This window comes from Pinus tabuliformis, chromosome Q (genome assembly GCF_031772625.1).
Source record: "Pinus tabuliformis cultivar Carrire ecotype Pingquan chromosome Q, CPIR1, whole genome shotgun sequence".
NCBI classification, from domain to species: domain Eukaryota; kingdom Viridiplantae; phylum Streptophyta; class Pinopsida; order Pinales; family Pinaceae; genus Pinus; species Pinus tabuliformis.
Genome location: NC_142296.1, coordinates 966287586 through 966431764, shown reverse-complemented (window position 1 = coordinate 966431764; position 144179 = coordinate 966287586).

Below are 144179 nucleotides of genomic sequence, written 5' to 3'. Positions count from 1 at the left end.
TGTTGGGAATCCACCTCCATGGAATATGTGTCTATCCTTCCTTGTACTAAGCATGGTAATGGTTGTGTATTTTTGGCCATCGATAGATTTTCTACGATGGCTATATTGGTTTCCTGCAAGAAGAGTATCACAATAGAAGACACTGCCAAACACTTCTTTGAATGAGTGTGGGTACATTTTGGGATCCCACAGACCATTATATTAGATTGGGATAGGAAGTTCCTAAGCACATTCTGGTTGAGCCTCTGGTCATTGTTGGAAACCAATCTCACCAAGTTGACCGCATTCCATCCCTAGACTGATATCCAGATAAGGGTCATTAACAATATGATAGTGCACATACTACGCATGTACAACTCGAAGAATCCATGAACATGGGATGAGGGTCTTCCCTATGCACAACAAAAATATAATAGAGCTCTTCATAGCTCAATGGGCCACAACCTCTTTCAATTGGGTCTGGGATTTCAACCATTGTACCCCAATCATGTTGCAATGCCTTTTGCAACTACACATACAAAATCTGCACATGTTCAGTCGGAAGCTAATAAAGCCACCAGGTTTATTAAAGACATTCAACACATCCAGTAGTAGGTTCATGATATCTTGGATAAATCCAATTCCAAGTACAAACAACATCATGATCATCATCAATTTCCACATAAGTTCAAAGTGGGTGATAAGGTTTGGTTGAATTAACAGAAGGAACACCTTTATAGAGGCCATCTAAAGCTCCAACTACTCTGATACGAGACTTACACCATCATCAAGGTTGTGGGTGGCAATGATTTCAAGATAAGTATTCCCCCATTCCTTGGTCTGCACCTAGTATTCAATGTGGACCACCTTTAGCCATACTTTCCACCAATGTTGGACACATAAGACATTGTTGAGCAATTGAGACCAACAAAGCTCAACCTAGATTACATTGAAAAAACCACAACTAATCGAATAATGGACACACACATTGAGAAAATTTTCTAATAGATGATTCAACTGTATCTGGTTTTCAAATCCGACCAACTCCTGCGCCAAGGCAAGTGGCTAACCAAGGACCAAGTTCAATAGAAGTTTCCTCACCTCATGGAGGCACTCAATGCAATGGGGACCATTACTTCTTAAGGGGGGAGGAATGATCCAGGTGGATATTGGTGGCCACCTGTCTATTCCACTTGGACCCCCAAAAATATTTTCTATTGGTTTCCTATTTTTCAGCAAAGTTTCTTATTTTGATAATTTTCTAGTTTTTGGCAGTTTTCAGATCCTAAACTTCCGGAGCCATTTTGAGACCCTAAATGATGATTTTTAGGGAAACTATCAAACATGAGTCATTAAATCACAATTGTAGTAATTTTTTTTTTTCCTTGGATAAACCTTTCTAACAGGCTACCGTGTGTGCCAAACGAAGACAATATGCCAAAGTAACGACCCAAGGAAGTTGGCATTCCAACTAAACCCCTCGGGGCCCATACCTTTTAGCACTTCATCTCCTAGGGTTAGATTTTCTTCTTGATCAAAGCCCTCCCAGCCTCATTGTAACACATTTAAGAAGGCATGTATCTGTCACATCTCTTCTCAGAGTTAAGATACCATCACCTGAGCTAGTTTGTTTCGGGGCCGATAATTTGGTTTAGGCAGTTACAAGTAGCTTCCATTAGAAATTGGGAAGTGCTTACTACCATATTCAAAAATCAGTGGGGTGTCAAAAAGGATCCTCTTTATTTCCTCACAGAATTTGAAGAGCTTAAAAGGAACTTCGGTGAACTAGTTGCAGATTTTATCAAAAGATTTAACAAACTCTATCACAAAATGCCTACTGATTATAAGCTTCCTGTAGCAGCAACTAAGTCTAGGTTTTCTAAAGCTTTTGATGATGACTTTACTATTATGTTACGTGAGAGAACTTCAAGAACTCTTGAAGACATGCAAACAAACGCCATAGAAGTAGAAGCAAATAGGGCAGCCTCAACATCTTTAAAACTTAAGGAAGAAAAGGCCCAAAGAAAACTTAAATCTGCTCAAGAAGCCTCTAGTTCCTCAAAGACTAAGTCAAAAGACTCAAAAATAGATGAAATAACATCTCTTCTTAGAAACCTATCAAATAGGATTTCAAAGATTGAGACCCAACCTAGAACAATACAACAAATAGTTACTAGACCTCAAAACCAAAACCAAGGTTAGTATAAAAGAAACCAACCACTACAAATTCTTCAGAGACCAACCAATGATCAACATGTTCCTACTCCTCTATTGATAGATGACCAACAACCTGATGACAATACTATGACAATTACTAAAGATATTAATAGTATGGATTCTTCTTCCAATCAAACAACCATCATTCCTCTCTCACAACAGAATCAGGCTCAAGAAGATCAGGAAGCTTCACAGGTATCTAAATATCATGCTTTTTCAGAATTTTTAATTGCAGAATTAAAGAAAAGGTATGATCTTAGACCTAGACCTGGTCTTGGGAGACCTCCAAAGGAAAATTCGGTGATTGAACCACGTACCAAAACTGTTGAAGCTTAAACAACTCTTATTCAGCCATTAGATCAATCAAATGATACTAACCAAACCAGTAAAAACATTTTGACTGCGTTTAATGTTGAAAAAGAATTAGAGAGGGTTAAGATCCCAATTCCATTGTCAGAACTTTCAAAAAACCCTAGTTACAAAAGAGAAGTTACAAAATGGATTCAAAATACTTCAGTTGATGTTGAAGGTGATGTAATAAATCTGAAATATGAAAAACCAACAATAGTTTTTGGACCTAGTTCAGATATGATAGATGAGATAGTGCCTCCTTTCTATGTAACTCTTAAAACAAATGACTCCATGTTATACAATTGTATGCTTGATTCAGGAGCATCACACAACCTTATGCCGAAATCTATCATGGACCTTTTGAAATTAGATATCACTAAATCCTACCAAGACCTGTACACCTTTCATTAAAAAGGGGTGCCTTATTTGGGATTGATTAAGGATCTAGTGGTTACCCTAGCCCAAATTCCAATGAAAAGCATAGTTCTTGATATTGTTGTCACAGATATCCCTCCCAAGTTTGGAATGCTCCTTTCTATGTCTTGATGTGCCAAACTAGGAGGAACTCTACAGATGGACATGTCATATGCTACTATTCCTGTTTATGGAGGAGAGCAGTTAAGATTATATAGAGAGGTAAGATTTGCACATACTATTTGTAAAACTGACCAGCCAAGGAACCATCCAATTTATGCAATAGATCAAGACTTTGGTTGTTTTCATCTCACTTCAAACCAACATAAAACTCAAGTCAAAATTGAAGAGGTGGTTGAAAGTTTTGAACCAAACCAAACGGATATTTGGAAGTTGTTCTTTGATGGCTCATGCACGAAAGATGGGGCAGGAGCTGGTGTAGTTTTAATTTCCCCTAAAAAGGAAAATATAACACAATAATGTAAATTAGTCTTCGAAGTCACTAATAATGTAGCTAAATACGAAGCTTTTCTTTTAGGATTGAATTTAGCCAAAATCTTAAAAGTTGAGAACTTGAATGTTTTTATTGATTTTGAGCTTATTGTTAAGCAAGTAAAGAATGTTTGCCAGGCCAAGCACCCTAGACTTAGGTCCTATCATAATGAGGTATGGGATACAGTTTAAAATCTGTTCGATGCTTTTAATTTGACTCATATTCCTAGAGATTAGAACATTCACGCTAATGCCTTAGCTGTCTCTGCCGGCACTTTTAAAATTCCTGATCATACTGATGTACTCTATCAAATTCAAGTCAAATATAGGCCCTCTATCCCTGATAACCTCAAACATTGGCAAATATTTGAAGATGATGAACAATTGAAAATGTTTCTCCAGGTAATAGATGATTTTTTGTTTCTGCAAATTGATGATGACAGAATTGAAAATGCAGAAAGAACTCAAAACGCAGAAGGGAATGAAACTTCAGATTTTAAAGCCCAGATTGCCAATCACGTGATTATCCAACTATCTAATAATTTTATTCCAAAGGGACTCATTCCTTTAGAAAAATTATTTGATCAAAACGATGTTTTCCAAAACCCACAGTCCATTTCTTCAGAAGATGATGTGGAAGAGATTAATGCTGGAACTATTGAAGATGTCAAAAACATTAAATTATGCGCATCTTTAAACCCAAAAATCAAAACGCAGTATTTTTAGTTGCTGCAAAAGCATAAAGACATGTTTTCCTGGACTTACGTTGATTCAAAGACATATGACACATCGTTAATACAACACAAAATTCCTTTGAAGCTAGAAGCAAAACCGTATCAGCATAAGCTTAGAAGGAGAAATCCATCCCTTTTACCAACTATAGAAAGGGAGATTAAGAAAATGTTAGATGCGCAGATCATCCTCCCTATTAGATATTCTAATTAGGTTGCAAATCTAGTTCCTGTTAGAAAGAAAAATGGAGAAATAAGACTCTGCGTGGATTTTAGAAATCTGAATAAGGCATCATTAAAAGACAATTATCCTTTGCCCAAAATGGACCATTTACTGCAAATGGTTTCAGGTGCACAAAGAATGTCAATGCTTGATGGTTTTTCAGGTTATAACCAGGTGAATGTTGATACAATAGACAGAGAGAAAACAACTTTTACTACACCTTGGGGTACATTCATGTACGCTAGGATGCCATTTGGCTTGACCAATGCTGGAGCAACATTTCAGAGAGCTATGGACATCGCTTTCATGGGACGGGTAAACAAATTTGTAGTTATTTATCTTGATGACATAACTGCTTTTCTAAATCTGATCAGAAACATTTAAAGCACTTGATGAAGGTTTTTGAAAAGTGTAGAAAATTTGGAATATCACTGAACCCAAAGAAGTCCTTGTTTGCTGTTAAAGAAGGAAAATTGTTGGGCCATATTATTTCAAAGGAGGGCATAGTAATTGATCCCAAACGAGTATCTGCCATAGAATCATTGACCTTACCTAGAAATAGAAAGGAGATTCAAGCTTTTCTGGGCAAGATTAATTTTCTAAGGCGATTCATTCCCAATTATGCAAAGATAGTGAAAGATATAACGGACATGCTCCGAAAGGACCATGAAGTCAAATGGACTCCTTCTTCTAGGCATGCATTTGAACAACTAAAAAGGGCAATATCTGAAGCTCCCACCTTAGCCAACCCCAATTATACCAGGCCATTTAGTATTTTCCATTTTACCTCTGAAACAACCCTTGTTGTTGTTTTATTATGGAAAAATGAAGATTCCCATGACCAATCCATAGCCTTTTTCAACAAGGTTATGAGAGATGCTGAGCTGAAGTATGACATCATTGAGAAGTAAGCCTATGCCCTTATTCAAGCCCTGAAATCATTAAGGATGTATGTCTTACACTCACCTATTAATGATTATGTCCCAAATATGCTGTAAAAATTGCCTTAACCCAACCAGACACTGATGGGAAAAGAGGTAGATGGATCACTCAAATTCTGGAATTTGATCTAACTATAAAGACCACCAAGCTAGTAAAAGGTCAAGGATTAGCTAAGCTTCTAGCTGAATCCAACTGCAAAGTACTTGGAATCAATTCTGTTCTAGAAATACAAGGGAAGTATACACAAGAACCTTCTGTCCTTGTAGAAGGGGAGAATCCACAAGAACCTTCTCTTCATCCTATAGGGGAGAATCCACAAGAACCTCCACCTTTAGAGTAGATCAGTCCTATACACATTGATGAAAAATATTTGTTGTCAAACTGGTATCAAGATATTGTAAATTTCTTGATCCATTTTGGGTGTCCAACATCATTCTCCAAAACCCAGTGTAAAACTCTCAAGTTAAAATTAGTCAGGTACTGCATTATTAATTCAGATTTATACTGGAAAGATCCACTTAACATTTTGTTATTATGTTTAACAGAATCAGAAACTGAAGGCGTCATTGATTAATTTCATACAGGATTTTGTGGAGGACACTATGCTGGGAGATCTACAGCACACAAGATTATGAGGGGAGGATTTTATTGGCCCACATTGTTTTTACAAGTAGGGGCAAAGGTGAGAGGTTGTGTTCCTTGCCAAATGTTTGCTGGAAAACAGAAATTAGCTGCTCTTCCACTTGTTCCATCCATAGTTTCAACACCTTTTTCTCAATGGGGATTCTATTTTATTGGAGAAATTCATCCCACTTCAAGTAAGCAGCATAGATGGATCCTCACTGCAATGGATTACTTTACTAAATGGGTGGAAGCAATTCCAGTTAGAAATGCTATTGATGCAGTGGTAATGAAGTTTATTGAGGAGAATATCTTAGCTACATTTGGTTGCCCAACTCAAATTGTCACTAATAATGCAACGTCTTTTTCTAGTGTTAAAATGATTGACTTTTTCCAGAAATATCAGATTTTTTTACATCATTCAACTCCATATTACCCTTAGGGTAATGGCCTTGTAGAATCATCCAACAAGAGCTTGGTAAGACACTAGATGATCATAAGAAGAGCTGGGATTCACATTTGATTTATGCAGTATGGGCAAACAAAATTACTCCAAAGAGGTCAACTGGCAAATCTCCATTTCAGCTAGTCTATGGGAAAGATGCAATTTTCCCTACCAATTTGGCTTTCCCAGTTTTTTTTTTTTTTCAAGATGCAACAGATGAACCTGATGATTTTTCTAGAAGAATAAATCAGATTACTGAGCTTAATGAAAACAAAGATGAAGTTCAATACAAATTGCAGAAATATCAGAATAAGATGAAGGCCTTGTTTGATAGAAGAGCCAGGGAAAGGGACTTTAAGGAAGGTGATCTAGTTCTAAGATGGGATGCCAGGAGAGAAGAGAAAGGAAAGAATGGAAAATTGGACAATCTATGGTTTGGACGTTTAGCAAATGCTGAAGTGAAGGGTAACAAAACTTTTGTGCTGCAGAACCTTGAGGGGCAATATTCCACGTATCCTGTAAATGAAAGGTTTCTCAAACATTATATTCAGTACTAAGAAGGTGAAATAGTTTTCATTGTATATACTATGTCTTTCTTTCCCTTTCCAAGATGTCAATGTGATTTTCTTATAGCAAGGAATCCATAGCTCAAGGAGAAGGCACATGGATCTGTAGGTTCTCTGCATTCTATAGGAGAAAGTAGTCCCCAGATGGAGCCAATGTTGTAGCATTTTTTGGTTTTGGTTAGATAGAATATTTCAAAAAATGTTAAGTTAGGATATGGACATAAATAGTGAATAAAATGTTAGTTTAAAAAACATTTTGATGATGATGTCCATATCAAAGAAAATGTTAGGTTAGATGCTCTAAAAAATCAAGGCAAAAAGAAAATGTTAGGTAGAAAGAAAACAAATAAACTCTGAAGGTGAGCAAGTCAAAATGCCACTACTCTGTTCCTGAAAAATAATGGTTGTGTGCAGCTTGGCTAAATGCCACAACCCATGACAGTCAAACTGTTTAATCTTGACTGTTTCATGCTTTAAATTTGATGTTATATTTAGAGAATAAATATCTGTCCAAACTGTTTAATCTTGGCAGATCAGTAGAGAATAATAAGGTGCTCATCAGTTTAATCCGAGCCCTTGGAAGTTATAAGGGATATCTAGATAGTTTGTTTTTGTTAAATAAGAAGAAAGGATAAGGGTTTGCTAGCTTAAGTGCACCCGTTAAGTGAAGAAAAAATGATAGGATAAGCAAAGGGTAAGTAGAGAAAGGTTGCAGAAGTTTGATTATTCATTGTACAAAATGTACAATTATCATGTTTCTATGCTCATGATGCAATTACACAAGGCAAATGAAGGTCTACAAGATCGATTAATTAACTTCCCATTCATCTCCATTCATCCCTATATTCACTAATTTCCCCTTCCTACCTTCATACATTCATATTCATTCATTTTCCCCTAAGAACCCCTTTTCCTATGGAAAAAACCCTTTTTACCTAGGAAAAGTAAAAACACCATGAAAAATCCCTTTTTACCATATAAATTCCCTTTTACCATATAAAATCCCTTTTTACATGAAAAACCCACAAAAGATATTTTACCTTTAGTATTATGCATATATGAAAGCAAAAATCCATAAAAAACATAATACTTAGTGTTATTCCTCTTTTCCGCTATATTCCATATTAACACTAACATAATGTATTAAACCCTTAGAATTCCCCTTTCCTGTATAATATAGCTCCTTTATTATATATCCCAAAAACCCTTAGTTTTGTTTAAAAACTATGTATTTCATTATAATATCGCATCGCAATATCGGCAGGACCGCAAGCCTTTAAACATGCATATACAATAGTTTTATTAATAAAACTATGTATTGAAACAAAATATCGCATCACAATATTGTCTTATCGTAATCCTATCATATGCATGCTCTTTTACCTGATTGCAATATGCGATCAACATCCCCCATATTGCATCCCCCTCATTACAAGTCCCATCCGATGCATACATTCTTTGCCTTTGCGATATCCGATCTCTGATCGCGATGAGAGCCCGGACCCGACCATACATATATTCCAATTAACCGCCATGTCGTGTCTGCCCATTGTTATATGTCTTTGCGATAGGCCTACCCCCGCCTAAATCTGAAAGCAATATGCGATATTAGCCGGACCCGATATCATTATCTGCCAGATTTTATATATTTTCAAGTCCACCATACGTGATTTGTAAAGGTTTTCTGTGTTAAATCGATTTTCAATTTAAACATGGAAACCACCCAAAGCCTTTATTTAAGCTGCTAATCACGTTTTAACCAAGATTTAAGCTATTCCTGCCATTTTTATCATCTGTACTCCTTCTTCAATTCACCACTGTCCGATCTAAGGCCTTCAGATCCAACGGCCCTCAGCTATTTCGGGTACGCTCCCTGTACGGGCATTTCCCACCTGAAAATTTTGCCCGATAATGCAAAAGAAGATTGTTTTTCCTTTTAACGCATAAAAAGGCATTTTTACTCTGTCTTGCCTGTTTTACACAACGCAACCCCAACAATGCCTCTGCGGCCATTAAATCATGTTTTCACCTTCCAATACCTCCCAGACACCTTTCGATAGCCTTTGAAAGCTCAAAAAATCCATCACAACCTCCTCTGTCGCCATATTTTTCTTAATGAGTTCTGTGTTTTGCAGGGAAGACCGCTGTTTCAGGTTTATAAACAACAAACTTGCATAACTATTTGAAGACGCAATATGAATATTCACTGTAAAAAACATAGTAAAACCTAAAAGGAGTGCAGTAAATTTACTCAGCAGGATCAAAAAGAGAGTTACAGAGTTTAAAGCAATATCAGTAAAAGGATTTAACTGAAGGAATTGACCAGCATAGAGGATACAAACAACAAATCAGGTAAAGGGGAAAAATATTAGACAAATAAAGCCATCATAGCTTGAATAAAGGGATAGCAAGAAGCAGTTCAATAGATGCCCCTATCTTCTTGCATGAAGATCTTTTCTTTTCCTAGAATAAATCTTAAACAGTTTTAGGATATTTCTTAGTTTTATTATTGTATAAATAACTCTTTTCTAGAGTTGTAAATGGTTCGGAGTTCAAGATTCATAGCTCACTGCTTGTAAAAGTCTTTGACTGTTTATACTACTTTGAACCTGGAAGCCACCTTTGAAGGAAGATTTTACGGACACTTGATGTAATCGATCTTTCTGGAACCTTAATACAAAGCAGAGGATTTTGAATCTGGTTTTACATAGTTTTGTGTTATCCTATAAGTTTTTCCAGTTTTCAATCATTATGTGCTTTCTTCATATGCTTATGACTTACAGATAAAACACATACCAATCTTCTCAAGTATCCTAAAAGGTCCATACCTGATAGGCTTTAGCTTTTTACCTTCACCTTGCATCCTGTCCTTGCTGATATACAACCAGAGCTGGTCTCCAACTTGAAAACTATGCTCCATCCGATGCTTGTCATGCCTAGCCTTGTATTTGGCTTGGCTTCTTTCCAGTTGTTCCTGTACTGCTTGGTGGATCTCCTAGATCTGTTCATTGAACCTAGTTGCCTTGTCCACATCACTGTGTCCATCAACCATGGTATCTTTACCAAAGACAAAATCCAAAGGAGACCTTGGTATGAAACCAAAACAGGTCTCAAAAGGAGATCCCTATGTAGAAGAGTGTTTGGCTCTGTTGTAAGCATGTTGCACATAACACAAATGTTCATCCCAAAGCTTAGGATGTTTGCTGCAATATCCCCTGAGTAACTGGATCACTGTCCTGTTAACTAGTTTTGTCTGGCCATCAGTTTGTGGATGAAAAGCTGTTCTTTTCTTCAATTGGGTGTCCATCAATTCCCACAGACTTGACCAAAACTTTCCCACAAATCGGGTGTCTTGATCAGATACAATAGAAGTGGGTAATCCAAAATGAACCCATACATGTTCAAAGAATAATTTTGCAGTTTGTTCAGTTGTAATCTGTTTATTACAAGGTATCAAAATACACATTTTGTTGAACCTATCCACAACCACATATAGATAATCATGACGTTTCCTAGATTTAGGCAGTCCTCCAACAAAATCCATGGAAACACTTTCCCAAGGGTGAGAAGGAACCGGTAAAGGAGTGTACAAGCCTAGTTTTCTATTGTTGGGCTTGCTTTTAGCACACATTGTACACCCTCTTACATATCTAGAAACTGTCTCATTCATTTTCAGCCAATAACAAAATCTTTGCAGCTGTGCAACTATTTTACTTACCCCAAAGTGACCTGATATCAGAGAAGTGTGTGCCTCTCTAATTATCTTTACTCTCTTAGTTTGTAGAATGCAGAGTTTCCCACAATGATATAAGAGTCAGTCCTTCACATGATTGTCCAATTCTTCTACCTTTTTGCCTTGACTCAAAGTTGCATATGAATCTTTAAAGTCCATATCCTGAGCATATTGTTCTATGTAGCTTTCATGTAGCACAAAATTATGCTTAAGTATAGTAGATGCATTTATAATGGGTCTAGATAACATGTCTGCAACTTTGTTGTGTATGCCCTTTTTATATCTGATGACTAGATGAAACTGTTGTAGAAAACCCATCCATCTGTAATGCCTTGATTGCTGCAACTTAGTTTGGGAGTGTAGATATTGAAGTGGTTGATGATTAGTATGTATTACTGTCTCTTTGCCCATTAAGTAATGTTTCCACTTTTTCACACTCTGAACTAATGCATACAATTCTTTATCATATGTAGGATAGTTAACTACTGCAAGATTAAAAGTCTCAGAATGATAACATATGGGTTTACCGTGCTGTGTCAACACTGCTCCCATGGCATAGTCACTGGCATCTGTTTGGATTTCAAACAGTCTTTGTAGATCAGGCAGTGCTAGTACAGGTGCTGTACTAATCTTTTCTTTCAAGGTGTCGAAGGCTTTCTGATGTTTGCCTCCCCACTGAAACACCTTGTTCAATCCTGTCAAAGCATGTAAGGGAGCTGCAATTGAGGAAAAATTAGAAATGAACTTCCTCCAATATTGTACCACTCCTAGGAAGCTTCTCACTTCTGTAGCAAACTTGGGCTTAGGCCAGTTTATAATGACTGCCACTTTAGAGGGATCTATTTTCAATTCACCACCCCCTACTATGTGACCCAAATAATTTAGAGATGTTTTTCCAAATTCACATTTTGAGAGTTTAACATAAAGTTTTTCTCTTTTCAAAACATCTAATGTCTACTTAACATGCTTTAAGTGTTCTTCCCACGTTTTACTAAAAACCAGAATGTCATCCAGATACACAATAACAAAATCATCAAGAAAAGGCCTGAGTACATCATTCATTAATCTCATGAAAGTAGCAGGAGCATTGGTCAAGCCAAAAGGCATAACCAGCCACTCATACAATCCCTTCTTTGTTTTGAAAGCAGTCTTCCATGCATCTTGCTCTGCAACTCTGACCTGATGGTATCCACTATGAAAATCCATCGTGGTGAAATAAACAGGTTCCTTCAATTTATCTAAAAGATCATCTATGCGAGGAAGGGGATAACGATTTTTGATTGTTATCTTATTCAGTGCTCGGTAGTCAATGCACGTTCTCCACGATCCATCTTTATTTCTCACCAAAATGATTGGTGACCCACATGGTGATGTGCTAGGCCTGATGAACCCTTTCTTGAGCAACTCCTGCACGTGCTTCTTGATTTCAGCATTCTCTAAAGCAGACAACTTGTACATCCCAATGTTAGGCAATGGAACATCTTGCTGCAAAATAATATCATGTATTATTTCCTTTTTGGGTGGCAGACCTTTAGGTTCCTGAAACAAGAAATCATACTCTGAAACAATGTTTTCTATATCAGCTTGCTGTTGAGCATTACAACCCTCAAATACATTGGTTTTATCAAGTTTCTTTTCCTTTACAACCATTAGTAAGAATTGTTTGCATGAATTTATCATTCTTTTCATCTGCCCAAAATTTATGAGAGTATAATTATTCTTGAGCTTGTGAGCTCTTACAAAGTATTCGATTCCATCTTTAACAAGTAGATACTTGTTCTCAGCTCTATAGAAAATAGCCTTTCTATCATACAAGTAAGGACTTCCTAAAACAATTCCATATATTTCCAAAGGAATTATATCTAACTCAACCTCATCTACAAATGCTGACCCAAAAGAAAACTTGAGTTTGCACTGTCTAGTCACTTGTAGTTGTGCTTTATCATTCAACCATCCTAATGGGTATGGTTTCTTGTGAGGTGTAGTTGCTAATCCAAATTTCTTTACAATTGCTTCAAAAATAAAATTTACTTGTGAGCCACTATCAAAAAAAGTATCAATCTTTTGATGTTTGGAAATAACTCGAATATGAAAAAGCTCATGTCTTTTTCTCTCATGTTCTTCATCAATAATAGTTTGAGTAGAATTACTAGTAGATGCTTTAGAATTCTTACCTTTTATACGTATGGCTGCAATGATTGTTTCATCTCCCGAGTCTGACCCCAAATCTTTCTGAATAGCTGCAACAACCTTCTTCTTCTTGCCCTTGGACTTCTTAGGTCTCAGCTCTGGATGCAGAATCCAACAGTGCTCATCATCATGCCCCTACTTTTTACAGTGAGTGCATGAAGCTTTGCTTTTCTGTGCAATATTAGCCTTCCTTGCTTTCCACTTCTGCTTTCTTTTCTCCTTTCTCTTGCTTACAGTGGGTTGGGATGGTCCCCCAACTTCTGGATTTCCATTCTTTCCTCTAGCTTCTAGATGAGTAGCTTGGACAGATACCTCATCTATACTAGTGGGATTAAACATGAGGATAGTATGCCTCATGTAGATGTGTAGACCACCAATATACTTCAAAAGAGTCTCTGGTGAGTCTAATGAGATACCCAACATCAATGCTCTCTTTCTGAATTCTTGAGTATACCCTTGCACACTTTTCCTTTTCAACTGCTGAAGAGTTTGCCAACTCATCATGGCTTGTTGCATGTAGGCCAATGGATAGATCTGATTTTTGATTGTAGCAACAAATTCACTCTAGATAGAGATGGTCTTGCCATGTTTCTTCATATCAGCTTGGGCTCTGCCTTCCCACCAAACCAAGGCAGTGCCTCCTAGGCGTAGGCTTGCCAGCTGAATTTTGCTCTTGTCTGAGTTGATGTTCTACACTCTACAATACACATCAATTTGTCTAATCCAATTGTCCAACTTTTCAGCATGTAGCTCTCCATCATATATAGGAAAATCAAATTTAACATCTAGCTTAGTCAAATATGCTTTCTTATTATGCATAGGGCTATTAGGAGGTGTGAGAAAGCTTTCCTCTTTCCATTTTCCTTTTGAGTGGTCATGGGAATGAGACTCATCTTCTTCTTTATCTTGTTTAGAACTTGATGAATCTTCATCCTTATGCTTTCTAAAGTCCCTATACATTTCTTTTACCATAGATTTTATAGCTAGGAAACTCTCTATGAATTGAGGGTTCGGCCCCATAGAACCTTCCTCTGACATTGTCTTCTGAGGATAGACTCTCCCAATTTCAGGATTAGCTTCAACCAACTCTCCTTCTCCTAATTTGAGCTTTGATCTAGTGAGCATTCAACAGCTAAACCAACACAAGCTTGTCTAACCTTACAACCTAAATCATTGATATCACTTGATCTGATATTCACTCTATGAGTGACATCAGTTGAAGATTTATTAAACAAAGGTATTACAGACTCATGTGTTGGTGTGTGTTCTGTGTTATTTCAGCAACGGATCAATCAGATTGCCAATACACAGACAATTGAATGGAAAGACAACAAAGAAATACAGTAAGCAAAAGACACAAGAATTTTAATAAGGAGTTCACCCTATGCTCCAGGGCTACATCTCTGGTCCAGCTTTCAATGGTGGCCTTGTTTTATTGTGTCTTTAAGCAAAGAATTACAATGCAGGGACTCAATGTGAGTTCTCCTGAAGCAGGTTTTGCTTGGCAGGGTGGTTCTTGGATTCCCCAAGCCATTGGAGTACACAAACTCTTCTTCTTCCTACCAGCTCTGTGACCTTCTGGTCTACAATGGAAAGAGCCAAATGTGGTGCTCAGTCCGGACAGATTCCTCTATGGGATGGCTTGGATCTCTCAAGCCTCCGGTGCGCGACGCTGCCTCTGGTCAGCTCGGCCCTCTGTCCTTTTTCTGCTTTTGCTTCACTGTCTTCCTTCTCTGTGTATTCCGTCCTCCTCTCGGGATTCTGGTCTCTCTGTCTTCTTTTCTTCGTCTCTCCGACTTCACCGTGTATTCTGTATCTGTTCATGGCTTTTTAGCCATTCGTTCTCATTCCTGTTCGGTTCCTCTTCTGCCTTTGTCGATTCACCTTCTGTAGTTGCGCTTGGAGTTCCCTGTTTGGCGTCATCATGGACGCTCAAGGAGTGGCCACATGTCCTCCTCTAAATGGCGCCAACCTGCTTCGTCGGTTCGTTTCTTCAGTTACGTCGTGGATGAAGTCTTTCCTCCACCGTGGCGGTCAAACGGATTCCAAATCTTTACAAATCGTGGCGTATTCCTTCGTCGATTTCGCTTCTTCCATCGGGCATGATCTCAACCGTCCGATCTGGGTCCCCCAGATCCAACGTCATACGCACGTCCCGCGCGGTTGACTTGCTCGACTGATAATGCGCGATCAACGACGGTTTTCTCTCACCTTCGCTTGCCAAGTGTCGATCATTGAGTGGGATCGCTTCATTTTCTCCAAAACCTCTTACCATTTATGGGCACCCCGATCAATACTGCCGGTTTTCCAGACTGCGGGTCCTGCCTTTATACGTTAGCGCTTTTCACTCTTTCCGCCCGCGGTTCTTCGGCTCTCGACGTGATCGAGTGCTTAAGCCTCCTCCATTTTGGCCCTGTTTGCCCAGCGATGCGCGATCATCAAAATCCACCTCCTTTTCCCGATCCGGGGCTCCCAGGGGCTACTTTGACCTCCTACGTAGTCTCCATGGGCCTCGGTCAACGCTCTTTTACCGAGGTCTTCGTCGTTCCACGTTGGCTGCCATTTCCACTGGTTCAGGGTGTTTTTGATCGCTGTTTTGGAATTTTTAAAGATTTGTCCTGACTTGATATAGTCATGGTTCTTTGACAGTCTTTTGTGGATCCAATTCGGATCAGTCAACAAGAGGCATTTATCCGTCGTAACAATTGTTATGGATTATGGTTAACGTTTTTCAGGTGGTCTCTACGAAGGCCCGATGACTAAAGCTGGGGTCACTAAGCATCTACTGCAGGTTTTGGGTCAAAGCGCTAACCTTATAGGGGGTCTCTGGAGGAATTTTTTGTCATGTGGGGAAGCTCTGTGTTGATTTGTAGAGTGTTGGTTGCTTGAGTGAGGTCAAGAATTGTGCGTACAAGCAGAGATGAGCGGGGGAGTTGGAGCAGAACATTGCGGGCTCTGGGTTAAGTGTCAGAAACATTCTAGAGTTGGGGGTATGTGGCATATTGGAGAAGATCATGAGTGTGCACAACAATTCTATAGAGGAAAGCTCTCTGTCCGGTTCCTGGGGCCACTGTAGGCCTAAAACAGGGGGGTTGAGGGAGGGAAAAGCTCAGGAAGGTGGAAACAATAGGAATGCTTGTAAGGATTGTGTGCAAGAACATTTGGAAATTCAGAAAGGTCTGACTATTTTTCAGCGATGTATCCATCGACAACAAAAGGAGGCTCTGGCCATGTAGGAGTTGCAGCTCAAAAAGAAGGAGCTCATCAGGAAACTGGAGGACGAGGTGGATGCCTTGCATCAGAGAATTGAGCGTCTGAAGCTTAATATGGAGGAGAACAACTAGAGGAATGAAGAAGAATTCACTGGACTGGATCTTAACATTCCAGCGCTGATGGAGGAGTAAATTGTTCTCTCACTCAGTTTTTGATTTTTTTTTTTTGTATGGCAAACTATAAATGTATATAGTTACTATTTCAGTTCTGTCGTCGAATGTATAGCCATATGCTACTAGAAATGATAAATTTTTGTATGAAGCATGGGGAAAACTGTCAAGCAAGGGGTGGGGAAAAATTGAAGTCTCAAATGCCCTTATCAATGTCGAAAATATGATGTAAAATCCTGATTTTGCATGCGACTGGGCGCGATTTATATATATAAAACCCTACTCATTCTGGTTAAAACAAAATGTGAAAAATGGATAAACATAGTTAACTCTTATTACATGTGAAATGTTGCTTGAAATTGGAATACTTACAAATTAAAATGTTGTCTACAAAATTTACATAAATTGGCATCGTAGTTAAAATGTAAAAAATAATTAGTATTTCAAATATATAAATTAGGTAAATTGACATGTTAGTTAGAAATTTTTTTGTGGTAGTTAAGTTTTCTTAAAGTAAAAAGCGGTAAGTATTTCTGAAATATAAATCACATAAATTGATATGATAGTTAAAATGCTTTTGTGTGAGGGAAAATTTATCCAAGTAAAAATAATAAGTATCTCAGATATAAAAATGATGTAAATTGATATTATAGTCAAAATGTTTTTGTGTGAGGTCAATTTTTTCAAGTGACAATTAATAAGTATTTGGGATATATAAATTATGTAAATTGATATCATAGTTAAAATGTTTGTGTCAAGTAAATTTTATCCAAATAACAATTTTTTTTTGATATATAAATACATAAGTTAATATTATAGTTGAAGTGTTTGTGTGAGGCAAAATTTATAAGTAAAATTTAATAATTATTTCAAATATAGCATCCTATATCCATCTTAACTCCGGATATACCATGCACCCAGAAGGATCAAATTTCTTTTCAATCTAAACAAGGTTTTCACCTCAAGAGGTTTGATCCCTCTCGGTGCTTGCTAGATCAAGAAAGATGGATCTAGGCTAGTGTTATAAAAATAGTAACAACACCATTATAATAGTTTAAGTCTCATGACATGGTGATCCTTCATTTCCAACTATTGGTTCTTATATAGTATCAACAAAAATTCCGATTACTAGTTCTTGTGTAGAAACGATAGGGATTTTTTATTGTCATTATTGCTATTAGAATTCCTTGGTATTGTTTACACTCTAAAAAAACTGATAATTGTTGCTGTACATTCCAAAAATTGAGCCAAGTTATATTGCAACACATTTTTATGTAGGAATGACTTCTATAATGGCTTATTCTACTATAGGTTCTTGTGGAGAAACATATTCCTCTCTAAGTGACAATTTTACTTCTCCCCCAAACTGAAAAAATTCTATCAATAGGAAGGATAAGAAAACAATGTTGTGTTAAGTGTGGAACTGATCTAGGTGAATATTGGTGGCCACCCGCCTATTACACTTGGACCCCCACCATTTTTTCTTTCAGTTTCCTTAATTGTAGCATAATTTACTATTTTTGACAGTTTTTCGGATCCTGAATTTCTAGAGTCGTTTTGAGGCCCTAAAGGACATTTTTTTTGGAAAATGGGAAAACACAATTTTTAATTGACATTTTCAATCAAAAGTTGTAGTCCTCAGATAGATATTTCTAATGAGGTATCATACGCATAAAACAAATATCGTATGCCAAAGTTACGACCCCAAGAAGTTGATGTACCAATTTACTCGAAAGGGGCCCACAAACTTTTGGTGCTTGATCTCCTAGGGATAGAGTTTTGAATGTTTATGGTTTTCCATTGTTTCTTAATAATAAATAGGCCTTTGAGCCTCATTTTAAATCAGTTCATAAGGCATGTAGCCACCACATCTCTTCTTAGAGATAAGATACCATCGCCTGAGCTAGTTTATTTCCATTATGCATGTAAATAGTTTTCAGTACTTTGATATTAATGAATTGAAGTTTTGTTTTCACTATATCTGTGTGTTTCTATTCATATCTGTATTTCATTTCATTTCTTCATAAATATGGATCTCTTGTTGAAGATGAGGATGTCATCCATATAAACAACCACGAACGAGTTGGTGAAGGGCTGCAAGATGTCATCCATCAACCTCATAAAAGTAGCAGGGGCGTTTGTGAACCCGAAGGGCATGACCAACAATTTAGAAAGACCTTCCTTGGATTTGAAGGTGGTATTCCATACATCTGTGGGCTCTATTGGAACTTGATGATAGCTATATTTTATATTGATCTTGTTGAAATACTTGCCCCCCTTGAGCTAGTCCAGAAAGTCATAAATTAGTGGGATTGGATACATGTTCTTGATAGTGATTTTGTTTAGTGCTCGATAATCAATGTAGAGCCTCCAGGTCCCATCCTTCTTATATACAAGTATAACTGGGCTCCCATAGGGTGAGGAACTTGGTCGGATGTGTCCTTTTTGCAGTAAATCCTAGATCTATTGCTTGATCTCTTTATTTTCCAGAATGGAGTGGCGGTATATTGTCCCATTGGGTAGGGGTGCTCCAGGAGTCATATTGATTGAATGCTTGACCTGATAGTGAAAGGCTACCATCGTGGGTGAGGAGAAGATGTCCCTGTATTCTTCCACGACCTTATTCACCTACTTTTGCTACGTGGAGGAACCATTCCCAGGGCTATGGATGTGGTCACAATATTCCCCTTTGAGATTGAATTTGAAAGAAAACAAATTTCCCAGTTTGGGAAATGATCTTATTGCATTTCTTAGCATATATCAAAGAGATGGCAGTAGGTGGAGCTACCTATGGTATCATGTACAACTGATTGCCCAAAGTAATAATAACAGTGCGAGGCCTAGACTCATACATAGCATGGCGCATCCTTAAGTATGGTTGACCTATTAGTACATCACAAACTTCAAGACGAGCAAAATCACATAATACCTCATCCGTGAAGAGATTGATGATGTAGGGAAGGTGAAATTGTTGGATGATGCAGAGATCTTGTCCTTTGTGAAGCCACCCAATGGTGTACGACTACGAGTGTGGTGTGGTCGGTAGGCCTAGCCACTTCAAGACCTTTGGTTGAATGAGGTTCTTTTGGCTCTCGATGTCGACAATGAACTAAAATGGAGAAACCTTCACCCACATCTGCGAGTGGAAGAGGCACTCCCCCTACTCTAGATCTTCATCCTTTCTCCCCCTAGCCACAAAAATTACATGTGTGTATCCCTCTGTGAAAGGATGATATTAAAAATATGTGCCTTGAAAGAAAGCCTGCAAAGGGGGTGTGATCTGCTAGAAGATATGTTACTCAAAACTAGTTTTGATGCGATGTGTATTTTGGTTTAGTTATGTGAACCTAAAAATGCTCATGGATCAAGAAAGGGATATATTGCATTAGTAAATGTTTGTTGTCCCCTTCAACTACTATTTTTCTGTTGTTGGTTCTTGTAGAGAAATAAAATATTCTTCTTCCTTAGCTATTGGTTCTTGTGTGGCATCAAAGTCTAATTTTTCTATTCTTACTCTTGGTTCTTGAGTGACAATAGAAAAGTTATATATTTTTCTTACTGCTTAGTTCTCGCATATTAGTGGTACTTGTGTGACAACAACAAGGTTTTATATTTTTCTTATTGTTGGTTCTTCCATGACAACAACGAGGCTTTATAGGGTAGCTTGTAATTCTTCTCATGCATTTATATTGGAGAGGATTTGAACAAGAGTGGTGAGGGAATGTTATGGGAGATAATGAAAGTGACATTGTCCACTCTTGAAAAAGGAAAAGGATGAGGAAGCGAGACAAAGGTCTAAGTGATTTTCCAAATACAAATCCATAATATCTATTGAATTTATATTAAATAAAAGAAAAGAAGCATACATGCACCTACCTAAGAGGCGTTGCAACAATTGATTGGTAGATGTTGCAACAACTAACTGGTAGATGTTGTAGCAATTGATTGATTAGGGTTGCATCAAGTAACTAGTAAGTGTTGTAGCAACTATAACAACACCTATGAAAATACCTGTAGTAGTACCACCAACTCTTGTAGTAGCCTATCTGGAACAATGTCTCACGAGCTTTGCAACATGTGTATGATAGCCTGTGATGATACACAATGATGAGAAATTCCGCGAGAAAGAACAATGTGAAGCTTGGATTCTTGGATCACCATGTGAGTTGTAGATTGAGATATGGAGTAACATTTTGTGTGAAATTCATGAATCCTTATTCAAAGAGAAGTTGAAACTTGAAGATGAAATTTCACTTTTATTTACAACATCTTATCTAACAAATTTATTAACTTAACAAGAATTGTAATAAGTTCTCATTTTTTTATAGGTTGCAAAAATTCATAATTTTCATGTCGATTTTGATAAATGTTGATGCAACATCAACCTTTATTTTTTTGGAGCATATTTCTGACACTTTAAATTTTCTTATGTATTAAGTGGGGACATTTTTTTTTTAAATGTTAGTGATTTTCATGGTGATTTCAAAAAATTATTGATGCAATATCAACCTCTATTTATTTTATTTTTTTTTGGGGGGGGGGGGGGGATTATTTTTTACACTTAAATTTTCTAATGTGTTAAGTACAAATAGTTTTTTTAAAATATTGGTGATTTTCATGATGATTTTGAAAAGCGTTGTTGCAACATCAATCTTTTTTTGGGGGAGGGGGTAGGAGGAAAGGCGGGAAGGGGTGCATATTTTTGACACTTTAAATTTTCTTACATTTTAAGTATGCACATTTTTTTTTTAAATATTGGTTATATAACCGCTTTTCAAGTTGTCTTCTTCTTCTTCTTCTTCCTCTTGAGATGTTTGTTATTTAAGAGTTTTTCAAGTTTATGTTTTTTTTTCTTTGCAATATTTTTTTTGTAATGAAATTATCATTTTTTTGCAAATTAAAAAAAAATAAAAAATAAAAATAACAGTTTCAAGTTAGGATTTTTTGTATATTTTTGTATCATTAATTAATACTTCAATACAGAGAATAGTTGTCATGAAAAAATAATAATTTTAAACACTTGAAAAAAAATCCATATTTTGCATATAATATAATTAAAAAATACACATTTCCAGACCTTTTCACTAAAAGAAACTTATCAAACAAAATATTTTCATTGAGAAAATTAAACATAACAAGTTGAAAAAATAACAAATTTTATGTCCAAAGATTATATATATATATATATATATATATATATTTAAATGATAGTTCACACAACAACAACAACAAAAAATTCAAGTAAAAATAACACGATAAAAATAAAAATAAAAGTAACTTTCAGTATAATGAAAAAAAAAACATACCAAAAAATATTTAAAACAAAAAATTAATAAAAAAACAAAAAGAAATTAAAAAAAAAAACATTTAAGATCAAAATTTGTTTTAAAAACAAAATATACACATATATATATAAAACTAACCATTAAAAAACACAAATGTTTAAAAATATATATATATATATATATATATATATATATAAAAGAATTAAAACATTATAATATATTTTTTTATTTTTTTTTAAAAATAAGCAACATACTAATGACATGAAAAAATATAAGTAAAAAAAATTAAAATACAAAAACATAATTGGAAAAAAATATTGTACAATTAATTTAAAAAAAATTAAAAAAATACTAAAATATAAATTTAAGGAAAATAATAATGAAAAAATATTTTAAATTAATTTAAAAAAAATTAAAATACAAAAACATAATTGGAAAAAAATATTGTACAATTAATTTAAAAAAAATTAAAAAAATACTAAAATATAAATTTAAGGAAAATAATAATGAAAAAATATTTTAAATTAATTTAAAAAAAATTAAACATTAAAAAAATATTTAAAAAAATAGTTTTTTTGGATCCATATATATGTGTTTTTAATTTTTTTAATCCTTAATGGGTTTTAATAATTTTTTACATATTATTTGTTATTTTTATTATTTTCAATTTTTGTTTGTTATGAGGTTTTTTATTTTTATTTATTTATTTTTTAATAAGTTTGTTTACTATTTTTTATTTTATTTTATTTTTATTTTTATTATTAAATTTTTTTAATGTTTATTTATTTATGTTATTGTTATATTTTGTAGTTCTTATAATTTGTTTATAATTTTTTTTAATTTATTTTTAATAATTTTGTACATATTATTAATATTTTTTTTTTATTAGTTATATATTTTTTAATGTTTGATTTTCTTTAAACATATATTTTTGTTTTCCTTTTTTTCTTTAATTTTAATTTTTTTTAAGTTTGCTTCTTCTTTTCTTTTTCGTTTTTTTAATGTATTAATCTTTTTTGTTATTTCTTTGAATTTATTATTATTGTATTTTGTTTTTTTAATGTAATTTTTTTTTTATTACAGAGGAATTGGCAACTGGAGTAGCCTCGCAACTCGCGTTACATGAGGTCGATTCTGACCACTACCACTATAACCCCTGGGAACTGCGCCCACCCCTCTCCACAGCTCAGGGCTAGTCCGGGGGATTCGCCCCTCTCCACAGCTCTGGGCTAGTCCGGGGGATTCGCCCCTCTCCACAGCTCTGGGCTAGTCCAAGGGATTTGAACTCGTTTTTTTTAATGTTATTATTATTATTTTGTCTATTTTAAATTATTTTAACTTTTTTTTTCTTTTTAATTTTCTTTTGTTTTTGTTTTTGTTTTATTTTTTAAATTTTTATTTCGTTTTGGTTTTTATTTTTAGTTTATTTTTCATGTTTTTACCTTTTTTTGTGTTATAGGGTTGTGTTGATCTCAATTGGAAAATCGACCACACTACGTGCCAATATGTTAGTTGATTTTTAAGTTTTCGTTACAATGGAACAAGTCCATCCCCATTGTGGGTTAATTTCATGGTTGATTTTTAAGTTTTCATTGCAATGGGTCAAGTCCGTCCCCACTACTTGTCAGTTTGATGATTGACTTTTTAATTTTGCTTGCAATGGGTCACATTGTTTTAGGTTAAGATTTTTAAAGAGCTATATTTTTAGAATTTAAAATAGAATTACTCTTGGTATAATGACTCATTTTTTAGGATTTTTTTACTCATGATATTTGACTTCAATTCAAATTTATTTATTTATTTATTTTATTTTTTATTATATATATATATATATATATATTTATTTCGGAGTCTTAATATTTTACCTTTAACACTATGGTCGAAAAATGTCAAAATTTTAAAGTTTTCCAAAGTCATAACATTTATCTTCAACATTATGGTTGAAAATCATTGAAATTTTTAAATTTTTGAAGAGTCATGATATTTTTATCTTTAATGCTATGGTCGAAAACTATTGGAATTTAAGGTTTTTCAAAGTCATGGTATTTTATTTTTAATGTTATTGCTAAAAAAAGTTGGAATTAAAAAAAAAGTTGATGCAACATCAATACTTTTTGATATTGCGGTGTTTTTCATGTTTATTTCATGCAAATTTTAATTTTTAATGCCATTGTTAATTTTTTTTTTGGAATTTTGACCTAGAAAAAAAATGTTTATGTAGCATCAATGCTTTTCATTTTTGGGGTGTTCTCCCATTCTTATTGCACAATTTTTTTTGGTTTTTAACGTTGTTGCTAATTTTTTTTTGAATTTTATCCTGAAAAGTGTTGATGTAGAATCAACACTTTTCGTTTTTGAGGTTATTTTTCATGTTTTTTGTGCAAAAATAGGTTTTTTTTTGGGCTAGAGTTCTTGTTTTGAGGTTATAGTTCTCTTTAAGTTGGTAACTTTGTTATTTGATAAGAATATAGTTTTCAAATAAGATATCTCTAACTGTGCATTGAGGGTTTCGAAAGTTAGAAATTTTATTTGTTTATTTATATTTCAAGGAATTGCCACCAACAAGTTAGTTTTCAAACATTCCAAGATTTGATGTGCATGAGATAGGTTTTCACCATCAAGTTTATTGAGGAAAGAGATAGGAAAACGAGGTCACCATTGTAAGTGAGTCACTTTATTACATGGGTTATGGATAGTCCAAGCAGGAAGTGGGAAATGATAAGGTTGAAGTTGTGGTTTAGTGGTGGTGAAAATATTAAGCTTCAAGGGCAGCCACACAAACATAAAAACTTCATAAGCTTCAACATGCAATTATTTTGAACTAGGTAGAAGGAAAGACATGGGCATACCATGGTTTTGATGAATGAGCAGGATGACTAGTAAGTTTCATTAAAAGGCTTCCATTAAAGTAAGGTAATTGGAAATGTAGTGATGGAACTTGATTTCTAGAACACTAGTCCTTACTTTCATCTTTACATCAATTATTCATTTCAGCCTTAATCTATTTTTCAATTTTTATGAAAAAGTTTTCTTGTCTTTGTTTTCATCTGAGATACTAGTAGGTGAAGCATCTAGGATTTTGAGCTTTCAATTATGGTTACTGCATGGAATCAAAATAATCATATTGAATCTATACAGAGTATGTCATTTTCTGTGAAATCTTGTCTTCAAGAATCGCTTATGCATAGATTAACCTTCTTGTTCTTCTCAAGAACTGCAAAAACTGGCATCTATCTATGGTAAAATATGGGACTTTGAGAAGAAAGGTGATCAATATTTCTTCACCCAAAACATTTGAAAAAAATCACAAATGGAACTAATAAAATAGATCCAAAAACATAAAGGCAAACTCTAGAGCTATTGTAGAAACATGGAGGTGTTGCAACAACTAACGTTGGATATGTTGCAACAAGATTAAGGTGTTGCAAAAGTTTCAGTCATTGCTGCTGCCAAAGGTAACTATACAAGTTGGTATGGCACACTTCTCATTTTTTCACTTTAGTTAGCATACAAAATTTTAGATGAAGAAATTCAAAGATATTTTGCCTACTTAATAGTGTTGGCTAGCTAAACTACCCAACAATATTTTGTTGATAACTTCTTCATATAATGTTTGATCAATTCCAAAGCCAAAATAAAGTGGATTCATAGGTATACCTCCAATAGAAATAATTTATAAAAATTCCATGAAATGGTATGTCAAACAAGTTGTGGAACAATCAATGTGACACTACAAGAAAAAAGGTCATTGGTGAGGGTCATGCCTGTGACGGACCTTTAAGGTCCATCACCAATGTGGCATATGGTGAGAATCTTTAAAAAAGCGTTGTTGTAAGTGTATATAGTGATGGTCCTTTAAGGTTTGTCACCAAAGGCATTTTCAATGACACTTTTGGTGAGGGTCATTAAAGTCCCGTCACTAATTCTTTCTTTGGTGACACTTTTGGTGAGGGTCATTAAAGGCCCATCACTAATTCTCTCTTTGGTGACACTTCTAGTGACTATCTTTTATTGACCGTCACCAATGATATTTTTGGTTACTTTTGGTGACGATCATAAATGTTCGTCATCATTGATCATTCCAATGAGTTTTTGATGACGCTTCATGCCTATGATGGACCTTTAAGGTTCATCACCAATGTCACATATGGTGACGGTCTTTAAAAAATCATTATTGTAAGTGTATCTAGTGATGGCCTTTTAAGGTTTGTCACCAAATCCATTTTCAATGACACTTTTGGTGAGGGTCGTTAATGGCCAATCATTGATTCTCTCTTTGGTGATACTTTTGGTGAAGATCGTTAAAGGCCCATCACTAATTCTCTCTTTGGTGACAATTTTGGTGAAGATCGTTAAAGGCCCATCACTAATTCTCTCTTTGGTGACACTTCTAGTGACGATCGTTTATTGACCCTCACCAAATCTATTTTTGGTTACTTTTGGTGACGGTCAAAAAAATTTCGTCATCATTGATCATTCCAATGAGCTTTTGATGATGCTATGTACTTGTTACTATATTTTTTGTCAAAATATAACGATTTAAGACCATTGTTGTGGAGTATTTTTAATTATGTGTCCAAGGTCATAGTGGTTATAATAGTCAGTAAATTTGTTAAGAAGTAATTAGTGTGTATCATTTCCCTCAATTCATAAGAATATAGTCTTCCTATGAGTCAACACATGATTCATCTCTATTAGGTTTATTATCTAGCAAATTTCCTTTAAATAAAGTTCCACTAGTGTCTGTAGGAACTATATTATTTAATACATAATCAAACTTTGTCAATTCTGTTAATGAGAGAGACCTAACACTCCTCAACACTCATAGAACACATTAACATGCTTTGGAACAATACACTAACATTCCTTGGCACCTCGCATGTCTTGGAACACCTTTGTACCTAGAACATCTTGCAAGAGTAAGACGCCCAAGCACATGTTGGCATGCCATAAGATAACAGAGAACTCCCCTACCATGCGTTGGCATTCCTTGTAGTCCCTAGCATGCCCTAGAACTCCTTGGCATACTATTGCATTGACAAACATTAGCACTTGACACACATTGGCACTTGGCATGTATTGAAACATATTACTAGTGTGCCTAGCTTGCCCCTTTTGAAAAAGATAAAGTACCGACTTATTAACACTATTATGTGGTCATTTCATTTCATTTTAGCTTGGCTATTCCTTTTGTTGCCTTGAAACTCCTTGATGCATATTGGCATACTCTGGCACCCTGCACATCCTAGCATTTCTTAGCACCTGGCATGCTTTGGCACTATTTGGCACATGTTAGCACACCCCGGAACTACCTAGCACACTCTATCACTTCTTGACATTCCCTGATATTCCCTAGCATGCCTTACCCATGCTTAGCATACCTTGTCACTCCCTCCTTGGCATGACAACCAACACTGATTGACACTCCCCAACACACCCTCATATTCATTCACTTCCATGCATTTTGACCTAGTGCTCCCTTGTGTTGTCCTAGTACTCCATAACACTCCTCAGCATGCATTGGCACACTTTAGCACACCTTATCAATATAAGTGAAGAATGAAACTTGTAACCAATGTTACTAGAATCGGAAGAGACAATAAATCAGTGAGGCAAAAGATTTAAAAGTTTTAATCGGATTGGGGAAAAATCGGCAAAAAATCGGTGAATTCAATAAATAAAAATATACACATATATTGAATTAATTTTTTTTTTTTTTTTTCATTGATATTCAGTAAAGCCATGCCCAAACAATTCATAATATCAATAGATGTCCAAAATATCATGAATGAATAAGCATCTCATATATGCTATGAGTCCAAACATGATCTAAAGTACCGAGTCATGACTCCTAACTTGTGACTACATAGAACTAGAAGCAAATGCTTCTATAAGTTTACAAACAACTGCATACTAATTAGAAAAAAAATCAGTAACTAAGAGTCTAAGACTCTTAAGAGTGAGAACTAGAAGTGATTCCTCCCACTCCTTCGCTTGCTTGATTCTCAAAGTTCTTCAAGTCATGTAGGCTTAAAAGAGGAGCCTCCTCTAATTGGACCCAATCTGCTGCATTTGTAGTTTGAAAATCTATCTCTTCAAGGTATATTGGTGAATGATCCAAATCTATCATTATCATGAGACATTTAAATGTGAATTTAATTTTGACTTTGAACTTTAAAGTTTAAAGTTTAAAGTTTAAACTGCAAATCAGATTATGAAACCTTCAAATTTAAGCTCTCACCTAGTATTTTCTTGTTGCAAAGTCGTAAATTGTAATGGAAGAATACAAGGTCATTTAAGTGCTTTTATGTCAATCGGTTGCGCTTCTTAGAATGTATTTTCTCAAACATTCTCTAGTTGCACTCACAACCTGAAGCACTGCATGCTTGGTTTAAGATTTGAATGGCGAATCTCTTCAAATCTAGTGTATCACTACAAAAGTTTTTCCAAAAAAGACCTAGAAAGTGGCAAGGGTTTGTGAGTAGACGTACTAAATACTAAATAGTAAAAACTTAAAAAGACAACAAAATTTAATAAAACATTTAACATACAAAATAAAATTTAAACAAATTTAATGAATTGATGAAGCCTTCAAGCCTCAAAGGGTACCTGGAAACATCTTAGACCTTTCTCATATAACACTGGTATAGGAAAATAATTTAGTTGGTGCTCTATAATCCTATAGTTGGGAAAAGACACGACTTTGAAATTTTGGATCAGGGAAGCACCTTTCCATGCATGTCATAAGTCCTTTGCGAACCTCCCCATCCTCATTAAATTTGCTCTTATCATAAAAATACTGTGGGTTTAAGAAGTACCTAGCAACATGTAAGGGGGAATGCAATTTCCTATCCCAACATGCATCAATAATGTCCCAAAGAGGCATATACTTTGCCTCCTCATCCCCATATCTTCTTTTGATGGCCTCCTTTGCGAGATCCATCGCCTCATAAATGTAACCCATAGCGGGTTTGTCACCATCAACCATCCTGAAAGTTCAAGCTTTCAAATTTAAATACATATGAAACAATGAAAATAAAAAGAAGCTTGAAATGAAATTTAAAACATGAAAAAGTTAAAACACTTGAAGTACTAAGAACTCTAACAAGGGACTCCATCACAACAATAATCTCTTCGGCATCCTTCCAGAAACCACCATTAAACACAAGTGCAACAACTTCAATGCATTCAAGGGTATTGGAATGTTTAGATGCCATCCACTCAGGTCCCAAGAACATCCTCTTCAAATTTATCTTTTGCTCAACCACAAATTGCAAAGATATGAAATTTGTTACAAATCTAGTCACTGCAGGTCGAACAATTTCTTTACCTTTGGTGTATTTTCTCATGGTGTTTAGGAAAATAGTGTGGTTTTATAGGTATTTGGTTATGGATTTTTCCTTCTCCACAACCTCATGTATCCAATGAAGCTTACCAATGTCCTCAAGCATTAAATCTATGCAATGGGAAACACAATAGGTCCAAAAAACAGTGGGGTACCTAATCTCAAAAAGTCTAGCAGCAACCATATAATTCACTGCATTGTCAGTGATAATTTGTACAACATGTTCTTCTCCCACTTCTTGAACAACTTCCTCCATCATTTCACAAATAAGTTGTGCAATCTTAACCTTGTCTGAGGCATCCACTGATTTGAGAAACATTGTACCTACTAGACAAGATACAAGGAGATTTATTAAAGTTCTATTCCTCTGATCTGTCCATCCATCACTCATGATGTTGCACCCTGTTTCTACCCATGATGAACGAAACTCGAATAGCACAAGCATGACATATTCAACACTTCCTAATAGAAAATTTGTCCTAATGCTCTCCGATGAAGGGGTTTTGAACCCTGGACCTGCAACAACAACTACATCAATCACAACTTGCCAATCAGGACTTATGGCACAGTGGAAATGTATGTCAGAATAGTACCAAAACTTAGAAATGGCCTTCCTTTCCTGACTATGGATATTTTTTTTCCAACTAGTGGTATCCAAGGTAGGTTGGGAACCGGGTTTTGTGTGGGGAGAAAAAAAGGTGTTTATGTTTCCACCTCCAATGTTAAATGCAAGAGTATTCATTTGGCTTGAGTTTGACTTGGACTTGGAGACATGTGTGGGAAACTTGGGAATTGCATTGAGGATTCAACAGAGGGAGATGACAATGGGGTAGTGGAAGAAAAATTGTCAACTCTAGGAGTTCCTATTTCTTTTTCTTTTTTCTCTTATTCCTTTTCATTATGCTGACTCAACATATCAATAGCCAAGGTTGCTTGGTGTTTGACATTTTCGTCAACGTTTTTTCAGAGACCTATATCATGGTCAATTATTTTTGCAAGGTGGTACTTGAATCTATAAATGCCTCCACTACATTCTGATTTGCAAAATTTACAAAGGAGCTTGGGGCCTCCAAGAATCTTGTCACAATAAGCCCAAGCAAAGTCCTTCTCCCTCGACATTGTTGTTGTTTTGGACTTGTGTTTAAATTGCGGCTTCTGTTTAGAATTGGAGTTGTGCCTTATATTTAATTTGGCTCCTTTAAAAGACAATAAAAAATTAAAATTAAAAATTCCATATATAACTACGCAAAAAAGAGGGTTGGTTTTAAAGGATATGAGGTTTTGTTAAGGATCAAAGAGGAGTCTGTCTAGAAATAAAAGCACATTCGACCTAATATATCATTATGACCTTGAAACACAATTAGGTATATATGAGGAAATGCTACCTAAAGGAAATATTATCAACATATATTGCATTGTAATCTTGAATTTGCAAGTTCATTTAGCATAAGACAACTGAACCAATACATCAATAACAGATTCTGGAAGAAAAAAAATACACAAAGTTGTGAATGCAAGGTTAAAGCCTTTGGAGTCGGCAAGACATCAAGCAAGGAAGAAATGCTTGATGACTTCGCCAGTGTTTGGTATGAAACCATTTCTTAGTGCATTTTTAAAATCTATTTAAGCCCCATTTATAGGGTTGAAAAGTCATAACCAAAGTAATAAGTTGAACATTCAATTACTGAATAGTGAAACTTGAAACTTGTCATTGAAAACAACATTGAAACTTCAATATAGTAATATACCTATTATTTAGGCCAAGTGCCAACATACCTCTATTGTTGAATAGTGAAGCGGCTAATCCTGAAGGTAACACATTCTGAAGGTGACGCGCGACTACCCTAGGGTCGATATGGAGTATGGATAGAGCACACACTGTTGACTGCCAGATATGGAGTCTGGACTTAGGCTCATGGTAGTGGTTCCTCGATATGGAGTATAGATAGAGCACACGCTAGCGACTACCTGATATGGAGTCTAGACTTAGGCTCATGCTGGCAGTTTCCCGTTATGAAGTCTGGGCTGTGTAATAGTGAGTAATGATTGATTACTAAAGGTCTCGACGTATGAGTTGTGGGCCTGAGAAATGAGAAATAAATTTTGGAACGATCGACGTTTAGTTTTTAGCAATGCAGCATATAACCTAAAGTTGAAAAACTCGTGCTCATCGAGTCAAGGCCGAAAATCGAGTAAATTAGAATCAATCACAAGAATCTACTTTAATCGGCAAGTTGTAAGTCAAACTTGTGTTGAACACGAGTTAAACTTGGTCAATGTGAGTTTGACTCACAAAGAGTTGTATCAGACCGTTTGGAGAACGAGCAGATTCCGACTTGTGATTGATCGCGATTGATCGACGAGTCCTGTTTCACTGCTTGTAACTGAAATCTGAACTGAAAATAGGAGATCTTACAATTGAAACTAATTGTGAATTTTATAAACTGAAATTGGCCCATTGACATAATTTCTAGTTGTGCCTCGGCGCGCCAACATAAGAGATTCATTTTAAATCAGGTTCATGGAGAAAATATTTTATGGAAGATGTTTGTTTTATGTCGAGGAAGACATAGTAATATTTTTTATTAAATTTGAATAACAATAGTATCTACTATGTATCTCCCGTATCTCATTATTTTTATCTCTTGTAACTCATACAGAAAGTGAGGTAATAGTGGACATGTAGCATCAAGCTCCACTCCTTTTAATCCAAAGTTCTGCATGCAAACCTTTGTGTCACTTGCGCTGCAAAGCCTTCGCTGTAGAGTGTGGAGTTAACACCTACCTCTGCATGACAAAAGCTACACATACCTTTTGACTTGGTTTTTTCACCTTTTGTCCATTCTTTGTGTGGAGTCTGGGACAACAAGCTCCACATACTTTTTTTCCATTCCTATATGTGAGTGGAAATTTTCACATTTTCTTTTCTTCAACCAATATCAAAAGCATTTGTGAACTTCTTTCAAGGCATGAATACATGCTTCAATCATGGAAATTAGCAAAGTTTCTAAAGAAAAAAGTAACCATGGAGTTAACATTTGCCATTTCAAATATGTTAGGATTCTATGTAGAGTTTTTTATAGATAACTATTAACTGGCCCTCTACTTTTCCCTTTTTCTTAATATAAAATGCATCTCTTATTACATTTCTAATCAAGAGATTTACATCAAATACTGGATAAAAGGGCCAAGGACTTTTCATAAATACTTCCTTGTCCAGTAGAAGAATAAATGGTCAACATGTTAGCTTGGCTCCAATTTCTTTGGAATTAATAATTGTTTTGAAAAACGACTACTCTTGTTTGAATATAGAATTATGTTTAAGGTTTGAAAATGGATTTTCCTCCAAATTGATCTTGGAAAGGTCCTTATTAAAGGCTTCTCTATATCTCCTCCACTAGAATGAATGGTTTGTATGTTGAAAAGTATAGCAGAGCTCCCTTTTGAAAAGCCTAATCATCCCATTGTCACCAAGAGCTCCTCCTTTTCCCCAAATTGGACCTAAAACAACATTGAGTACTTAATTATGATCCAACCTGAGAATTTTTGATTGACACTACAACTCAAGAGCTATTCAATTTAAAGTGCACTAATAGGATTCATCATTCTTTCATTGAATATGTATATTGTTTTTGAATTTGTCATTTGTGCTTGTAGTATGTGGTACTGACCTTGTTTCATGTGAAAGGGTTTTTATTCTTGGACTATGACAATGCTAGTAAGATTTAGGCCTTTTGTAGTATTTGTACCCCATGATCATTTTTGCAAGATGTATGTCCTTTGTGGAAAGAAATAAACATTTAGTTATTACCTCCTAAACTAAAACATTGTTCCTTTTATTAGGTGCCTGTAACATCCTATACAAATTGAGGACAAATGGGACATAATATCCTATCCATCCCCATAGGCTATAGTCCTCCATAAATGGGAAAAAAACCCCAAAATACCCATTGTTGGGAAATCTTTGGGGAAACTGGGCTTAAAAAACCCAAATTTTGGGTTTGGAGTAAGGTTTACTCAATCACTTAAAAATATGAAACCCCTCTGGAAAATTTATAAATAAAGAAGGACTGAGTTCATTTTGGATCACTAAGTGTGGATTAATTCATTTTTTCTTGAGAATTAGGTCTGGTAGTTTTTTACCCCTCCTATCTCTTGTCAATTTCGGTGGTGAAAGATTCCACCCTAGTTGACATTCCCTTATTATCCCTCTATTTGGGCACAAGGGTCTTTGGCTGGTCAGTGAATTCTGTTGGATCTTTGTCTCTTGTCTTTTTCTGGGCACAAGATTTCTGTTAAAGGGGAATGAATTTGGAGGATAGTGCAATATAGCTTAGTTCTATTTGGCATACACCTCCCTTGAAGGAAGCAACAAATTTTCTGAGTCCTTAATATCTGGTTCTGGGTAAAGCACTTACCTTAGGCAGTGGATTTGTTTCTGAGTAGTGAAACTCTTTTCTTTATTTAGTTTTTGCATGAAAAGTTAAAAGGAGCACTTCCCTAGTTATTAATTCTCAGCCTTAGCTAAGGAAGCATGTTTTCATATCTCATATCATATTCAGTAGAGGGAGAGTTTAATTGTCTTCTTTATCGATGCAAGGAAGGTGCATTAGGATTAGGAGTTAAGAAAGTTGAGACATTGTTGTACATGTTTCCATATTCATTGTACCTTCTAGACTAAAGGAAAAGTGAATAGTAGTGTTTGAAATTTTTAGTTATTTCCTGTTTCAAAGAGTAATAAATAGTGATGTGATTTGAGTTTTAAATCTGTGTACTTGCTATTAATTTCTTTAATGGCATGTGCTTCCCAGTTCAGAACAAGTGGTTTTTCTGCAGTATCTAGCCTCCAAAGCTTCTTCAATGCAAACTAAATATCAAATCATGCCCTCGTACACCAGTGCATCTAAGGCATCACCCTAGAGAAGCTCCAAAGTAGACCAATGAGCTTTGACAGGCCAACTCCAACCCCATGTCACCATACAAGTGTTGACATCACTGCTACAAAAATTATTCTAAAGTGTTGCATCCTACACCAATTCCTAAGATGGATGCCCAAAGGGGTTCCAGAACGATGCTCAACCTTCATTGCCACATTTAAGACTTTTCAAAGGGATTGGTCCCTTTAAACCATACCAATTTTTATACTTTCACAATTTGGCCCTGTTCCTATCAATTTATATTTTTTATTGAAAAGTCAGTCCTATTTTACCTGTTTATTAACTTTAGGAACAATTATAGGTCAGCTCCAGCAAAATGTCAACAAATTTGTGGGTTAGGTTGGCATTTCTCCAAATACTATCACACATGTATATATAATCACACATTTTCCTTTTTAGATCTTGATTGGTTGAACAAAAAGGTTCATTGCCTGTGTAATTTTGTCTCATACCTCAATATCAACACTCATAGATAGCAATCTTCTTAATTCTTCATTTGTGTGCACAATAAGGTCCCTTTTGGTTGCTATTTTTGATGGAGCAACCTCTGACAGTACACCTTTTACCACAAAGATGTTGTTGTTGGATAGAAATCTCCAGAGGAGTCTTACACCAGACATATAAATGGCTATTGTATATCACAATAATAAGAATTAACATATGAAGATGTGGTAGACCTTAAACTCTGTGCATTCAATCAATTACTTTTTGTTTCATGGCATATTTCATTCTACATAGTAGATTTGTTGTGACACTTGAGTGTGTTTGCATAAAAAATTCTAAGGCCAAACCCAGATTCTCATGTGTCATGGAAATTCAACATATGCCTTGTTCACCTAAGAACTACTTGTAACTCATATTAGGGTACTCATGTACAGTCTCAACTCATCCCACTTAATAAGTTACCAAGACAAGGCTCATCACATCCAACCTTGGTCTAAAACAATTAAGCAACACAATTTACATCTTGACATGCCATAGCACCTGACATGTCTTAGAATGCCTTGGCACTCTGTGGCATGCGTTAAAATCCCCTACATTTCTTGGCATGCTTTGACACTCCCTAGCACACCGTGGCACTTCCTTACGTGCCTTGGTAGTTTAGCATACCTTGGCATTACCTAGCATATAACCTTGTCACTCCCTCCTTAACACACCTAGAACTCATTGAAACTCCCTCTCTGATCCGGATTTAAACAGGAGCACAAAAAATTATAGAGATAACCATAAATACAGAGATGCAGTAGAAATAATACTTCATTTCATTAATGTAAAATACTGAAATATGCTTACAAAGAGAAATGGAAATAAACTAGCTTGGGCGATGGTAGCTTATCTCTGAGGAGAGATGTGGCGGATACATGCCTTTGAACTATCTTACAATGAGGCTTGAAAGCCTATTTATCATTGAGAAACAATGGAAAACCCTAAACATCCAAAACCCCAACCCTAGGAGATGAAGCGCCAAACTATGGCCCTGTTTTGGGTAAATTGGTACATCAACTTCCCGGGGTCATAAATTTGGCATACAATCTTTGTTTGACGCGGAGAATACCTTGTTAGAAAGATCTATCCGAGGAATACAACTTTGGGACGAGCAACATGGGTGCATGGACCCATGTTTCTCCCAGGTTTTACCAAAAAACGTCGTTTAGGGCCTCAAAATGGCTCTGGAAATTCAAGACCCAAAAAACTGCTAAAAACAGTAAATTGTGCTACAATTAAGGAAACTAAAAAACTGAAAGGGTCAGTTGTGGGGGTCCAAGTGGGATAGGTGGGTGGCCACCAACATCCACTTGTATCACCCTCACACACTCTTATTCGTTAATTTCCATGCATTTTGACCTAGTGCTTCCTTATGTTTCCCTGACACCCCCTAACACTCCCTAGCTCACGCTAGTGCCTGACACATCTTGGCCTACTGCCTTAACACTCTAACATTCCTTGGCAGTACATAGTATACCTTGTCACTCTCTCCTTAGCACACCTAGAGATCGCTAACACTCTTGGTCACAAACTCTTTTCATTCATTTCCATGCATTTTTACCTAGTTCTCCCTTGTGTTTCCCAAGCACTCCTTATCACTCCTTGACACGTTTTGTTACACCCTAGCACCTATGACATCTTGGCATGTCGCCCTAACCTCTAGCATGCCTTAACATTGCCTAGCATACCTTGTCAGTTTGTCCTTAGCACACCTGGAACTCATTGGAACTTCTAATCACAAACTCTTATTTGTTCATTTCCATTCATTTTGACATATTTCTCCCTTGTGTTTCCTTGGCACTCCCAGCTAACACTTCCTTGCACGCGTTGGCACATCTTGGCTTCATGTCGACCTAGAATTCTAGCATTCCTTAGCATTGCTAAGCATGCCTTGTAACTTCTCCTTAACACACTTGGAACTCACTGACACTCCATGGCACACACTCTTATTCCTTCATTTTCATGCATTATAACCTAGTGCTCCCTTGTGTTTCCCTTGCACTCCGTAACACTGTTGAAAATGGAAACAAGAAATGCCAAAAATAGAAGTGCTAAAATAGCAGTTTGGGTACCAGTGCTGGATTGGGCAAAAGGGAATGAAAAATGGAAGTGCTAAAAATTGAATTGCTATTTTTAGCAGTTCAGTGTGGATTCCTATTTTAGTCAGTCATTGGACTAGAAATAGGAAGTAAAATTCGAATTTGATATTAACAGCAGTTTGTAAATTGATTAATTAATTTATCTTGAGTTAATTAGTTAAGAAAAACAAACATGGAGTCTATGTGAGGACATGCAATAGTTTATCTATTAATTGAGGAATTTATCCACCAGTTAAAGAGATAAGGATGAGTTGTAATATTGAGTTGTAATTAGTTGGCTCAATTAACTGAGTCAAGTCTAGTTAGATTAATTTAACAGTTTGTTAAATTAATGAGAGTTCAGTTAGTTAATTCTTGCATGCATGTAACTACTGTATTTCAGATAACTAAGTATTCACTCATGGATAACTCATGCATGTCAGTTCAGATAGATCCCCGTTGAGGTTAAAGAAGGGACAATGTACTATCAGTTGGATGAATACTTTTCCTATAAAGGAAGCTCATCCATGATGAGGATTTATCTCCTTCAGGACTGCGTAGTTGGATCAGAGGTTAGTGAGTGTGTGAAGAGGCCAATTCACACAAGTGGCTGCACTGGACCCCAAACAAAATTGCGCAAAGAAATAGGAGGCTTGGAGGGCAGGCCAGAGGTTAGATATAGGCCTTTGACTGTCTATGAGTACTAGAGGTATTGCAAAGAGAGTAGGATAGATTTTGAGCTGATTCTTTTTGTAATACTGACTATATTTCCACTTGTATGATAATACAAAGATGGCGTTTTAGGCTTGTGCTTTCCCCAGTGTTATGTCTTTTGTGTTATGGTTGAATACTTCTCATTTTCAGTTATATCTGTTCATGCTTGATGATGCTCATATCTGTTTAAGCTTCCACTAATTTTATAGTAGAAGTAGATCTGGTATTATGCTATAGGGCATTGCATATATCAGGTGATCTACAACGAAATTTCTACATGGTATCAGAGAGAGGTTTTTTAGAAAAAGTTCTACATGGTATCAGAGCACAGGTGATCAAGGAAGAACAGTATACAAGAAGGGAGAAGTTGAAGTTTATGATTCCTAAATATAGAAATCGAGTTCTTATCACATCTCTATTTCACCTATGGCATTCAATGGTTTGAGACTCGAATATGCCCTTGATGGGAGTTCAAATTATATAGCCTAGAAGGATCACATGGAAGCAGTACTAGAGGATAACGGTCTAAAGGACTTCATTGATCAAGAAGTCCCCAAGCCGATTGGTGCTACTGAGCTGGCTAAATGGAAGAAATGTGTGGGTAGAGGAAGGAGAATACTTCTGGAGGGAGTTTGAGATCACATAGTCTCGAGTCTCCATGGGAAGGAGACACCGTTTTCAATGTGGAAAACATTGAAAGATCTATATCAGAATAGCAGTGATTAGAGGAAGCTGGCATGTTGAGTTCCAAAACTGCCTCTTTCTTAAGCAATTTCTTCATCCTTCTTCCTTTGTTTTCCCATGCCAATGCATCCTAGACCATCAAAATCCATTGAATGTTGCCTTCAGGAGTGCATTTCAGTGATTTTCAAATTATATTATTATGTGTGTTATTTGGATATGGTTTTGTTCTTCAGCTACGGAATGTAGCCACATTCCACAGCTAACTGGCCATTTCGCAGCCATCTTCATACTTTTGCAGGTTATAGGTGTCGAGAAGAGAAACGAGCCACATGGGTAGATGGGAAAATTTCAGTACATGGTTGGTGTCCTATCTATTTGATCAAATTCGAGGAGAAAGACCCCGGTAGCCTTACTTCTTACATTCATAAAAAAAAATAAAAAATAAAAAATGACATGCATAGAGAAAGAGATTCTAGGGGTAGATTTATAGCTAGGGGCGGAAGTTTGATTTTCACAACTCTAACTACTCCATCAAAGATTAGAAAGGACACATCTCCATCCCAGACTCATACTCCCAGCCTTAGGATTCTTGGAATTCAAGGGGCAGCAACTCAATTAGGAGATTCTACCACTTCATCTACTAAACCAAATTTAGGAGAGGAACCCTTTTTCACCTCTATAGGGGAGCCTATTGTAGTTGAAGAAGTAGGAATACGTAGAGAAGAAGAAGAAGTAGAAACTCTCTATCATCAACCATTAATAGAAAAACCAGAAGATTCTAAGGAAATTATCATGGCAGAAGAAGAGCAAGATGGAGAATTTTCACTATTTGGAGGAGGTGGTAGAGGTAGAGGTAGAGGAAGCAATGGAGGAGGTAGAGGTAACAATGGAGGAGGTAGAGGAAATAGGGAAGGAGATAACTCATTTGGATTCCGTATAGTAGATGAGGAAACACATACAACAATGAAAAAAATTTCACCATCTGTCCTCCCAAACTTTTATGGGTTGAGAAGTGAGGATCCTGAAACATTTTTGTTTGAGTTTGAAGTCTTATGCCGAACTTATGACTATCTAGAAGACTCTCAAAAACTCAAATTGTTCCCTTCAACACTAAAAGGGGCTACCTTGAAATGGTTTATGGGATTAGTCACTAAATCCATTAGTACTTGGAATGATATGAGGCAGGCATTCTTGGATAGATACTTGGATTACTGTATGCCTACCAATCATAAGGATGAGGTATTCAAAATGATGCAAAAGGAAGATGAAAACTTGGAGGATTTTCTTGAGAGGTTTAACTACAATTTGAAAGGAGAAAAAATGAACAATTTAGATGAAGAGACCTTGAAAGCTCTTTTGTTGAAGGCCATTAGAGATGAATGGATAGATATCCTAAACATGATGGGGAAGGGAGACATCTCTTAACTTCCATTGAATGATATAGCAGAAATATGTGTCCATCCCTCAAGAGGGAAATCTAAAATTAGGAAAGGACCAAGAGATCCTTCTCTTATTAGAGCAAACAAATATGCAACAGGATTTGTAAGTAGGGCAGAAATTGGAAATATGCTTGATGAGTTCAAAATTGATATTTTAGGGAGCCTTAGTGAGCAGCTAGACACCCTCAAAATCCAAAACAAGCAGAAAATAGAAGCTGATACTTTAGCCATCTCTTTCCAAAAATACAGAAAGAAACATGCTCTAAGTGAATGTCCTTTAGATGCAAAAATTGTAGAAACTTGTATGATTTGTTCAGAAAGTCATGAGACCAAGGGTTGTCCTTCAATCCTAGGTTTTAAGGCTGTCTTTCAATAGGAAGTAGTCCCAAATTCTATAGAACCTCTTTGTTTTGTTGCAAGAAGACCTTGGCAAGGACCACAAAATCAAGGATTTAACAATCCAATGAATTTTCAGCCCCCACCAAATTGGAATTCTTGGCAACAACCTTGGCCTCAACCTCAAAATCAGTATCAATCTCAATCATGGGCACAAGGGGTACAAAATCCTTATAGGATATTTTCTCAATATTATCAATATCCTCCATCTTATCAGAGCTATCCTCCCCCACAAAATCAGCAGCAAAACCAACTTTCAAATCAAAGCCCTTACCTTTCATTTCCATTTCCACAACAACCTCCACAACAAAGTCAAAATCCTAAACTCTTACTTCCATTTCAACAAAATCCAAATCAACTACCAGCCCAACCATTGCCAAACCCCAATAATAAAAGCCCTCAGAATGCTTACATGGTAGAAGGACAACAATTTCCTACTTACATGATTGTTCTTCTAGATCTTAATAATGTTCAACTTAGATCTGCTAGGATTTTAGAAAAGGAAAAACCTTCTATAGATATTCAAGAGCAAGATGCTTCTGAGGAGGAATCTCTGAAAGTCAATAATAGTTTTGAGGGAACATCCCTTCAAAACCAAAACATTTAAAAAGAAAAACAAAAAGAGTCAATAAACACAACCCCTATAATTGAGCAACTTGCATCTACTTCTACACCTCCCTTTCCTGAGAGATAACAAATTGATAAAGGAGTGGAAAAACAAATCTTGTTGCCCAATTATGATTTCCTAGATGAATTAAAGAATGTCTGTATCAAGATTACATTGTTACAAGCCATTAAAGAAATTCCTATTCTAGCAAAAACAATAAAGGAGTTGAGTATCAAAAGACCAGGAAGAAAATCAAGAGACATAAAAAGAATTCACTTGGTAGGAAAAATAGCAAATATCATGATGGGAAAGATTTCCATGTAGAAATATGTGGATCCAGGAAGTTCAATTGTCAAGACACACATAAATGGGATTGAAATTCCAAACACATTGGTTGACTTAGGGGAGCTATAAACAGACTATGGAACAACTTAAACTTCCTAATCTTCTTTACACCCCTACCTTACTGCAACTTGCAGATAGATTAGTAATCAAACCAGATGGTGTGTTAGACGACATTTCAGTCTCCTTATATTCTTGGGAATATCCTATTGATTTTATGATTTTAACTCCCAAGAATAACCTAGGAGGACACCTACTTATCTTAGGAAGACCTTGGCTGACCACATGTGATGCTTTTATTAGTTGTAGATCTGGTGACATGTACATTTCTGGTGGTAGTTCAACAAAGAAATTCACTTTGTATCCTCTAGCAAAAGCAATCACATAAATAGATGATAAGGAATGGATCGATGATGAAGATTTATACAACCTATCTTTACTATATCAGAAATTAGTGAGGATAGTCAAATTTTGAACACATTAGAAAATTTTGAAACATCTTCAGAACATGATCATGCACAATTTCAAGTGAAATCTAATGTAGAATACTTGTCATCTAGGCAGATTTCTCTGTATTCTATGGAAGAGTTTGGTAGCTCTACAATTGAAATTTTTCCAGGTAGAAGATTGAACATAAACAAAAACTTGGAGAAATCACAACAAGAGGAGCTAACCAAAATCTTACAAAACATTCTGTTGCATTTTCATGGGAGTATACTGATATGAAAGGTATTGACCCTAAGACTTGTATCCATCATATCTATATTGAGGAAAAAAGTAGGCCAATCAGACAACCTCAGAGAAGGATGAATCCAAATCTTAGGGATATTATAAAAGAAGAGCTCCAAAAACTACTCAATGTAAACTTCATTTACCCACTCTCAGATAGAAAATGGGTTTCTCCTTTGGTAATTGTGCCTAAAAAGAATGGTAAATGGAGGGCTTACATTGATTACAGAGAATTGAATAAAGAAACCTTGAAGGATCACTTTCCTTTTCCCTTTATAGATAAGGTATTAGATACATTAGCAGGTAAAATGTACTTTTCATTTTTCGATGGTTTCAGTGGTTATAATCAAATTCAGGTAGCACTTGAAGATCAGGATAATACCACATTTACTTGTCCATGGGGAACTTTTGCCTACCAAGTTCTTCCTTTTGGATTATGTAATGCACCTGCAACATTCCAAAGAGCAGTACTAGGAATTTTTTCTGATCTAATACATGATTGTGTAGAGGTATATATGGATGATTTTACAGTCTATGGTAACACATTTGAAGAAGCCTTGGAAAATTTGGAAAAAGTCCTTAAAAGATGTAAAGAAACAAACCTTTCACTAAGCCATGAAAAATGATTTATGATGTTTATGGAAGGTATTGTTCTAGGACATCACATTTCAGGAGATGGGATTAAAGTAGACAAATCTAAAGTGGAAGTCATCTCTAAGTTACCAATTCCAAATTGCCAAAAAGATGTTAGGAGTTTTCTAGGATTTACAGGATATTACAGAAGGTTCATAGAAAACTTTACTAAAGTAGCATCTCCACTCTTCAAATTTCTTACAAAAGATTGTGAATTCGAATGGAATCCTGATTGCCAACTAGCATTTGAAGCCTTGAAAGCAAAAATATATGAAGCACCTATCTTAAGAGGACCAAATTGGAAACTTCCTTTCCATATTTCTACAGATGCTTCAGATACAGCTCTAGGAGCTGTACTGGGACAAAAAGATTTGATTCCTTATGCCATTTACTATACAAGTAAGAATTTGACTCCCACTGAGTTGAATTATATTGTGACTGAAAAAGAGTTCTTAGTTGTTGTTCATGCAATTAACAAGTTTAGACATTATATAACAGGCTATGAAACTTTTGTTCATACAGATCACTCTGCAATTAGATATTTGATGAATAAACCTATTACTAATGGCAGAGTTACAAGATGGCTTTTACTTTTGCAAGAATTCAATATTACTGTGCTAGATAGACCTAGAAAACAAAACACAATTGATGATTTATTGTCCAGAATTCAGAATATCAAAGAGGACTCTCCGGTTGAGGATAAGTTCCCTGATGAATATTTATTTGCAGTAACTACTCAGACTCCTTGGTTTGCAGATGTTGCTAACTATTTGGTTACAGGGAAGTTATCTTCACATTTATTTCCTAGAGAGAAAAGAAAGATTATTCAAAATAGTTCAAGATATTCATGGATCTCTAAAGAATTGTATAAAACAGAGCCAGATCTTATGATTAGAAGATGTGTCAGGGAAGATGAAATGCTTGATATTATCAAAGCATGTCATGATGAGCCATGCGGTCGACACTTTGCTGACAAGAGGACAACCTATAAAATCCTTTCTTTAGGATATTATTGGCCATCCATATTTAGAGATGCAAAAGAATATGTCAGAAGGTGCGATAGCTACCAAAGGGTAGGGAAGCCTGCTCCCTCAAATGAGATGCCATTACAACCTTAGGTACCTATTGAACCCTTTGAAAAATGGGCATTAGACTTTATTGGACCTATTAATCCTCCATCCAAGCAGAAAAAGTATATATTGGTATGTACTAATTATGTCACCAAATGGGTAGAAGTTAGAGCATTACTTTTTGCTAATGAAAAGACAATAGTTAGTTTTCTTTTCGAGGATATTTTTACTCACTTTTGGTGTTCCAAGAGAAATTGTGACAGATCAGGGATCTCAATTCACATCCAAAATGATGGAGAGGATTATGGAAGAGTACATGATCAAGCATAGGAAATCCACTCTCTATCATCCACAAGCAAATGGTCAAGTGGAGTCTACAAATAAAGTAATTGAGGGAATCCTCACCAAGACTGTGCATCTACATAGAAGAGATTGGGTAGAAAGGCTTCCTGAAGCCTTGTGGGCCTATAGAATTACATGGAGGAACACAACAAGAGATACACCTTATGAACTTGTTTATGGCAAGCAAGTCCTGTTCCCCATTGAGTTCCAAGACAAAACTTTCAAGATGGCAGTTAAGTTGGGGATGGATCTATCAGAAGCTCAAAATCATAGACTGGAGTAGTTGAATGAACTTGATGAAATTAGACAAGAAGCAGTTCAAAGGACTGGTCTAGTTCAACAACAGAGAGCTAAGTGGCATGACAAGTACATCAAGGACAAAAGGTTTCAAGAATGAGATTGGGCATTGCTATTTGATTCAAAGTCAATAAGAATCAGAACCATAGATAAGCATCAACTCCTCTCCTTGTGAATGGTCATAGGTTGAAGATTTATCAAAAGCCAATCTCAAAGGAGGAGTTTATCAAGATATTTCAAAATAATTCTGAAATGAAGTTGGTGAAGAAGAATCATTCTTCTCCACCAACTTAGTCTTTGTTCTTTTCATCAATTTAAAAATAAATAAATAAATAAATAAATGTATAAGGTTGAAAACCAATCACTGATTGTCATCCTTATACAGAAAATATAGGGTGAAAATCAGAAGACTCTGACACCCTATATTTTCCCAAAAAAAAAGAGTCCTTCATTATATTCATGGTTTATTTCATTCCATTCCATTTTATTTCTGCAAATTTCACTCCATTTCACCACCACATTCCATCAATAAACTTTTCTTCAGTATTTCTTCATATCCACTTTTCATTTCCATTCTTCCATATTTCATCCACACAGTCATTTTCTATTTTCATTCATTCATCAAGTCATATTTTGTTCACTGTGTTACATTCCGCAGCTATTCTCCAATTCCGCAACTGTTCTCTAATTCCGCAGCTATTGTAGTTCCGCAGCTAAACCTGTTCTGCAGCCAATCTGACTCTGCAGTAACAGTTTGATCATTAGCCAAAAAATAAAAATAAAAAGCCAGATGCAGGTATTGAAGGAGGAATCAACTTTTGAAGACACACTAGCACCTAAGCACCTACCAAAGAAAAAAATCAAAGGTTAGCAAATGGAGAGGTATGGTTCTAAAGGTGAGAATAAAAACCCATTTTAAATAGCATTATAAAAGCATAAGTTGTATAATTTGAATAATCACTACTCCTTGTCATTATGTGATTTGATTGTTGTCATAACTCCACCATGCCTCCCGATTTAATGCTTAACGGTCTCATGATTTACTCTCCGATTTCAACTCGTACTTCACTATACTTCTCTACTCCACCTGTTTAAACGACTAATTATGTGAACGTAACCCAGTTCGATACGGCTCTTTTACACACCGAGTTTTTCGTTTTTCCTTACTCCCGCAGCCTTTTCATAAATGCAAAGCACTCAGACTATTCATTCAGTTTTCGGTTCTGTGTATGAGCAATACTCTGCCTCCACGTAGTCTACGTGTGCACCAGTCCTTATAGCCTCCACATTGTTCCCGTGCATACAGTCTTCCTGCTTCGTATACCCTCCATAATTCATTTTCATATCCATCGATTTTCTCTATAGTTCTCTGGTATTCCATTTCCGTCCCTATAACTGCTCTGTTCCCACATAACCACTGTTTACAGAGTTTCTACACAGTGAAGAAAAGCATAATGGGTCTCATTGTAAGAACAGATCCCATAGGAGTCAAGTTTATGGAGGGATACCCTCAGCTGAAGGGGACATTGAAGAAGGATGGCTGGCTGAAGTTTATCAAGAAATTCAATGGCCATCACAAAGAAGTCACAAAAACATTTGCAAGATATTTTGATGGAGTAGAAGTGGAGATTGGTGATATAAAGTTCTCAGTGACTGAGTCTTCCATTGCAGCTGCAACCGAACTTCCAAAAGATGGAGAGAGGTGGTTTAAAAATAAGGAATTCAATGATGAGGCTTGGAAAGTTATTCTTCGAAACCCAGGTATGGATATCTCAATTTTCAAAAGAGGAATCCCCATCTCTGCATTAAAGGATAAATGGAGTAGTTTGCTCTTGATTATTCAGAAATTTATCACATGTGAGGGTAGATATGGTTCAATGTACATGTATCACATAAGGTTGTTGATGAAATTTTTGGAAAACGGAACCATCAATCTACCTTACTTTCTGTTGAATAGCTTAAGGAAGATGTCCACCACTATTCAAAAGAAAATAAAAGATATAGAACCTCACCTTTATCACCATGGTCTCATAAAAATTCTAGTTGAGAATTACTTGAAGGACATAGGAGACACATGGGAAAACTTCCTGATCAGGAACTTTTTCCAAGATCCACCTGAGTTACTTGAAGGAAGTTCAGTTAAAAAGAGTAGGAGGAGGAGAACAACTCTAGCAATTCAGAACACTTCTACAAGTTCAACAAAAGAAAACAATGAGGAAGAACCTCTCTTTGAAACTCTAACCAAGATCATGAAGCAAACAAAACAAAGAGGAAAAATAAAAAGAAAAGTTGAGGAAATCTATCAAACTCCTAAGCCTTCATCAGAAGAGGAACAATTACTCTCTGAGAAATTAGTCCACATTAAGGAACAATCCAAGAAAGAGAAAGAAAAAGGGAAAAGAAGACAGGTCATAGAAGAAGAAAACATAGGCTCACAAAGTCTAAGGAGAAGCTCTAGGCTTAAAGGAAAAATGAAGAAAACAAAGACAAAAGAAGCCCAATTCATAGATTTGGGAGAAGAGACTCCAACTCAATCCCAAGACAACATCTCATTTGAGAAGAGTCCACAAAATTCTCCTCAACTAGACTTTGAAAGTAGTCCAAGAGGAGCATCTCCAGGGATTGACCGAGTTTAGTAGCAGATCTATGATTATATTGAATCATTGGAGCAAAAGAATACAACAGTAGATCAGGGAACTTCATCCAACCCTGAACAGTCAGCTACATCACAAGAAACTCTGATTCACTCACTTAAGCAATAAATCTATGAGTTAGAGGTCTTAAATAGGCATATTCAGAAGGAAAATGAAGCTTTGAAGGAACAAAATAGGCTGGACAAAATCATTCATGATAATACCATGCTTCATTTGGGTCTGTGGCATAAGAAAAACATAAAATTGAAGAGGAAAAATAGGAAGCTAAGTAGGGCCCTCATCAACCTTAAATTTAGATTCCTCATGAGAAAGCCTAGAATGGCAGTGGCAAAAAAGAGAAACAAGAAAAGGTTGGATGTTCTAGCTGAGGTTTCAGAGCAGATGCAGTAGAAGAAGGATTGTTACAATTTTGGTTGCATGAGGACATGCAACAACTTCACAGTGGGGGTATGTTGAGTTCCAAAACTGCCTCTTTCTTAAGCAATTTCTTCATCCTTCTTCCTTTGTTTTCCCATGCCAATGCATCCTAAACCATCAAAAGCCATTGAATGTTGCCTTCAGGAGTGCATTTCAGTGATTTTCAAATTATATTATTATGTGTGTTATTTGGATAGGGTTTGTTCTTCAACTATGGAATGTAGCCACATTCCGCAGCTAATTGGCCATTCTGCAGCCATGTTCATACTTTTGCAGGTTACAGGTGTCGAGAAGAGAAACGAGCCACATGGGTAGATGGGAAAATGTCAGTACATGGTTGGTGTTCTATCCATTTGATCAAATTCAAGGAGAAAGACCCTGGTCAAAGGGGAGTCAACGGAGAAGTCCTACAGCAACTAGAACTCTGTTTTTGCACGTAAATGAATCCAAGGCATGTTCCTGAAGCTGAGGATGTCGTTTTCCACCTGCATAACCAATATCCAACAACCACTATTAAGATATTTACTATTTATGCCAATCGAAGACTAAATTCACGGATGCACTACCTATTCACGTGTCTGTTATAGAAGACTTTTCTCTTGAAACAGTTAAGAATTTTTCCTATAAATTTCAGCATTTGGAACGCAGAACTAGTTAATGTTTTTTATGATGAGCAAGTAGTGCAATTTCCATTTGTAGCACGATACATTCAGTACTCCGTTTTAATATACAAAAACTCTGTTTTTTTTATGGCTACTTGAGCATGTGAAGTAATACTGCGTCGCTAGTCCTAGGCCGTGTAGAGGGCCCCTACGTGGTCGAGGTTCATTTTCATTCTTGTACATTTCCACTTGTTGTCTTCTTTTGTTCAGCTGTACATTTGTTGTGTTTTTATTTATGTCCATAATCGTTCTAACATTGTGTTCATTGCAGCTTTTGTCACTTGTTTCTATTAACTCTGATAGGTGCATTCCAGTGTAGAAGTAGTTCTTTAGTTTCCTTTATGCTTTAGCTTCTTAACTGTAGTTTTTAAATTGTGTCAAGTAGCATCATTAGACATAATTCTTCTACTGTTCTTTAGTTTTTAATTTTCAAATTTAAGTTGTTTCATGCCCTTGCTTATTAGGATAATCACTCATTACATAAATGTATGTTTCCACAACGTTTCATTGATGGTTTATCCTAAAACTAAATGGTTAAATATGGAATTTATGAATGAGATTTATTGATGTTCAATACCTTTTCCTTATTAGAGTAGTCACTCATGATATAAGCAAATATTTCCAGAGCCTTTCGTTGATGACTGATCTTCAAACTATATGGCGAAGTGTTGTGTTTATAAATGAGATTACTGTTGTTCATTAGTTTAGATTTAGATAGCTTGATGCCATTTTCTTGTCAATTTGCAACTCATGATTTAAAGAGATATTTCCAAAAGCCCTTCATTGATGGTTGAACCTAATACTAAGTGGTGAAATGCCTTACTAATGAATGAGTTTTTTTCCTTGTACTTTTAATGTTTACTTCTTTTAGAATGGTGAAGAGTGGAATCTCTCAAATGTTGCTATCATAAGGAGTTAATTCTCCCTAAATTATATGGCAGTGTGATAATAGTGATTCATTTAGTTTTTCTTTCACAAATAGAATAATTGCAGTTTTAATTTTTTTTCTTTCCTTTAGTGTAATTGCGGTAGCTCATTAAGACCTTAATTTTGCAAGTAGACTAGACAACAGAAGTAGTTTTTTTTGTTTTGTGTTTTTTTGTTTTGTTTTGTTTTTTGTTTTTTGTTTTTTGTTTTTTGTTTTTTTTTGTTTTTTTTTTGTTTTTTTTTTTAGTTTTGTTTTGTTTTGTTTTTTGTTTTGTTTTTGTTTTTTGTTTTGTTTTTGTTTTGTTTTTTGTTTTGTTTTGTTTTTTTTTGTTTTTTTTTTTAGTTTTGTTTAGTTTTGTTTTTTTTTCTCACTTAAGTTTTGATTTTGTAATTAAGTAGACAACAATTTTAAGACTCTTTTCAAGCTTATATTTTGGAAATCATTACAACAACAAGAAGATAAGCTTTGTTCTTCACTCTCTTGTTTTGAAAACCTCACTTCCAAACTTGGCCTAAAAATCACTTTTGGACTCTCACTTCATTTTTTCTAGGTTCTTATCAGTAGTAGGAATTTAGAAAACAAAAGAACAAAACCCCAAAATAGACATAAACTTGAAAATAGTGAGGCAAGAAAGGGTTATTTAGCACATATAGTGCACTACACTTCATTAGTTTACAACACCCGGATTGATAATTTATGTAGCAATTTAGGACACTAAATTGACTAAACATGGCACTGAAGGAAAAAATTCGAAAGATCAAGTGTGAAAAGGGCGACACGATATCTATGTATCTGAACAAGCTCACCACATGCAGGGATGAGCTTGGAAGTGTAGGGATCCTGACAGCTAATGATGACATGGTGAGTCTTGCACTCCTTGGTCTTCCTAAGAGCTGGCATAGCTACCAGGACTCGGTTAATGGAAGAGGGAAACTTCTAGATTGGGAATGACTTTGGTCGGATTTGATGTAGGAGGAGATAAGAAGAAGCACTAGAGATGGTTCTTCATCCATGGAGGATGAAGAAAACTGTGCCTTAGCGAGTAAGGTGAAGAAGGGGAAGGAGAAGGTTTCTCTTTCCGAATCCAGTTCTTCTCATGGTGGGAAGAAGTTTGACAAATCGAAAGTGTGATGCATTCATTGTCATGAGGTGGGCCATTTTGCTACAAAGTGTCCACAGAGGAAATCCAAGAAGGGATCTGGGGAAGGATCTGAAGGTGAGGCACTTGCTTCACAATTCGAATTGGATTTCACACTCTTTGCATGCATGGTTTCATCCATGGTGGGAAGTGGTTGGTTTCTTGAAAGTGGAGCTTCTTTCGACATGACCGATGACAAGAGTTTGTTCAGTACTTTTGAGGAGAAAGATCTCCAAATACTCATAGCGATGGGTAATGATGAAAAGTATAGTGTCTCAGGTGTAGGCACAGTTATTTTTTAGAGGGAGCATGGAGCTCATCTTACCTTGACCGATGTCAAGTATGTACCAGGACTGAAGAGAAACTTGGTGTCGATCGCGATGTTGGACGACAGAGGCTATGATGTAGTCTTTAGTAAGGGAAAGGTTTTCCTTAGACACATCATCACTAGATAGGTGAAGCAGATCGGTTCACGGGTCAAGAACCTGTATGCTCTTGAGGTTCAAGGTGCATGCAAAGCCTTGAGCAACAAGGCAACTGATGGAGACTTGGTGGTTGAGAGGGAGAGTATATTACCTCTCAACATGCAGTGCCAGAATAAGTCTTAGACGATTGTGGAGGAGCCACGATTGGTGTAGCAGCTTCAAGAGGTTGTGGAGCAGCCACAACAGGGGAAGCTGAGTGGAGATCGAGTAGAGACATCTACTCATGAAGAGACCTCCAGTAGGGGGAAAATTCGAGCCAGGTGGGCAGAGGGATCACATGCAGCGATACCTCCAGGTAGGGGGTGGGGCGATGTGGAGTGATCGTCCCAAGGAGGGGCAGGATCCTTGAGGTACCCAACCTATTTAATTTGACTTTGCTACAGCAGCCCCAATGAAGAGTACCAGGACTGACTGATTAGGTAGAGACAGATGCAGATGGAGTGGTAGGCAGAGCTATAGTGCAGGAATCCCAAGACAGTGCAGAGCTAGCAGGCTGCAGCAATATGAGAGGCACAAGTGTGTTGCACTAGTGTAGGATGGCATAGAGAGGTGTGCAAGGGTGCGAGATGCATGGAGATGTTGCAGTAGTGCAGAGGTCAGAGAGGGAGCACTTGTCAATAGTAGGTAGAGCTTTAGCATCAGAGTATGTTTCTAGCCCAAAAGAGAGGTCAGTTGGGAGTTTTTTTTTTGTTCCGAGAGTTGCTGGAGCAACCACACTTGGTAGAAGTGTTGCATGCAGAACATTCCGAAGGTATAGGATCGGGTTCGAGAGGAAGCCTTTCTTGTTGAGAGGGAGTGTTGAAAATGGCAACAAGAAATGCTAAAAATAGAAGTGCTAAAAATAGCAGTTTGGGTACCAGTGCTGGATTGGGCAACAGGGAATGAAAAATGGAAGTGCTAAAAATAGAATTGCTATTTTTAGCAGTTAAGTGTGGATTCCTATTTTAGTCAGTCTCTGGACTAGAAATAGGAAGTAAAATTCGATTTTGATATTAACAACAGTGTGTAAATTGATTAATTAATTCATCTTGAGCTATTAGTTAAGAAAAAAACAAACTTGAAGTTTATGTGAGGACATGCAACCGTTTATCTATTAATTGAGGAATTTATCCATCAGTTAAAAAGATAAGGATGATTTATAATATTGAGTTGTAATTAGTTGGCTCAGTTAACTGAGTCAAGCCCAATTAGATTAATTTAACAATTTGTTAAATTAATGAGAGTTCAGTTAGTTAATGCTTGCATGCATGTAACTATTGTATTTCAGATAACTGAGTATTCACTCATGTTTAACTCATGCATGTCAGTTCAGACAGAGACCCAATTGAGATCAAAGAAGGGATAGTGTACTATCAGTTGGATGAATATTTTTCCTATAAAGGAATCTCATCCCTGATGAGGATTTATCTCCTTCAGGACTGCGTAGTTGGATCAGAGGTTAGTGAGTGTGTGAAGAGGCCAATTCACACAAGTGGCTGCACTAGACCCCAATCAAAATTGTGAAAAGAAATAGGAGGCTTGGAGGGTAGAACAGAGGTTAGCTAGAGGCCTTTGAATGTCTATGAGCAGTAGAGGTATTGTAGAGAGGGCAGGATAGCTTTTGAGCTGATTCTTTTTGTAATACTGGCTATATTTCCACTTGTATGATAATACAGAGATGGGGTTTTAGGCTGGTGCTTTCCCCAGTGTTATATCTTCTGTGTTATGGTTGAATACTTCTCATTCTCAGTTATATTTGTTCATGCTTGATGATGCTCATATCTATTTAAGCTTCTGCTAAGTTTATAGTAGAAGTATATCTAGTATTATGCTTTAGGACATTGCATATATCAGGTGATATACAACGAAATTTCTACAAATAGTCCTTGGCACACATTGGCACACCATGGTACTTGTCACATCTTAGTAGGCTTTCCTAGCACTCTATCATCTATTAGCACTTCTTATCATACGTTGTCACTCCCTCCTTAGCACACCTATAACTTTTTAACACTCCCTATCACACACACACATTCATTCATTTACATGTAATTAAAACAAGTCCTCCCTTGTGTTTCCTTGGTAATCCCTAGCATGTGTTGGTGCCACATCCTAGAACCTAGCACACATTGGCATGCCTTAGCACTTGGCATGTCATGACATGCCTAACATTCCTTGTAGCTTTCTAACATGTGCTAGCACTTCCTGAAATTCCCTGCACACCTTGGCACTCCCTAGTTTTCATGCCCTCATAGATAAACTTACTTTTTTTGTCACTTGGGAACCTAACCAAGTCATTGAAAAAATAGTGTTGTGCCTAGACCAAAGTCTCCCTTTGTCTCAAACTTATTTTTCCATTCTCTTATCACAATCGTAGGCTTTCCACCTATAATTCCTAATATGAAATTCTCCTAACACACTTCGTCCATGGGACACCTAGAATTCACTGAAACTCCCTGGAATAATCTCTTATTCATTCATTTCCATGCACTTTGACCTAGTTCTCCCTTGTGATTCCCTGACACTCCCAAACACTCCTTGAAATGCATTAACACTATCTAGAATATGTCAGCATGCCTTTTCATTCCTTGGCACACCATGGAATTCCTTAATTATCATGCCCTCATAACTACCCTTATTTTCTTTTAGACTGAGGAACCCAACCAAGTCCTGCCTTGACTACAACAAATTTACCAAGTTACATTTACTACAACTAGACTATGCCTTGTGCGCCTAATGGACTATAAATAATCTTAGGCTTCTCATGTCCAATCTTAATTGATCCCACTTAACAAGTTACCAATTCAAGGCTCACATCCAACTGTGCCCATAAAACAACTAATAAACATAGTTTACATCTTCACATGCCATAACATCTGGCATGTATAACAATCCACTGGCACTACATGGCACACATTATCATCCCCTGCATTCCTTAGCATGATTTTCCACTCCCTAACATACCCTACCACTCCCTAACATACCTTGACACTCTAACATTCCTTGGCACTGCCTAGCATATACCCTTGTCACTCCCTCCTTAACACAATTGTAACTTGCTGACACTCCATATCACACATTCTTATCCATTCATTTCCATGCAATTTGAACTAGTTCTCCCTTGTGTTCTCGTGGCACTCCCTGACACACATTGGCACACCCTAGGACTTGGCACATCTTGGCATGTCGCCTTGGCACTCTAGCATTCCTTGGAACTACCTAGCATACCTTGTCACTCCCTCCTTAGCACACCTAGAATTCACTGACAATCCCTATCACGCACTCTTATTCATTCATTTCCATGCATTTGAAACTAGTGCTCCCTTGTTTTTCCCTGACACTCCATAACTCTCCCTGGCATGCATTGGCACACCTTAGCACCTAGCACATCTTGTCATGTTTCCCTGGCCTCTAAAATGCCTTTGCATTGCGTAGCATACCTTGTCACTCCCTCCTTAGGATACCCTGAAATCACTGACACTTCCTATCACAAACTCTTAATCCTTCGTTTTCATGCATTATTTTCACCTAGTCCTCCCTTGTGCTTCCCTAACACTCCCTAACACTTCCTAGAACTATTTGGCACACCTTGGCACCTAACACATATTGGTTGCATGTCGCTCTGGCATGCTAGAATGACTTAGTGTTGCTTAGCATACCATGTCATTCCCCTCTTACCACACCTAAAACTCATTGACACTCCCTGTCGCACACTTATTCATTCATTTGCATGCATTTTGACCTAGTGCTCCCTTGTGTTTCCCTAGAACTCGCTAACACTCAGCACACATTGGCACACCTAACTGCAATGAGTTTCACTAACAGTCAATCCAAAAACTCTTCCAGAGTCTAGCTAGTTACTTGTTCTTCACTAAGATATTAGGGTTAATTTTATTTCATAGTGTTCAGTGTGAAAATATTACTAGGTGTTTTTACGCATTACTTGGAAGGTAGCTAAGCCACAAGCATGACGGTAAGGTTCTTGAATTTTGGATTGTAAAACTAACCAACAAATATATGACTATAAGATCTTTGGGAAATTTTAGTTCTCTAAAGAGATTCATGGTAGTGATTTTCCCATTTTTCTAGACCCGAGAACTCGATTGTTAATTAGATGCAGAGAAGTGGCATTTTGATGTCGTAAATGTCAAAAGTATAGTTCAACAACATGATGGAGGCTTACCTCTGACATCAGAATTCATTTTGTTATCTTTGTGGTGCAAACCCCACGATGTCCAAGTGTGACACCCTCCTTGCAACAACACCCTTCGAGTAGTTACCTAGTGACTTCCTTGCCTTTGATTGCCCTCTCCTCATCTTGTTCACTCTCAGTTCCTTCTCCCTTACTCTCCTCTCACTGTGCTCTTTTTCTTCCTATTCTCCTTATCCAAATTTCTCTTCTCTTTCTACTTCTCACTCCATCCTTCTAGTTAGTTAGGGCTTGGCTAACTGGATTTTCCCTTTCCTACCATTTGGCCTCCCATTTTCTCCCCATCTGTCATTTTCCCTCTTCCTAGGTCTGTTCTAGAATTGACAAGGTGTGAGGGAGGAGAAAAATCCATTCATGTGTGCTAATAGGTTGCAAAATATCTCCCCACCCTCATTGACTACATCAAGGCCTGTAAATATTATGTTTGTGAGTGTCTGTGAGTCTCTTCTTAGGTCTTGGGTCAAATTATTTTTTCTCTTTCAACTATATGAGTCGAGCTATATGCTCTTTAAACCCCCCATTAATAGAGTTCCTTATACTTGTATCATGCCCCTGGTATAAATACATATGTATAGGTTATTATGGTATATGTTGAACTTTGGTTATTACCCTCACCTTGAAGTCATTGAGGTTCCATCTAACTCCCCCTAGTTAATACAAGGTTCATTGAGTTAGAAAAATGTGTCATCATTAATTATAAGTGGTTACCTTAAGGAAGGACCATTGGTTAAAGCCTCATCATTGGAGATTGGGTCAATGGTTAGGGTTTTGATTCAATTAGACACTATTCACTATTATATTTGTGGGCATAGAGTAATTATGATCTTCCCCATGTACACAAGGATAACTGAGAAGTGTTTCCCATAATCATGCAAGTGGAACTTCAACATGTACATCAGGGTAACCACAAAATATTTATCATATTTATACAATGCAAGGTGATAGGAAAATATTTACATTATATACATGAATGTACTAAGATCGGGACCATTAGCATCATATCTACATATTTACCACAAGATGAGGGTCATTACAACCCCTTAAAAATAGCCATAAGGCCTTCCTCTTTTGCAGCTCCTTGACCACAAGGGTTTAATTGAAAAACACATAGTTCCTTTAAATATTTGTAGGTTGAGGCAGCCACTTCAAGCCCTTTAACTTAAAGATAATCAAATATTTGCAATTTGTTACAATAATAAGTCCATTATGCACACTCCTCATCTTAGAGTTGGGTAGAGAGGGAGAATACTTGATTGATGCCAACCTTGTAAATGAAAAACTTTGCCTACTCATTGGTTGGACTCTCCGCCACTAGTTGACATCACTAACACACACCAAAATCCAAGATACCCATAATATGTGCCCTACACCCAAGGGCTTAGACTACACCTCCATAAAATGTACCTTCAACTTTAGATGTCCCAAAACAATAATATCCTAACCCTAGCCTATTTGTTAGATTTTTGTAACTTTCTCCTTAAATAACATTTGTTTTTAACTATTTAATCCACTTACCATATACTCTCTCTTGTTTTCACCCACCTAGTATACAAGAACACTTATGTTTTTAATACAACCAAGTTAAGAGGGCATGTTTCTTTCTTACACTTAAATGTTTTCAATACAACCAAGTTAAGAGCACGTGTTTCCTTTTCAAATTCCAAAAGTATAACATGTCTATCTCTATAAACTAATAACAAAATCATTGCATAAAAAAGGTAAGCTTAAAATTAAATTAAAATTAGATTATTATTATTATGATAAATACACCAAATATCGAAAAAATGTTTTCAAACACAACCATAAAAAAAATGTTAGTTTATCAAATACAACTACAAACTTATTAAGCCATCTTAGATCCATCTTAACCCAGATCTATCAAGCGCCGAGAGGGATCCAATCTCTCGATGTGCAAACCTATTTTTTGGCGCTTGATAGATCCAGGTTAAGATGGATTTAGGCTGGTTATATAAAACTATATAATATCTATATTTGTATCTATGTGTCTCTTTCTTATTCCCTCTCTCTATCTCACTCCCAAAACACACACACACTCTCTCTCCATATCTATCTCTCTCTCCCTCCCTCTTTCTCTCTACCTCTCTCTCTTCTCTCTATCTCTCCTCTCTCCATCGCTCCCTTGTCACTCCCTCTATCTCTCTACCTTTCTCCCTCTATGCCTTTCTTCTTCCTTCCCTCTCTCTCCCCCTCCAACTTCATCTCTCTCTCCTCTCTCTTAGTCCTCTCTCTCCCTTTCTCTCTCACCTCCCTCTGTCCCCCCCCATCACTCTCTCTCTCTCCCCCCTCCATCTCTGTGCCTCCCTCTCTGTCTCTTTCCCTTCTCTCCCTAACTTTATCCCCACCTATTCTCTCTCTTTCCTCCTCTCTTCTCGTCCTCTCTATCTATCCATCTATCCCTTGTCACTCCCTCTCTCTCTCCACCTCTATCTCCCTATGCCTTAGTTCTTTCCTCCCTCTTTATCCCCCCCCTTCTTCTCTCTCTCCCCCTCCAACTCCATATCTCTCTCTCCCCTCTCTTCTTCTCTCTCTCTCCCCTCTCTCTCTTTCTGCCTCCTCCTCTCCGTCTCCCCCCATCACTCTCTCTCTCTCTCTCTCTCTCTCTCTCCATCTTTGTAACTATCTCCCTCCCCCTCTCTTCCCTTCACTTTGCTTGCTATCATCACTTGGATACTTAGTTAAGATAGATCTATGTTGGTTCTTAATAATATTTGTATTATATAAATTTCACATCTTTAAATACAAAATTGTTCTCATTTTTAATTTTATTAAAACCTTAATTTAATTTATATGGGAATAATTTTAGTAGTCGTGAGGATAGAGGGTTTATATATATCTCAAAACTAATTACAACCCTTTTCCTATTAGCTTCAAATAAAAAATGTTATAAAATTAAATTAAATTAAACTATTTTTATTGTGAAATAAGTTATGGTTTTTGGGCATGTGGTATTGATAAGCCATGGTATTGTAACAAAGCCTATTTAAAAGTTAATAATATCCATGGTAAAGTGGGGGTGAATATCAATGGTTAAGAATCTTGTCATATTGTTATAAAATATTTATATTGTGAAATAAGATATGATTTTTTTGCATGTGGTATTGATAAGCCATGGTATTAGCCCATGCTATTGTAACAAAGCCTATTCACAAGTTCATAATATCAATGACAAAACGGGGGTGAATATCCATGATTAAGAATCTTGTCATATTCTTATAAAATATTTTGATTTTGAAATAAGTTATGTTTTTGGGCATGTGATATTGATAAGCCATGGTATTGGCCCATGGTATTGTAAAAAAGTCTATTTCCTGTTAAAGTGAGAATGAATATCCATGGTTAAGAATATTTTCATATTGTTATAAAATATTTTGATTGTGAAATAAGTTATGTTTTTAGAGCATGTGGTATTGATAAGCCATAGTATTGGCCCATGGTATTATAACAAAACCAATTTTTTACAAGTTAATAATATCCACTGTAAAGTGGGGGTGAATATCCATGGTTAAGAATCTTGTCATATTGTTATAAAATATTTTGGTTGTGAAATAAGTTATGGTTTTTGGGCTTGAGGTATTGATAAGCCATGATATTGGCTCATGGTATTGTAACAAAACCTATTCACAAGTTAATAACAAAATCAAAATATAACAAATTGAATTTTATTATTTTTATTATTAATTGAGCCAACATTTAGATTTTTGCACTCATCCCCATACTTTTGACTTTTATTATTATTATTACTATTATTATTTAACTAAGCCCATATTTAGAATTGTTTACATTATTATTATTTAACTAAGCCCATATTTAGAATTGTTTACATACTTACATTACACCTACACATCTACTCTATACTCTATAAATATTGTATTTATGGTTTTTTAGGGAGGGAAATTTTAACATTTTGAAAAAATTCAGCCTTAATTTTGATGTAACAAAGCCCTCCCAATTCCAATCTTCATTTACGTTCTAAAACAATTAGTATATTTTCACTTTTCATAGGGCAGAGGGAAATCGAGTAGATATTTTCACTTTTCACAATGCGGGAGGGAAAATGAGATTGAAAAGTGTTGTGAATTAAATTTTCACTTTTCATAAGGCGGAGGGAAAACAAGTAGTATATTTTCACTTTTCACAGGGTAGGAGGGAAAACGAGATTGAAGAGAGTTGTAAATTAAGGTTTTACGAGTAGCAAACTGATATCGAACCCCACCATTGGATCTTCAATCCATTAATGGGATATCGAACCCCACCATTAGATCTTCAATCCATTAATGGCGCCCAGGTATGTTTCATATCTAACCTCGCTGCATTTCCGCCCTACTTTCAGTCTTCTTCCACATAGGGAGGAGAACACACCTCAGATCTCTGGTTCAAAATTCACTATTTTTTTCATCCTTGCTTTTAAGTTTACGAGTAGCATATTTTCACTTTTCATAGGGCAGGAGGGAAAACGAGATTGAAGAGAGTTGTGAAATAAGGTTTTACCAGTAGCAGATTGATATCAAACCCCACCATTGGATCTTCAATCCATTAATGACACCCATGTATGTTTCATTTCTAACCTCTCTGCATTTCCACCCCACTTTTATACGTATTCCACACAAGGAGGAGTACACACACCTCAGATCTCTGGTTCAAAATTCACTATTTTTTTCATCCTCCATTTTAAGTTTATGCTTTAATCTCTGTGCCACACTTTGTTACTGTTTGTAGAGGCAGCATTGGCATTTGATGACTTTGGGAAGCCATTTATTATAATAAAGAAGTAGGGGTAGAAGACCCAAATGAGAGGCTTAGATGTTCAAAATTTCTCAGATTGTGGTCACCAGGGTTGTTATGAGAATATTGTGCACCTCACTGGACTCCAATGGAATAAAAATGATGCTCTAAAACCCCTGCGGTGATGTCATCATCAGTAAGCTCCTATTCTTTTTATTCATTCTCTATTTCTGGATCAGTGAAATCGCCCTTAAATTATGAAAATTAATAGAATTTATTTTAAAACTTGTATGATTCATAACTAAGAATTACTTAAATTTCTGTAAAGACTGAAATAAACCATTAAATTATGAAAATTAGTAGAATTTACTTTAAAACTTATATGATTCATAACTAAAAATTACTTAAATTTTTTGTAAAGACTGAAATAAGCCATTACTCTGCGATCTACTCACTCTTTCTCACAAACTCCACCAAGCTAGATGCTCTACATATGTCGATGCCTTCTGGTGGCCTGGGTGCAAGAGTAATGGATAATCGTTCAAATCCAGATACGATTGCTTCCAGTTCAGGTGGGAGTTCCTCCTCAATTTCTTTCAATTGTCATGGAATCAAAAGGAACTTAAACTTTGGGTTTATTTCCTATTGTGTCTGCCTTTTCTATAAACATTAATGGGTTAACTCTCTGCCATTGATCTTACCTTTCAATCCGACGGTTGTTGATTCTCTCGATCAACAAAACTAATTGGCGATCCTCCACCATTGACCAATGCGCCATTTGATCCGACTGTTAATAACGATATCGGGTGGACCACTTACATGACGGTTACCCGACCGATAAAGTGGTTTTCTCACTCCACCTGAGTGCTATGTGTCGAGCGTTAAGGGTAATCACTCAGAATCAGGATATTATCACTTACCACCTTTTACTCACACGATAAATAGCTACTCCCTCGAGAAAACACCTTCTCGGTGATTGACTTACGTGCTTATCCACCATGTAATGACCATTAGAACGATCAGTCTGTCGATCAGACGACTCTCACTCTTCTTCAACTTTTGGTTCGATTTTGTCAGACTTCCCTCAGCTCTGCTACGATTTTGGCACTTCTGCCAGATTTAGTTCTACTCTATGTAATTCAAAGCTTCGATAATTAAATCTTTGTGATTCGAGACACATTTGATTTAGCTTCATACACAGCAAAAGAGAAATTTAAACACGATCACACCAAATCATACAAAATTCAAATTTACAGACCTATTGTGCTATACAACAACCCCCCCATTTCATAAAATTTTTATTTTCAAAACCATAATATGAAATGGGTCCCTTTTAGATTAAATTGGTATCAACTTATCATTCCTCAAAAGGTCTGAAAAGAAATAAAATATTATAAACCTTTTTGATAAAGCACATAATCAGTCTTATAATAAAAAAATGAATAATCCTTTATTATTGCGATAAAGCGATCACAAGATCGCATATCGCAATAACAAAGGATGCATGACAAAAGACCCATTGGTTTTCCCCGATGCGACAATGCACAAATGACTATCAGATATCGGGAAGGCAAGCGATCATAACAAAAGACCCCTCTCTTTGCTTCGATGCGATATCGCTATCGGTGATCGGGGAATGTAGCATGCATGCATCTAAAAGCCCTCGTTTAAAAACTCCCGATGCGAATTGGCGATATCGCTATCGGTGATCGGGGATTCTGAAAGGACACCAATATAACAACTTAAGCATTCCCCCGATTGCCGACTGCGATAAAGCTAGGCGCAGATTTCAAAAAGGATTGATAAGGTCGGGATATATTATGGTTAATTAGTATTAAAGGCCTTTCTCTTCCCGATAGTGATTCACTTACGCTCAACCGCCAAAACATCAAAGGCACACTTAAATGAATTATTCGGCCAATAAACGACATGATGAGCATTTAAGGGATTGACAGGTTTAAATGGCCATTTAATGGAGCAGTAAGGCCAAAATATCTTCAGAGATTGTATCCGTGGCCACCTTAAGTTAATCCTCCATTCATTGGTTAATATACCTCATTCATATTTGGTTTGCGCCACCTATTCTCCGCATTACGTTCATTTTATCTCCTGTGCAGAGCTCCTCCGAAGTAGCAAATTCAGGCCAAATGGGGAAGAAGTCTAAGAAATCTGGAATAGCTTCAGCTTCCGCAGTAACAGGACAACACATTGCCGATCTGGGACCAAGCAAAAAGGGATTAATCTCGGACACCACATGTCTAGGTCTCGGTAAAACTACTTGGCTGAGCATCTATAATCTGATTGAGGCCGAAGAGCCTCAGGTAACAACAGTGCAAGCCACAGCAGACCCGACCCGGAAGTCTGATGCAACTCTAAAGGATTTGGCCGACTCTTACCTGCATCGGATAGCAGCCCGAGAGAAAATTCTTCCATATACAGATGTGGTAAGATGGGAAATTGAGGAAATCCCAATTACAAACAGAACATTTTGCACCATCGACGGGAGAGTGTTCGGCTCATTTCAACCCGATGATTTGAGGCAAATGTACCATTTGCCCGCACCAGAGAAGAAGTACAACAAAGCATTTCTGGAGAAGTTCAGAAATGAAAATGACATTGAATCAGAACCTATACGGGATTGGAGACAAAACCCAGCAAAACACAAGCATGAGTCTTCGGGTAAGTACTCTGTCGATTCCTTGTGTTCTCCTTATTGTTATGCCAGAGTAATGATGTGTAGGATTTGGGGGTTGCATGATTCCTCAAACTTCACTATAGAGATGGTACCTTTAATGGAAGCAACATGCAATAGCGAAATAATGGATTGGGGGAATATACTGTCTGATAAGTTAGCAACAACTGTTCTTGAATTCAGAAACAAATCCCGCGTTACTGAAAGGTTCATTCCTCCATTTTACTATAGTGCCTACATCTTGGATACTCTCTGTTTTAATTCCAAATTTCCTGTGTTAGGGTGGAGATGGACTCCACAAGACCCCATGCCCATTCATATATACCACCAGAAGTTGTGGAAAGCCCACTATAAACACCACCTATATCAAGTTTGCAATGGGTTTATGTTACCCATTCACTATGCCATTTTTGACAAACCTGCTCCTAAGATTTCCTCACAAGCAGAGATTGACTTGACAACCATAGGAAGATGGTTCAGAGAAGAAAAATTCACATATGTAAGAGTTTTCGGTAGTCATGCCAGGTCTCATGTCCTCCCCTTATATACACCCGACAAGCTGTTGGCCCGAGAGATAGCATATCAGCTTACATCCGATGGAGTTACACAAACTCTAAGGAATAAAAAGAAGCAGGTTTGGCCTCCTTTTCCTCTAAGGCGTGGCATTTACACTCTGCAAGACTACAAACATGCAGAGAAAGAAGCAGAAAAGATTAATACACTGAATCTCGCCACTCTTCCTAACAGGCGATTTGATCCAAACAAAGTCGCTTATAATGCACTTGAATAGGAAAAACTCACTAAATTTGAACATAAAGATGATGAGTTTGATGACTTGTTCTCCTCGACCGAGTCATCATTTGAGGTTCAAACGCTAGCCAGAATGAGATATCACGACGACGGGTTAGTCGAATTTAACAGACTTAGAGAGCAGAGGTTGCAAACTCAGCCTCTAGAGCTATTAGCAACGGCCCCGATGACACAGTCAAGTGAGCCTAGACAACGACTTACCAAAGAACCTCCTGCTACATCAGAAATTGCTGGAGAATTCCAAACAAGAGAGCAGGAGGAACTCCAGAGGAAAGAACAGGAAGAAGTGCAGAGGAAAGAGTAGGAAGAAGCGAAGAGGAAAGAGCAGGAGTAGAGCAGCACGGACGTGAATGTAGATGCCCAGATTGACCCAAAGTTGCTCCAGGAATGGCAACAATTCGATTCAATCATAAGCAATCTAGAAAGCTCAAAGGAAGCTGATACATCCAAAGCGGCTAATACACATGATAAAACATCAAAAGAGGTTCCAAGTGGAACCAACGGCCTACCCCCTACTACAGACATAGAAATAATTCCTAAAGATCCTTCGGATCAGATCATTTTGCAAGTGGAGGATATACCTCCATTGGATGTCTTTTACATCCCAAAGCACAGGGATGTAGTAAAGCGACAGCAGAAAAGGAGAAGGATTGATCAACCTTCCCTATTCCCTGAACAAACAGTGACAACCAACGTGGTTTGGAAAGAGGAGTTTGATCCTTCTGATGACCTAACAAAATTGTCCCAACAGAAAGCAGAACAACTCGAACAACAATTGTCCACGCAGCAACAAATAAATAATCAATTGAATAAGCAGTTGCAGGAAGAGAAACAAAGGATTGATTCAAGTGCAATTCAAAAGCAGAAAGAGCTGTCAGAAGCATTGGCAAAATTGAAAGCAGTGAATGAACAGATGGTGAAGACGAAAGATGAGCAAATTGCTCAATTATCAGGTCAAATAGAGAAGTCCAAGAATCTTCCGCAGCCTGTCGAGTTCAGAGCAGAAGCACTACAGATTAACAAGGCATTGGTAACACAAATAAGACTATTATGTCAGAAAATTGCTCAAGCAGAACCCCTATGTGACATAACAGCGTCAATAATCGATAAATCAGTCGATGCTAGAACAGACTTGGAGCAGGCCGATGAGACCTTGACAAATTTTCTTGATTGGCAGGACACTGATGAGGGACAGGCAACTAATTTTCCAAAAATCTTAGAATCCCATAAAGAAATCCTATTTATGGAATGGCAGTCCCAGTTAATGAAGGAAGAGAGAGCAGTTTCTAGATGAAAATTAACCACAAGTAATTTGGTTGAATTAATTAATGATACTCTCTATTTATCTAATATGATCTCTCAATGTACGCCAGGTAAATTACTATCGGCTAAAACATTGGAGCAGTCATGTTATCAAGAGCTGGAAAAAAATGGGAGATTGATCGTAGGTATTAACAGCTTAACTTGGGACACCTATTGGTTGTTCCTAGTAAAACCATACAGCCAGAGAGCCGCCCTCAAGTGCCTAACAGATGAAATCGGGTGTATCATTACTGATATACAAGATGCCACCTATGCTGCTCAACTCAATTCTCGTCTCAACCGCCCTCAATAAGTGGAACCAATGCTAGCAATATGCCAACTCAGGTCGAAAGGAAAACAGATAGAGTGATGAATCATGCTGCCGACTGCCAGATTTCTATGAGGAAGATACTCCAGATCAAGTTGTACCAATTAAGTAGCATTTTAATTTTATAGTTAGTTAGTTTTAATCAAGTATTTATAGACCATTTCAATGCATTGGAAAGGGTCGTAAGTTTTTGTATATGACTTAAACCTGAAGTTGCACTACTGTACTTCAGGTATATTTTTTATAAAGACTGGGCAAGTTATTCCAATTTTGATAACGAAGCTTTTATGTGGATGTGCACTACTGCCTTTATTTAAAAGTATTTCTGAGTCGGAAGAAGGAATTCAAATAACGATTGATGTTGGGAATGATTTGCAGCTCATATGGTACTACTATCTATGTCTGAGTTCATTCTTTTTATGTGAATTTTTGTTTGATCACTCTTGCTATTATCGGATATATGCATGTGTTTTTAACATCATTCTTTATACTTTCCACTACTGGATGTTTACAGCATGCTTTTCTTTTAATCATACATGTATCGGTAATATAAAAGGATAAGTGTAACAATGTTTTATTAATTACTTTGTTCAACTATTTGAACAAAGCAATCATTAAGTGAATGAATGTCTATGTTTATTGAGTAGAGTCATCTATATGCCTATCGATGAACAGAGATCATCAAGCATTGCACTTGAAAGAATAGAAGCTTCCCGGGATAGAATAGTCATTTGTATTTTCGCTTTTAGATTAAGTCATCCATTCATTATCATTTATTAGAAAACCAATCACTCATCCATCCCCTTTTTTATTCATTACTGGGAAACTGGTCCCATTATATCCAGTCAGAGCCACCATCCCAAACGGAAAAGGAGCTGTATTAAGGTCCGGACCGGGTGGTTATCCCCCGATGTTGATGCAACGATTTTCGGGGCATCAACATTTTTGGCGCTAGAAGGAGGGCCTAAACTATGAATGGCGAGAAAATCCAAATCTACAGACCATTCTGAGAGTAAATCTCCCTCCACATCACCTCGTACTTCCCAATTGCATGCTGGTTCTCTAGTATCCAAGCGAGAAGAAGAGGAATCAACTACCACTGCTCAAACCCACAATACTCCAGAATGATTAAGTCCTGAATCCCCTGAAGTTCAGTTACTCATCCATAAACTTCAAGGCTTCTCGATATCACCACAGAAATCTGAGGTATCTCAAAGCAGTGAGACTTCGCAATTCAATCTACCTCATCCTCTCACTAGACTTCAGAGCAGAAAGCTCGGTATCGAACCTACTGAGCTGCCCTTACCTAAAAGGAAAATGGAAAAGAAGAACACTGAAGGATCTGACAATGAAGTATTTTCATCCACATCCTCCATCTCATCTTCCCTAGTGCGAAGTCAACCATCCACTCCCTTATTACATATTGTTGTTCATCAAGGATTAGAAACTTCAACATCCCAACCGGCTCAATCCTCAATATCAATTCCTTCCTAAACATCTGGAATTTCATCAGCAATCTCATCCACTACTGGTGTTTCAATGGCAAATCCATGGAATAGACCTGGTGTGGTCAATATGCCTGCACCATTACATGCATTGCCTGATGCTCTTGAAAAATGGCTACCCAAGTTTAACCCAGATGATGGAATACAAGCTGAGGAACATATTAATAACTTCATGTTATCAGTTAATTTGAAAGGAGTAACAGAGGAAGATGTTGTCGTTAGGATTTTCCCTTATACTTTGCAAGGATCAGCGGGATCTTGGTATTTTTCCCTGCCCTCTGGATCCATTACCAGTTGGAACACTTGCCAAGAGCAGTTTCTTACTAAGTATGGTGATGATAGATCTTTAGCCACATTAATTAATGATCTCTCCAATCTTAGGATAGAGCATAGGGAACCGATTAAAGAATTCAATGCGCGATTCAATAAACTCTTGAATAAGATCCCAACGGCCTCCAAACCAAGTGAGCAAATTAGAAGCGAATGGTATATAACTGCCCCACCTTCCAATATAGCTATCTTCATAGACAGGGCCAGAAAAACAACTTTAGCTGAAAACATGAAAGAAGCACTTGCTGTGGAGAAAAGCATTAATGCTCTAGAAAAGAAAGTTGCTCTTGAAGATAGAAAATCCAAAAAAGTTTCTTTTAAAGATGATTCAAAGAAGAAAACCCCTAAAGATCCATATGATATGGAGGGTCTACAGAAGGTCCTCAAGACTTTGTCAAATGAAATGGTTGAAATCAAAAAACAAGTAGTGGAAACCTCAACAAAAAGGCCCTTCAGAAATTTCAAGAAAACTGAATCAAAACCACCAAATGTTATATCTAATGCAGATTCAGATCCTGAAGAAGAAGAAGAAGAGGAAACAATTTCACCAACTGATGAAGAAGAGGAAGTTGTTGAATTCCATGGAATGTGGGACTTCATATTGCCTAGCTTCGATACAGAAAATGAACAAGAAGCTTTTCTTGTCACTACTAGGAGTAAAGGTGCCCCCGAACTTGTCCAGGCAAGTTCAAAGAAAAGAAGTGCAGGTGCTACTACTATAAAGGAAAAGGTATCCACAAAGAAGCCAGCTGCAACAGTACCGCAAAACCAACCTTCATCCTTAAATATACCTTCGACATCTAAAACATTGGTAATATCGGATTCAATGGATTACAATATTGTTGATGATATGAAGAAGACTAAGGCAAACATTACCATGTTTGAACTTAGCAAACTAAAACATCAACAAAAATTGCTTCTCAAGGAATTGAATGTTGTCCCTTCTTCACCTCTTCCTAGTGCTAAAGCTGCAAATGATTCAGGTCAACCACCTTCAGGCCGGGTTGAAGCTATTGATACGATTCTGATTGGAGACAGATCAAATTCCCATACTCCTCCTTTCCTCTTAACCTACGAGATTTATAATCGAAATCTACACAATTGTTTGATTGACTCAGGGGCATCCTCTAATATAATGCCAGCTTCGGTTTGTTCCAAACTGAATATTGAGCTCCAAAAGTCCACAATTCACATCGTGCAGTTAGATAGAACCAAATTCCACGTTTTAGGGGAAATTAACTCTGTGACTATCAGGTTATCGGCTGATCCATGAGTAGTTCAAAGAATAGATATATTAATCGCTGATATACCTGAGTTTTATGGTTTAATCTTGAGTAGGGATTGGTCTGAGAAGCTCCATGGGTATATTTCTACCGATTGGTCCCATATGTGGCTACCCTATAAGTGAAAGCCAAATCAAATAAAAATCAACCGGGAGAAACACATGACCCATACTATTACAGAATTTGAACAGGAAAATCAACCAATAGCATTTAATAACAATATCTTGGGGAATTATTCATCTGAATCATTTTTTGGCAACTTCACAACCCAACCATCACCTTTGTCAGTAAACAATTTTACATCTCAGATCGAAAATTATTCACAAACAGATAGATCAAGATGTTTTAACAATACTGAGGAAAATATAAATAAAATTGTTGGTAATTATTTATTTTGGTCACTATATTTTGATGGGTCTAAGTCTAGTGAAGGTTCGGGAACATGATGTATTTTGGTTAGCCCTCAGGGAGAAAAAACGATGCTGTCCTGTAGGTTGGATTTTGAATGCACGAATAATATAGCTGAGTACGAAGCCTTAGTTCAAGGACTATACAAAGCGATTGGTCTCAAGGTTCAGTATTTGAAAGTATTTGGTGATTCAGAAATTATTATTAAACAGGTGAGAAATACGATCCATTATATTTCTAGCCATCTCAAACATTATCAGTCGCCGGTACAAGAACTCACCTCTCAATTTTTAGCATTCAATATTTCCTCCATACCTAGGTCTCAGAATTCAGCAGCTGACTTGCTAGCCAATGTTGCTTCCAAACTCCTACCTTCCGAAGATTATAGCCCAGAGAGATTTTCAGTAGAGTTACTTTTTAGACCATCGATTCTTGACAATGTCACTAATTGGCGAGTGTTCAATCACGATGAAGAAATCTTACATTTTTTTGACTTCCGACAAGTCCTACGATGATCAGATCATTGAGGAAAGCGAGCATGACCTTCAGATGAAAGAAAAGCACGAGGAAAACTCAATACCAAAGCCTGTAGTTAAGCTTGAGGATCTTTACGATATTAAAGACATGTTTAAACCTGTGACCAATACAAAGCTCCAAAGTTCCACCTTAAGATTTGAATTGATAAATCTTGGCACTGAGAAGAATCCTCAAAAAATTAATTTGGGATTAAGACTTTCCGTGGAAGAAAAGATAGCATTCATTAGATTATTAAGAAAAAATAAACATGTCTTCACTTGGAAATATGACGATTTAAAAACATACGATGCATCTATTATCCAGCATACCATTCCAATGCTTTCCAAACAAAAACCAGTTCAGCAAAAGTTGAGGAAAATACATCCGAACTTAGAGAGTCAAATAAAATCAGAACTCAATAAACTCTTGAAAGCTAAGATTATTTTTCCCGTTCCACACTCAAACTAGGTCTCCAATATGGTGCCTGTTAGGAAGAAAAATGGCAACATCAGGATTTGTATAGATTTCAGAAATCTAAATAAGGCAAGCCAAAAAGATAATTTCCCATTACTTACAATGGAGCAGATACTCCATTCAGTAGTAGGTTCTGAGTTAATGTCCTTTTTAGATGGTTTTTCAGGATATAACCAAATTTTGGTCCATCCTGATGACAGACTTAAAAATACCTTCAGAACGAAATGGGGAACTTATGCCTATCAGAAAATGCCTTTTGGACTTATTAATGCAGTAAACACATTCCAAAGAGTGATGGATATAGCTTTCAAAGGATTGATCAACAAAACATTAGTTGTCTACTTAGATGATATTACTGTATTTTCCAAGAAGAGATCCAATCATTTGCAAGATTTAAATCAAATCTTTGAACGCTGTAGAAGGTATGGTATTTCACTCAATCCCAAAAAATCCTTCGTCACTCTTGATCAAGGAAAGCTCTTGGGCTTTATTGTTTCCAAAGATGGCATTTATATTGATCCGGATAGGATTAAAGAAATTTCTGAAATTCCTTTTCCTCATAATGAAAAATCCATGCAGTTATTTTTAGGCCAAATTAATTTCGTCAAGAGATTTGTTCCTGATTTTTATCACATCGTTTTACCATTACAAACTATGATTAAGAAAAATTCAGTGTTTAGATGGGGATCTGCAGAAAAGGAAGCATTTGATTCAATCAAACAATCAATAATCAATGCCCCCGCTTTAAACACTCCTAATTTTTCTAATCATTTCACATTGTACACTATCGCATCTGATTCATCTTATGCAGCAGTACTCACTCAGATTAATGATCACAACTTGGAAGCACCGATTTCATTTTATAGTTCAAACCTGCAGGGTGCTGAACTGAATTATTCCAAAGTTGAAAAACAAGCCTTTGCTGTGTATAAAGCTGTCAAACATTACAGACCCTTCCTTTTAAAAGCCCATACAAAAGTTATAATTCCTTTTCCTGCAGTAAGACAATTGCTAATCCAAAGGGAATTAGGTGAAAAAAGGGCAAATTGGGTTACAACACTTCAAGAATATGACTTGGAAATCAAGCCAACAAAGATTGTTAGAGGCCAAGGTTTTTGCAGGTTATTAGCAGGAACATCCAACATTCAAGAACCAGGTGATACAGAACATATTGAAGAAATCAACCAGATAAGTATTACTGATTCTGAATCGCAATATGCAGACTTGATCTTTTATTTGAAAAATGGATATGCACCTCCTAACCTGTCTTATAAAAACAAAAGGGCCATTAGATTAAAAGCAAAAAAGTTCACAATCATTAATGATGTACTTTTTAGGCAAAATTATGATTCAATTTTTTAAAGATGCCTAGAAAAACCTGAAGCACAAAAGGTTTTGCAGGAACTACATGATGGACCAGCAGGAGGACATTTTGGAGTTGACACAACAGCCCAAAAAATCATTCATGCTGGATACTATTGGCCCACCTTGTTCAGAGATGCTCATGAATATGTAAGGAAATGCCGAAATTGTCAAACTTCTAGTGGAAGACAAAGAAAGCCAGCTTTCCCTTTGCAACCAGTCAACATTGAACAACCATTTGAGCAATGGGGATTGGACATCATTGGAGAAATCACTCCACATTCATCCAAACAGCATAAGTATATCCTTACTGCCACTAATTACTTTACTAAGTGGTTTGAAGCGATTCCTTTAAAGACAACAAATTCTTAGGCAATTATGGAATTGATAGATCAATTCATCATTACCAGGTTTGGTGTCCCAAATGCTCTTGTTTTCGATAATGCATCTTATTTCTCTGGAAATGCTATGTTTGAGTTCGCTATTAAAAGAGGGTTTAAATTGAAATATTATGCAAATTACTATCCCCAAGGTAATGGTTTAGCAGAATCTACCAATAAAAATCTAGTCAGGGAAAATTTTAAGAACCCCCCCTAAATTTATAAATATAATAAATGGGCGAATCTCCATGGTATATAGGAAAAATGGAAGGTGATTTTATCAATAATATAATATTATATATAATTTTTTGGCGAATCTCTCACCAGGCATGGCGAATATTTTACTCAATTATAAAATCTTGTAAGATCTTAGCGAGTCTTTCACTAAATAATAAAACTTTGTAAAGTCCTAGTGAATCTTAGCATAGGCTACGTGCTGGTTTAATTCCCCCATTTAAATAGGCTACATTCCAGGTGAATACCATGGGTCAATACCATGTGCCATTGTTATTTTTATTAATTCTAATATTAGGGTTAATAATGGTTTTTTGCATGGTATTAATAACAATCTAGTCCATGGTATTTGTCCCATAGTATTTTGGTCATAGGTTTCACCTAAATATAACCCATTTTTTGAGTGTTCGTAAATATAAGGTGACTTATGGTAAATATAAAAAAATGTTTTATTTTTTTACCATACCTCTCGTTTATTTATATTTTTATTAATTTACCATACCTCTTTTACAAATATGGTATTTGGCCCATAGGATTCACTTAAATAAAACCTCTTTCTTGAGCCTTCATAAATAGAACGAGGGTTATGGATTAAATATAAAAAGAGGTTTTATTTATTTACGATATGTCTAGTTTATTTATATTTTTATTTATTTACCATACCTTTTGAGTAAGTATAAAAAGACTTTTTATTTATTTACCATACCTCCACTTTACTTATATTTTTATTTGTTTACACCCTTACATGTATATAAGGTGACTTATGGAGTTAATATAAAAAATGTTTTATTTATTTACCATACCTCTCATTTATTTATATTTTTATTAATTTACCATACCTCTTTTATAAATATGGTGTTTGGCCCATAGGATTCAGTTAAATAAAACCTATTCTTGAAAATGGGCGAATGGATTCACTTAAATAAAACCTATTCTTGAAAATGGGCGAATGGAAGGTTGTAAGTCCTAATTTCAAGGGCTAAATTTACCTTTTTTACCCTCTCCCTTAAAATAAGGTGGGCTATTTGAGGTGATTTGTAAAAATGTACTATGATACGAAATATTCGCCCACTAAAAATTTAAAACTCCTTAATTTCGCCACATGGCGAACATTCGCCCCTAAAATTATCCTTGAATCTAGTTAAAATTATTAAGCGAACTATTGAACAGAATCATAAAAACTGGCACAAATCTTTAATATTCGCACTATGGGTTGATAGGATAACACAGAAGGCTTCCATAGGTTCTTCTCCATTCAATCTTGTATATGGGAAAGAAGCAGTACTACCAACGAATCTTGTCCTTCCTTCTCTAGCCCTAGTTCAATTTATTGAAGAAAGCCCCTCTTCTTCTATTCAACTTAGACATGATCAAATCTTAAAATTAGAGGAAGAAAGAGAAAAAGCCAAAATTACTCATGCAAAACATCAACAAATTATCAAGTCATCTTTTGATTCAACTTCATCCAGTTCAAAACAGTTGCAAGTTGGTGATCTAGTTCTGAAATGGGACAAAGCCCATGAGGATAAAGGAAAACACACCAAGTTCCAGAAAATGTGGCTTGGACCATTTCAGATCTGTGAGAAGATAGGCCATTCAAAATTCATATTACAAGATTTATCAGGTAAGAGAGATTCTCTTCCTGTTAATGGCCTCATCTTAAAGAAATTCTTCAATTGAGGAGGTAACCCCTTCTCCCTTTTTAGTTCAGTAGAATTTGTAGTTTGTAGGACCATTAGGAAATAAAGTTGTAAGGTATCCTCCATTGGTCTTTGCTGAATTGAGAAGTCGCTCAAAGAAGTAGTTTTGATATTTACTTTTAAAAAATAGAAGCCTTAAACAAAAGGGACAATTTCTAGGAAATTAGGTATATTCACATTCTGAAACCCCATTTCAATTTTTGTGAAATCTTCTCAAGATTTAGAAGTATTGTAAATCATTTTATGGTTTTCAAATTGGTCACAAAAAGGTTATCAATATCAAAACAGAAACTAATTCAACCTTAGCATCTTCAACTCTTACCCTGTCATCCATTCACTCTTAAGGAGAAAATTGTCCATCCCATTCATCAAAGTTTATGATTACTTAGAGTGTAATTCTAAAAATATTTGATATAAAAGATAAGGGGTCTTATTACAAGCCTGCTTACCATGATCATTGGGAAATAGTTTAACCGACATTACCAACACTGCATACCAAAACAGGGTAATGGCTTATAATCATAAGACAAGGGGTCTCATCACGAGCCAACTTGTTCGGTTAGATTACTACCAGTGAATGGCATTGTCAAACAGCTAGCCACCAAACCAGGACAATGGCTTTTTATCTTACAAAATAATAGAAAAGAAAAAAGAGATACAAAATATGAAAGCATGTTTTGAATTCATTCTTTTAATCATACTCTGAAATGGATGGGATAATGGACAGTAAAATGGTTAAAAGGTATCCCTGTCGAAACTATGAACGTTTGCTGGCAGCAGAGGCTCTACCTATGACAAAGGAGTCAATTAAAAAGGCTGAGTTGGAAAGGTTTTCTGTTTTATCATTATCAACCAGTAGAAGCCAATTTAAAACTTAGAATGTATCTAATTTTAACGAGAGAAGAAATTAGCAAAAATAGCTTTTATTTTATTCAGAATGTATGTATACCTAGTTATATTAGAATTTTCCTCTTTGATAAGATTCCTATTCAAAGAAAGTCTAAGTATTTCAATATTTCTCAGAGATAACTGTTTCTCCCAGCGAATCGCTAATTGTTGTGCTATACAATAACCCCCCCATTTCATAAAATTTTTATTTTCAAAACTATAATATGAAATGGGTCCCTTTTAGATTAAATTGGTATCAACTTATCATTCCTCAAAAGGTCCGAAAAGAAATAAAACATTATAAACCTTTTTGATAAAGCACATAATCGGTCTTATAATAAAAAAATGAATAATCCTTTATTATTGCGATAAAGCGATCGCAAGATCGCATATCGCAATAATAAAGGATGCATGACAAAAGACCCATTGGTTTCCCCCGATGCAACAATGCATGAATGACTATCGGATATCGGGAAGGCAAGCGATCATAACAAAAGGCCCCTCTCTTTGCTCCGATGCGATATCGCTATCGGCGATCGAGGAATGTAGCATGCATGCATCTAAAAGCCCTCGTTTAAAAACTCCCGATGCGAATTGGCGATATCGCTATCAGCGATCGGGGATTCCAAAAGGACACCAATATAACAACTTAAGCATTCCCCCGATTGCCGATTGCGATAAAGCTAGGCGCAGATTTCAAAAAGGATTGATAAGGCCGAGATATATTATGGTTAATTAGTATTAAAGGCCTTTCTCTTCCCGATAGTGATTCACTTACGCTCAACCGCCAAAACATCAAAGCCACGCTTAAATGAATTATTCGGCCAATAAATGACATGATGAGCATTTAAAGGATTGACAGGTTTAAACGGCTATTTAATGGAATAGTAAGGCCAAAATCTCTCCAGAGATTGTATCCACGACCACCTTAAGTTAATCCTCCATCATTCATTGGTTAATATACCTCATTCATATTTGGTTTGCGCCACCTATTCTCTGCATTACGTTCATTTTATCTCCTGTGCATAGCTCCTTCGAAGTAGCAAATTCAGGCCAAATGGGGAAGAATTCTAAGAAATCTGGAACAGCTTCAGCTTCTGCAGTAACAAGACAACACATTGCCGATCCGGGACCAAGCAAAAAGGGATTAATCTTGGACACCACATGTCTAGATCTCGGTAAAACTACTTGGCTGAGCATCTATAATCTGATTGAGGCCGAAGAGCCTCAGGTAACAACAGTGCAAGCCACAGCAGACCCGACCCGGAAGTCTGATGCAACTCTAAAGGATTTGGCCGACTCTTACCTGCATCGGATAGCAGCCCGAGAGCAAATTCTTCCATATACAGATGTGGTAAGATGGGAAATTGAGGAAATCCCAATTAAGAAGTACAACAAAGCATTTCTGGAGAAGTTTAGAAATGAAAATGACATTGAATCAGAACCTATACGGGATTGGAGACAAAACCTAGCAAAACACAAGCATGAATCTTCGGGTAAGTACTCTATCAATTCCTTGTGTTCTCCTTATTGTTATGCCGGAGTAATGATGTGTAGGATTTGGGGGTTGCATGATTCCTCAAACTTCACTATAGAGATGGTACCTTTAATGGAAGCAACATGCAATAGCGAAATAATGGATTGGGGGAATATAGTGTCTGATAAGTTAGCAACAACTGTTCTTGAATTCAGAAACAAATCCCGCGTTATTGAAAGGTTCATTCCTCCATTTTACTATAGTGCCTACATCTTGGATACTCTCTGTTTTAATTCTGAATTTCCTGTGCTGGGGTGGAGATGGACTCCACAAGACCCCATGCCCATTCATATATACCACTAGAAGTTGAGGAAAGCCCACTATAAACACCACCTATATCAAGTTTGCAATGGATTTATGTTACCCATTCACTATGCCATTTTTGACAAACCTACTCCTAAGATTTCCTCACAAGCAGAGATTGACTTGACAGCCATAGGAAGATGGTTCGGAGAAGAAAAATTCACATATGTAAGAGTTTTTGGCAGTCATGCCAGGCCTCATGTCCTCCCCTTATATACACCCGACAAACTGTTGGCCCGAGAGATAGCATATCAGCTTACATCCGAAGGAGTTACACAGACTCTAAGGAATAAAAAGAAGTAGGTTTGGCCTCCTTTTCCTCTAAGGTGTGGCGTTTACGCTCTGCATGACTACAAACATGCAGAGAAAGAAGCAGAAAAGATTAATACACTGAATCTCGCCACTCTTCCTAACAGGCGATTTGATCCAAACAAAGTCGCCTATAATGCACTTGAACAGGCAAAAATCACTAAATTTGAACATAAAGATGATGAGTTTGATGACCTGTTCTCCTCAGCCGAGTCATTATTTCAGGTTCAAGCGCTATCCAGAATGAGATATCACAACGACGGGTTAGTCGAATTTAACAAACTTAGAGAGCAGAGGTTGCAAACTCTGCCTCTAGAGCTGTTAGCAACGGCCCTGATGACACAGTCAAGCGAGCTTGAACAACGACTTACCAATGAACCTCCTGCTACATCAGAAATTGCTGGAGAAATCCAAACAACAGAGTAGGAGGAACTCCAGAGGAAAGAACTGGAATAAGTGCAGAGGAAAGAGCAGGAAGAAGCGCAGAGGAAAGAGCAGGAGCAGAGCAGAACGAACGTGAATGTAGATGCCCAGATTGACCCAAAGTTTCTCCAGAAATGGCAGCAATTCGATTCAATCATAAGCAATCTAGAAAGCTCAAAGGAAGCCGATACATCCAAAGCGGCTGATACACAGGATACAACATCAAAAGAGGTTCCAAGTGGAACCAGTGGCCTACCCCCTACTACAGACATAGAAATAATTCCTAAAGATCCTTCGGATCAGATCATTTTGCAAGTGGAGGATATACCTCCATTGGATGTCTTTTACAGCCCAAAGCACAGGGCTGTAGTAAAGCGACAGCGAAAAAGGAGAAGGATTGATCAACCTTCCCTATTCCCTGAACAAACAGTGACAACCAACATGGTTTGGAAAGAGGAGTTTGATCCTTCTGATGACCTAACAAAATTGTCCCAATATGCTGGAGCCTATTCGGCGACCACCATGGAAAAGGCATCAGAAGTGAGTAATCTGTTAAGAGAAAAGGACCAAGCAATCGCTTCGCTACAAGCACAGCTATCGGAGGCACAACAGAAAGCAGAACAACTCGAACAACAATTGTCCACGCAGCAACAAATAAATAATCAATTGAATAAGCAGTTGCAGGAAGAGAAACAAAGGATTGATTCAAGTGCAATTCAAAAGCAGAAAGAGCTGTCGGAAGCATTGGAAAAATTGAAAGCAGTGAATGAACAGATGGTGAAGACGAAAGATGAGAAAATTGCTCAATTATCAGGTCAAATAGAGAAGTCCAAGAATCTTCCACAGCCTACCGAGTTCAGAGCAGAAGCACTATAGATTAACAAGGCATTGGTAACACAAATAAGACTATTATGTCAGAAAATTGCTCAAGCGGAACCCCTATGTGACATAACAGCGTCAATAATCGATAAATCAGTCGACGCTAGAACAGACTTAGAGCAGGCTGATGAGACCTTGACAAATTTTCTTGATTGGCAGGACACTGATGAGGGACATGCAACTAATTTGCCAAAAATCTTAGAATCCCATAAAGAAATCCTATTTATGGAATGGCAGTCCCAGTTAATGAAGGCAGAGAGAGTAGTTTCTAGATGCAAATTAACCACAAGTAATTTGGTTGAATTAATTAATGATACTCTCTATTTATCTAATATGATCTCTCAAAGTACACTAGGTAAATTACTATCGGCTAAAACATTGGAGCAGTCATGTTATCAAGAGCTGGAAAAAAATGGGAGATTGATCGCAGGTATTAACAGTTTAACTTGGGACACCTATTGGTTGTTCCTAGTAAAACCATACAGCCAGAGAGCCACCCTCAAGTGCCTAACATATGCAATCGAGTGTATCATTCCCGATATACAAGATGCCACCTATGCTGCTCAACTCAATTCTCGTCTTAGCCGCCCTCAAGAAGTGGAACCAATGCTAGCAATATGCCAACTCAAGTCAACAGGCAAACAGCCAAAGTGATGAATCATGCTGCCAACTGCCAGATTGCTATGAGGAAGATACTCCAGATCAAGTTGTACCAATTAAGTAGCATTTTAATTTTATAGTTAGTTAGTTTTAATCAAGTATTTATAGACCCTTTCAATGCATTGGAAAGGGTCGTAAGTTTTTGTATATGACTTAAACCTAAAGTTGCACTATTGTACTTCAGGTATATTTTTTATAAAGACTGGGCCAATTATTCCAATTTTGATAACGAAGCTTTTATGTGGATGTGCACTACTACCTTTATTTAAAAGTATTTCTGAGTCATAAGAAGGAATTCAAATAGAGATTGATGTTGGGAATGATTTGCAGCTCATATGGTACTACTATCTATGTCTGAGTTCATTCTTTTTATGTGAATTGTTGTTTGATCACTCTTGCTATTATCGGATATATGCATGTGTTTTTAACAACATTCTTTATACTTTCCACTACTGGATGTTTACAACATGCTTTTCTTTTAATCATACATGTATCGGTAATATAAAAGGATAAGTGTAACAATGTTTTATTAATTACTTTGTTCAACTATTTGAACAAAGCAACCATTAAGTGAATGAGTGTCTATGTTTATTGAGTAGAGTCATCTATATGCCTATCAATGAACAGAGATCATCAAGCGTTGCACTTGAAAGAATAGAAGCTTCCAGGGATAGAATAGTCATTTGTATTTTCGCTTTTAGATTAAGTCATCCATTCATTATCATTTATTAGAAAACCAATCACTCATCCACCCCCTTTTTTATTCATTATTGGGAAATTGGTCCCATTATATCGAGTCGGAGCCACCATCCCAAACAGAAAAGGAGCTGTATTAAGGTCCGGATCGGGTGGTTATCCCCCGATGTTGATGCAACGATTTTCGGGGCATCAACAAGACCCAACTGGAATTCAACAATACACAAGGATATTTCGAAGGAATTCAACCTCTGGGATTGACCAATTATACAAGGATAAACTGAGATACAGAGAATTTCAAGCTCTGGAATCAAAATCCTCTTTTCTTTAATTTTTATCAAATACTAAGGGTCCAAATCCTCTTACAATTTTTCAAAACTTACATAAATACTTTACATCCAACAATCCGATCCTCAATCTATGTATTGAATCTATCTAATCCTAGATAATTACCTAATTTGCTTGATATTCTCCTCAAGAAACTAAATTGAGTCTGAACTACTTGATTTAATTACAAAATCACTCAATCCCTAAATTCTAGCTCAAATCCTATCTAGAAAACTTTTTAAATTGACAGCTAAAGGATCCCACTCTTTTGCTTGTAAACTTTTTTTGTATTTTTGGAATAAATTGGAAGCCTTTTGTCTTGAAGCCTCATGCTCCTACATCAGACTCCTGAGGACAAAATTCTTCATGGGTTCCTGTCCATGAGCTCTTCTACAGAACTGCCCAACTTCTGTAGTATGGCTTATTTCATTCAAGTAGCTTCAGCAATTGGTTGATCCTTCCATTTGACCAAATACTAAAAATACTCCTGTCCTCTTGTCTTCTTCAACAATTTCTTGTCCAAAATCCTCTTTGGCTGCAATTCATTTGCTATAGGTAACTGTTTTACCTAATCAATCTCTTGTTCTTCTTGATCCTCTGCGGTGTCATCTACATTTCCACCTTCATACCTGTATAAATCAACAACATTGAAAATTGGAGATATTCTAATATCAGGGGGTAACTCAATTTCATATGAATTTGCTAAAAATTTCCTTAAAACTCTACATGGTCCAATCTTCTTGAATTTTAATTTGTTATACTCCCTTTTTGGAAATATATCCTTGCTTAGGTGTGCCAAAACCAAATCTCCAACCTCAAAATTTACTTCCCTTTTCTTCAAGTCTGCTCTATTCTTGTACTTTATGTTGTTGTCCTGTAGCTGTTGTTTTACCTGTTCATAAAATTCTTGAATTTCTGAAACAAAGTCTTCTCCTAGAACACTCCTCATTTCGGCTTTACCTAAATCTCTCAATTTAGATACTCCTCTTGGGTGCATTCCAGAAACTATATGGAATGGACTCTGCCCTGTACTCTTGTTAGGAGAATCATTATAAGCATACGTAGCCTGTGCTAATACTTGATCCCACTGTTTTGGATGTTCACCTGTAAGACTTCTCAGAATATTACCTAAACTTCTGTTCACAACTTCAGTTTGCCCATCAGTTTGAGGATGATAAGCAGAACTGAAACTTAGTTTAGTTCCAAGCTTCCCACAAAGTCCTCCAAAAATGTCCAACAAACCTGGAGTCTCTGTCTGAAACAATGCTCTTTGGTAACCCATGCAACCCTACAATTTCTTTAAAAAACAAGCTAGCAACATGAGTAGCATCACTGGTTTTATAACATGGAATAAAATGTGCCATTTTTGAAAATCTGTCAATTACTACATAAATTGAATCATGTCCCCTTTGAGTTTTTGGTAAACCCAAAACAAAGTCCATACTTACCTATCTGGAATAGGTAATGGAACATACAAACCTGTGTTTTGACTCCTTCCCTTTACATACTGACAAACTTTACAACCCTTCACATGCTTTTCTAGTTCAGCTCTCATCTTTGGCCAAAAATAAAACCGGTTCAACTACTCATAAGTCTTGTCTGCACCAAAATGTCCTCCAAGTCCACCACTATGTTTCTCCTTGATCAAATTTTCTCTCATAGAACAATTTGGTATACACAGCTGATTCCTTTTAAATAACAATCCCTCTTGCAAGAAATAATCCAACCACTTGCTTCTGTCTAACAAAACAGGGTTCCTACAAGCTTCAAATGCCTCTTTAAAATCTAAATCTTCTTGAATTTGACTTTCTTACACTAAAATGCTTTTCCTACTTAAGGCATATGCTGCTTTGTTTGATTGACCAGTTATATGTTTTAACACAAAATTAAAACCTTGAAGGTATTCTACCCATTTTACATGCTTCTAGTTAATCTTTGGTTGTTGCATAATATATTGAAATGCATGGTTATCTGAATACAATATGAACTCCTTAGACATCAAGTAATGTCTCCACTTCTTCAAAGTCTGCACCACTGCATAAAATTTATTTTCATAAGAAGAATATTTCTTCTTTGACTCATTCAACTTTTCACTGAAATAAGCTACAGGTCTGTCCTCTTGACTTAAAACAACTCCAATGGCTTCTCCAATGGCATCACACTTCACTTGAAAAGGTTTATTAAAATCAGGAAAAATCAAAATAGGTTTCTCAATAATCTTTCTCTTCAAAATATGGAAATTATTTTCTGCTTCAGCAGTCCATTCAAATGGTTGTCTGTCCTTCTTTATAGTATCAATAATTGAAGCATTGATCTTACTAAAATTCCTTATTAATTTCCTATAAAAACTAGTAAGACCATGAAAACTTCTTACCTCAAAGACACTTTTTGGTGAAGGCCACTCCATGATTTCCTTAATCTTCTCAGGATCCATCTTCAATCCATCAGCATAAACAAAAAAACCCAAATACACCAACTCCTCTTTCATGAATGAACATTTCCTTAAATTTAATAGTAACATCTCTTTTTATAGCCTCTGTAAGGCATAATTCAGATGTCTCACATGCTCCTCTTTTGATTTACTGTAAACTAATATATCATCGAGATATACTATTACAAATTTACCTATAAATTCTTTCAAAACTTCATTCATGAGCCTCATAAATGTACTAGGTGCATTTGACAATCCAAAAGGGATTACCATCCACTCATACAATCCTTCGTTGGTCTTAAAAGTAGTTGTCCATTCATCCCCTTCTCTAATTCTGATTTGATGATAACCACTTTTTAAATCTAACTTTGTAAAATATCTTGCTCCACTCAAACAATCCATCAAATCTTCAATTCTAGGTAAAGGAAATCTATACCTGATTGTTATCTTATTGATTGCTCTTGAATCAGTGCACATTCTCCAATCTCCATCTTTCTTTGGGCTCAACATTGTTGGCACTGCATAAGGACTCAAACTCTCTCTAACCAATCCCTTGTCTAATAGTTCCTGAACCTGTTTCCTGATTTCTTCATTCTCTGTGGGAGTAATTTTGTAAGCTTCTTTATTAGGTAGATTTGATCATGGAATCAAATCTATGTGATGACTGATTTTTATAATGGGTGGTAATTCATCAGGAAAATCATCTACAATGATATTACAATAACTATCCAGCATCTCTTGAATTTCAATTGGTAAATCAGAAAATTTAGTGGAGATTATTATTACCTTGGGTTTGCAAACTAATGCAAAACTTACCTCATCTTCTTCCATCTGCTGCAGGTACTCCTTTCCACTCAACAAAAGGGTCTTTGGATCAGGTTTCTTTGATGCATCCACTTCTTCCATAGGCAGAAATGTATGATTAACACCATCTTTATTGAATTTATATGTGTTCTTCTTTCCATCATGAATAGCTCCTCTGTCATACTACCAAGGCCTTCCTAGCAATATGTGACACACATCCATAGGCATCACATCACACAGAATTTTGTCACTGTATTTGCCCAACTGTAACTGTTAGGCCCCTATACTTTTTGTGAGCTGGTTCCATAACAGTAACTCTACTTCACATTGTTCATTCACTATTAACTGATATCCCTTTTGAAGCCATGACACCTTGTAAGGTGTTGGATGTTTCTCTTTTTTCAACTTCAACTTCTCCACCACTTCTGTGTGTTATCACTCAGGTTGTCCTTAAGCTCTGGAAAAGGATACGGCCGAGGTAACCATAGACCAACTTTGGACTGCAGGTTCTAGACAACCTGCAATCAAAGAGGGCTCTCTCTTTTAGATTTAGCTTTGTTGAAAAGGATTTTAGGCTAGGTCTTGAGTTCAGAGGGTTTTTGTTTGTTTTTGGCGGGAAAATTGATGTTTTCAGACAGAGAGGCAAGGTATAATCTGGTAGTTTCGAACCATTGGGCGTGGAGTCGAGGAGGAGAACTGCTGGTGCATTTCTTCGGTCACAGGAGAGGGAAAGTGGAGCAAGATAGTTGAGCATGAAACAATATTTCAGGTTTAAATGATGGGAAGAATGCTAAGTAATGAGAGGCAGTTAAGAATCTCTCAATCAGCTTAACAGATGGAGGTAACAAAGCTCTACCTAGGGGCAGTGAAGAATCCCTAGATAATTGGCCCACACAAGTGAATCGGGGTAAACATGAGCCAGGAGGAATTCATATTCATAACCAATTCAATTAGAGGAAAACATAAAGAAATAGCAGGAATTGAGCATAGAGTGTATTTAAACAAATTCTAAGCTATTCTTTCTTTATGCTATTTAGATAGTGGTAAACAATAAATAGAGGTAAGATGCACTTATTGCTTCATGCTGCAGCACAAGAATTCCATCTTCATATCTCCAAAAAAAAAACATTCATTCACAACAGTCAGTTTGTTTTCCAAGCTTTCAACAATCTTTGATTATAGAAAAACCCAGGTATACAATGCGAGTCTCTAGTGAAAATTCTCAATCAACCAACCCTTGAAACAATGTAGAGGGCGGTATATATAGGGCAAAACTATCTACAAAGTTCCTTTATTACATCTTGACCTAATCAGGTCTGAAAGAAAGATGATTACTTAACCTAATCCTATCCAGAAATAAATGCAAAAAATATCTCGGGCTACGCTCAGGGCCGCCGTATCAAAATTGAGTAAATGATGTTGTCCTTGGTGGCTTGCTGCAGTGTTTCCTGAAATAAATGTGTATGGGTTTCTGCATCTCTGCTGTCTGTCTGCATTTAAAGCTTTAACTGTGATTTGAGGGAAAGGATGGGCTTACGCCTCTTGATTTGACTTTCTGGGGAGGCTCATCAATGTTCAGGTGCTTCGAGCCCCTAAAAAATCTTCTGCTGATACTCTTTGGCTACTCTTATTCCTTTGGTGCTAGGCGCAAATCGCTCATCAAAAACTGCCTCAGAATTTGATTCCGGGGCTCCGAAGTGCGATTTTTGCCCTTCGTGCCAAAAAAGTGCTGATGACGTCAGCATGAAGTGACGTTGTACGGCGGGTGACGTCAGTGATGACGTCATCATGATGATGTGGTGGGATGACATCAGCATGACGTCATCATGTACAGACGGTGACGTGGCATGACACGTGGCAAGGGGCCACGCAGGTAGATGACTCGACATGTGACTGGGCAGAGGGGGGTGCCATAAGCGGTGACTGTGCAGGGGGTAACGTAAGTGGTGACATCACCGGGTAGGAGGCCGTAAGTGGTTTTGTGGTGCACCACCTTTGGGGGGGGAGCGGTTTTGTCAGAGGGGGCTCCGCCACAGCCCAGGAGCTGACACGTGGCGGGAGGTACGACGGTAATACCGCCCATCTCCCGGATGCTAAAGCTCGGGCGTTTTGGAGATGGGACGGCCCGCCCACCGTCGATCTGCGGGGCGGATGATCGGACGGCTGGCGGGAAGGACGAGGCGACGACTGGTTAGGGCGGGGAATATGCACAGAATATTCCCTTTTAAATATAGCGCGCGGTGGGTTTAAAACTTAGGTTTATGTGGGTTATGGGGGTTATATGGGTTTAATGCGCGCGGGTCAATGTATTTGTGCACAAAACTTTGGTTTAGGGGCGGAAAAGGGGGTTTTTGAGGGTTTAGGGCTAGGGGAGAGGTTATTAATCTGGCCAGGTGTCAGATTAATCCCTACTTGGACATGGATGGGCTAAAAGCAGCCCCAGATGGACTGTTCTTTCCCGGACTTACAAAAATATGGCTATGTTGCCAGGGAGGGGATATTTACATAGGGGAATTTTGTGTACAAAGTTTTAATAGGGGAATGGGGAAAACTGATAGGGAGTTATATAATACTATTAGTAGTTAATATGAAGGTGATCAGCAAGCGCTAAGGTCAGGGACCTTAGGCTAATTTTGGGGAAAAGACTTTTGAAAAAAATAAAAAATCCTTGAGTGAAGCAGATCTTCAGCAAGGCAACTAATATGGATGATGATGAAACTAAGAGGCATCAAGCAGATCTTGACCTCTTTGGGAAGTTAGTAAGTGACTTGGGGAATTAGAAGAAAGGGAAGTTAGTTATGTCCAGCTTTGAGCTCCCTTGTGAATGCAAAACTGCCTGCACTGTGCTCTGTAAAGATATAACACTTCAAAATACAAAATTTATCATGAATCACCGTTCTGCAACCTCACAGCTACCTACCTGACCTACTCACCTAACATTTTTTCTTCTTTTTGTTTTGGGTGCACTTAGACTTGCAGACCCAGATTTACAATTTTTCTTTTGAATTTTTCCTATCTAAATCTACACTTATTTCTGCCAGGGCCCAGATTAAACAGTTGGGTCCCTTTGATTCTCTACCTATCTACAGATCTGCCAAGATTAAACTATTTGGACAGATATCACTCTATATTCTAAAACAGGAAATTGAAACCTAGGGAGACCAAGATTAAACAGTTTGGACCTCCCTTAAATGAAAACTCTTCAAAACTAGAACAACTCATCAAAAATGGAATCAGCAGTGGCATTTGGACCAGCACACTTCATGGCTTTCTTCTTTGGTCTCATCTGGAAATATGGAACACTGCAGCTTGCAAAGTATGACATATTTGGCATGTAAAAATGTCAATCATGAAAGATGATACCCTGTTGCAACAGGAGGCTAACACTGTGGAGACCAAATTCTTTGTTTTGCCACAATCAATTATCATCTGACAACACTTCCCTTGAACCTTGCACACAGTCCTGAACAAGGTCTTCCTCTGTGCTGGTTCAACGATTTCCTTAACTGGCTTTAATAAAACTTTGTTAAATACCAAAGACTCTCCTTTCTTTGGTACATTTTATTCTTCTGGCACCTTTGTTGTTTCCTCTTCAGTCTTAGCAACAATTGCATTCCTTTGCTTCATTCCTATGTTTTCTGGGCACTCATAGGCTCTGTGTCCCAGCTTATTACATTTGTAACATCTGACTTCTCTTCCTTTGCCTCTGCCTCCTCTTCCTCTAGAAAAACTCCCTCTGCCACTTGCATCACCTCCTGTGTGTGCATGCTGACCTGAGTTGCTGCTAGCTCCATCTCTAGGGGCTTGTTGTGCTCTACAACAACCCCCCCATTTCATATCATTTTTATTTATAAAGATTAACATATGGAATGGGTCCCTTTTAAAGTTTGATTGGCATCAATACTTCTATTGTTCAAAAAGGTCTGATAATCAAATGAGCTTATGTATTTAAGCCTTTCGAACAATAATTTTTCAACAAATAAAATAATCTTTTATTATTGCGATAAAGCGATCGCAAGATCGCATATCGCAATGACATGGGAAACACATTTAATTGGCACATTGGTCTCCGCCGATGCGATTTCGCTATCGGCGATCGGCGATACTCCATACGCATCTTATAAACGCACATAACATCAGCCCCGACGCGACGCGATATCGGCGATCGGCTATCGGCAATGCCTCATATGTGGTCAAAGCACTTTAAGTTATAAACTCCGACCCGATGCGATTTCGCAATCGGCAGTCGGCAACATCCCATGAACCCTGATAAGGCGCCCAGGTCTTACCCCCGATGCGATGCGATATCGGCGATCAGGGAATCGGCAATTCACTTTAAATGCACCTTGTTATGTTTCTTCACGCTAATCCGATGCGATGTCGCAATCGGCGATCGGCAGGATCCTTCGCTCATGATTGTATAACATCTATTCCCCGAAGCGATGCGATATCGGTTATCGGCAATCGGCGTTTCAAATAGCCATAACTTCAAGATCTAAAGTATTATTGATATCCGATTGATAGAGCGCGGATTTCGAAAAAGCCGTTAAATGGAGGGATAAGGTGATGCATTCATATTTAAAGTTTTGCCCCTTCGATTAACGATCACCTGCGCTCAACCGCCAAAATATCCATTGCACGCTTAAGGGGGTCATTCAGTCGGATAACGGTGTAATAATCATTTAATGAGTCGCAGGCCTTAAACTGCCATTTAATGTATCTGTAATATCTTCTCAGTGATTGGATCCACAACCATTTTTGAGAATTAATCTCAGCACGCTCCAATTGATATATCTTTCCCGCTATGGATTTTCATTGTTACGTTTCCATATTACGATTTTTCTTGCCTTTGTGTAGAATTCATCTGTCGAGAGAAGCCTGAGCAAGATGGGAAAGAAATCCAAGAGGACTGCAGGTTCCGCTGCTACATCAGTTGCAGGACAAGCTGCCACAGATAAAAAGAAGGGTTTAATATCGGATACCACATGCACGGGTCTTACCAGAGCTACATGGCAAGGCACTTATAATCTGATAGAGGCCGAACAGCCAACGAAGACAGTGACGGAAGCTACTGTGGACTTACTCAAGAAATCTGATGCCACTCTCAAAGACTTGGCCGACTCTTTCCTTCACAGGATAGCGGCCAGAGAACAGATTCTCCCCTACACAGACGTCGTCCGATGGGCAATTGAGGAAATTCCAATCCTCGACAGAACTTTTAACACCAGAGATGGGAGGATTTTCGGATCGTTCAAGCCAGAGCATCTAAGGCAAATGTATCATTTGCCCGAGCCGGAGAAGGTGTATAACAAGACATTCCTGGAAAAGTTTGCAGCCGATAATGAAGTGGAATCCGAACCCATCCGGGATTGGAGGCAGAATCCAGCCAAACATAAGCACGAGTCTTCCGGTAAGTACTCAGTCGATTCTTTGGCTTCTCCCTATTGCTATGCGGGGATAATGATGTGTAGGCTATGGGGATTACATGACTCTGCTAACTTTACAATAGAGATGGTTCCTCTAATGGAGGCAGCAGTAAACAGCATAATCATGGATTGGGCCACCATTCTCTCTGATAAGTTAGCCATAGCTGTTCGTGACTTTAGAACCAATTCTGTTGTCACTGAAAGGAAAATTCCCCCGTTTTATTACAGTGCATATATTTTAGATACATTATGTTTCAATTCTGAGTTTCCCATCCTCGGTTGGAGGTGGACTGCCTAAGACCCCTCACCCATTCATATATACCACCAGAAATTGTGGAAGTCTTCTTACAAGCACCATTTGTACCAAATCTGCAATGGCTTTATGGTTCCCATTCATTATTCTATTTTTGATAGGCCCATTCCCAAAATCTCCTATCTATCTTCCTTTGATTTACCAGCGGTAGCAAGTTGGTTTGGAGAAGAGAGATTTACCTATGTTAGGGTTTTTGGGAGCCAAGCCAATCCGCATGTTCTCCCTTTGTATATTCCAGATAAACTGCTAGCACGAGAAATCTCCTATCAGATTATGGCCGAGAGTACTACACAGACTCTCAAGAAAGAAAAGAAGAGGGGCTGGCCCTCTTTTCCCTTGAGAATTGGTGTCTTTACTCTGCATGATCTCAAGCATACAGAAAAGGAAGCTACAAAGATGCAATCTTTAGCCCTGGCCACTATCCCAAATAGACTCTATGATCCAAAGAAAACTGCTTACACTGCATTAGAACAGGCCAAATTGACAAAAGTTGACCATCAAGAGGATATGTTTGATGACCTGTTCGTTGCCTCCGAAACAATAGGTCATGCTAAAGAACTCGCTAGGATGAAATATAATGATGAGGGGTTAACCGAGTTCAATAAGCTTAGAGAGCAGAGGTTGCAAACTCTGCCTCTAGATTTACTGGCAACAACCCCGGCGACTTCTTCAAGCGAGCCTGGTCGGCAACAGACGAGCCAACCCCCTGTTACAACAAAAGATCAAAAGAAGCAACAGGAAGAAAGGCAAAAGAAGCTGCAGGCAGAAAAAGGAACAGGAAGAAAAACATAGGAGAGAACAAGAGGAGCAGCAGAGGAAAGAGCAGGAAAAAGAACGGAGCGAGTCCCAAACCGAAAAGCAGAAACAAACCACCATTGATCCCGAATTGCTCCAACAGTGGAAGCAATTTGCCTCTATTATTAGTGAAAAGGAAGGTTCCAAAGAAACGGACACCTCCAAAACAAATGACACACCAGACATCACTTCTCCTCAGGTTCTGAGCGGAACCAGCGGCCCACCCATTTCTAAAGAAGTTGAGGTAATTCCTAAAGACCCTTCCGATCAAATCGTTCTCCAGGTGGAAGATATTCCTCCCCTGGATGTTTTTTACAGCCCAAAGCACAGAGCAGTTGTAAAGCGATCAAGGAAAAGACGAAGGATTGATCAACCTTCTATCTTTCCAGAGCAAATAGTCACGGGTAATGTAGTATGGAAGGAAGAATTGGACCCCTCCGATGACCTAACAAAGCTGTCACAGTATGCAGGAGCTTATTCTGCAGCGACTATTGATAAGGCATCGGAGGTAAGTCTTCTGTTGAAGACTAAGGACCAGGAAATTGTTGCACTACAGGCAGAAGTGACCGAGGTAAAGCAGAAGGCGGCGCAAGCGGAAGAAGAGTTGCTGATACAACAGCAATCAAACAATTCATTAACCCAGCAATTGCAAATAGAGAGGCAGAGGATCGACCAAAGCGCGATCCAGAAACAAAAAGAATTATCGGAGGCATTGGCACAGTTGAGAACAGCGAATGAGCTAATGATGAAAACGAAGGACGAGCAAATAGCTCAATTGTTAACACAGCTCGAAGACATAAAGGGCACCCAAAAAGTGGAGGATTTCAGAGCCGAGGCATCTCAAATAAACAATGCATTAATATCTCAGATTAGGCTCCTATGCCAACAACTCACTGAGGCAGAACCATTGTGCGAGCTAACTACATCAGTATGTCAGCAGGTAGAGAAAGCCAGGAATGAGTTAGATCAAGCTGAAGAAACCATAGTCGCATATCTCGATTGGCAAGATTCTGATGTGGGAAAGGCAGCGAATTTGCCCAGAATCCAAGAAGCATACAAGGACATACTCTTTACAGAATGGCACACTCAAGTATTGAAAGCAGAAAGGGCGGCTTCGAGGTGTAAATTAACTGCCAGCAATATGGTTGATCTGGTCAATAACACACTCTACTTGGCAAACATGATCTCCCAGTGTACACCTGGAAGCATAACAACAGCAAATATGATTGAGCAATCAAGTTATCCTGACTTGGAGGAGAAGGGAAGGTTAATCGCTGGAGTTAATACTTTGACTTCCGAGGCATATTGGCTCTTTCTGATCAAGCCACACACACAAAGGTCGGCCCTCAAGTGTTTAACTGATGCTCTCGGATGCCTAATTCCCGATATTCAAGATGCCACATACGCTGCTCAGCTCAGTTCGCGCCTCAACAAACCGCCTGAAGTAGAACCAATGCTAGCGATATGTCAGCTCAGGTTTAAAGGCAAAGAACCTACCTGATGAATCACTGCCGCCGATTGCCAGATCGCCAAGGAAGATGGGAGAAATATTTATTGATGCCAACTTAATAGCATTTCAGTTTCTTAGATATTTAGATTAGTTTAGTATTTATAGACCCTTTCGTTGTTTTGGAAAGGGTCGTAAAATTTTGTAACAGACTTAAAGATTGAAGTTTGCACTACTGTGCTTCAATCGATATTCTTTTATGAAACTCGACCAATCGTTCTTAATTTGATAAGGAAGCTTTTTCAATGCAATTGTGCACTATTGTCTTTGTATGGAAGTGTTTCTGCGTTAGAGGAGGAACTACAAGTAGCGATTGATATCGGGAGTGCCCATACAACTCATATGGTATTTCTATCTATGTTTGAATCCATTCCTGTTATGTTAATTGTTATTTGGTTATCTTTGCTATTGTTGATCGCATGTATATGTTTTAACAGCAATTCCATATTCATTCCACTATTGGATGTTTATAGTATGCTTTCCTTTCAATTATGCATGTATCAGTGATATAATAACAAGTGTAGTAATATCGCTTAATCGCTGTGTTTAACTATTTAGGCATAGCAATCATGAAATGAATTAATATCTGCGTCTGATAGATAGAGTCATCTATATGCCTGTCTTTAGACTTGGACCATCAAACGCTACACTTCAAAGCTAAATAGATTCCCGGGATAGGTTACAGTTCTCTTTTATTTCTGTCAATAGATTTAGTTATTCGCCCATCGCTAGCTTAGTTTTATCATTCACCCATCCCGATTCATTTATCTTTCTGGGAAACTGGTCCCATTACCCCCAGTCGGAGCCACTATTCCAAACGGAAAAGGAGCTGTATCAAGGTCCGGACTGGGTGGTTATCCTTGATGTTGTTGCAACGATTTTCAAGGCATCAACAGGGCTGTAGACCTTCCTCTACCACCTTGATTTCCCCTTCTGTGGAAGGTTTCCCTATTTATGGCAGATTGTTTCCTCATGAGTTTTTCTTCGGCTTTCAATACCATCTGATAAGCCTCTTCTACTATTTTAGGAGACAGTACACTTATCTCATCTTGGATCTCCATTCTGAGTCCATTTATATATCTTGTAACCTTCTCATCTATATCTTGGATTTGTCCTGCTCTTATACTCACTTTGTAGAATTCCTATGTTTATTCTTTTATTGTCATAGACCTCTGTCTAAGGTTCTGCATCTGTCTAAACAATGTCTGTTGATAATCACTTGGTAAAAACTTTCTTTTTAGTTTTACCACCATTCTATTCCAATTCTTGATTGGTTGTTTACCAAGTCTTCTTCTTTCTACCTGCACTCCATCCCACCAAAGTACTGCATGTCCTTTCAATTTGGTGACAACAAAATTCACTTTTCTTCCTTCTTTTGTTTCTTCGTAATCAAAGAATTTCTCCATATCATTTATCCAGTCTATCAATTCCTCGGGGCTTAAGCTTCCTGTATATATTGAAACTTCAAGCCTAGGTTTAGATGTGGATCTCAATACTGATTTAAAGAATCTCATCTCAGGAGTTACATCTGCAAGTTCCTCTTCTTCTGCAGCTTCAGCTTCAGTTTCACTGACATCTCCAGCATCTGCATCTCTTCCAATTTCCACAGCTTCTAATCTAGACTGCATCTATTGCATAGCTTCCAACACTTCGGTGTTTGCAATTGGTCTTCCTCTTCTTCGAGCACCAGCTCTTCCTCCAACTCTAAAAGCCATGTTATTTTTCTTTTTCTGATCCTTGAGATCCTGTTCAATGTTAGTAAGCTTCTATGATACCACAAATGGTGGCCTGGGTGCAAGCATAATGGATAATCGTTCAAATCCAGATACGATTGCTACCAGTTCAGGTGGGAGTTCCTCCTCAATTTCTTTAGGAGTTCCAGTCATCAACCTCCAAACATGGATATTCTGCTGTTTTAGAAGAACTTCTTAATTTTACCAGAATATGACAAAACCTTTAATTTTTGCGGAATCAAAAGGAACTTAAACTTTGGGTTTATTTTCTATTGTGTTTGCCTTTTCTATAAACATTAACAGGTTAACTCTCTGTCGTTGATCTTACCTTTCAATACGACTGTTGTTGATTCTCTCGATCAACAAAACTAATCGGAAATCCTCCATCGTTGACCAACACGCCATTTGATCTGATGGTTAATAACGATATCAGGTGGACCACTTACACGATGGTTACCTACCCAATAAAGCGGTTTTCTCACTCCACCCGAGTGCTATGTGTCGAGCGTTAAGGGTAATCGTTCGGAATCGGGATATTACCACTTACCACCTTTTACTCACCTGATAAACAACTTCGCCCTCGTGAAACCACCTTCTCGGTGATTAACTTCCGTGCTTATCCACTGCGCAAAGAACGTTAGATCGACCAGGCTATCGATCGGATGGCTCTCACTCTTCTTCGACTTTTGGTCCGATTTTGTCAGACTTCCCTCGGTTTCACTATGATTTTAGTGCTTCCGCCAGATTTAGTTCTACTCTATGTAATTCGAAGCATCGCTAATTAAAGCTCCGTGATTCGAGACACATTCGATTTAGCATAATACACACTGAAAGAGAAATTTAAACACGATCACACCAGATCATATAGAACTCAAATTTACAGACCAAACTGGAATTCAATAATACACAGGGATATTTCGAAGGAATTCAACCTCCGGGATTGACCAATTATACAAGAATAAACAAAGATACAGAGAATTTCAAGCTCTGAAATCAAAATCCTCTTTTCTTTATTTTTTATCAAATCCTAAGGGTCCAAATCCTTGTACAATTGTTCAAAACTTACATAAATACTCTACATCCAGCAATTCGATCCTCGGCCTATGGATTGAATCTATCTAATCCTAGATAATTACCTAATCTGCTTGATGTTCTCCTTAAGAAACTCAATTGAGTCTGAACTACTTGAATTAATTACAAAATCACTCATCCCTAAATTATAGCTCAAATCCTATCTAGAAAACTTTGAAATTGACAGCTAAAGGATCCCACTCATTTGCTTGTAAAGTTTTTTTGTATTTTTGGAATAAATTCAAAGCCTTTTGTCTTCAAGCCTCATGCTCCTGCATCACCTTCCTACTAAAGCTCTTAAAATTGTTGAATGTGTTTAGATGTCGTTTGGATCATTGGATGTCTAATGTGCATTAAGGGCATTTCAGCCCTAGATTTATATGTGCCATATTCCATCATGTTGGTTCCATTTATAGGTACATGTCGGTTTTCATTGTGGGTAGTTCTCCTATTTTATAGGAGCTAGATTTTTAGGGCCTGCATGTCAAACATAGCTACATGGTATTGATCCATTCATGTAATATACCCAATAACTTCTGTGCATTTTGAGGATGTGGTACTTCAGTTTACCACCCAAATTTACACAAAAAATGAACCCAAATTTACACAAATTTATGAAGTAACTGAACTAAATAATTCACACAAAAGGTGAACCCAAATTCACACAAAAAATGAACCCAAATTCACACAAATTTACGAAGTAACTGAACTGAACTGAATTATTTCTGTTATTAACTATTTACTATTGACATGCATGAAACTATAGATTTATGCAACCTAAATACACACAACCATTCCATTAATCACGAATCCATAAATCACAAATGCGGCTAACACAAGCAGTTAGAGAGGCAACCTAAAAATTAATTCAGCAATGAAATAAACCATAAAAAATTAGTAATAATTCAATACAATTCATATATACATTTAGGAATACTTATCTATCTGGAATTGTTCAACAATTAGTTGCAGAAGAGGGAAGTAAGATCACAACCATATAACCAAAGATCAATCACAGTTCATATTTTACTCGATCACTCGCTTCATCATTGACATTAGCACTATTTCACTTGATCACAGGATCCATTGTTAGTAAGATATTTGTTTGACAATAGACCACACATAAGGGTATGCAGGCATATTGTCTTACTGTCCATAAGCATACCTGAAATATAATCTCTTCATGAGTATAATTGATGGCCTTTACTATATTGGAGCTAAGCAGTTGCTAAATTGAAGATTAATTTTTGCAAAGGATAGTGAGTAATTTCACTGCCTTTTTTTTATATAAATATTCCTCCTAGACCTGTTCCTGATATAATCTCTTCATGAGTATAATTGATGGCCTTTATTATATTGGAGCTAAGCAGTTGCTAAATTGAAGATTAATTTTTGCAAAGGATAGTGAGTAATTTCACTGTCTTTTTTTTTTTTATAAACCTTCCTCCCAGACCTGTAGTTGTTCCTGGATGATAGGTGCAGACAAAAAAACATGATGCACTTCTTGTCTTCACATTATTTTTTGTCAAGTCTATGCTTCAAACAAGACATGATAGCTCTTTTGACGATACAAAAAAAACACTTAATACTTGGTGAATAATCTGAAGAAGTGCCTTGGTGGTGCTGTGCACAAACTTATGGACAAGAAAAAGAAAGTGAAAGAGAGTTGTAAAATTGGTTAGAACATAGATTTGCTACTGATCACTAGATCCATAACTAATGATCCCATAGTGTTTGGTTTTTAATTCCTTTTTTGGTGTGGTGACAACTTTATATGACTGTACAGATGTTTGTTTTTGTTAGAGTATCTGTTGAAAAGTAGATGCTCTCTTACATTCTACCTTGTCTATTATGTATTGATGGAGTTCAGTTTCATTAGTTGTGACCAAAGAACTGTGTCAGGCATGTATATAAGGATTCTTGTATCACTATTTATAAACTGAACATTGTCCTTAAACAAGCAAAGTAGATCCTTAATTCTACATGTTTGCATCTCAGGAAACTTCCAATCCTAATAAATGAGGTGAAATTTAAGTGTTTCTAGAATCCAAATCTTAGTTTTTGTGAATTCACTCATATATGGTATTGGAAAAGCGAAGTGAAATTTAATTATTTCCGAATCTTAAGTTCTGTGAATTCACTCATATTTGGTGCTCGAATCTTTTGAGCAAACAGGAAGAATTTCATTTAGTTGCATTTAAATTTTCCAAAAATAATACTAAATTTCTCCCTGACTAAAATTCTCCCTGAAATGACTTTGGGATTGAAACTTTTGTAAATATTTTTAGGGAAACAACCCAAAATACTTTTTCTAAATTAGAGTTTTATAAAACTAGGTACTAAAAAAGTCTTCTATTTTCTGCTGCAAATGTCTGATAGAGTCTGCCCAGAAACTGATTTAAAAATTACGTAGATGCACTAGACGGACTAAATAATTTTGAATGAATAATCACTTAACATAAATGATATATTGGGTTGCATAAATATATAACTTAGAAGCATGAATTGAAGAATAAATCTCAATGAGATTGACATATTCTTAATTGAGTTGAATGAGGCTAGGAATAACTTTGACTAGAGGGTGTTGAAAATGGCATAATTTTGTTCTGGTTGGATAGATTTAGAACTAAAAATCAGCAGTTTTCTTGCTTGCATAACTTGGGAAGATTTTTGTATCTCAAGTCTCAACCTTATTGAATAGTATGATTTATGCCTTGCAATGTTGAGATATGTTGTGATACCACTTGCTAGTAACCTAAACACTTTGGATGAAAATTTAGTTGTGAATTTTACTTGCAAAAGATATAAGTGAAAATATAGATTAATTGTCCCTTGTGTAGAATTTCCTTGAAATTCTGCTACTGCTTGAATGAATAAATATGAAACTAATTGTTGCACCAAGACAAAAAATATCTCTACCAATTTGTAGTGGAATAGAACAAAAATAAAACACAGTCACACTATAGCAAAAAAAACAAAATTTTCTAGGGAAACCAACTGGGAAAACCCTCTGCTAGCTGTAGAAATTTAAAATACTATACATATTAGACTTTGAGACACCTTCTTCAAGACCAGGTTCATCGATGCTTATTGCTTTCCATATTCATTTTCATAAGCATTAGGGTTGTTTTCTGTCAAATCAGAGTAGCTAGAAAGTGTCTCTTTGATTTTAGAAAGAAGATCAGGATCAACTTCATCCAAGAATCCCCTAGAAGGCTCATCAGTAGCAAGAAGAAAGGTCTTTTTTTATTTTATTTCATCACATGCATCCATCATAATCACTGATTTGTCTTCATTTCTTTCACAATCATGTTCAATGTTAGATGCAAAAGGTAGTTTAGTATGATATAATCCTTAGGTAACCAACCTCAAACATATTGTTGGTTAATTTATGTTGTTTGAAGTTTATTGGGTTTGATTTTTATCATGAAACTACTAGAAGCATACTAGCATGGGTGAATTGATTATCTTGATAACAATGTTATGGTTTGATCTAGTCCTTGAAAGGAACTTATAGTTGATGGTCAAAATTTCACATTCCTTTCATTTTTTTATCTTCAAATATAACAAATATCTTTATGTTATAGCCTCTAGCTAGATATATACAGTAACTGCCACTCAGAAGTTGGATGCCATCATTTTGGAGCTCGAGCTTACTCAACTTACCTTTGTTTGAGTTGAAAATGTTATTAGATCTCATATATCGTCTATTGCAGAGCATGAATCCAATTTAACTTTGTTTCAGTTAAAATTGTAATTAGATCTTCCTATATCATCTTTGGTAGAGAATGAATCCAATTTCTCATAGTCCATTTGCTTGAGGTATAACAAAGCTACTTTAATTAATTAAACTTACTTTTCATATTCTATTTGCTGATTGTGATTCTGCATGCCACATCTGCATTGAAAAAGGGGCATATTTAATGAAGTGTGGAAGGAGAGGGAAGCTTCAGTTATGTCCTTTCAAACTTTCAAAGGTATGTAATAAAATTTAAAAAAAATTCTCCACAGAATGTTGTGATTTAACTTTTTCTTTTGATAATGGATTATTTATGTGATCTCCCCTCTCTTACACACAACCAGAGTCCATACATACATGGTTTTTTGGGATATGTGGACAATGGATAGATTTATTCTAGCCATTTATCTAGAAATTTACACTATAGAAGATCAAGCATTTACAGTTGAATATATCCTTGCCACTAAATTAAATTTGAAGAGTCAGACTCCTATTTTTCAGGCATATATATCACTTTTAAATCAATTTATTGCTGACTCTTTATAGAACTTCCATGGGAGGGAAAAGAGTGATCACTACCATTTCTTAATCTTTTTGCAAACCAAGTAAAGATTCCAAATGTGTATAAATTAGTGGCTCCTTGGAGAATCCCAAGTGTGGCACCATTGTAGCAACAAGAAATTCGTTTATTTGAGTTCTTCATTAGTGCATTGATATTATATTGTTATTCCATATAATACCACAACAATGTATGATCAAATTACAGTTAAGCCTGTCATAATATTTTGAATTGCCCTCTTTTAGAGGGAAACTAGAGTGTGTGTCAAGCTTGCACGTCACAATTGTATCATGCAATGTTTACCTGGGACAAGTTTTGTGGACCTAAGCAGCAAGATACCTATTGGAATTCAAGAGGCAACAATACTAAAAAGTGGGAAAGAGGTTTCACAGTTAACCTAGCTTTCACATTATGGTTGGAGTCAGTTTGTTGGCAAGGTGCTGGATACCCCAAATTACTTTTTATGACTGAGTGAAAGATTGAATCCTTCAACATATTCCTCACTCAATTGTCATTAAGTGATGGGTTTTATTAGACATGCTTCACACCTATAAACTTTACTAGAGTTGTTCTTGAGTATTTGGAGGTGGTTAGCTTTTGAAAGAACACACGTACAAGAAGAGGAGAAATAATATGCCCGGCTAATTTGAAGTTATCTGCCTGTGAATAGGGTGTTCCCATTCATAAACCTGACAAATTGCTCTACTTATTTCTAGTGAACAACTTTGGGACTTGCCATGAATCGTGAGACAATTCCAACCCCATAACTATAAATTTCTTATTTAAATCTATACCTAGTAGATTAGAATCTACACAAGGAGAAATCCATTCTTGTTTTGAAAGAACCTGCAATTGACTTGTACCATGTTATTTAATCTTTTCTGTATTTATTTGCATCCTTGGTCTGTGACATAAAGATGCGACAGGCTACCTTGCATTTTCTATACTAACACTCCTAAAAAATAATAAAGTATGCCCAAATCTATCATTTCAAATGATCTATGTAGCTCACCTTTTGGTTTTTCAATTATCGAAGTTGTTACCTATATTGATGATATCTTCTACAATTGATACCACTGTGATAATATATGTTATAGTTTTATCCATGTTTCTCTAAAGGTGTTTCTCCTTCAGTAGAGCAGCAATACACTGCAATTTCCATTTAGAGGAGAAGTGTACCCAGTAGCAACCTTGGCCTGTGTGTAGATGGGTTGAATGCACATTAGACTCTATCTGTTGTTTTGAAGGTATTTCTCCTTCAACAATACTTCATCTCAGTAGATCCTTTCGGTCTGCACCTTTAGTAGATGCATGCAACCTTGGGATACATGTTGTAGATTATAGTTTTCCTATGAGGTTGTAGCAACGATGAAAGAAGTGCATCAGTTTTAGACATCTTGTGGTTGTTGTATGAAAGCAAGTTTGTTTAGTGTTTCCCAAATTTAGATACATACATATTTAGTATACTTTTATAGTTTGACTTAGATGCTCACTTTTCTTAATTTAGGTGTTTTTCTTAGTTCTGTTATATGCACAGATTTATCTTTAATAAAAGTGCATAGTAGAGAAGGGTTCTATATTTTGAGAAGGTGACACACTTCTAGGTAGGAGGTACTCTATTCTAGGAATAGTTTTCCATGTAGGTTAGGTGCTTTATCCAAGAATCCAAAGAGGCACTATTGTAGCAATAAGAAATTCATTTATTTTGAGTTCTTCATTAGCGCATTGATAGTATATTGTTTATTCCATGCAATATCTCAATAGTGTATGATCAAATTACAGTTAAGATTGCATAATATTTTGACTTACCCTCTTTTAGAGGGAAAATAGAGTGCGTGTCAAGCTTGCATGTCACAATTGCGTCATGCAGAGTTTACCTGGCTTGAGTTTTTTGGATCTAAGCAGCCAGATACCTATTGGAATTCAAGAGGGAACAATACTATAAAGTGGGAAAGAGGTTTCGCAGTTAACCTGCCTTTCACATTATGGTTGGAGTCGGTTTGTTGGTAAGATGCTGGATATCCCAACTTTCTTTTTATGACTAAGTGTAAGATTGAATCCTTCGATATATTCCTCGCTCAATTTTCATTAAGAGATGGGTTTTCTTAGAAGTGCTTTACATCTATAAACTTTACCAAAGTTGTTATGGAGTCTTTGTATGTGGTTATCTTTTCAAAGAACATGCGTACAAGAAGACGAGAAATAATATGCCCGACTAATTTCAAGTTATCTTCTTGCGAATAGGATGTTCCCTTCCATAAACCCGACGACTCGCTCTACTTCTTTCTAGTGAACAAATTTGGGACTTTTCATGAATTGTGAGACAATTTCAACCCCATAACTATCAATTTCTTATTTAAACTTATACCCACTAGATTAGAACCCGCACAAGGAGAATTCCATTCTCGTTTCAAAAGAACCTGCAATTGACTTATACCATGCTATTTAATATTTTATGTATTTCTTCGCATCCTTGGCCCATGACATAAAGACGCAACAGGCTACCTTGCATTTTCTATACTAACACTCCTAAACAATAATAAAGTAATCCCAAATCCGTCATTTCAAATGATCTATGCATCTCAACTTTTGGTTTTTCAATTATCAAAGTTTTTACCTATATTGATGAGATCATCGACAACTGAGGCCATAGTCACAATATCTGTTAGAGTTTTACCCGTATTGCACTAAAGGTGTTTTTTCTTCAACAACATTACAATACATTGAAGTTTCCATTTAGCAGAGAAGTGTACCCAGTAGCAGCCTTGGTTTGTGTGCAAATGGGTTGAATTCAGAGTAGACTTTATCTATTATTTTGAAGGCATTTCTCCTTCAATAATACTTCATCTCAGCAGATCCTTTCAATCTACACCTTCAGTAGATGCATACAGCCTTGGGGTACATGGTATAGATTCCAGTTTTGCTGTGAGGGTATAACAATGATGAAATAATTGCATCGATTTTAGGCATATTATTGTTTTTGTATGAAAGCATGCTTGTCTAGTGTTTCCCAAACTTATATAGAGCCATATTTATTATACTTTTATAGTTTGACTTAGATGCTCAATTTTCTTAATTTAGGTGTTTTTCTTAGTACTATTTTATGCATAGATTTATCTTTAAGAAAAGTGCATAGTAGAGAAGGGTTCTATATTTTGAGCGGGGGACACTCTTCTAGGTAGGAGGTACTCTATTCTAGGGAGCTTCTGTCATGCATGTTAGGTGATTTATCCTAGACGAAGTTCCAAGTCCTTGCCTCCTTGACAAAGTCCCTGCCAGAGAAGACACTGGTGGATAGAGTTCCAAGTCCCTACATTTTCCAAAACCCAACCTGAGCCTATCTATTTAGCCTAAAATCCTTTACATTCCAGTCATCTCTTCGCTGTGATTTCATAGAGAGAGCCCTCTATGGTTTGGTAGGGCTAGCTACCAAACTAAAATCTTGGTCTGTGGTTACCTTCGCCAATCTCCTCGTCAACTTGGCACATTATGGAGGATAACAGAGGGCATGACAACTAGGAAGTGCCAAGGTGTTCTAGTGAACGTAAGGTTCCCAAGTCATGGAAAAATGCAATCTTAGTTGTGAGGTCATGAATGCTACGGTGTGTTAGGGAATGCTAGGGCATGCTAAGATGTGCCAGATAATATGAAGACATGTCAAACAAGCTAAGATGTGCCAAGTGCCAAGATGTACAAGGGTTCCAAGTCGTGCCAAGATGTACAAGGGTTCCAAGTCCCCGCCTCCTCTTCTTCCATATGCTATCCACTTATGACATTTCCTTTGCAATATTTGGTGCATTTGATAGTTATAGGTCATTTATAGGTTATAAATGTCTTCAGAGTTTCACTTCTAATTGAGTATTCAACTGAACATATTGATTCTCTTATACATAACTATTTTTCCCTCCACCCAATTTTCATAACTTCAATAACCATTAGGTAGGGACCTATAGCTTCGATGTTGCTTTTCTTGTTTAGTAAAATATTACTGAGACTTTAATTTATTGAAAGTTGTAGAATTTACAATTTATGAAGTTTCAAGGTCTAATTTTTAAAAATATAATTCTTTAAAGGGTGCTAGCTCAATGGAAGAGCACCTGCTTTACAAGTAGGAGGTTGGTGGTTTGATTCCATCGTGCCCTGACATCCATATGGAATGGTGACGATCAATTTTTGGTGACGGAGACTCTTTTGACCATCACGAATGAGCTTTGGTGACATTTTTCAACCCCCACCAAAAATATGAAATGGTGACGGTCAACGAACACCACCATATATATGCATCAATAGTGACAACCCTCAAAGGTCCGTAACCATAAATCGTTGTTGTTGATATGAAATGGTGGCGGTCATTGTCCATCATTATAGTCATTATTCGTGACGGACCTTGAATGTCACCACAACACCTATACTTCTAGCAATGCGGCTTTTGGTGGCAGTCAATGAACGTCACCATATATATGCACCAATAGTGACAACCATTAAAGATCCATCACAATAAATCATTATTGTTCATGTGAAATGGTGATGGTCACTATCCGTCATTATAATCAATATTCGTGACGAACCTTGAATGTCACCATAACACCTATACTTTTGGCGATGCCACCTTTGGTGACATTCAGTTTTTGGTGACCAAGGCTATGGTTTGTCACCATTGCTCATATGTAATGACAACCATTAAATATCCATCACAATAAATCATTATTGTTCATGTGAAATGGTGACGGTCACTATATGTCATTATAATCAACATTTGTGACGAACCTTGAATGTCACCATAACACCTATACTTTTGGCAATGCCACCTTTGGTGACATTCAATTTTTGGTGACTGTGGCTATGGTTTGTCACCATTGCTCATATGCAATGGTGATGGTCGCTATCTGTCATTATAAATCATTATTGTTGACAAGCTTTGAATATCACTACAACACCTATACTTTTGGAGACGCCACCTTTGGTGACGTTCAGTTTTTGGTGACAGAGGCTATGGTCCATCACCATTGCTCATATGAAATGGTGGCGGTCGCTATCCATCATTATAAATCATTATTAGTGATAGACTTTGTACGTCACTACAACACCTATACTTTTGGTGATACTACCTTTGGTGACGAATGCTCTTTTGACTGTCACCAATGAGCTTATGGTGACATTTTTCGCCCCTCACCAATGTCCTTTTTTCTTGTAGTGTGATAGGGTTGTTTTTGTTTTGTAGGCAATAACAATAGTCATTATTTTGTGTATAACTTTTTCATTTAATGATGGATAAATGTGATTCTAATTGAATATGAAATATATTCATGTAGGTATATCTAATAAAAATACTTTTTTGAAAAAAAAAAATTGACAAGTCAAATATACTAGTGAACAAATTAAGAAACTTAGTTTAAGTAGTGCAGATTCAGGAAAAACATTTAGTGTTTTAGGCATAACTTTCTTGTATGATATCAAAATATAGTGATTAAAATATAATTTTAAACTATATTCATAGGAGGATATATCATAGAAACAATTTTAAAATATCTATCCATTTAGGCATCCTAAAACTGACTATACCAACTCTGCCTCGAATTTCCTATTTGACCATAAATTTTTCATTTGATATCCAACTTGGGAAATTAAAGTTGGATTAGAAAATACATTTCAAGGGATATTTTTGGTAGAATTAAAACAAAAATAAAAACATGCATTCCCATATGGTCTCTCAAAACAAGACCATTGAACTATGTCTTGGTAAATTTGTCAAGCCAACATGCTAGAAAAAATTCCCATATCATTCACTTGTAAGGATATGATTTAAAGCACTATACTAGTTTGGAACCAACGATACTTTTGGGTCGAACACTAGAATAAGTTGACTAGGAGCCAGTTATATTCCAGGGCCAAACATCAACTAGGACTGAAATATTGGTCATCTTATATGTCGTTCTTTGTTGACAATTCCTAGCTATAGAACTGTGTTAAAGCATCTATGAATTTGATGTTATTTAATAATGGTTGGTCCAAGGATAAAACCCTTGTTTAAGTAATAACTCTTAGCCTTTTAAAGATGAATCAAAGTGCATATTTCTAGCAGAAACAACATACAATCTCTTTAAAGGCGATGATAGAAGAATAAAGGAAACATTAGATTTATATATATCCAATTTGAATGCTTAATGATCTAATGAGAACATAAAATGTATATCTCATAACTGACATTAATACATACATGAATTGCATAGAAGACAATAATCTATTAACTGCATAGTAATTTAGAACAAACAAACAATTTTCTTAATTAACCTAGTGTTGAACATAACTTTTCCAAGGGAGATCAGGGAGGCTAATCCTTAGCCTAACCTTTCCCAGTTATCCAAACAATATAATATGTATTGATGAACAAGATGATGAAATATTGGAAACAGTCACATGTAAACAAATGCTTCCATAAGCTGAAAATAAAACTCCTTGATTAACTTCGAAATTTTTAGGTATTACAAAAAAAATCTCCAAGCTTTGGTCCAAGAATCAACCCCTTCCCAATCAAATAAAATAATATAGATAGAGTCTTTACACAAAATCCTATCTTCTAAAGATTACAATGAAAAATATTTTTTTCATCCAAAATATAATTTTGATAATATCAAAAAAATTTGACCAAAATAGAAAGTCTTTTGCTTGATTATCTTCAGTTGTCTTTGATTTCTAAATTTCGTTCCAAGATATCTTAATATGTTTTGATTTATCTCCTTAAATCTGGATCTTCCTTGATCTTTTATTGAAATATTTCCTGTCTTTAATAAATTGCCTTTGACTTGAAAAATTAAGATATGAGATCAAGAAGTTGTTCCCATTCTTCTTCTACTAGATAATTTAATGTAACCATTCTTCTATAAGCTTCATCTACCTCAGTATATTTCTAAAAGGTTTGTTTAACTATGAATAAATATCTAATGTCATATCATATAAACAAATCATCATATAAATTTTCAAGGAGATTTTTCTCACTTAAAACTCCTTTTACTCTAGCGAATTTTGATTTATCTAATGCAACTCTTTTTAGTAATCTCTGATATTCATCTTCAATCACTATTTTTCCCTATTCATTTCTAAAGGAAGGTAAACCTTTTTCTTGCAAAGCTAATAATTTATTGTTAAACGTGTCAATTCGTACTTGTATAGAATCACATTTTTCTTGCAATTTTATCATTAAACTCTTCTTGGTAAAAATTGTTGAAATCGTAGCAAGAAAATGCTTCATTTGATTTGTGCCTTAGTCAAATGGATAAATTTGATTTTCCACATAAGCAGGATGAATTGGATTGCAGTTAGCTGGAGTGACATGTATTTGTCTCCTAGTTCAATCAGTAAATTCGAGTTTGTAGGCTAGAAGTAGAGTTGTGCGTGGGTTTATAGCTAAGATCTAGCAATCTAGTGGAGTTATTGTTAGTTAAACACACTTATCTGAGCTCTAGACATTAGTAGAGTCAGTAGGAGTTTAGCTGAGTAGTTTAACAGTTGTTAACTCGCCGATCTCTCAATTAATTGATCAATTTAATAAAAATACATGGAATTTGAATTGGCTAGTTGAGTGGAGGGAAAATGCATAATTTTATATATTGTTGTATACTAGTCGAGTGTACAATTTTTACATCAAAGTAGGTGATTAATTCCTTCATGATTTGCGCAAGGAAATAGGGAATTATCCTATTTGTTAGGGGATAATTTCCTCAAGGATTATGCAAGGAAATAGGAGGAAAGTAGAGGCTTATTTTGGCTAAGTGTTGGTCAGAGCAGGTTAGGGAGAAAGATATTAGAATTGCAATGTAGGGTGTGCTTAAGGATTGAAGCAAGACATTGTAATTGATCCATATTCTCATATGAATTAATGCAAAGTAGCGGATGGGTTTTTCCCAAATGGTTTCCTTTGTAAAATCATTTTGTCCCTTGTATTTTTATGGTTGCATGTTATTGAATGTGTTTCTATCGTGTATTTTCATTTCAATAAAATAGTAGAATAAATTTACGTCTCTTGATTTCAGTTCGATTTCATTAGCAATAGAAAAATTCTTGCAATTTCTACATAGTATCCGAGCTATTGAAAACTACATAGAAACCAAATTCCTGATCTTCTCTCAGAAAAATTTCGAATGGAATATTTGTGGTGCAGGAATTTTCTTCAATGTAGGAACAATGTCCTTCTATGGATTGAGAATTGAGTATGCATTGGAGGTCACCTCAAATTTTTGTGCTCAGAAAGACAGGATGGAAGTTGCCTTGGATGACAATGGTGTATGGGAATACACACAAATTGATATTCCAAAACCAGCAGCATTAGATGCACAACAGTTGGCCTAGTGGGAGAAAGACACAACAAAATCTAGGAGGATTATCCTGGAGGGTGTCAGATGTCATGTGGTTTCACGTTTGCATGGAAATAAGACTACTTATACAATGTGGAAAACCCTCACAAAGTTATTAGAAAGCATTAGTGATGTCGAAAAATTTTCATTGAAAGATAAGCTCAGGAACATTTGAATGAAAAAATATGAGACCATTACTCAGTACCTAGCCATATTCACTTAGGTTAGAGATGAACTTGGAGGAGTACGAGAAAATGTGCCATCATCTGAACTTGTGAGATTAGCACTCGGTCTTCCAAAGTCTTGGCACAATTACCAGGATTCAATTAATGGGAGAGAGAAGCTTCCAAATTGGGAGAGACTTTGGTCTGATTTGGTGCAGGAGGAGATTGAAAGAAACACCAGAGATGGTGTCACATCCAAAGCTGATGAGGAAGAAGATTGTGCTCTATGTTGAAAAGGAAAGAATGTCAAAGGAAATAAGGCCCAAGGTGAGACAAAATCTAGCCAGAACCATGGAAATAAGAAATACCTCAGTAAAATTAATTGCTTTCATTGCCATTAGTATGGAAATTATGCAACCAAGTGTCCACGAAATAAATCTAGTAAGGAACCTACAAAAACAGCAAGAGGAGATGCTCTCGCATCACAATTCAAGTTGGATTTCACCCTCATTAATTTCATGGAACACACTTTAAGAGGGAGTGAGTGTTACCTAGAATCTGATGCTCTGTATCATATGACAAGAAATAAGGAATTCTTTAGCAACTTAGAAGATAAGGACCTACAATTACACATAGATCTTGGAGATGATGTAATGTATAGTACCAAAGGGATTGGAAATCTCACCTTTAAGAGGGAGTTAAGCTCCCATCTTCACCTAAAGGATGTAATGTATATGCCCGTCTGAAGAAAAAATTAGTTTTTGTAGTTGTACTTGAAGACTGTGAATATCATGTGTTGTTCAATAAAGGGAAAGCTTATTTGAATCATGTTTCTATTGGACAAAAAAAAATTGGTGTTCGAGTTAAAAATATCTATAAGCTATAGGTAGATTTCACCATGTATGTAGCCATACCTCCATGAATGAGGTGGGGCAATGTGAAGCCTTAGTCCCATAGTTGCAAAGATTTTGGCAGGATCCATAGGAGAGCAATAACAATTGCAGTATACACTTCTCATGGATCATTACCCTTGCTACAAGGGCCCACAATATTTAGTAGCAGAAGGATCAATGTTAGTTGATGCATTCATATCTTTAGCAACAGGTGCAGGCTAGTAGTAGTCAGAGACTCAGGATACAATTGCATTTTAGAGACATGGTTGATTTAGTATTTTGGATGCTTCTTATTTGCAGTTGTTGTAGTAGAAACATCAACAGTGAGAGTGAGTTTTTATATAGTACATTCCTCCATAGGAGAAGGATTGGGATTGTGCATAACCCTTTCTTGCTCAGAGGGAGTGTTGAAATTGTAGCAAGAAAATGATTCATTTGACTTGCACCTTATTCAAATGGAGAAATTCGATTTTCTACATCAATAGAATGACTTGGATTGTAGTTAGTTGGAGTGACATGGCTTTGTCTCCTAATTAAATCGGTAAATTTGAGTTTGTAGGATAGAAGTAGAGTTGTGCATGGGTTGACTGCTAATATATAGAAATCTAGTGGAGTTATTGTTAGTTAAACTCAGTTGTCCGAGCTCTAGTCATTAATAGAGTCAATAAGAGTTTAGTTGAGTAGTTATAACATATGTTAACTCACTCATATCTTAGCTAATTGATCAATTTACTAAAAATAGTCTGAGTCATGCATGGAATTCGAATTTCCCAGTTAATTGGAGGGAAAAGGCATAATTCTATATATTGTTGTATACTAGTTGAGTGTACATTTTTTGCATCAGATCAGATGATCAATTCCTTTAGGATTTACACAAGGAAATAAGGAATTATCCTATTTTTAGGGGCTGATTTCCTCATGATTTGCACAATGAAATAGGAGGAAATCAAAGGCATATTTTGGCTAAGTGTTGGCCAAAGCAGGCCAGGGAGAAGGAGATTAGAATTATAGTGTAGGGTGTGCTTCAGGATTGAAGCAAGACATTGTGATTGATCCATATTCTCACATGAATTAATGCAAATCAGCGGACAAGTTTTTCCTAGTTGGGTTCCCTTGTAAAATAAATGTGTTCCTTGTATGTTGATGGTTTCTTGTTATTTCATGTGTTTCTACTATGTGTTTTCCTTGCTGAAGAATAGTAGAAGAAATTTATGTCTCTTGATTTTAGTTTGATTTCATTAGCATGCAAAAACTTTTCTAGTTTGTATGATTGTATGAGTCTTGTCAGGAATACACATGTCTTATAGCTCCTCTCTTCTTTTTGAATTCAAAAATTTGATAATATTATTAGCTTGATTGGGCTTACTTCCAAGTTCACCTTTGATCTCATCAATTGAATTTTTTTCCTTCTCTAATAATTCCTCTTGTTCAACTCTAATTTGAATTGACTTCCAAATATCAGATATTGAAGAGATGATTTCCATCTAGATTATTTCCTTAGCTTGAATTAAACATTGCAAACTTTCAAATTGAATTAGATATTGTTCAAGTTGTTTATGTAACCTGGAAGTCTTCTACATTTCATCAACTAATGCATTATCTAATTTAATTTTCTCATTTTCAACGCTTTCTAATTCTTTCTTCAATTTTTAAATTTCTTCATTCTTTAAACTTAAAGACGATAATTATTTTTTTAAATAATATATTACATCATTTCTTTCTTAAATCTTTTGGGATGAAGAAGGTATTGTTGTTTTTTCTTGCTCTCTTTCCTTCAAGATTTATTCTATCCATGTCTCCATCTTCTGTATATGTAAATTCTATTCAATTATCATTGATAAGATTGTTTCTTTTTCTCTTTTCCAGTTCTCCAACTTCTTGAGTTTGTGGATGTTCAGTTGTTGGCATCTTTAATCTCTTGCACAGAGCTTGAATATCTGCATTTCTATTATTTATAATTTCTTGAGCAACATTAATATCATGAGGATCTAGTCCCATCTTGATAATTAAATCCTCCAATGATTTGATCCTAGTGTCTTTGGCAAAAGAAGACATTCTTTCCATTTTTAACTTAGTGATAGTATTATTCAATGAATTCTACAATTTAGACAAACTAATAGCAGAACTAGTTAAAGTAGAATAAATCATCTCCCTTGTCTGTCTATGGAGATCGATCTGATCAATTGGATGGATTTTTGTTGTATTGAAATAAAATACAGAGGTCTTAAAATCTTTTGGAGCCTTAGCACCTGGGAATTTTGGTTCCATAAAAGCTAATTGAAACTTTCCCTTTTCAACATCTAGGGCTGAAAGTAACCTATTATTTGTAGAAGAAGTTTGCTTCCAGAACTGAGTGTAAGCCATTGACTTCAAAGTTTCATTTTTCCTTTTAATCTCCATAAATTTAGAAAAGATACTTTGATTAGCAGAAGGAGTTAAAGGATATTGTGTAGTTGTTGTTTCCATTTGTTGTAAATTGAATATAGTCTCGCTTGAAAGAACAACTATAGTTGGTGTAGAAACATTTGTAGACTTGGTCTTTAACATAACTTATTTTGTTTCTCTCATTTTTTTTCCTTTTGTAGACTCTGAATTATGTTCCCTCTGATTCTCAGACATTCTCAATTCCCCTTTTGAGCTCTTTTCCCCTTTGTTGAGGAGTTGATAAAACATTTAGATTTATTGAATGCTCTACCTCTTATTCTTCTAGGGTGCCTTATTTCTATGTTTCTTTATTAGTATATATTTCAATATTTGGCTTTAGTGTATGAAATAGGTAGTAGAACCTTGTTTCACTCTGATAGAAGAAATATTCTCAATTGGGTCATAAGACAAGTTGATTCTCTTTGTGAATTTCATTCATGCTAACATAAATGTAGCTTCCTTATTAGCTTCCCTAGTGTTTACAACAAAGGGTCTCACTTTTGCTTTGAGTTTAAACAGAGCTTCTTATTTCTTGGTAGAAAATGCATCTAATCTACATTGCGACTCTACCTAATAAATTCAACAACAAAAGTCTTGCTAGAAGGAAAACTAGCAAACAATATGGAGGGAGATCACACCCATACATTCTTATTTCAGTAATTTTTGTTTTATAAAAACCAGTTACCTAACTTAATTTTCTCACTAAGCTACAAATTACGTTTAAATTTTAGCAGAATTATTGGGAGGTTATCATGTTTAAAACACTGAAGCAAACTGACTTATTTTGTTTCTCTCATTTTTTTTTTCCTTTTGTAGACTCTGAATTATGTTCCCATTGATTCTCAGACATTCTCAATTCCCCTTTTGAGCTCTTTTCCCCTTTGTTGAGGAGTTGATAAAACATTTAGCTTTATTGAATGCTCTACCTCTTATTCTTCTAGGGTGCCTTATTCTATGTTTCTTTATTAGTATATATTTCAATATTTAGCTTTAGTGTATGAAATAGGTAGTAGAACCTTGTTTCACTCTGATAGAAGAAATATTCTCAATTGGGTAATAAGACTAGCTGATTCCCTTTGTGAATTTCATTCATGCTAACATAAATGCAGCTTCCTTATTAGCTTCCCTAGTGTTTACAACAAAGGGTCCCACTTTTGCTTTGAGTTTAAACAAAGCTTCTTATTTCTTGGTAGAAAATGCATCTAATCTACATTGCGACTCTACCTAATAAATTCAACAGCAAAAGTCCTGCTAGAAGGAAAACTAGCAAACAATATGGAGGGAGATCACACCCATACATTCTTATTTCAGTAATTTTTGTTTTATAAAAACCAGTTACCTAACTTAATTTTCTCACTAAGCTACAAATTACGTTTAAATTTTAGCAGAATTATTGGGAGGTTATCATGTTTAAAACACTGAAGCAGACTGAGAAAAATGGTCCACAAAATAATAAAAAAAAAGAGAATTGTTCACAGTACTTTCTGATTATAGAAGTCCAATGGAAAAATAACCATTGATTACCATGCATATCCTACTTTTGCAATTTTATTTGATGGAACATTTCTTACTGATGATACATGAACATATAAACTAAAACTCGTTGATATTTGAATGCCCTCTCAATTCCAAATTTTAAAAGTTGTTCATGAATGATATCTGAAAGAAACTTAATTAAATTGAATAGAATTAAAGGTTTCTTTCCTGATGAAAGGTTTGACAGAAAACCCAATATTACTTCATATACCACTTCATCACTTTCATACCTCTTGACAATGTTAGAAATCCATCATCCAAGGGGGTCTCCTTGATGTGAAGTCTCAATTAGACCTGAGACCATTTGTTGTAAGAGCCCCATCTAGAGTGTTGGCCCGACCACCATAACTCAAAGGTTTGTCTTAGATGCAATGAATAACATAAGAGAGTATGCACATAATCTTTGAAATCAGCAAGTAAGTTGATATCACGAAACACTAATTGCAATGTGTAAAAGGAGGATTTCATGAGACTGTGGTAAGAGTGAGTCTCTGTAAGGAATGTAATAGTACTATCCTAAGAGAGCCACACAAGAGCAAGGAAATATTTGTCAGTTATCTAGCGAAGTAGTTCATATAGACACAATGATCATTAAAAAAAATACAACCCACATTCAACAAGATAAGCACCAAAGCCAATGAAGTAGTTCAATTTCTTTAGTACATTTGAACATAACACATACCAGAAACATCCAAATAATAGTATTACAATATTCACCATACACACATGAAAATGTTGGCTTAGTGAGCTTCTAGTTATTAGGTGAAAGATACAAGTACACAGTTACAATGGTGAGGCACTGGCTCCGACAGTGAAACATTAAGTGACTTCTTTCTTCTCCATAGAATGATCTTCTCTCCTATGCAAAATCGAGAAGCAAATGCTAGCTCTCCAAAGGCTAATCCCTCCAAAATCCCTTTCCTTGAGTTATGAGGTTGTATTTATAACAAGAGGAGTGACCATTCATATCCCATGACTCTTGGACTTCCTAAGTGACCTTTGAAATTCTACAAGACTCTTGGAATTTTCCTAGTGACTCTTTAGTCTACATGTGACATTTCATATTCCATATGTGACTCTTGGATTCCACACATTTACATTTTGTCATTTTTTTAAATGCATAATTACACTCCATATCATGTGGCAAAACCCATTGACACATATGACCTTGTGATGATGCTTGTACAAGCCATGACTTGGCACAATATGATTTGGATCTTCATGATGATGCGTCAATGTCAAGGTTATCTTCTTGTTTCTTCCTTGATATCTTCATTAATGATCTTGCATGTGCTTCATATTCATCCCCCAAGATGTTGATTGATATGGAATATTTATGTGATCTTGATCTTTAGTCTTCTATCATAAGATAATGTCCCTTCGTCTTCTTGCTTGATGATTTCTTCATGGTTCAAGCTTCATAGGTGTCTTCTCATGAGATCTAATTTGCACCCTCCTTGAACATCATCCTATCATCTCAAGATATAGAACATGCAGATGGAATTCACTCATGACAAGATGAAATTAGTCTAGAAAACTAGGATGAGGAGGAGGCTTGGGGATTGCACAATGTGTAGTTCTACGAGGCAAGAGTGAAGCTCTGTTGGCCGTGACTACGCAATGCATAGTATATAAAGGTCATAGAAAAAATAATATGTAGTTGAGGTAGTTAAGGAGACAACAGTGAAGGCCTTCTCACTAAAACTATGTAGTGTGCGTTTTGGGAGACAAGAAGGCACAAGATTTCTCTGTTGGCTTAGTGGGTCTTGACCCAGGTTCAAAGTTAAGTTTTTGAAACAAATCCCTACACTACTAGCCCTTTAGGAATCAATCTGCGAAGCGCGGACTGAAGTCTCACCCGAAGAAGTATGGGGGGGTGCTGGAACCAAGTTTCCACACCCAGAGATGAGTGTGATGTCATTTTATGCCCTAAACCTTCCTTTGCGTAGATCGATAAGCCCTTAAGGCTTATCAATATAACTTTATTTTATAAACCTCTAGACCTTCACGAAGGTCTACGAGTGTCTTTCGCGGACCCTAAACAGGTGAATCAACCACTTATGCACCTCTGTAATTACCCTTAGTTCTGTGTTTACCCATATCAGCTTAAGTGTTTGATAACTTTAACATGCATTAAGATATCCTTCGCGTAAATAGATATTATTACTTGCATTCTTATAATAATGTAAAATATGTAGAATCGCACATCAATACAGTATGAAATCATAAACCCATCATTCCTCATAATAGAATCACATTCATTTATAACAGAAGTAAATGGACAAAACACAGATATTTCCAGAATAATCTATTTATTGATACTTCAGTTCTTTTTATAGACTCAAGGCTACCCTACACACTTAGCTACAGGGGTCCACGCACTTAACTGCGAACTCTAATATAGGCCTCTGTGCACATAGTTGAAGAGCCTCTCTTCTACTCTAAGAATCTTTGCTCCTTAATGACCCATTACATTCATCTTCATCAATATAATGAACTATCCACTACCTTGGACTCTTTAAGACTCTCGTTTTTAAACAATCCCATGGTCTGCAGACCATGGTTAGGTCTATACAAGCCAACACAAATTATATAAAAGAAGGGTAAAACCCTTTATGACACTTAACTATCTACATGCTCCGCGGTGATAACTTGCGAAGGATTTACATTCTTTACAACAAAACTTGGGCTTTTCGCCCCAAAACGTGGGCTTTTGCCCCAAAATTGACCCTAGGGGACCCCGTCCCAACAGGCCCCCAACACAAATATCGTGACTCGCCCCTGAGTCACTGTGTTGGCATGGAGATATTATGGTGGAGACCTCCCAGTTTGACCCGTGCCACTGCTACCTCAGCCATGCTCTGCATGGTTGCCTGCTTGATCTGCTCCACCAGTTGCTCAGTTGCTAGTCTGACACTATATTCCTTTACCTTCTGCTATGTCCTCTGTAGTCTCGCCAACTTCTCCTTAATGGTGGAAAAGATAACATAGGTCTCGTCTATCCAAGGCCCTAACCTGGCCTTGAGGACCGCCTCTTTCCGTTGCATTGCCTCCACCTATTTGAGCAATTTCTTTGCCTCATGTAGCTTAGCCAATTGATGTGATATAGCGATGGTGCGCACCGTCACTCTTGCTTCGTCATACTGCTACTGTAATTCGCGGGCTTATGTGTTCAACCTCTGCAGGTTAGGATATTCTTGCAGAGTCGTAACGACCTCCATAGACTGCTCAAAGAGCGCGGTGCAATCCTCCACCACAACATCTACTGTTGCGACTATTGGCATTATGATGTATGTGTTGTACTTGATGGCAACCCACTTGTAGCAGAACAACTCACTTTTATATGGTAACTAGAAGAATCTAGAGAAGAGATATCAGATGTTATAGAATGCATGAAAGTAGTGTTTACAGATGTAATGAAATGTAGGGTAGTTTCAAGGAATCAGTTCAGAAGGAAACTCACTTAGATGAAAGATCACAATACAGCATGACAACAACAAAGAATTGTAGATCAAACTACACAGAATGAATAAATAGAGGTATACGTAGGTTCACCTTGACCAAGCTGCATATACACACGGGTTAACATAACAAAAGGAGCATATAACGAACACAGGCACTTTCGCAGAAGGAAAAGCCCGTATACCTTGGAAAACTAAGTTTTTGGTCTGAAGTATTTGGTCCATGGTATTTTGATCCATGGTATTGGTCCATGGTATTTGTTCTGAGGTATTGACCCTAGGTATTTGATCCAAGGTATTGGTCCTAAGTGGTTTTGGTCCATGGTATTGAGAAAGGCCTAAAACTATATAAGGAGGAGAAGATCTTTAGGCCAAGGCATACAAGTATTGAATATTTGATAAAGTGTGAGATCCAGTATGCAAGTTATGGGTTTATAATGCTCTGCTTGATCTGAGCTAAGGAGGAACCTTAGAAGTACAAGATCTAATGATGGATCAGGATATTAAGGCTTGGAATGAATTATATTTATATGGTTTGATCATGTTTATTCTAGATCTGTATACTAACACATGTGTTGTTCTATAAATATTATGATCTGGGTATAACTGAAGTCTGGAATAGCTACAAAATTATGAATGAATATGTACTGATGTATACACTGGTTGACTTTGGTAAAAGTGCATATACATGCAGGTTCGACACATCAAAGTAATGTATACCTTATGAACTATGATGTTTAAAGTTACAGTTGGTTCTGGTTGTTGATGCAAAGTTCTGGGTTTTGTTTTATGTTCTGGTAACTGCATTCTGGTAACAGTGTTCAGATTGATTGATTGTGATTTGCTTCAGTGATGATGGTCATAATGAATTATCATTATGTGATCTGATGGGCTAGTTCTGGTTATTAACACATGCATTATCCTTTATATGTAATGATCTGGGTATGTATGAAGTCGGGAAGTGCAGCAAAGTTATAAGTAAGTATTTGCAGATCTATACACTGGTTAGCTTTGATGAAGTTGCGTATACACGCTGGTTCAACTCTTCAAAGTTGCGTATACACTCTGATGTATGGTTTTGAGGTTACAACAGGTTCTGAATGATGATGCAGTGTTCTAGGTACAAATCTGTGTACTGGTTACAGTTATCTATCTGTTCCAGTTGATTTGTTGAAGTTGATTAAAGTATGAATGAATGTTTGAATCAGTTGAGTCAGAGATTCATGGATTGATTGATTAAGTTGTGGTTGATTCAGAAAGTGATGAATGAGTTTCAGTGATTAGTTGATGCAAAAGTATTTGATGGTTGTATTATAGTGGTGATTGATTTTGAGCTTCAATGTTGTTGATGGGTCCATTATGAAAATTGGATGAAACGTGGCCTTCATATTATGGTGTTGTGTTTCAGGAGTATCCAATATGAAAATTTATGAAACGTGGTCCCTGGAGGAAGAAAGAAGGTTGTAGCCTTCTATAGGTCGGTGCCTACGTGCTAGTAAACATATTGAATAGTACAAGAGCTAGGGGGTTGTAGCTCCCTTCCAGTAGAAGCTGGAGAACGAGAGAAGGTTGTAGTCTTCTGCAGGTAGAAGCCTGTGTACTGGTATGAGTCTGCACCAGTACAATGTTGTAAACATATTTTCTTATTATTAAAAGAAGACAGAGACAACAGCAGCAGGTGGTTTTCACCCACATTGGGTTTCCACCTTAAATCTTGGTGTTCATGTGTGATGGTTCACTCTGTTATTAACTGCATATGGTTACTATTTAATGTTTAATAAAGCATTGATGCACAGATTAAAAGATCAACATATGATGAATTAACTGAATCATTAGTTTGCTAGATATATGCTTGTTTCCTTAAACACAGTTGCGTGTACATGCGGGTTGCCCACATGGAAGTAGCGTATATAAATTTGAGTATGAAAAGAAAAAGATTATTGACTTGACTAATACTTATTCACCCCCCCTCTTAGTATTATTTCCAACAATTGGTATCAGAGCAAGTCCTTTGGTAGAAGCTTGATCGCTTGAAGGAGATCCGTAGAACAATGGGAAAGAAGCTAAAGAAGAAAGTGCCTCAGAAGAAGAAGACATCTCAAAGGAACTATGGTAGTGGGAGAATCGATTGGGGATTATGTGGAAGCAACTCTTCAGATTCAGAATCACCTTAGAATGAAGATGAACAAGCAAAAGAACTATCAAGTATGAATTTGTTATCCTCTGGTGATACATTTCTCCATCCATTTGAAGATGATGAAAGTGATAGCGAAACAATTGAATTTGCTCTTATGGGTGAGGAAGAAAGATATCAAATAGAGGGAGAATTTAAAAGGCTTACGGGCAAAATTAGATATCAACAAGATCTATTGGAAAAAAGGGAATGTGCCTTCAAAGAAAAAGCTACCAAACTAAAAGCTCAACTAGAGGAAGGAAACAAAGTAAGGAAGCAATTCAAGGAAAAGGAAGATCAATGTCAAAAGCTGCAGGATGAAGTGACATCATTAAGAAATGAAGTAAATGAAAGGAGCACAACAATAAAGAAACTCAAAAATAGATCTTGTTACTATGAAAGTCTTGAAGCTAAAATCCTCTCGCTAAAAGAAGATCTTGAAAAATCAAATAAGCAGAATGAAGAACTACTCCAAGCTCTTGGAAAACAAGAAAGCGAAGTTCTTGAATTAAGGAAATAGATGGAAGAAGGAAGAAAAGATGAAGAAATCATGAAGAAGAAGTATCTTGAAAAGGAAGAGCAATATCAGGTTGAGGTAAATATACTAAAAGGTAAATTAGAAGAAAAGTATAAGCTTTTACGATTTCAAGATAGTACTAAGATTTTGGATGATATTCTTAGTAGTCAAAGGTCTCCTTTCATCAAAATTGGTGTTCGTTTTCATGAATCTGTTGAAAGTGAATCTAGCTCACAAAGTGAGGCAAGGAACTCTAATGCAAAATCTGAAATGTTCAACAAGGAGATGAGAGGTCAATCCCATCAACAACCAAGGAAAGAAATTCTTCAAAGAAAATATTTTACTCCTAACCATGGAAATGATAGTTTGTTATTTCCTCAAATGAATAATGTTGAATATTTTATATGTCATAATCTTGGACATGTTGCAGCAAGATGCGGAAGTAGAATGGTTTAATACCATCACACAAAAAGATCATCAGCTTGCAGGTACTTTAAGGGATATTGTTTTTCTTGCAATATGTTTGGTCACAAAGCCATTAACTGCTATAGAAGAAATATGAAACATGTAAGTTGTTATGCATGTAACAAGTTTGGACATATAGCAAAGGAATGCCGGAGAAAATATCGGGCACCATACCAAAAGGAGAAAACATCTTCACACTCGAAGATATGGAAGAAGAAGGAAGTACAGTTAGAAAAATGTGGCATGGCACAATGTACAGACATGATAGATGAGTCATTGGTGATAGGAAGGTCAAACTCACATAGTCGAGTGATAGAGTCATGTTATTCCTTTGGAAATATTTGCAGACTCTGCATGTGCTCAGGGGGAGCATGGATGATAGAGTGCATCTCAGCATGTACAAAGGGGGAGTTTAATAAAAAAATTCAGCATGAGCTTAAGGGGAGCATGATCAATGGTTATATTTAGTTGTTCAGATATGGAAGTCTTCTTTTTGGTCAGCCCTATGCCCTTAATATCAAAGGGGGAGAATATCCTGGTCCGCCCTTTGCCCTTGATGTCAAAGGGGGAGAGTATTTTGGTGTTGCTTGTTATCTCTAACAGTTTCTACAGCTTGCGGTAATCAACATCAACATAGTTGCCATCAAGTCCAAAGGGGGAGATTGTTGGCATTATGATGTATGTGTTGTACTTGATGGAAACCCACTTGTAGCAGAACAACTCACTTGTATATGGGAACTAGATGAATCTACAGAGAGATATCAGATGTGACGGAATGCATGACAATAGTGTTTACAAATGTAATGAAATGTAGGGCAGTTTCAAGGAACCAGTTCAGAAGGCAATTCACTCAGATGAAAGATCATAGTACGGCATGACAACAGCAAAGAATTGCAGATCAAACTACACAGAATGAAGAAAGAGAGGTATAAGTAGGTTCACCTTGACCAAGATGCGTATACACGCAGGTTAACAGAACAAAAGGAGCGTATAACGTACACACGCACTTTCACAGAAGGAAAAGCGTGTATACCTTGGAAAACTAGGTTTTTGGTCTGAAGTATTTGGTCCATGGTATTTTGATCCATGGTATTGGTCCACGGTATTTGGTCCGAGGTATTGACCCTAGGTATTTGATCCAAGGTATTGGTCCTAATTGGTTTTGGTCCATGGTATTGAGAAAGGCCTAAAACTATATAAGGAGGAGAAGATCATTAGGCCAAGGCATACAGGTATTGAATATTTGATAAAGTGTGAAATCTAGTATGCAAGTTATGGGTTTATAATGCTCTGCTTGATCTGAGCTAAGGAGGAACCTTGGCGGTACAAGATCTAATGATGGATCGGGATCTTAAGACTTGGAATGAATTATATTTATATGGTTTGATCATGTTTATTCTAGATCTGTATACTGACGCATGTGTTGTTCTATAAATATTATGATCTGGGTATAATTGAAGTTTGGAATAGCTGCAAAATTATGAATGAATATTTACAGATGTCTACGCTGCTTGACTTTGGTAAAAGCGCGTATACACGCAGGTTCGACACATCGAAGCAGCGTATACCTTATGAACTATGATGTTTGAAGTTACAATTGGTTTTGGTTTTTGATGCAAAGTTTTGGGTTTTGTTTTATGTTCTAGTAATTGCATTCTGGTAACAGTGTTCAGATTGATTGATTGTGATTTACTTAAGCGATGATGGTCATAATGACTTATCATTATGTGATCTAATGGGCTAGGTCTGGTTACTAACACATGTGTTATCCTTTATATGTAATGATCTGGGTATGTCTGAAGTCGGGAAGTGCAGCAAAGTTATAAGTAAGTATTTGCAGATCTATATGCTGGTTAGCTTTGATTAAGTTGTGTATACACACTGGTTCGGCTCTTCCAAGTTGCATATACACTCTGATGTATGGTTTTGAGGTTACAACAGGTTTTGAATGATGATGTAGTGTTATGGGTACAAATCTGTGTACTTGTTAAAATGATCTATCTGTTCCAGTTGATTTGTTGAAGTTGATTAAAGTATGAATGAATGTTTGACTCAATTGAGTCAGAGATTCATGGATTGATTGATTCAGCTGTGGTTGATTTAGAAAGTGATGATTGATTTTCAGTGATTAGTTGATGTAAATGTATTTGATGGTTGTATTACAGTGGTGATTGATTTTGAGCTTCAATGTTGTTAATGGGTCTAGTATGAAAATTGGATGAAACATGGCCTTCAGATTATGGTGTTGTGTTCTAGGAGTATCCAGTATGAAAATTTATGAAACGTGGTCCCTGGAGGAAGAAAGAAGGTTGTAGCCTTCTTTAGGTTGGCACCTATGTGCTAGTAAACATATTGGCTAGTACAAGAGCTAGGGGGTTATAGCTCCCTTCCAGTAGAAGCTGGAGAACGAGAGAAGGTTGTAGCCTTTTGTAGGTAGAAGCCTGTGTACTGGTATGAGTCTGCACCAGTACAATGCTGTAAAAATATCTTCTTATTATTAAAAGAAGACAGAGACAATAGAAACAGGTGGTTTTCACCCACATTGGGTTTCCACCTTAAATCTTGGTGTTCATGTGTGTTGCTTATTTGTGATGGTTCACTCTGTTATTAACCGCATATGGTTACTGTTTAATGTTTAATAAAGTACTGATGGACAGATTAAAAGATCAACATATGATGAATTAACTGAATCATTAGTTTGCTGGATATACACTTGTTTCCTTAATCACAGTTACGTGTACACATGGGTTGCCCACATGGAAGTAGCGTATATAAATTTGATTATGAAAAGAAAAAGATTATTGACTTGACTAATACTTATTCACCCCCCCTCTTAGTATTATTTCCAATAATGACTGCATCCTTTACAGTTGCCTCGCATTGTTCTCTGATCTCTGGTCGAGTTGAAGGCTGTGCCTTCAACTCAAGCTCTGTTATCTTCAAGTTCAGCTCAAACTGAACCTTGGCCCCTTTTGTTTTCGCATCGCGCACTCCTGCAGCAAACTTTCGAATATTGGCATCCAACGACGCTTCTTTTGGTATGTGTAGTTCTAGAATGGTTTTGCATGGTTCGGCTACCATGACTACGCTTCGCTCATTCTTCTCCTGAACCTTCTTCCATGCTTCTAGCGCTATCATCTTCTCAATGAACATATGTTCGTTGTTGACTTTCTTCTCGCTGATCAAGCTGAGCATGTGCTACTCCCAGGCCTTAAGCTCTGTAATCACACCTGTTTGCAGCATGTGAAGGAATTCATTGGGGAACGCGGCCAAGGATGGAACCAACTTTGCTGCTTGAGTGGTCCCCGACACCAAACTAGTCGATGCTTTACTGCTCTACCTTGCACCTGCCTAGAGTCTAATTGTTTGGATTTGCAGCTTGCATAGACCCGTCTATATAGAAACCAGTGCTTGCTTCTGCTGCTGCTCAAACTGCTGTAGTAGTTCTGCTGTAGTATTCCTTACCTTATCTCCAACATCGTCCAAGTCACCCTATATCAAGGTGATTGGATCTAGAGATAACTTGGAGGCTTTGGTATTCTTTCGCTGCCCCTCCTTTTCTTGTTCCCTATGTCGCTTTACGTGGAAAGGAGTGCTCTCCTGATCTCTGCCGCCCTGTTATGACTATTCTTCTTCCTCCATTTGGGGCGAAGGAGATTTCTGACTTCTGTTAGAGCCGCGTTCTTCCTTCTTTGCTTGTTCCTTTGCGGCGCAATTCACTTCTACGCGAACCTTCTCCTCAGTCTCCTTCTTCCTCTTTTCTACCAATTGATGAACCTTCAGTCGAGCTACTTCCTTTTTCTGCTTTTCCATAGACTTGCTAGTCCCGATGGCTAAATCCTATGTTGTGTGCCAATTTGTTGGCCATCACTTGAGGACCTATGCAATGTCATCATTCATAGCCAAGAAGGGAAGATCATACCACTTCTGATCTGGATCCTTCAGTGCCCAGATGTAAACACGGTGGAAGTCCGCTTTGAACTCCGCATACCCATATAACTGCTCAAAGATGGTTGGTGACAACTGCGGCTTTTGGTTGATGGCTGCGTGGATGCTTGCCTCCATCAATACCCAAAATATTTTGCTTTCGTGAACCTACACATTGTCCTTTGTGGCCCAGAGAGAAGAAAAATTGGTTGCTTCTGGTAAATCTATCTCGACTGGAGGAAACTGGCTATCCATCGATACCTCCCATGCAACCAGCACAATTGATAGTAATAGCCATGAGTAATGAAAGGTATTACTTTGGTCCTATGCCTCTTTGTAGTTCGCGAGGAACTCGTTGCACAGGTAGCGCACCCAGTTAAACTATATGCCCTCCACGTATTGAGTTGCTAAAGAGACCACCGGTGCTAGCACCTCGTCTGCACGACACTTTCTCATCACTTTACTAGCCAAACTTTGAGTGGCAACCCTCACTGCGGGGTCAGTAATACTGGAAATGGAATACTCGCGTTCCTTCTTGACAAGTTTGAACTTGTCCTTCATCTTCTCGGTGAGGTCGTGCTCGCCCATATTTCCACCAAATGCCTTTTTCGGATTCAGTCCATAATGTGGTAACAATGTGATCTGATGGATCAACATATCAGTGATTGGTATCAGCTCACTCAACCACAAGCACCCATCATGCACAAGGAACAACAACTACTTAATGACTGTCAAATTTATGGGGGCACGATGGTAGTGAGTCACCCATAGGAGGTTCAACAACCCTACCTTGTTTACCCCATGAATCCATTCCACCAGCTCCAACATGGTGACACCAAAATCCTTGTAGAAAACGTGCTTCATGAAGGTATTGGTATCTAGGTGGGGTAACTACTCGATTTCCCCCAAATCCCAATCTTCAAGCTTCAAATGTGGGATGCGCACTAAGCACGGACCTTCAAAAATTTATTTTCTGGCAACATGGGTGTCGTCAGGAGGAACCGTCCCTCATCTTCACCTTGCTTTGGCGTGGAGGGATGTATTCCAGGAGCTTTGAAATATGGTCTACCCCCTCAACATCAATGTCTTTCATGCCCTCCTCGGCCTCCAAATCTACCACTTTACCTTTCTCCTGCGCGTTTGTATTTTCTTTTCTTTGAGCTTGTGTAGCTGGATGTTTCCTTGGTGACTCACACACCGATAACGTCTTCTTCTATTTATCCTTTTTAGTCTTGGAAACCTCTCTTGTCAGTGTAGGCTTCGGCCTAGGCGACCTCGGTGCCTTAAGCATTGTTGCATGAACCTCCATACTCACGACATTAGGGCAACTCCATTAGAGGCGACACCGCCCCTAGTACTAGCAGTCTCAGCTGGTGCAGACATGAAGTTGTTAATGAGGTTCTGATAGGACTCAGGATACTGATCATACATGGAGCATGCAAACAAATTCTCAAACAGACAACACAACTCAGAAATTCTAAGAATGAAAAGTGTTTCTCGCTGGACGACCACTTGTAATTTATAGGCAATTTCGAATTCAAATTCAACTGTTCCCCCAAAAATCCATCCATAAATGCGATATTGGCGGTAGATTTCCAAATATTTAATACTTGATTTCAACCTTAAATGCCTTAAATTTCGGCCGCCTACTCCTCTTAATCGTCTTTTGGCAGTCAAATCATGAACAATGATAGTAACAGTCACTTTCTAGCTGCGCTACGCGGTCTTCACCCCTATAGCACAGCTCCCTTCGCGCTTCTGTAGGTACTGTGACATCCTCCTGTTTCACGCAACTTTACAACCCAGGTAGTGTAATTTATAGTCTCGCGCCTCCTTACAACTACTTGGAGCACTAAGACTGTGCTACCGTCATATAGTCATCTGGTTGGAGCCCCGGTGTATGGCTTCAATCGGCTTCCATTTACCTTTCTCAGAAATGGATCTCCATTCAATTTCACAAGTTGAACTGCACCACCATCGATAATCTTCTTGATCACATATGGCCCCAGCCAATGCATCTAAAATCTTCCTGGAAACTTATCAAACTTGCTATCATATAATAAAACTAAATTGTTTACCTTGAAGGTGCGCAATTTGATGTGTCGATAGTGCCATGCCTTTTCACGCTCCTTCTGAACTTGTTGATGGAATCTAGACAAGAATCTATCTTCCTCCAACTCTATCAGCTACGTGAGCCTCTCTTCTAAGGCTCCACGATCCTCCATACATGTGAATGACACTATGCGTAGACTAGGAATAATGTTTTCCATCAGCATCACAAATTCTACGCCATAGACCACCCTGAATGGTCTCTATCCAGTCAGCTTCTTACCGGTAGTTCTATAAGCCCATAGCACCACTGGTACGTGCACATCCCATCATTCCTCTGTGCATTGCAAACCTTTGTCAGTGCGTTCTCCAATATCTTATTAAATGCTTCCACCATTCCATTGGCTTGAGAATGATATGGAGTGCTATTTTGATGATAAACTTGGAATTCTTCTGTCAACGCGCTGATCGTTTTATTAAGGAAGTGTGTACGACGATCACTCATCAAAATATTCGGGAAACTGAACCTAGTCAACACATATTCAAATAGGAAATTTTTTGTTGTTTCCCCTATACAGTCTTTCACGGGTTGCGCCTCTGCCCATTTAGTCAAATACTCGGTTGGAGTGATGATGTACTATGCACCTGTCTTCTTTCCTTGAGGTTTAGTTGGTCCTACAAAATCAATTGCCCATTTTTCGAATGGATGAAATGATACCTATGGATTTAGAGGTAGCTCATCCCTTTGCAATGGCTTCCTCATCCTCTGACATGCATCGCACGCCCTGCAACATGCTTTGGAATCCTTATGCGATGTTGGCCAGCACAACCCAGCACGTAAAATCTTTTGCACTGTTGCTTTTCCTGCATAATGGCCTCCTACAGCCCTCTATGAGGTTCAACTAGGATACTGATTTGTTCAAAATCGGGCACATACCGTCGCAGTATCTCGTCCAATTTAATTTTACATAAGTGACCTGCAATAACAAAGAAGTCTGTCGCATGCACCACTAATTCCTTCTTTTGTTGACTGGTGTATCCTTCTAGAGTCATTCCTATAGTTAGGAAGTGGATAATGTCTGCAAAATGATTGCTCGCTATGCGCACTGCAAAGAGTTCCACGTAAAGCAACCCTTCGTCCAAATTGGTAGGATCCTCCCCTGTTTCAATGCACGACAGATGATCTGGCCCTGCATTCAAGCACCCTGGCTTCACAATTACTTTGAAATCATATTCTTGAAATAACAACAACCATCTGCATATTTTCGCCCCCAACATAGGATTGTTGACTAGGTAATTTATTTCAAAATGGTCTATGTATGTCTTAAAGTGTTTGCCTAGCAAGTAATGCCTAAACTTCTGGAGCACGTACACCATAACCAACCCTTCGTGCTTTATCATCGAATAATTATTTTCAGCCTTAGACAACTTCCTTCTCGCAAAGGCTATTGGGTGATCCAGTTCTCCTTCACCGGCCTGTGTAAGTACTACTTCGAGCGCAATACATGACACATCCACATACACATGAAATTTCTTCTCCTAATCTGGGAAGACTAGGATTGGCGCAATGACCATTTTCTCTTTCAATACATCCAAGCTCTGTTGAAATTCCTCATTCCAACAGAATGTAGTGTCCTTCTTCAATAGCTTTTCCATCGGTGCAGTAATCTGGGCATAGCTCTTGATGACCTTTCAGTAGTATCCAGTATGACCCAGTATTGCGCGTAGCTATTTAACACTCTTCGGCACCTCCAAGTTAATTATGACCGCGATCTTAGTAGGGTCCTCCATTAATCCTTGTCTACACACTACATGAACCAGGAAGATTATGAAAGGGACGCAAAATAGACACTTCTTCAAGTTTAGCGCGATATGATACCTTCTGCACATATCCAACATCAAGCACAAACTAGCCACATGGCACTTTACGAGCCCAAACACCATCCAATCATTAAAGTATACCTCCAAAAACTTGTTAATTAACTCTTCGAATGTCGCAATGACTATGCGCGAAAAGATCGTCGATGCATTCTTAAGTCCAAAAGGCATTACTGTATACTGAAAATATCCCCACTCGGCCATGAAGGTAGTCTTACTCCTGTCTTTCAGCGTGATATTTATCTGATGGTATCAATAGAACCCATGAGTAAATGAATATGCTTCCTGTCCACCAACATTATCCAACACTTCATCTGTGAACGGAGTTGAGAAAGGATCATGAATGCAAGCATCATTCAACTTCTTTAGATCTACACAAATCCTTATCTCATCCTTTGCTTCTTTTCCTGGATGACCATTGGACTTACCCAATCAGACTCCTCCATTGGTTCAATAATACCTGTTGCCAACATCTTGTCCAACTCCAAGAGGACCTTTTCCTTGTACTTAGGATTAAGGTGATATGGCCTCTGCTTCATAGGCTTCGCGTCTGGTTTCAACGTTATTTTCATCACTCCTAAATCACCTATTATCCCCATCAAGTCTGAAAACTTTGTAGGGAACAAATCATGGTACTCGCGGAGCAACTTAGAAACCTTGTCTACTGTAGCATCATCCCAGTAGTCCCCTATCTTCACAAACTTTAGCTCCGCCTTTGTTCCAATATTCACTTGTCTAGTTTTCAGCGACACTGTGATATCTGGATTCTCTACCTGCGGCCCCTCAACTTCGCGGTGACCTTCTTCCTCTGGGATATTAATGTTCCTTGGATCCTCCTCTTCTTCTTCAACAGTCACATTGTAGCACTCCAGTGCATGGTGCAGCTGGGTGGTCCAATCTAGTTGAATCAAATCCAAGGGATCCTGCGGGATTTTGAAGATTGCTACCTTGACCTCCTACAACGCCTCTTCTTCTTCAACAGTCATATTGTAGCACTCCAGTGCATGGTGCAGCTGGGTGGTCCAATCTAGTTGAATCAAATCCAAGGGATCCTGCGGGATTTTGAAGATTGCTGCCTTGACCTCCTACAACGCTTCATCAATGCATTCGAATCCATCCTCAAAGCTGAATGTCATCAAGAATCCCTGTCTCAAAATATCCCATTCATCCGTGCCATGGCAGAGCTCTGTCTCCAAGTACCAATTCATTGGTATTACATCTAAAGTATGACAGAACAAATGCACCCACTCTAGTTGCGGCTCTGCTCCATAAGAATTAGTCCATTTTGCTAAGTGATCGTATAGGTCACTCTTCCCATCATATTTCTCTGTCAATTGCTCTTTTGGGCAACCAAACTGCACCCTCATCATCCTTTTGTATTTGTGCCATCCATCAAAATTGTCTTTATGCATACCTCACCATCTTGCAGGTGTAGCACGCAGTGTCAAGTCCAAGGCTTGGAAGCGATGCTTTTATGGCATTTCCCTTTCAAATGCATCCAAAAATTTATCAACATCAGTTAAACCATCATAATAAGGAAAAATTCTTACCTCCGATGATACACAACGCAATGATTTAATCATCATGTTACAACACAGCGTAGATACTTCATGCAACCTATTCTGCTAGTGTTCCAATTCTTTATCCGAATCTAATGTGCAGGAACTCTCACGGTCCCATGCATTACGTCCATATGTTGTCGGATTCACCCAATCCTGGTCTCATGCTATTATTTTGTAGATTTTTTCCAAATCATCATCACTTTCATAATAGCAGACCATTCAGTGTAGCGTGGTCCTTTTGCAGGGTTCAAAGGTACTACTATGCGGAGTGATTTCCTATCAAATGACATTTTCCGCTTCTTCAAATTGATCACCCCATTCATGTCAATAGCCCAATCGATCCCAAGGAGCGTGGGGTAGGTATTGCTTTCATCAACAATCTCTATTACTTAGAAATCAGCCAACGCGATCGCACCTTCAATATCTACTATCACTCCCTGCAATCGTCCCATGGGAATAATCTTTTGCTGATTTTCCATCCTCAATTGAATCAGAGACTGTTGCAGCGGAGGTCTCCCCATTCTCTCCCATGTTTGTTTAGGCAAAACATTCACATCTGACCCAATATCCAAAATAACTTGGTCCATCTCATATTCACCTATTTGTGCAATGAGCCTCATTTCACGCCCGGTTCTTGCCTTATGCTAGCCAATTTTCCTGACCATGTGTGGTTCCTCAGGAGCATTTTCCTTCCCAACAAATTTATTGATCAACTCTTGTAATCCTTTCATGGCCTTGCTATCGTGTAGCAGCTTCAGACAAGTCTCCAAAAAGGTAGTAAGCATGGATGGGTCCATTTCCTTAGATAGCTTATCCTGACTTCCTGAGGTAGAAGTCTCAGCGAAGCTTTCCTTCGCTTCCATGAAGGTTTCTTTCACACATGCTAAATCAAAGCCAACCTCCTTTTCTGGAGCTTTACAGACACATTCAATGTCTTCAGGCTGCCTTCCCTTATATTTGTGAGTTGTCATTCCACTTCGTAGCATGATATTCACATTCGGGTCCTCTTCACGGGGTTCGGCCCTCATCATTTGTTGAGGCTACGTCCCCTTTTTGTGCATCTTAGCTATTAATACAGGGCAGTCTTCTGTTACATGGTCAAACTGAGTACATTGTTCGCACGACATGCACGTTGGGTTCATACACTCTCGTGCGTAGTGTCCTGGTCCTCCACAATTGTAGCAAATAACTTGTCCCCGACCTCTCGCAGGTCCTCCTCTGCCTCGGCCTCGTTCACGCCCTTGATATCCTCCCCACCCTCCCCTAGCCCCTTGACCTATAGGACAAGTCTCTGTCTGCATCTGATGCACAAAAGTTCTCTCAATCATTAATTCATAACTATGGAAATTTCACTCATCCTGACCTACTGATTTGTAGAAGTTACAAAAGAGCTGTTGCGGTGTCTGTACAAATTTCTGCAGCAAGTGACAATTGTCTATCACATGTCTTCTAGCTACCTGACAGATAACACACCATAATGCGGACCCTGTACTTGGCCCTGCTTGAGATTCCAGCCTCAGAGGCATTGACCCTCCTCCTACAACATAATTCACGAAGACAAGGCAATGATCTTTATCATGCCCTTGAATCTTACATTTCAAACAGCAAACTTCTTCGCACACCTCTGGCTGAGATGCTCTATCCTTCTTTAGACTTTGGAATTCTAGGAAAATATTTTGAAACTCCATGTGAATCTGCTGAACTCCCAAAGCAACATCTTGAATCGGTGTCTCATGCAGTATCATCAAAATCTCCAAGGATTTCGCCTGGGTCCCAACCTTTTGCTGTGATAAAGCAACCCTTAGATGAGGCAAGAGCGAAGCCACGAACCATTCGCAGTGTTGCCTATCCATGAGATTCATGTTAGCTCCGCAGATCTTGCATTTCAATCTCTGATCCAACTCCCAGGGCATCTCGCCAGGCTTCATCATGATTCCCTTGAATCTCATGATTGGTTACGCTCAGAATTGGGCCTAATGAATTCCTTATTTAGCGTATTCTAAATTTCTGCCAACACAACTGTCGGGTTATTGGTGCAATACTTAATGTACCACATTATTGTGTAATCCCATAAAGCAATAACCAACGTTGGTTTCTTCATCTAATCATCTGTAATGTTCTGGGCTTGCCACACAGCCTTTGCAATGAACCAAAACTGGTTTGGGTCCTAATTTCCCAAGCCATTGAAAATGGGAAACTTCATTGTATTCGCCATATTGAATGGTGGCGGTGTGGGTGAAGGTGTATGCTGTGGAGGTGAAGATGGAGATGGTGTGGGTGAATGGGGTATTTGTGGGAAGCCTTGCCTTATTAACTGAACAACGCTCTGCAGAGAAGCCTGTGTTGCTCCTTCATCGTCACTCAAAGGAGGCTCAATTAGCGGGCTATATTCAAGACTTGTTCTCCTTCTATCCCTGAATAAATTTCCACTTCGCGTAGCTCCAAACATCAAGGTAATTTCATAACCTGCTTTTCACACAAGAGCATTTTAATCCAAGCATTCAAATATCTCAAATAATTACCTTGCGGTCCCTTGAAGAAGCGTCGCTCTGCTTCATTGTAGCTGACTGAGGTATCGACTGCGAAATTTGTGACAAATCCTCTGATGACAAGATCAAGCTAGTGATTGACAACACGCGTGATCTTATCTTCAGAGGATTCCAGTATCTGCACTAGCTCCAGGGTCCACACTATTGGACTGTTAAGCCTCCACCTTCCCTGGCTGTCTGCCAATTTAGAAATCCACTCATATAGCTCGATCAGGAAGGAACATAAGAAAATTTTGTGTATCTCTGTGTACAGATACCTGTCCAACCATTGTTCTTTCGTCAATCATGGGTTCATGTTTTCTTACACCATGAATTTGTGGACCTTTCTATCCAACCACTCCTCAATTTCTTTCTTTGTTGGATTCTAGTGATGCGACATCACACATCTCTTTATGCAGATCTCGGTCCCAACAACGAAACCATTTTTTGGCTTAGTGGGTCCTAACCCAGGTTCAGAGTTAAGTTTGCCAAACAAATCCCTACACTATTGGCCCTTTTGGCATCAATCTGCGGAGCGCGGACTGAAGTCTCACCTGAAGCAATGTGGGGGGATGCTAGAACCAAGTTTCTGCACTCAAAGATGAGCATGATGCTGTTTTATTCCCTAAACCTGCCTTCACGTAGATCGATAAGCCCTTAAGCCTTATCGATATAACTTCCTTTTATCAACCTCTAGACCTTCGCGAAGGTCTATGACTGTATTTCGCGGACCCTAAACAAGTGACTCAACCACTTACACTCCTCTGTAATTACCCTTAGTTCTGTATTTAACCAAATCATCTTAAGTGTTTGATAACTTTAACATGCATTAAGATATGCTTTGCATAAATAGATATTATTACTTGTGTTCTTATAATAATGTAAGATATGCATAATCACGCATTAATACAATATTAGATCATAAACCCATCATTCCACATAATATAATCACATTCATTTATAACAGAAGTAAATGAACAAAACATAGATATTTCCATAATAATCTCTTTATTGATATTTTAGTTCTGCTTATAGACTGAAGACTACCCTACGCACTCAGCTGCAGGGGTCCATGCACTTAGTTGCAGACTCTACTCTAGGCCTCTGCACACACAACTATAGAGCCTCTCTTCCACTCTGAGACTCTTCACTCCTTAATGACTCATTACATTCATCTTCATCAATATCATGAACTATCCACTGCCTTAGACTCTCTAAGACTCTGGGTAGGTCTATACAAACCGACACAACTTACATAACAGAAGGGTAAAACCCTTTATGACACTTAACTATCTACGCACTCCACGACCATAACTTGTGGAGACTTTACATTATTTACAACAAAACTTGGGCTTTTCACCCCAAAATTTACCCTAGGGACCTTGTCCCAACATGCTCATTTGGGCAACTAAGTGAGACAGTGAGGAAGGATTACTCATTGTGATGGAGAAATGCATAGTTTACACAGTTGAGAAAGTAAAGAAGGAAGATAGTAAGGGATTACTCGCTATGATTGTGTAGTGCGCAGTACTGGGAGGTAAAGTATTGCATAGTTGGGTACCTTAGTGAGACAGAGAGACTAGAACGCTGACTAAAATTACATAGTACGCAGAAAGAGACTGGTTAGAGAGGAAAATTGCATAGTTTTTTAGGGAAGGAGGCTAACTAAGCACTTTGACTATGCATTGCACAGTCCTTGGAGGTAGTGAATGCACATTGCACAGTGCCAAAAGGTAGGACAGGCTGATTGAATCCTAAGACAACGCAATGTACAGTTTAGGAAGGAAGCCTAGAGGGAGGTTGTTCGGGGAAGGATCATCTTTAGAAAATGACTAAGTGTGGGACCAAAGAGACAATATATGGAACCATAACATGATTTGAACATGATACACACTCATAGACTATCAACCTCTCAACAATGAAGCAATTAACACCCAAAATCAACATATCCCATTGAAATGACAACAAAGCAACACTTACCTCCAAGTGTGACACTTAAGATACCGTTTGAAATAGATGACACTAATGAAACAACGCTCATGACTTGGGGAATGGGTCTAATGCATGACTCTATTATAGATAGAATTTATTAGTGAAAAATAATGCACCAAATATTCCCTTCAGGGATGTACAAATGACTTCCTTTAACTAGATTTGACACTTCCCTAACCAAGAGACGACACTCACAATAGTAAGGAAAAGTTGAAACGACACTTGAAAAAGCTAAAGAAAGTGAAAGAGACACATGCCAGAGTGAATATAAAGTGAAAAAGAAACTTGTTAAGGTGAAATCATGCAAAAACGAGAGTCACGAAAGTGAAAGCGACACTTGCAAAAATAAAGGTGCAGGAAAGCAACAATTGAGAAAAATTGTTGTAATAGTAGTACAATTGCAACCAAACTGAGAGGGGTTATCAAGTGATTTTACACACTAATTATCAAGGTTGCATAGGGAATTTTACTCATGGACTACGCAGTCATTGTCAATAGTGATTGTGCAAGCCTTATCTTTAGGAGTTGTGCAATGCCTATCTCAGCTTACATATAAAGGAAAGCTTCTATGAATTTGTCAAAGACTGAGCATGTGTGAGCAAGTGATTTTGAAACTTATAATTAGAGAAGAAGACTTGAGTAATTTGAAAAACATCAATTTACCATGAAGTGACTATGATACACATGGGATGACTGGTCGTAAGATCCTCAGTAGGTTTTGAAATTCAAGTGTATGAAAAATTTTGGAGGGTGTTTGTCGTAATGATGACACTTCTAGCGCAAAAATATAGAGAAGCCAAGGTGAAGGCTCAAAACATCCTTCTAGCACTAACTTTTGATGGTGTTATAAATCCAACAACCAAGTGGACCTCCCTGGTGTGAAGTAATAATTATAACTCACACTATTTGGAGTAGGAGTCCCATCCGGAGTATCGACCCAACCACCATAACTCAAAGGTTTGCCTTAGTTGCAATGAATAACATAAGAGATTATGCACATAATATTTGAAATCAGTAAGTAAGATGACACCGTGAAACACCAATTGTAATGTGTAAAAGTAGGATTTCATGATAAGGTAGTAAGAGTGAGTCTCTATAAAGAAAGTAATAGTACTATCTTAAGAGAGGTGCACGAGAGAAAGGAAATACTCGCTAGTTATCTAGCGAAGTAGTTCACATAGACACAATGATCATTAGAGATAAGAACCAAATCCAATGGAGTAGTTCAATTTCTTTAGTACATATGAACATAACACATACTGCAAACATCCAAAGAATAATCTTACAATATTCATGATACATGAATGAAAATGTGTTGGCACAATTAGAATTTAGTCATCGGCAATCAGTCAAATGAAATCAGTTTTATTAATCAATCTAAAGTCTTGGGAAACCATAAAATTAGTAATGATGACCCCATGGATCTACATGATAATGGCTCCAAATTCTAGTGCCAGTTATTGACGGTGTTGGAAATCCGTCAACCAAGGGGGTATACTTGGTATGAAGTTCCAATTAGACCTCACACCATTTGGAGTAGGAAACCCAACTAGATATACAACTAGTTTCCATTACTCTTAGTAATTTTCCTTCATTGCAATTATCAAAATAAGAGATTATACAAAAATATTTGAAACAAGCAAGTAAGTTGATTGTGTAAGGCATACAATTACAATGCATATACGGTGCTTTCACTGAACGAAAAGAGAGAATGAGCCTCTAGAAGAAAAGTAATAGTATTATCTTAAAAGAGACACATGAGAGAATGAAAGAATCATTGTTTAACTTGCAAATTAATTCACAAGATAACAACGATAATAGAAACACGCAACAACACGCATTCAATAAGATGCATACCAAATCCAAAAAAAAGGTTCATTTTCATTAGTATGTGTTAGCATACACCACAAACAATGAAATAATTTTCTTACAATCATTCATGACATATGCATGAAAGTGTGTTGGCTCAAAGAGATTCATATATTATGTGAAAGTCCCAAGATATACAATTACAATGATGTCACATGATTCCTAGTAGTGGAACATTAATCCACTACTTGCTCCTCCAAATAAAGATCTTATCTCCTATACCAAGATAGAGAAGCCAAGGTGAAGAGTTCAAGTCCCAAAAGTCCCCTTTGCTTGAGCTAGGAGGGTGTATTTATAACAATGAGGTGACTCTCCACCTCCCATGTGACTCTTGACGTCCCTCATGACTCTTGAGTTTCTACTATGAATTTTCAAATTCTTACATGGAATTTGAGCTTCTATATGACCTTAGAGCTCTCTAGTGAGTCTTCATATTACATGTGGGACCATTTGTCTTCCACACATTTTACATCTTCTGATTTTAGAAAATGCAATAATTACATTCCAAAAAAGATGTGGCAATAAAAATTGACACATATGACATTATGATGACACATATACAAGCCATGACTTGGAAATAATGGCATGGAACTTCATGAGGATATGGAAATGCCAAATTGGTCTCTTTGTTGCTTTGTCTTTGACTTCTTCATGATATACCTTTGCTTATTCTTCATCTTCACCCTTCAAAGGGTCTAGGATAATACTTGGAACTAAACAAGTCAACTTCCTTGTTTAGATCCAAGATTCCTTTTTGTTCTTCATGACGGTTCTTCCTCTGCTCCTTCTTCACAAGTGCTCTCATGTAGCCTCTCCTTGAAGGCCTCTCTTTAGCATTACCCTGGCATGTCATAATGATGATAGTTGCAGATGGATACCACTCATTCCAATTCAAAATTAGTCCAAAAACCATCTATTATACCTCTTCTTACTCATGGAAGATGTTGGTTGAGATGAAGAAACATGCAAGGGTTTGAGTGAAGGAGGTTGGAGATTTCACAATTGAGGGGTTTAGGAACTCAATGAGGCCTCAATAATAACTAGAGTTGTCTAATACGTAGTGCAGGAGGGCTTGACATGTATTCTTTCCCAAGGAGGCAAGGTACTGAGCTTGTTGACTGATGATATGCAGTGAGGAGTACCCAAGAAGAAGGAAAAAAGGATTGCATAGTTGGGCATCGTAGGGACTGAGGAAGGCCTCACTATTGACTGGAACTATACAACGCATAATAGGGAGAAAGGTAGGGCAAGGAATTGCATAGTGACGAATCTCAGTCAACAATACTAGCCATTGTAACTATGCAATGCAGAATTATTGGGGTAGGCTCAGTGAATTGCATACTTGAGGAGCTTAGTGACTCAATAGTGACCCCTTTCTCACTAGAATTACACAATGTGTAGTACAAGGCATAACTAGTGAAGGAAACTGTGCAATTAAGATAGGGAGACAAGGAAGCAGGGTTGTTCAATGGAACTACGCAATCCACAATCACTAGAGGGAAGGATTAGGAAACTATGCAGTTGGGAAATTTACAGACACAGGGAGGCTTGAATTCCCACTACAACTGTCCAATGCACAATTCTGGATAAGATAGGACAATAGTTGCATAGTTGACAAAGCTAGGTAGTTGAATTGATGACTTAAGTTCCAAGGTTTCTTAGTGTGTTGATGGAGGAGGGAGATTGTCTTATAGGACTGTGCAGTGTGTAGTTTTAAGAGATAGAGGGGATTCACTGTGGCCTAGGAATGCAAAATGCATAGTTCTAGGAGGGAGAAAGGTTGTCTGAGGATTAAGAAAGTTACAAAGATAGTTAAGACTCTGAAACAGCTAAGTGTGGGATCGGTGAGGCGAGAGAGAATAAGAAATGCAATCAAGTCATGAAATGGTGATCTCACACTCAGATAACATCAACACACACCATATAACTAGGAAATTCACATGCATACCTTGAAATGATAATAAAAAAACACTTATTTTTATGTGTGACGGTTTAAACGTCACTTTGCAACACTTAGAATACAAGTAACAATAGGAGTATCCACTGCAACCAAACTATGTGCTAAGTTATGGGAGAGTGTCTAGCATGTATTCTTATGATATATATAATCGATTACTGCAGAAGAATGTGCTAGAGTGGCCTCTAGTGGTGCACTAAGATGCGACACATGCAAGAGTGAAAATCATCAAAAGTGATAGCTATGACAGTAAGAAAATGTGAAAATGACACTTGCAAAAGCTAATGAAGGTGAAAGAGACACTTGTAAAAGCTAAATAAAGTGAAAGTCACACATGGTATAGAAAATAAAACACAAAAACGCCATTTATGAAAGTGAAAGAAAGAAAAAATGATAATCGCAAAATAAAAGCGACACTAATGAAAACCAAAGAGCACAAAAGCGACATTTCAGAAAACTCATTGAGTGATGATATAATTGCAATCAACAGTGAGGGAAATTCCAATCTGAAGATTATGCATTGACTACCAAAAATGACTGCGTGGTCTCTATCTCCAGGAACTGCACAATAATTTTCCTCGGAGATTACGCAATCACTATCTCTTGGGACTACACAATCATCATCCACATAGAGCTGCATAGTCATTGTTCGTAGCACTTTCATAATCACTGTCCTCAGCATATGCACAGTCACTATCAATAAGAATTATGCAATGCTTGAATTTCTAGGGTGTGCTTTGACTGATAGGATTGCTTCAAAGAAGAGTGCCTGTAAATGCGTGAAAGGATAAGCATGTGTGAGCAAGTGAATCTGATAGTTAGAACCTCATAGGAAGACCTAAGAACTTAGAAAATCATCAACCAATCATGAAGTGACTAAGAAAAATCAAGGAATGGCGCATAGGATCACAAGTAGGCTCCAAAATTCATGTGCAGGAAAAATTTGGAGGGTGTTTGTCATAGCGACAACACTTGATGGCACACTAGTAGAACTATAGCTTCTCTAGTAGAACTCAAATCTTCCTTCTCTGACCCTTAGATACTTCACATTTCACAATCACAGTCTCTAGAGCTTCACTCTTTCCTCCTGGAACTACACATTTCACAATACTTGAACCTCCTCCTCATCCCAATACCTTGTTCTAGATCAATCAATGCATTGCATGGAGAACCAGAGAGACCAAGATTTTTTTGGATTGATGTCATCTTGTCGTGAGTGAATTCCACCTGCATGTTCTATATATTGAGATGACAAGATGATTTTCAAGGAGGATGATGTTTTGTATCATATGGGAAGACACTTGTGAAGTTGGAACCATGAAGAAATCGCCAAGCAAGAAGATCAAGAGACACTATCTTACATCATAAGACTAAAGATCAAGATCACATAAAGACTCCATATCAATCAACATCTTGGAGGATGAATATGAAGCACATGCAATATCATTCATGAAGATATCAAGGAATCAACAAGAAGAGAAGCTTGACATTGACACATCATCATGAAGATCCAAGTCATCTTGTGCCAAGTCATGGCTTGTACAAGCGTCATCACATGGTCATATGTGTCAATGGGTCTTGCCACATGATGTGGAGTTTAATTATGTATTTCCAAAAATGACAAAATGTAAATGTGTGGAAGTCCAAGAGTCACATGTGGAATATGAAAAGTTGCATGTAGTCCAAGAGTCTTTTATAAGTTCAAAGGTCACTTAGGAAGTCCAAAATTCATGAGGGTAAATCAAGTGTCATGGGATATGAAACGTCATTCCTCTTGTTATAAATACAACCTCATAACTCAAGAAACGGGATTTTGGAGAGCTAGCCTTGGATTCTCTAGCTTGGCATAGGAGAGAAGATCATTATTTGGAGAAAAAATAAGTGACTTAATGTTCCACTGTTGGAGCTAGTGTCTCACCATTTTAACTGTGTATTTATATCTTTCACCTAATAATCAAAAGTTCGTTGAGCCAACAAATTTTCATGCATGTATCATGAATATTGTAATATTATTCTTTGGATGTTTGTGGTATATGTTATGTTCATATGTACTAAATAAATTGAACTACTTCATTGGTGTTGGTGCTTATCTCGTTGAATGTGTTTTGTATTTTCTTTAATGATCATAGTGTCTATGTGAACTACATAACTAGATAACTAACAAATATTTCCTTTCTCTAGTGTGCCTCTCTTAGGATAGTACTATTAATTTCCTTCTAGAGACTCATTCTTACTACCTTCACATGAAATCCTCCTTTTACACATTGCAATTAGTGTTTCATGGTGTCAACTTACTTGATTATTTCAAATATTATGTGCATACTCTCTTATGTTATTCATTGAAGCTAAGGAAAAATTTTAAGTTATGGTGGTCGGTTTGATACTCTAGATGAGGCTTCTACTCCAAATAGTGTGAGTTCTAATTAGGAATTCACATTGGGAGACAAACTTGGTTGATGTATTTCTAACACTATCAATAGTTGGAACTAGAAGGAGGGCCAGATGACAAGTTTTTCCCATTGAGCCTGTTCTGAATCTATTATCTTCAATGGCTCCTTGTGAAATCATACTCCCAGGGTGTTTTTCTAAGAAGTCAAATTGCTAACTTTTGATCCATGTGGAACCTTTGTATAACTTGTCTCAATTGAAGTTGGATGGCGAGGGTGGTATATTTGTAGCCGAGCATACATCCCATTTTCTCAAGTTTTGTTAATCTTATGAAATTGATTGTGAAGATGTTTCTTTAGTATTATTCACCCTCACACTTGAAGGTTGAGCTAATTGATGGTGTCATACCTTACCATTTTCTTCCATTCATTCATTTGAACACTTCATCAAGGAGCTTCATCAAGCCTTTGATAGGTATGATTACTGAGATGTTTATAAAAGGATTAATCAACTAAGAATGAAGCAAGATTAATCAATTGAGGATTTTTCTAATATATTTCTTCACCTATGTTATGAGTTTCCTGAAGAAGATGTGGATTGGGATTTCTTAAAAGAAAAGTTTCAACATTTGGTTCAAACCTCTTTGAAACATTGTGAATTTGAATCCTTAGGTGATTGTTCTCTCCCAACTTTTGTAAATCACTAGGCACCTCTAATCTTAGAGGAGGAACCTACTATTCTTTTTGTTCCTTGTCCTCCTCCTTTCTTAGTACCAATCTGGGTGCTTCCTTATGATGATGTTGAAGTTGGGAAATCTGGGAATCAAATTGTTGATCCATGTTTTAAACCTTCATTTAATTCCCATGCTCTGGATCCAACTGAATAATTTGGAATGGTTGATGAAGCCTAGGGTGAAGGCAAATACCTTGATTTTCCAAGATGATATTAACACTCTTAGATTCAATATTGAATTTGATTTGGTTGAAAGTATGATCTCTTCAAGGGATTCTTGTTATCCTCTATCATCATTTTATCATGATCCCTTCTCCCTTGATCCACTTAATCAATCTCATTCAAACTCTCTTGATTTTCATTTTGCTAATCCAAATAATGATTAGGAGCAAGGGAGTCACATTTCATAGGTAGAGGAGAGGAGAGGTGAGGAATATTTCGATACTTATTCTCTTTTTCAAAATCCTCTGTGTCAAGATAATGTTTCTCCATTCTTGGCTGATTTAGAATCTAATAATCTCGACAATCAGTCATATGAAATCAGTTTTATTAATCAATCTAAATTCTTGGGAAACTATCATCCCAGTAATGATGACCCCATGGATGTACATGATGATGAATGCCCAAGTGCACTAACTAATCTTTCGATTTCTCAAGAAGATTTTGATTTGAAAGATTTATATCTAGAATCTAATTTGATCAAAGATTATTTTCTTATGGAAATTTCCTCTTCAACTCATTATTCCTCATGTCTTATTCCTTGTAATGAAAATATTCCATGCTCTTCAAATCTCCCATCTGATCAGCAAATTTTTTAATTGACACAAGGTAGTGAGGTTGCGGTGAGGTTATTCATGTTAAAGAAGAGAACAATCAAATCATTGAGCATTCATGTAACACACCCTCCTAGGTCTACCCAAAGTAACCATGCCAATCGGGCTAAACATGAGGAGAGATGATACTACAATCAGATTCAACCTCCTATGTCACCTTAAGGAAGTGGAATCGACAAAACATCACATATAGTCACCCAACATCATCAACAGACCCCTCAGGAGACAAGTCAGCCAATCAAACAACATGTCCTTGGGTTCCACTGCTATTCTATAGCTCTTAGGCCTCATTGGCTCTCATTCTATGGGCAAGAGAGCGACCAAAAACCTAAAGTCACTCTCACAGTCTTGCCTTCCAGTGACTGTGGTCCAGAATTTCCAGTTCTGTGCCAGCGACCCCAAGATTTGAGCCACTTTTCTAGCCCAGAATCTTGGCCTCTGCCCACAACTTGTTGTAACTTTCAAAAATCATTAAAAACATGATAACCATGTCGATCGATCAAAAATCAACCTCAGGACTAGGCCTGAGCATCCCCAACCAAGACTAAAATGCTTTCAAACACTTGGCATCAATGTAACCTACAGGTCTAGGATACAAGACAGAGCATAAATAACTGAAACAACTTATGAAACATAACCAAAAGGATCACCTCTTGCTCCATTGAGCTACTACATCATTGATTAGGTTTTGCATCGATCGATTTAACAATTACAAGTAAATATATGAAATAACCATGACATGAACCAATCATTCAACCATGCTTATAACAAACATAAAACCATATAAATATCAGAGATATAACTAATGAGCCTCTGTATTGCAACAAGAATGTTGCAACTCCCAAGGCTGCTGACTTTAATTATCAACCCGAGGTTCATACAAACTTAAGAGGTAGAGACACTATATGTGTAGCATACATTGTGGCCTTCCTTTGCTATCATGCGAGAAAAGAAATGTTGTCTATTTTTGGGAATGAAAGACTGAATTTAAAAATTCTTGTAAAGTAACATGAAATCCTCTATCTACTTATTAACACACTTTTCTTGCAAAAGAACCCTATTTTAACCCTATTTGTCACATGTGATGTTTTAACTAATCTAAGCATGAAATCTAATCTAGAGAGTAATAACTGTTGTGTGCATGTGTAAATATAAAAGAACTCTTTTTTTTTAAATATTTTTGCTTATAAATGCAAATGCTAATCCTCACTTGTTCTTTGGCAGGGGAGACAGGTATGGAAGAAGAGGGTTAAAATGGTCTTGATGTCATATAGTTCAAGTAGGGGCCTAATCCCAACTTTAATGATGATTTTTCTAAATTCGGGCTCAAAACAAGCCGCTACAGGATTTCCTACAGGATGTACTAGTTCTCTTACAGAATCCCCTAGTTCTCCTACATGATCCCCTGTTTTACTACAGGATGTTACAAATTTACTATATGAAATTATAATTCATCGAATGACCAGAAAATCAAATCCATATTGGAGGAGAAAAATTTTGTTATTGACTAGGATGTCTTAGGTCCCCATTCCAAGTGGAATCACTCAAAAATACCTCTGTTAACCCATGCTAAAAAATAGCAGAAAATTACTAGTCGAAAATCTAGAAATTTGAGAACTAGTGAGCTAGTAAATCTATAAAATGCCTAACCTAATCAAATGCAAATGCAATGGGGTAATTTTTTTTATGAATTAAAACGTTTTATTGATCTAATTCAAGTGGGACCAACTCGATTGAAGCTCGTTAGCATGCTGTAAAAAATAGCATAAATTTATTGTTCTTTGCCATAAAGGAGTTCCACAAATCTATATTTGGGAATAAGAAAGCTAATCCAAGTAGCTCAATGATTACTATGACCTTCCAAATCTCTTCCAAAGATAAAATTATGCTTTTGATCCTAGAAAATAGCTTACATTAACCATTTAACCCAATCCTACAACAAGAAATCATTAATACTAAATGCAGAAATCGAAAGAAATATAAACAAGAGATGCATGTGAATAAGAAGTGAAAAGAAGGAAATAAAATGATACAAAAGGGCTCTGAGACTCTTGGGATGGCCAAATCCAAGAAAACTCAGAGACATATGGAGGAGAATGAGATTTAGAAGCTGAACATGACACCAATCTTCATTAATTTCATCAATACAATTACATCCCTACAAGAAAATACAATGGAGCTACAAAAATACGATTTCTCTCCACAAGAACACTCCTGAAAATATCTCCCTAGAGGAAAATTTGAATTGGTACTTATACAAAATTATTAGGAATCATTCCCCATGAATGGAGGAAGTTTTCCCCACCAAAATCCCTTGATTAGTGGATCTAGTTCCCAATACTAGGAATCTGCATTAAATGGCAGGTAACACATTCCTAGATTTTCTCAATCATGGGAGTTCCACAATATGTGCCATAATCCCATAATATCTTGTTGATTTATTATTTAATAGTGATTCTCCTATAGTAGAGAGCAAGTCCCTAAATTATCTCCTCCTCTAAATCTTCATAATTTGCCCAATATTCTCATAATATTCCACAAAAATAAATAATATTAGACACAAATATGCAATTATTCATAAACCTTCCTAATGAATATATTAAAGCTAAAAATACATTATCTAATGCAAAAAAAGAGGTTTAATGTGTTGAAGGATGGTCATAGGCCTTGATTTATGTTTAATTTAGAGGCATGGGCCTTAATTTATGTCTAATTTAGAGGCCCGTCATACCCCCTGCTAAAAGTGTTGCTCATCCTCTGAGCAAATTAGTGACCTCATTGTGCCTCATTCATGGCCCTGGTAGCATCTCTCTTGTACATTAAGAATCTTGGCTGTAATTTCTGCAAGGACAAGCCCAAAAACATATTTGTGCAAAGAAAAACATTGTTTCTTGAGACCACTAGTTTGCCTTCTTCCCCTTATTCAAGATGGTTCTTGAATATTTTTCAGTTTGGCAAGGTCTTCCACATCCTTATCAACCTTCTGCTACCTTGTTCCACCATTTTGAAACCTATGAAACCTTCAAAATGTCTTTAGATGAGAACTAGTATATCTTACAGTAATTCCTGTCAAAACTACAAGAAACCTAGAGGAAACCTTGTTAAAACTACGTGAAACCATTTTTGAGCATAAATGATAGTTTAAGCCTAGGATTGGCCTTCAACTTGACTCCCATGCCTTTCTCTCATTTCTATAATATCATTTAGGCCTTGGAAAAAAGCTAGAAAGAGATTAAATACCTCTTGGAAAGTCTCTTTTCATCACTGCAGTTTGAGTTCTGTTTGGACGGTGGATGCCTGATTTCCTTTTGTTGCCTTATTCTTCTCTCTTGTGGCCTAGATGGTTGCCTAATGGCCTTGGAGTTCTCTATTTTGATTAGGTCTCTCTTAGGCACTGTCATTTTGGGTTTTAGCACAAGTGTTTCTTTCTTCCTTCTTGTAGCAACATTCTGCCTTCCTGTAGTATTCATTCCTTCTTCCTTTAGAGTCTTCTAATTATATGGGAGTGATGAGAAATGATGTAGGTTTGTGAAAATGGAGAGGATGCTCTGTTTGTTTTTTTAAGAAATTTTCAGGGTGAGATAGGGTTTGTTCTTGAAATTATGAAACGGGATGGATAGATAGTGAATATGAAGTGGATGGAGGGCTTCGAATGTTGTGGTGACTTGGCCTTGGCAAGATTTTCTTCTTTTAACTGTTTTCCTCATTCCTTGAAATCACCACCCTTCATAGTTTGACTTTTCAACATTGCATGAGTGAAGGAATGAGCTGCAAATAACTAGCTGAAGGTGGCTGAGACTGCTGACCCATCCTTAGCTTATAAAACCTCATCTCTCATGCATTGACAACAAATTTCTAACTATAATATGCTCAAGAGAAGAGGTCAAGAATATTGCAGACATGTACCTACCTGATGCTTGTTGGAGATATATGCATGTTGTTGCTGAGTTGATGTTGTTGTACTTCTCATGACTCAAGTACCTCTTCTTGACTACCTTTTTCTTTTTTGTTGATATTATTTTGCTGATGGGTTGTCTTCTTGTTGATGAGAAGATGATGGCTTCCTCTGTTTCCGCTAAGCTATGGAGGAGTTTCATTGTGCCTATAGTTATTGTTCTCCTCTTTCAATCATGGTGCTGAAGGTTAGGCCCGGAGCATGATGTTACTTCCAAATAGGTTGATGTAGCTGCCCCCTTTTTTTAATGTTTGTGTCATTTCTCTGTTGGAGGGTAAATAGGTAGTGGAATGAGTGGAAGGTGTAGCCATAGAGTGACATGGTCATGATGGGTGTTGGAAATGTCCTTTTTTCCTATCCCAACATAGGTATGCATCACAATTTTTCCATCAGACTACCTTTTCTATAGATTTTCAGAACTTCCTGTAGTACTACAGGAAACTTCCTGTAGTACTACAAGAAACTCCTGTAGTAATTCAGGACAACCTCTTGTAGCAAACTTGTTTTGTCCATATCTCCCAAATGGTAGAATGGATTGACTTGAAAGTTTCTGAGCATGTTGCCATCATCATTATGAACCTCCCCATAAAAAACATTTGGTCAATGGAAGCACGGATCTCGCAAAAAACTAAAAATGGAGGAAGGTTATGGAGGTCGTTTTCTTGGAAACCGTGCACTGGAATTTGCTAAAATTGCTTGGACATGTTACCATCATCCATATGCATCTCCCCATAATTTTTTTTTAAATGGATGCATGGTTTTCAAGTTATGGCAAAAATAAATTTCCGCTCAATGTATTTTTGTTTCCTGTAGTAAAACAAAGCCTTCCTGTAGTTTTTTAGGACATCAAGCAAACTAAATGGGAAAAGCTTGAGAATTATGGGTGGATGGTGGAAAACGATTAGGGTTATGGATTGGAATGGCCTTGACCTTGTTGGATCATTTGAGCAAAGGAGGAGAAAGTCAAAATTTGACTTCTTTTGACAAGTTTTGACCTATTTTTTCTTTCTTTGATGGCAACTTGTTTTGTTCCTTGTAGATGTTGGAGAGCACCTACATTCATCAAAGAGATACATGGAGCAAGGATTTTTTTTTCTTTTCTTTTTCCTAGGCCTACTAGCCGCCTCAATGAGGCTTTCAACTAGTAGGTCTACCTAGGCACCTCAAAGGAGGTTTTCACCTAGGTTCTTTTCTTTTTACTCTTTTTTCTTTTTTCCCAACCCATTGACCGCCTTATGGAGGCTTTCAATCAATGAGCCAATCTAAGGCACCTTAAAGGAGGTTTTCACGTGATACTTCTTTTTTCTACCCTACCCTACTTGTAAAACAAAATCACTTTCAAGTATAAGAATACTTCCAATGGAGCCATGTGCACATCAAGATGATAGAAAAAATGATGTGTAGCATTGAAATGTATGCTTTGACATGTACCTGGATTTCAAAGACCATATGATTTGAATTTAAAAGGATCAAGCATAGTTGAAGAAGAGAGTGATGCTCCATCTTCTTGATTTTCTAGAACCAAACCTCAATATAACTTTGATGTCCTTGGTTTTCTTGCTTATCTGGATCATTATTCATGTCTTCTTCTACCATGACCTTTAAATATTCCTCTTCTTGTTGATTGTTCTCTTGAATACATGGAGGATTTGATGGTAACCATGAGGGATCTCTCTCGATCTATGATTTTGATGTCTGCTCTTCATCAAGTGCAACCCATCATTCCATGGTCTTCTCATTTGAATCTTCTTCTTCTGAATGGGGTCCTTCAATGATATCAAGATAATCTCTTCTTTGCAATACTCTTCATGAGCTATGTTTAATACCATTGATCTCAAGAGAAGATGTTTGGAAGTGTTGTACCTCAACATTGTAAGTGGGTTGAGCTACTTCAATGTGTGGGTTTGGAAATGG